Raw genomic sequence first — 144,179 nt, forward strand, 5'->3', positions numbered from 1 at the left:
TATGAACATGGAAATATCTACACCGCTATCTGTATGAACATGGAAATATCTACACCGCTATCTGTATGAACATGGAAATATCTACACCGCTATCTGTATGAACATGGAAATATCTACACCGCAATCTGTATGAACATGGAAATATCTACACCGCTATCTGTATGAACATGCAAATATCTACACAGCTATCTGTATATCAGTGGAAATATCTACAATGCTATTTCTATGAACATGGAAATAACTACACTGCTATCTGTATAAACATGAAAATATCTACACCGCCATCTCTATGAACATGGAAATATCTACACCGCCATTTGTATGAACATGGAAATATCTACACCGCCATCTCTATGAACATGGAAATATCTACACCGCCATTTGTATGAACATGGAAATATTTTCTCTGCCATCTGTATGAACATGGATATATCTTCACCGCCATCTGTATGAACATGGTTATATCTACACCGGCATCTGGATGAACATGGAAATATCTACAGCGCTATCTGCATGAACATTGAAATATCTACACAGCTATCTGCATATATATGGAAATATCTACACAGATTTCTCTATAAATGTGGAAATAACTACAGCGCTATCTCAATAAACTTCAAAATATCTACACCGCCATCTGTAAGAACATGGAAATATCTACACCGCCATCTGTACGAACATGGACATATCTACACCGCCATCTGTATTAAGATGGAAATATTTATACCGCTACCTGTATAAACATGGAAATATCTGCCCATCTGTATAAACAAGGAAATATCCGCACCGCTATCTGTATAAACATGGAAATATCTACACCGCTATCTGCATAAACATGGAAATATCCACACCGCTATCTGTGTAAACATGGAAATGTCTACACCGCTATCTGTGTAAACACGGAAATATCTACACCTCCATCTGTGAAAACATGAAAATATCTACACCGAAATCTCTATAAACATGGAAATATCCACACTGCCATCTGTATGAACATGGAAATATCTACACCGCCATCTCCATAAACGTGGAAATATCTACACCGCTATCTGTATGAATTTGGAAATATCTACAATGCTATCAGTATAAAACTGGAATTATCTACACGACAATCTCTATAAACATGGAAATATCTACACTGCTATCTGTATAAACATGGAAATATCTACACCGCTACCTGTATAAACATGGAAATATCTTCACCGCTATCTGAATAAACATGGAAATATCTACACCGCTATCTGTATAAACATGGAAATATCTTCACCGCTATCTGTATAAACATGGAAATATCTAAAACGCTGTCTCTGTAAACTTGGAAATAACTACACCACTATCTCTACAAACATGGAAATATCTAGACCGCCATCTCTATAAACATGGAAATATCTACACCACCGTCTGTATAAACATGGAAATATCTATACCACTATCTGCATAAACATGGAAATATCTACACCGCCATCTCTATGAACATGAAAATATCTACACCGACATCTGTATGAACATGGAAATATCTACACCGCCATCTGTATGAACATGTAAATATCTACACGGCCATCTGTATGAACATGGAAATATCTACACTGCTAACTGTATGAACATTTAAATATCTACACCGCTATCTGTATGAACATGGAAATTTCTACTCGGCTAACTGTATGAACTTGGAAACATCTACACCGCTATCTGTATGAACATGGAAATATCTACACCGCTATCTGTACGAACATGGAAATATCTACACCGCTATCTGTATGAACATGCAAATATCTACACAGCTATCTGTATATCAATGGGAATATCTACACTGCTATCTCTATAAACAAGGAAATAACTACACTGCTATCTGTATAAACATGGAAATATCTACAATGCTGTCTCTGTAAACTTGGAAATAACTACACCATTATCTCTATAAACATGGAAATATCTAGACCACCATCTCTATAAACATGGAAATACCTACAGCACCATCTGTATAAACATGGGAATATCTATGCCACTACCTGCATAAACATGGAAATATGTCCACTGCCATCTCTATGAACATGGAAATATCTACACCGCCATCTGTACGAACATGGAAATATCTACACCGCCATCTGTATGAACATGTAAATACCTTCACCGCCATCTGTATGAACATGGAAATATCTACACCGCTAACTGTATGAACATGGAAATATCTACACCGCTATCTGTATGAACGTGGAAATATCTACACGGTTATCTGTATGAACATGGAAATATCTACACCGCTATCTGTATGAACATGGAAATATCTACACCGCTATCTATACGAACATAGAAATATCTACACCGCTATCTGTATGAACACGGAAATATCTACACAGCTATCTGTATATCAAGGGAAATATCTACACAGCTGTATCTATAAACATGGAAATAACTACACTGCTATCTGTATAAACATGGAAATATCTACACCGCCACCTGTATGAACATGGAAATATCTACACTGCTATTCGTACGAACATGTAAATATCTACACCGCCATCTGTATGAACATGGAAATATCTACATCGCTAACTGTATGAACATGGAAATATCTACACCGTTATCTGTATGAACCTGGAAATACATACACCGCTATCTGTATGAACATGGAAATATCTACACCGCTATCTGTATGAACATGCAAATATCTACACAGCTATCTGTATATCAATGGAAACATCTACAATGCTATCTCTAAACATGGAAATAAGTACACTGCTATCTGTATAAACATGGAAATATGTACACCGGCACCTGTATTAACATGAAAATATCTACACTGCCATGCGTACGAACATGGAAATATCTACACCGCCATCTGTATGAACATATAAATATCTACACCGCCATCTGTATGAACATGGAAATATCTACAACGATAACTGTATGCACATGGAAATATCTACTCCACTAACTGTATGAACATGGAAATATCTACACCTCTGTCTGTATGAACATGGAAATATCTACACCGCTATCTGTATGAACACGGAAATATCTACACCGCTATCTGTATGAACATGCAAATATCTACACAGCTATCTGTATATCAATGGAAATATCTACACGGCTATCTCTATAAACATGGAAATAACTACACTGCTATCTGTATAAACATGGAAATATCTACACCGCCATCTCTATGAACATGGAAATATCTACACCGCCATTTGTATGACCGTGGAAATATCTACACCGCCATCTCTATGAACATGGAAATATCTAAACCGCCATTTGTATGAACATGGAAATATCTACACCGCCACCTGTATGAACATGGAAATATCTACACTGCCATCTGAATGAACATGGAAATATCTACTCAGCTATTGGTATGATCATGGAAATATCTACACTGCTATCTGTATGAACATGGAAATATCTACACCGCTATCTGTATAAACATGGAAATATCTTCACCGCTATCTGAATAAACCTGGAAATATCTACACCGCTATCTGTATAAACATGGAAATAACCTCACCGCTATCTGTATAAACATGGAAATATCTACACCGCTATCTGCATAAACATGGAAATATCCACACCGCTATCTGTGTAAACATGGAAATATCTACACAGATTTCTGTATAAACATGGAAATAACTACAGCGCTATCCCTATAAACTTCGAAATATCTACACCGCCATCTGTATGAACATGGAAATAGCTACACCGCCATCTGTACGAACATGGACATACCTACACCGACATCTGTATTAAGATGGAAATATCTACACCGCTATCTGTATAAACATGGAAATATCTGCCCAACTATCTGTATAAACATGGAAATATCCGCACCGCTATCGGTATAAACATGGAAATATCTACACCGCTATCTGCATAAACATGGAAATATCCACACCGGTATCTGTGTAAACATGGAAATGTCTACACCGCTATCTGTGTAAACATGGAAATATCTACACCGCCATCTGTGTAAACATGAAAATATCTACACCGCCATCTCTATAAAAATGGAAATATCTACACCGCTATCTGTATGAACAAGGAAATATCTACACCACTATCTGTATGAACATGGAAATATCTACACCGCTAACTGTATGAACTTGCAAATGTCTACACAGCTATCTGTATGAACATGGAAATAACTACACTGCTATCTGTATAAACATGGAAATACCTACACCGCCATCTCTGTGAACATGGAAATATCTACACCGCCAATTGTATGAACATGGAAATATCTACACCGCCATCTCTATGAACAAGGAAATATCTTCACTGACATCTGCAGGAACATGGAAATACCTTCACCGCCATCTGTATGAACATGTATATATCTACAACGGCATCTGGATGAACATGGAAATATCTTCACCTCTATCTGTATAAACATGGAAATATCTGCCCAACTATCTGTATAAACGTGGAAATATCTACACCGCTATCTGTATAAACATGGAAATATCTTCACCGCTATCTGTATAAACATGGAAATATCTACAACGCTGTCTCTGTAAACTTGGAAATAACTACACGACTATCTCTATAAACATGGAAATATCTAGACCGCCATCTCTATAAACATGGAAATATCAACACCACCATCTGTATAAACATGGAAATATCTATACCGCTATCTGCATAAACATGGACATATCTACACTGCCATTTCTATGAACATGGAAATATCTACACCGCCATCTGTACGAACATGGAAATATCTACACCGCCATCTGTATGAACATGTAAATATTTACACCGCCATCTGTATGAACATGGAAATATCTACACCGCTATCTGTATGAACATGGAAATATCTACACCGATATCAGTATGAATATGGAAATATCTACACCGCTATCTGTATGAACATGCAAATATCTACACCGCTATCTGTATGAACATGCAAATATCTACACAGCTATCTGTATATTAATGGAAGTATCTACACTGCTATCTCTATAAACATGGAAATAACTACACAGCTATCTGTAAAAACATGGAAATATCTACACCGCCACCGGTATGAACATGGAAATATCTACACTGCCATCCATACGAACATGGAAATATCTACACCGCCATCTGTATGAATATGGAATTATCTACACCGCCATCTGTATGAACATGTAAATATCTACACCGCCATCTGTATGAAGATGGAAATATCTACACCGCTAACTGTATGAACATGGAAATATCTACACCGCTACCAGCATGAACGTGGAAATATCTACACCGCTATCTGTATGAACATGCAAATATCCACACAGCTATCTGTATAACAATGGAAATATCTACACTACTATCTCTATAAACATGGAAATAACTACATTGCTATCTGTATAAACATAGAAATATCTACACCGCCATCTCTATGAACATGGAAATATCGACACCACCGTTTGTATGAAGATGGAAATATCTACACCGCCATCTCTATGAACATGGAAATATCTACACCGCCATGTGTATGAACATGGAAATATCTACACCGCCATCTGTATGAACATGGAAATATCTTCACCGCCATCTGTATGAACATGGATATATCTACACCGACATCTGGATGAACATGGAAATATCTACACCGCTTTCTGCATGAACATGGAAATATCTACACAGCTATCTGCATATACATGGAAATATCTATACCGCAATCTGTACGAACATGGAAATATCTACACCGCTATCTGTATGAACATGCAAATATCTACACAGCTATCAGTATATCAATGGAAATATCTACATTCCTATCTCTATAAACATGTGAATAACTACACTGCTATCTGTATAAACATGGAAATATCTACCCCGCCACCTGCATGAACATGGAAATATCTACTTTGCCATCGGTACGAACATGGAAATATCTACACCGCTATCTGTATGAACATGGAAATATCTACACCGCCATCTGTATGAACATTGAAATATCTACACCGCTAACTGTATGAACATGGAAATATCCACACCGCTATTGGTATGAACATGGAAATATCTACACGGTTATCTGTATGAACATGGAAATATCTACACCGCTATCTGTATGATCATGGAAATATCTACACCGCTATCTGTATGAAGATTGAAATATCTACACCGCTATCTGTATGAACATGCAAATATCTACCCAGCTATCTGTATATAATTGAAATTATCTACACCGCTATCTCTATAAACGTGGAAACAACTACACTGCTATCTGTATAAACATGGAAATATCTACAACGCCATCTCTATGAACATGGAAATATCTACACCGCCATCTCTATGAACATGGAAAAATCTACACCGCCATCTCTATGAACATGGAAATATCTACACCGCCATCTCTATGAACATGGAAATATCTACACCGCCATCTCTATGAACATGGAAATATCTACACCGCCATCTCTATGAACATGGAAATATCTACACCGACATCTGTATGAACATGGATATATCTACACCGGTATCTGGATGAACATGGAACTATCTACACCGCTATCTGCATGAACATGGAAATATCTACACAGCTGTCTGCATATGCATGGAAATATCTACACAGATTTCTCTATAAATATGGAAATAACTACAGCGCTGTCTCTATAAACATCAAAATATCTACACCGCCATCTGTATGAACATGTAAATATCTACACCGCCATCTGTATGAACAAGGAAATATCTACACCGCAAACTGTATGAACATGGAAATATCTACACCGCTATCTGTATGAACATGGAAATATCTACAACGCTAACTGTATGAACATGCAAATATCTACACTGTTATCTGTATGAACATGGAAATACCTACACCGCTATCTGTATGAACATGGAAATATCTACACCGCTATCTGTATGAACATGGAAATATCTACACCGCTATCAGTATCAACATGGAAATACCTACACGGCTAACTGTATGAACATGCAAATATCTTCACAGCTATCTGTATATCAATGGAAATATCTACACTGCTATCTCTATAAACATGGAAATAACTACAATGCTATCTGTATAAACATGGAAATATCTACAGTGCCATCTCTATGAACATGGAAATATCTACACCACCATTTGTATTAACACGGAAATATCTACACTGCTATCTCTATAAACATGAAAATAACTACACTGCTATCTGTATAAACATGGAAATATCTACACCGCCATCTCTATGAACATGGAAGTACCTACACCGCCATTTGTATGAACATGGAAATATCTACACCGCCATCTCTATGAACATGGAAATACCTACACTGCCATGTGTATGAACATGGAAATATCTACACCGCCATCTGTAAGAACATGGAAATATCTTCACCGACTTCTGTTTCAACATGGATATATCTAAACCGGCATCTGGATGAACATGGAAATATCTACAAAGCTAATCTGCATGAACATGGAAATATGTACACAGCTATCTGCATATACATGGAAATATCTACACAGATATCTCTATAAATATGGAAATAACTACAGCGCTATCTCTATAAACTTCGAAATACCTACACTGCCACCTGTATGAACATGGAAATATCTACACCGCCATCTGTACGAACATAGACATATCTACACCGCCATCTGTATTAAGATGGAGATATCTACACCGCTATCTGTATAAGCATGGAAATATCTGCACCACTATCTGTATAAACATGGAAATAACCGCACCGCTATCTGTATAAACATGGAAATATCTACACCGCTATCAGCATAAACATGGAAATATCCACACCGCTATCTGTGTAAACATGGAAATGTCTACAAAGCTATCTGTGTAAACATGAAAATATCTACACCGCCATCTCTATAAGCATGGAAATATCTACACCGCCATATGTATGAACATGGAAATATGCACACCGCCATCTCTATAAACGTGGAAATATCTAAACCGCTATCTGTATGAACTTAGAGATATCTACACTGATATCGGTATAAAATTGGAATTATCTACACCGCTATCTGTATGAACATGGAAATATCTACATGGCTATCTGTATGAACATGGAAATAACTACACCGCTCTCTGTATGAACATTGAAATATCTACACCGCTATCTGTATGAACATCGAAATATCTACACCGCTATCTGTATGAACATGGAAATATCTATACCGCTATCTGTACAAACATGGAAATATCTACACCGCTATCTGTATGAACATGCAAATATCTACACAGCTATCAGTATATCAATGGAAATATCTACACTGCTATCTCTATAAACATGTGAATAACTACACTGCTGTCTGTATAAACATGGAAATATCTACCCCGCCACCTGTATGAACATGGAAATATCTACAATGCCATCGGTACGAACATGGAAATATCTACACCGCTATCTGTATGAACATGGAAATATCTACACCGCCATCTGTATGAACATTGAAATATCTACACCGCTAACTGTATGAACATGGAAATATCCACACCGCTATTGGTATGAACATGGAAATATCTACACCGTTATCTGTATGAACATGGAAATATCTACACCGCTATCTGTATGAACATGGAAATATCTTCACCGCTATCTGTATGAAGATGGAAATATCTACACCGCTATCTGTATGAACATGCAAATATCTACCCAGCTATCTGTATATAATTGAAATTATCTACACCGCTATCTCTATAAACGTGGAAATAACTACACTGCTATCTGTATAAACATGGAAATATCTACAACGCCATCTCTATGAACATGGAAATATCTACACCGCCATCTCTATGAACATGGAAATATCTACACCGCCATCTCTATGAACATGGAAATATCTACACCACCATCTCTATGAACATGGAAATATCTACACCGCCATCTCTATGAACATGGAAATATCTACACTGCCATCTCTATGAACATGGAAATATCTACACCGACATCTGCATGAACATGGATATATCTACACCGGCATCTGGATGAACATGGAACTAGCTACACCGCTATCTGCATGAACATGGAAATATCTACACAGCTGTCTGCATATGCATGGAATTATCTACACAGATTTCTCTATAAATATGGAAATAACTACAGCGCTGTCTCTATAAACATCGAAATATCTACACCGCCATCTGTATGAACATGTAAATATCTACACTGCCATCTGTATGAACATGGAAATATCTACACCGCAACCTGTAAGAACATAGAAATATCTACACCGCTATCTGTATGAACATGGAAATATCTACACCGCTATCTGTATGAACATGGAAATATCTACACCGCTATCTGTATGAACATGGAAATATCTACACCGCCCTCTGTATGAACGTGGAAATATCTACACTGCTATCTGTATGAACATGCAAATATCTACACAGCTATCTGTATATCAATGGAAATATCTACACTGCTATCTCTATAAACATGGAAATATCTACACCGCCATCCCTATGAACATGGCAATATCTACAACGCCATCTATATGAGCATGGATATATCTACACCGGCATCTGGATGAACATGGAAATATCTACAGAGCTATCAGCATGAACATGGAAATATCTACACAGCTATCTGCATATACCTGGAAATATCTACACAGATTTCTCTATAAATATGGAAATAACTACAGCGCTATCTCTATAAACTTCGAAATATCTACACCGCCATCTGTATGAACATGGAAATATCTACACCGCCATCTGTACGAACATGGACATATCTACACCGCCATCTGTATAAAGATGGAAATATCTACACCGCTATCTGTGTAAACATGGAAATACCTGCCCAACTATCTGTATAAACATGGAAATATCCGCACCGCTATCTGTATAAACATGGAAATATCTACACCGCTATCTGCATAAACATGGAAATATCCACACCGCTATCTGTGTAAACATGGAAATGTCTACACCGCCATCTGTGTAAACATGGAAATACCTACACCGCCATCTGTGTAAACATGGAAATATCTACACCTCCATCTCTGTAAACATGGAAATATCTACACCGCCATCTCTATGAACATGGAAATATCTACACCGCCATCTCTATGAACATGGAAATATCTACACCGCCATCTCTATGAACATGGAAATATCTACACCGCCATCTCTATGAACATGGAAATATCTACACCGACATCTGTATGAACATGGATATATCTACACCGGCATCTGGATGAACATGGAACTAGCTACACCGCTATCATCATGAACATGGAAATATCTACACAGCTGTCTGCATATGCATGGAAATATCTACACAGATTTCTCTATAAATATGGAAATAACTACAGCGCTGTCTCTATAAACATCGAAACATCTACACCGCCATCTGTATGAACATGTAAATATCTACACTGCCATCTGTATGAACATGGAAATATCTACACCGCCACCTGTAAGAACATGGAAATATCTACACCGCTATCTGTATGAACATGGAAATATCTACACCGCTATCTGTATGAACATGGAAATATCTACACCGCTATCTGTATGAACATGGACATATCTACACCGCCCTCTGTATGAACGTGGAAATATCTACACTGCTATCTGTATGAACATGCAAATATCTACACAGCTATCTGTATATCAATGGAAATATCTACACTGCTATCTCTATAAACATGGAAATATCTACACTGCTATCTGTGTAAACATGGAAATATCTACACCGCCATCCCTATGAACATGGCAATATCTACAACGCCATCTATATGAGCATGGATATATCTACACCGGCATCTGGATGAACATGGAAATATCTACAGAGCTATCAGCATGAACATGGAAATATCTACACAGCTATCTGCATATACCTGGAAATATCTACACAGATTTCTCTATAAATATGGAAATAACTACAGCGCTATCTCTATAAACTTCGAAATATCTACACCGCCATCTGTATGAACATGGAAATATCTACACCGCCATCTGTACGAACATGGACATATCTACACCGCCATCTGTATTAAGATGGAAATATCTACACCGCTATCTGTGTAAACATGGAAATACCTGCCCAACTATCTGTATAAACATGGAAATATCCGCACCACTATCTGTATAAACATGGAAATATCTACACCGCTATCTGCATAAACTTGGAAATATCCACACCGCTATCTGTGTAAACATGGAAATGTCTACACCGCTATCTGTGTAAACATGGAAATACCTACACCGCCATCAGTGTAAACATGGAAATATCTACTCCTCCATCTCTATAAACATGGAAATATCTACAGCGCCGTCTGTATGAACATGGAAATATCTACACCACCATCTCTATAAACGTGGAAATATCTACACCGCTATCTGTATGAACTTGGAAATATCTACACTGCTATCTGTATAAAATTGAAATTATCTACACCACTATCACTATAAACATGGAAATATCTACACTGTTATCAGTATAAACATGAAAATGTCTACACCGCTATCTCTATAAACATGGAAATATCTTCACCGCCATCTGCATGAACATGGAAATATCTACAACGCTGTCTCTATAAACTTGGAAATAACTACACCACTATCTCTATCAACATGGAAATATCTAGACCGCCATCTCTATAAACATGGAAATATCTACACCACCATCTCTATAAACATGGAAATATCTATACCGCTATCTGCATATACATGGAAATATCTACACCGCCATCTCTATGAACATGGAAATATCTACACCGCCATCTGTACGAACATGGAAATATCTACACCGCCATCTGCATGAACATGTAAATATGTACACTGCCATCTGTAAGAACATGGAAATATCTACAACGCTAACTGTATGAACATGGAAATATCTACACCGCTATCTGTATGAATATGGAAATATCTACACCGTTATCTGTATGAACATGGAAATATCTACACCGCTATCTGTAGGAACATGCAAATATCTACACCGCTATCTGTACGAACATGGAAATATCTACACCGCTATCTGTATGAACATGCAAATATCTACACAGCTATCTATATATCAATGGAAATATCAACACTGCTATCTCTACAAACATGGAAATAACTACACTGCTATCTGTATAAACATGGAAATATCTACACTGCCACCTGTACGAACATGGAAATAACTACACTGCCATCCGTACGAACATGGAAATATCTACACCGCCATCTGTATGAACATGTAAATATCTACACCGCCATCTGTATGGACATGGAAATATCTACAACGCTAACTGTATGGACTTGGAAATATCTACACCGCTATTGGTATGAACATGGAAATATCTACACCGCTATCTGCATGAACATGGAAATCTCTACACCGTTATCTGTATGAACATGGAAATATCTACATCGCTATCTGTATGAACACGGAAATATCTACACCGCTATCTGTATGAACATGCAAATATCTACACAGCTATCTGTATAAAATTAAAATTATCTACACCACTATCTCCATAAACATGGAAATAACTACACTGCTATCTGTATAAACATGGAAATATCTACACCGCCACCTGTATGAACATGGAAATATCTACCCTGCAATCCCTACGAACAAGGAAATATCAACAACGCCATCTGAATGAACATGTAAATATCTACACCGCCATCTGTATGAACATGGAAATATCTACACCGCTATCTCTATGAACATGGAAATATCTACACCGCTATCTGTATGAAAAAGGAAATATCTACACCGCTATCTGTATGAACATGGAAATATCTACACCGCTATCTGTATGAACATGGAAAAATCTACACAGCTATCTGTATGAACATGGAAATATCTACACCGCTATCTGTATGAACATGCAAATATCTACAAAGCTATCTGTATATCAATGGAAATATCTACACTGCTATCTCTATAAACATGGAAATAACTACACTGATATCTGTAAAAACATGGAAATATCTACACCGCCATCTCTATGAACATGGAAATATCTGCACATCCGTGTGTATGAACATGGAAATATCTACACCGCCATCTCTATGAACATGGAAATATCTACACCGCCATTTGTATGAACATGGAAATATCTACACCGCCATCTGTATGAACATGGAAATATCTTCACCGCCATCTGTATGAACATGGATATATGTACACCGGCATCTGGATGAACATGGAAATAACTACACCGCTATCTGCATGAACATGGAAATATCTACACAGCTATCTGAATATACATGGAAAGATCTACACAGATTTCTCTATAAATATGGAAATAACTACAGCGCTATCTCTATAAACTTCGAAATATCTACACAGCCATCTGTATGAACATGGACATAACTACACCGCCATCTGTATTAAGATGGAAATATCTACACCGCTATATGTATAAACATGGAAATATCTGCCCATCTATCTGTATAAACATGGAAATATCCGCACCGCTATCTGTATAAGCATGGAAATATCTACACTGCTATCTGCATAAACATGGAAAAATACACACCGCTATCTGTGTAAACATGGATATGTCTACACCGCTATCTGTGTAAACATGGAAATATCTACACCGCCATCTGTGTAAACATGGAAATATCTACACCGCCATCTCTATAAACATGGAAATATCTACACCGCCGTCTGTATGAACATGGAAATATCTATACCGCCATCTCTATAAACGTGGAAATATCTACACCGCTATCTGTATGAACTTGGAAATATCTACACCTCTATCTGTATAAAATTGAAATTATCTACACCACTATCTGTATAAACATGGAAATATCTACACTGTTATCTGTATAAACATGAAAATATCTACACCGCTATATGCATAAACATGGAAATAACTTCACCGCTATCTGTATAAACATGGAAATATCTTCAACGCTGTCTCTATAAACTTGGAAATAACTACACCACTATCTCAATAAACATGGAAATATCTAGACCGCCATCTCTATAAACATCGAAATATCTACACAACCATCTATATAAACATGTAAATATCTATACCGCTATCTGCATAAACATGGAAATATGTACACCGCCATCTCTATGAACATGGAAATATCTACACGGCCATCTGTACGAACATGGAAATATCTACACGGCCATCTGTATGAACATGTAAATATCTACACCGCCATCTGTATGAACATGGAAATATCTACACCGCTAACTGTATGAACACGGAAATATCTACACCGCTATCTGTATGAACATGGAAATATCTACACAGCTATCTGTATATCAATGGAAATATCTACACTGCTATCTCTATAAACATGGAAATAACTACACTGCTATCTGTATAAACATGGAAATATCTACACCGCCATCTCTATGAACATGGAAATATCTACACCGCCATCTCTATGAACATGGAAATATCTACACCGCCATCTCTATGAACATGGAAATATCTACACCGCCATCTCTTTGAACATAGAAATATCCACACTGCCATTTGTATGAACAGGGAAATATCTACACCGCCATCTGTATGAAGATGGAAATATCTTCACCGCCATCTGTATGAGCATTGATATATCTACACCGGCATCTGGATGAACATGGAAATATCTTCACCGCTATCTGCATGAACATGGAAATATCTACACAGCTATCTGCATATACATGGAAATATCTACACAGATTTCTCTATAAATATGGAAATAACTACAGCGCTATCACTATAAACTTCGAAATATCTACACCGCCATCTGTATGAACAGGGAAATATCTACACCGCCATCTGTACGAACATGGACATATCTACACCGCCATCTGTACAAACATGGACTTATCTACAAAGCCATCTGTATTAAGATGGAAATATCTACACCGCTATCTGTATAAACATGGAAATATCTGCCCAACTATCTGTATAAACATGGAAATATCCGCACCGCTATCTGTGTAAACATGGAAATGTCTACAACGCTATCTGTGTAAACATGGAAATATCTACACCGCCATCTGTGTAAACATGGAAATATCTACACCGCCATCTCTATAAAAATGGAAATATCTACACCGCCATATGTATGAACATGGAAATATCTACTCTGCCATCTCTATAAACGTGGAAATATCTACACAGCTATCTGTATGAACTTGGAAATATCTACACCGCTATCTGTATAAAATTGAAATTATTTACACCACTATCTCTATTAACATGGAAATATCTACACTGTTATCTGTATAAACATGGAAATATCTACACTGCTATCTGTATAAACATGGAAATACCTTCACCGCTATCTGTATAAACATGGAAATATCTACAACGCTGTCTCTATAAACTTGGAAATAAGTACACCAATATCTCTATAAACATGGAAATATCTAGACCGCCATCTCTATAAACATGGAAATATCTACACCACCATCTGTATAAACATGGAAATATCTATACCGCTATCTGCATAAACATGGAAATATCTACACCGCCATCTCTATGAACATGGAAATATCTACACCGCCATCTGTACGAACATGGACATATCTACACCGCCATCTGTATTAAGATGGAAATATCTACACCGCTATCGGTGTAAACATGGAAATACCTGCCCAACTATCTGTATAAACATGGAAATATCCGCACCACTATCTGTATAAACATGGAAATATCTACACCGCTATCTGCATAAACTTGGAAATATCCACACCGCTATCTGTGTAAACATGGAAATGTCTACACCGCTATCTGTGTAAACATGGAAATACCTACACCGCCATCAGTGTAAACATGGAAATATCTACTCCTCCATCTCTATAAACATGGAAATATCTACAGCGCCGTCTGTATGAACATGGAAATATCTACACCACCATCTCTATAAACGTGGAAATATCTACACCGCTATCTGTATGAACTTGGAAATATCTACACTGCTATCTGTATAAAATTGAAATTATCTACACCACTATCACTATAAACATGGAAATATCTACACTGTTATCAGTATAAACATGAAAATGTCTACACCGCTATCTCTATAAACATGGAAATATCTTCACCGCCATCTGCATGAACATGGAAATATCTACAACGCTGTCTCTATAAACTTGGAAATAACTACACCACTATCTCTATCAACATGGAAATATCTAGACCGCCATCTCTATAAACATGGAGATATCTACACCACCATCTCTATAAACATGGAAATATCTATACCGCTATCTGCATATACATGGAAATATCTACACCGCCATCTCTATGAACATGGAAATATCTACACCGCCATCTGTACGAACATGGAAATATCTACACCGCCATCTGCATGAACATGTAAATATGTACACCGCCATCTGTAAGAACATGGAAATATCTACAACGCTAACTGTATGAACATGGAAATATCTACACCGCTATCTGTATGAATATGGAAATATCTACACCGTTATCTGTATGAACATGGAAATATCTACACCACTATCTGTATGAACATGCAAATATCTACACCGCTATCTGTACGAACATGGAAATATCTACACCGCTATCTGTATGAACATGCAAATATCTACACAGCTATCTATATATCAATGGAAATATCAACACTGCTATCTCTACAAACATGGAAATAACTACACTGCTATCTGTATAAACATGGAAATATCTACACTGCCACCTGTACGAACATGGAAATAACTACACTGCCATCCGTACGAACATGGAAATATCTACACCGCCATCTGTATGAACATGTAAATATCTACACCGCCATCTGTATGGACATGGAAATATCTACAACGCTATCTGTATGGACTTGGAAATATCTACACCGCTATTGGTATGAACATGGAAATATCTACACCGCTATCTGCATGAACATGGAAATCTCTACACCGCTATCTGTATGAACATGGAAATATCTACATCGCTATCTGTATGAACATGGAAATATCTACACCGCTATCTGTATGAACATGCAAATATCTACACAGCTATCTGTATAAAATTAAAATTATCTACACCACTATCTCCATAAACATGGAAATAACTACACTGCTATCTGTATAAACATGGAAATATCTACACCGCCACCTGTATGAACATGGAAATATCTACCCTGCAATCCCTACGAACAAGGAAATATCAACAACGCCATCTGAATGAACATGTAAATATCTACACCGCCATCTGTATGAACATGGAAATATCTACACCGCTATCTCTATGAACATGGAAATATCTACACCGCTATCTGTATGAAAAAGGAAATATCTACACCGCTATCTGTATGAACATGGAAATATCTACACCGCTATCTGTATGAACATGGAAAAATCTACACAGCTATCTGTATGAACATGGAAATATCTACACCGCTATCTGTATGAACATGCAAATATCTACAAAGCTATCTGTATATCAATGGAAATATCTACACTGCTATCTCTATAAACATGGAAATAACTACACTGATATCTGTAAAAACATGGAAATATCTACACCGCCATCTCTATGAACATGGAAATATCTGCACATCCATGTGTATGAACATGGAAATATCTACACCGCCATCTCTATGAACATGGAAATATCTTCACCGCCATCTGTATGAACATGGATATATGTACACCGGCATCTGGATGAACATGGAAATAACTACACCGCTATCTGCATGAACATGGAAATATCTACACAGCTATCTGAATATACATGGAAAGATCTACACAGATTTCTCTATAAATATGGAAATAACTACAGCGCTATCTCTATAAACTTCGAAATATCTACACAGCCATCTGTATGAACATGGACATAACTACACCGCCATCTGTATTAAGATGGAAATATCTACACCGCTATATGTATAAACATGGAAATATCTGCCCATCTATCTGTATAAACATGGAAATATCCGCACCGCTATCTGTATAAGCATGGAAATATCTACACTGCTATCTGCATAAACATGGAAAAATACACACCGCTATCTGTGTAAACATGGATATGTCTACACCGCTATCTGTGTAAACATGGAAATATCTACACCGCCATCTGTGTAAACATGGAAATATCTACACCGCCATCTCTATAAACATGGAAATATCTACACCGCCGTCTGTATGAACATGGAAATATCTATACCGCCATCTCTATAAACGTGGAAATATCTACAACGCTATCTGTATGAACTTGGAAATATCTACACCTCTATCTGTATAAAATTGAAATTATCTACACCACTATCTGTATAAACATGGAAATATCTACACTGTTATCTGTATAAACATGAAAATATCTACACCGCTATCTGCATAAACATGGAAATAACTTCACCGCTATCTGTATAAACATGGAAATATCTTCAACGCTGTCTCTATAAACTTGGAAATAACTACACCACTATCTCAATAAACATGGAAATATCTAGACCGCCATCTCTATAAACATCGAAATATCTACACAACCATCTATATAAACATGTAAATATCTATACCGCTATCTGCATAAACATGGAAATATGTACACCGCCATCTCTATGAACATGGAAATATCTACACGGCCATCTGTACGAACATGGAAATATCTACACGGCCATCTGTATGAACATGTAAATATCTACACCACCATCTGTATGAACATGGAAATATCTACACCCCTAACTGTATGAACACGGAAATATCTACACCGCTATCTGTATGAACATGGAAATATCTACACAGCTATCTGTATATCAATGGAAATATCTACACTGCTATCTCTATAAACATGGAAATAACTACACTGCTATCTGTATAAACATGGAAATATCTACACCGCCATCTCTATGAACATGGAAATATCTACACCGCCATCTCTATGAACATGGAAATATCTACACCGCCATCTCTATGAACATGGAAATATCTACACCGCCATCTCTTTGAACATAGAAATATCCACACTGCCATTTGTATGAACAGGGAAATATCTACACCGCCATCTGTATGAAGATGGAAATATCTTCACCGCCATCTGTATGAGCATTGATATATCTACACCGGCATCTGGATGAACATGGAAATATCTTCACCGCTATCTGCATGAACATGGAAATATCTACACAGCTATCTGCATATACATGGAAATATCTACACAGATTTCTCTATAAATATGGAAATAACTACAGCGCTATCACTATAAACTTCGAAATATCTACACCGCCATCTGTATGAACAGGGAAATATCTACACCGCCATCTGTACGAACATGGACATATCTACACCGCCATCTGTACAAACATGGACTTATCTACAAAGCCATCTGTATTAAGATGGAAATATCTACACCGCTATCTGTATAAACATGGAAATATCTGCCCAACTATCTGTATAAACATGGAAATATCCGCACCGCTATCTGTGTAAACATGGAAATGTCTACAACGCTATCTGTGTAAACATGGAAATATCTACACCGCCATCTGTGTAAACATGGAAATATCTACACCGCCATCTCTATAAAAATGGAAATATCTACACCGCCATATGTATGAACATGGAAATATCTACTCTGCCATCTCTATAAACGTGGAAATATCTACACAGCTATCTGTATGAACTTGGAAATATCTACACCGCTATCTGTATAAAATTGAAATTATTTACACCACTATCTCTATTAACATGGAAATATCTACACTGTTATCTGTATAAACATGGAAATATCTACACTGCTATCTGTATAAACATGGAAATACCTTCACCGCTATCTGTATAAACATGGAAATATCTACAACGCTGTCTCTATAAACTTGGAAATAAGTACACCAATATCTCTATAAACATGGAAATATCTAGACCGCCATCTCTATAAACATGGAAATATCTACACCACCATCTGTATAAACATGGAAATATCTATACCGCTATCTGCATAAACATGGAAATATCTATACCGCTATCTGCATAAACATGGAAATATCTACACCGCCATCTCTATGAACATGGAAATATCTACACCGCCATCTGTACGAACATGGAAATATCTACACCGCCATCTGTATGAACATGTAAATATCTACACCACCATCTGTATGAACATGGAAATATCTACACTGCTAACTGTAAGAACATGGAAATATCTACAACGCTATCTGTATGAACACGGAAATATCTACACCGCTATCTGCACGAACATGGAAATATCTACACCGTTATCTGTATGCACATGCAAATATCAACACAGCTATCTGTATATCAATGGAAATATCTACACTGCTATCTCTATAAAAATGGAAATAACTACACTGCTATCTGTATAAACATGGAAATATCTACACTGCCACCTGCATGAACATGGAAATATCTACACTGCCATTCGTATGAACATGGAAATATCTACACTGCAATCTGTATGAACATGTAAATATCTACACTGCCATCTGTATGAACATGGAAATATCTACACCGCTAACTGTATGAACATGGAAATATCTACACCGCTATCTGTATGAACATGGAAATATCTACACCGCTATCTTTATGAACATGGAAATACCTACACCGCTATCTGTCTGAAGATGCAAATATCTACAGAGCTATCTGTATATCAATGGAAATACCTACACCGCTATCTCTATAACCATGGAAAAACTACATTGCTATCTGTATAAACATGGAAATATCTACACCCCCATCTCTACGAACATGGAAATATCTACACCGCCATTTGTATGAACACGGAAATAACGACACCGCCATCTCTATGAAGAGGGAAATACCTACACCACCATTTGTATGAACATGGAAATATCTACACCGCCATCTGTATGAACATGGAAATATCTACACCGTTATCTGTATGAACATCGAATTATCTACACCGCCATCTGTATGAACATGGAAATATCTACACCGCTATCTGTACGAACATGGAAATATCTACACCGCTATCTATATGAACATGCAAATATCTACACAGCTATCTGTAAATCAATGGAAATATCTACACAGCTATCTCTATAAACATGGAAATAACTACACTGCTATCTGTATAAACATGGAAATATCTACACCGCCACCTGTACGAACATGGAAATATCTACAATGCCATCCGTACGAACATGGAAATATCTACACCGCCATCTGTATGAACATGTAAATATCTACACCGCCCTCTGTATGAACATGGAAATATCTACACTGCTAACTGTATGAACATGGAAATATCTACACCGCTATCTGTATGAACATGGAAATATCTACACCGCCCTCTGTATGAACGTGGAAATATCTACACTGCTATCTGTATGAACATGCAAATATCTACACAGCTATCTGTATATCAATGGAAATATCTACACTGCTATCTCTATAAACATGGAAATATCTACACCGCCATCCCTATGAACATGGCAATATCTACAACGCCATCTATATGAGCATGGATATATCTACACCGGCATCTGGATGAACATGGAAATATCTACAGAGCTATCAGCATGAACATGGAAATATCTACACAGCTATCTGCATATACCTGGAAATATCTACACAGATTTCTCTATAAATATGGAAATAACTACAGCGCTATCTCTATAAACTTCGAAATATCTACACTGCCATCTGTATGAACATGGAAATATCTACACCGCCATCTGTACGAACATGGACATATCTACACCGCCATCTGTATTAAGATGGAAATATCTACACCGCTATCTGTGTAAACATGGAAATACCTGCCCAACTATCTGTATAAACATGGAAATATCCGCACCGCTATCTGTATAAACATGGAAATATCTACACCGCTATCTGCATAAACATGGAAATATCCACACCGCTATCTGTGTAAACATGGAAATGTCTACACCGCTATCTGTGTAAACATGGAAATACCTACACCGCCATCTGTGTAAACATGGAAATATCTACACCTCCATCTCTGTAAACATGGAAATATCTACACCGCCATCTCTATGAACATGGAAATATCTACACCGCCATCTCTATGAACATGGAAATATCTACACCGCCATCTCTAAACATGGAAATATCTACACCGCCATCTCTATGAACATGGAAATATCTACACCGACATCTGTATGAACATGGATATATCTACACCGGCATCTGGATGAACATGGAACTAGCTACACCGCTATCTGCATGAACATGGAAATATCTACACAGCTGTCTGCATATGCATGGAAATATCTACACAGATTTCTCTATAAATATGGAAATAACTACAGCGCTGTCTCTATAAACATCGAAACATCTACACCGCCATCTGTATGAACATGTAAATATCTACACTGCCATCTGTATGAACATGGAAATATCTACACCGCAACCTGTAAGAACATGGAAATATCTACACCGCTATCTGTATGAACATGGAAATATCTACACCGCTATCTGTATGAACATGGAAATATCTACACCGCTATCTGTATGAACATGGAAATATCTACACCGCCCTCTGTATGAACGTGGAAATATCTACACTGCTATCTGTATGAACATGCAAATATCTACACAGCTATCTGTATATCAATGGAAATATCTACACTGCTATCTCTATAAACATGGAAATATCTACACTGCTATCTGTGTAAACATGGAAATATCTACACCGCCATCCCTATGAACATGGCAATATCTACAACGCCATCTATATGAGCATGGATATATCTACACCGGCATCTGGATGAACATGGAAATATCTACAGAGCTATCAGCATGAACATGGAAATATCTACACAGCTATCTGCATATACCTGGAAATATCTACACAGATTTCTCTATAAATATGGAAATAACTACAGCGCTATCTCTATAAACTTCGAAATATCTACACCGCCATCTGTATGAACATGGAAATATCTACACCGCCATCTGTACGAACATGGACATATCTACACCGCCATCTGTATTAAGATGGAAATATCTACTCCGCTATCTGTGTAAACATGGAAATACCTGCCCAACTATCTGTATAAACATGGAAATATCCGCACCACTATCTGTATAAACATGGAAATATCTACACCGCTATCTGCATAAACATGGAAATATCCACACCGCTATCTGTGTAAACATGGAAATGTCTACACCGCTATCTGTGTAAACATGGAAATACCTACACCGCCATCAGTGTAAACATGGAAATATCTACTCCTCCATCTCTATAAACATGGAAATATCTACAGCGCCGTCTGTATGAACATGGAAATATCTACACCACCATCTCTATAAACGTGGAAATATCTACACCGCTATCTGTATGAACTTGGAAATATCTACACTGCTATCTGTATAAAATTGAAATTATCTACACCACTATCACTATAAACATGGAAATATCTACACTGTTATCAGTATAAACATGAAAATGTCTACACCGCTATCTGTATAAACATGGAAATATCTTCACCGCCATCTGCATGAACATGGAAATATCTACAATGCTGTCTCTATAAACTTGGAAATAACTACACCACTATCTCTATCAACATGGAAATATCTAGACCGCCATCTCTATAAACATGGAAATATCTACACCACCATCTCTATAAACATGGAAATATCTATACCGCTATCTGCATATACATGGAAATATCTACACCGCCATCTCTATGAACATGGAAATATCTACACCGCCATCTGTACGAACATGGAAATATCTACACCGCCATCTGCATGAACATGTAAATATGTACACCGCCATCTGTAAGAACATGGAAATATCTACAACGCTAACTGTATGAACATGGAAATATCTACACCGCTATATGTATGAATATGGAAATATCTACACCGTTATCTGTATGAACATGGAAATATCTACACCGCTATCTGTATGAACATGCAAATATCTACACCGCTATCTGTACGAACATGGAAATATCTACACCGCTATCTGTATGAACATGCAAATATCTACACAGCTATCTATATATCAATGGAAATATCAACACTGCTATCTCTACAAACATGGAAATAACTACACTGCTATCTGTATAAACATGGAAATATCTACACTGCCACCTGTACGAACATGGAAATAACTACACTGCCATCCGTACGAACATGGAAATATCTACACCGCCATCTGTATGAACATGTAAATATCTACACCGCCATCTGTATGGACATGGAAATATCTACAACGCTAACTGTATGGACTTGGAAATATCTACACCGCTATTGGTATGAACATGGAAATATCTACACCGCTATCTGCATGAACATGGAAATCTCTACACCGCTATCTGTATGAACATGGAAATATCTACATCGCTATCTGTATGAACATGGAAATATCTACACCGCTATCTGTATGAACATGCAAATATCTACACAGCTATCTGTATAAAATTAAAATTATCTACACCACTATCTCCATAAACATGGAAATAACTACACTGCTATCTGTATAAACATGGAAATATCTACACCGCCACCTGTATGAACATGGAAATATCTACCCTGCAATCCCTAGGAACAAGGAAATATCAACAACGCCATCTGAATGAACATGTAAATATCTACACCGCCATCTGTATGAACATGGAAATATCTACACCACTATCTCTATGAACATGGAAATATCTACACCGCTATCTGTATGAAAAAGGAAATATCTACACCGCTATCTGTATGAACATGGAAATATCTACACCGCTATCTGTATGAACATGGAAAAATCTACACAGCTATCTGTATGAACATGGAAATATCTACACCGCTATCTGTATGAACATGCAAATATCTACAAAGCTATCTGTATATCAATGGAAATATCTACACCGCCATCTCTATGAACATGGAAATATCTACACCGCCATTTGTATGAACATGGAAATATCTACACCGCCATCTGTATGAACATGGAAATATCTTCACCGCCATCTGTATGAACATGGATATATGTACACCGGCATCTGGATGAACATGGAAATAACTACACCGCTATCTGCATGAACATGGAAATATCTACACAGCTATCTGAATATACATGGAAAGATCTACACAGATTTCTCTATAAATATGGAAATAACTACAGCGCTATCTCTATAAACTTCGAAATATCTACACAGCCATCTGTATGAACATGGACATATCTACACCGCCATCTGTATTAAGATGGAAATATCTACACCGCTATATGTATAAACATGGAAATATCTTCCCATCTATCTGTATAAACATGGAAATATCCGCACCGCTATCTGTATAAGCATGGAAATATCTACACTGCTATCTGCATAAACATGGAAAAATACACACTGCTATCTGTGTAAACATGGATATGTCTACACCGCTATCTGTGTAAACATGGAAATATCTACACCGCCATCTGTGTAAACATGGAAATATCTACACCGCCATCTCTATAAACATGGAAATATCTACACCGCCGTCTGTATGAACATGGAAATATCTATACCGCCATCTCTATAAACGTGGAAATATCTACACCGCTATCTGTATGAACTTGGAAATATCTACACCTCTATCTGTATAAAATTGAAATTATCTACACCACTATCTGTATAAACATGGAAATATCTACACTGTTATCTGTATAAACATGAAAATATCTACACCGCTATCTGCATAAACATGGAAATAACTTCACCGCTATCTGTATAAACATGGAAATATCTTCAACGCTGTCTCTATAAACTTGGAAATAACTACACCACTATCTCAATAAACATGGAAATATCTAGACCGCCATCTCTATAAACATCGAAATATCTACACAACCATCTATATAAACATGTAAATATCTATACCGCTATCTGCATAAACATGGAAATATGTACACCGCCATCTCTATGAACATGGAAATATCTACACGGCCATCTGTACGAACATGGAAATATCTACACGGCCATCTGTATGAACATGTAAATATCTACACCGCCATCTGTATGAACATGGAAATATCTACACCGCTAACTGTATGAACACGGAAATATCTACACCGCTATCTGTATGAACATGGAAATATCTACACAGCTATCTGTATATCAATGGAAATATCTACACTGCTATCTCTATAAACATGGAAATAACTACACTGCTATCTGTATAAACATGGAAATATCTACACCGCCATCTCTATGAACATGGAAATATCTACACCGCCATCTCTATGAACATGGAAATATCTACACCGCCATCTCTATGAACATGGAAATATCTACACCGCCATCTCTTTGAACATAGAAATATCCACACTGCCATTTGTATGAACAAGGAAATATCTACACCGCCATCTGTATGAAGATGGAAATATCTTCACCGCCATCTGTATGAGCATTGATATATCTACACCGGCATCTGGATGAACATGGAAATATCTTCACCGCTATCTGCATGAACATGGAAATATCTACACAGCTATCTGCATATACATGGAAATATCTACACAGATTTCTCTATAAATATGGAAATAACTACAGCGCTATCACTATAAACTTCGAAATATCTACACCGCCATCTGTATGAACAGGGAAATATCTACACCGCCATCTGTACGAACATGGACATATCTACACCGCCATCTGTACAAACATGGACTTATCTACAAAGCCATCTGTATTAAGATGGAAATATCTACACCGCTATCTGTATAAACATGGAAATATCTGCCCAACTATCTGTATAAACATGGAAATATCCGCACCGCTATCTGTGTAAACATGGAAATGTCTACACCGCTATCTGTGTAAACATGGAAATATCTACACCGCCATCTGTGTAAACATGGAAATATCTACACCGCCATCTCTATAAAAATGGAAATATCTACACCGCCATATGTATGAACATGGAAATATCTACACCGCCATTTGTATGAACATGGAAATATCTACACCGCCATCTGTATGAACATGGAAATATCTTCACCGCCATCTGTATGAACATGGATATATGTACACCGGCATCTGGATGAACATGGAAATAACTACACCGCTATCTGCATGAACATGGAAATATCTACACAGCTATCTGAATATACATGGAAAGATCTACACAGATTTCTCTATAAATATGGAAATAACTACAGCGCTATCTCTATAAACTTCGAAATATCTACACAGCCATCTGTATGAACATGGACATATCTACACCGCCATCTGTATTAAGATGGAAATATCTACACCGCTATATGTATAAACATGGAAATATCTTCCCATCTATCTGTATAAACATGGAAATATCCGCACCGCTATCTGTATAAGCATGGAAATATCTACACTGCTATCTGCATAAACATGGAAAAATACACACTGCTATCTGTGTAAACATGGATATGTCTACACCGCTATCTGTGTAAACATGGAAATATCTACACCGCCATCTGTGTAAACATGGAAATATCTACACCGCCATCTCTATAAACATGGAAATATCTACACCGCCGTCTGTATGAACATGGAAATATCTATACCGCCATCTCTATAAACGTGGAAATATCTACACCGCTATCTGTATGAACTTGGAAATATCTACACCTCTATCTGTATAAAATTGAAATTATCTACACCACTATCTGTATAAACATGGAAATATCTACACTGTTATCTGTATAAACATGAAAATATCTACACCGCTATCTGCATAAACATGGAAATAACTTCACCGCTATCTGTATAAACATGGAAATATCTTCAACGCTGTCTCTATAAACTTGGAAATAACTACACCACTATCTCAATAAACATGGAAATATCTAGACCGCCATCTCTATAAACATCGAAATATCTACACAACCATCTATATAAACATGTAAATATCTATACCGCTATCTGCATAAACATGGAAATATGTACACCGCCATCTCTATGAACATGGAAATATCTACACGGCCATCTGTACGAACATGGAAATATCTACACGGCCATCTGTATGAACATGTAAATATCTACACCGCCATCTGTATGAACATGGAAATATCTACACCGCTAACTGTATGAACACGGAAATATCTACACCGCTATCTGTATGAACATGGAAATATCTACACAGCTATCTGTATATCAATGGAAATATCTACACTGCTATCTCTATAAACATGGAAATAACTACACTGCTATCTGTATAAACATGGAAATATCTACACCGCCATCTCTATGAACATGGAAATATCTACACCGCCATCTCTATGAACATGGAAATATCTACACCGCCATCTCTATGAACATGGAAATATCTACACCGCCATCTCTTTGAACATAGAAATATCCACACTGCCATTTGTATGAACAGGGAAATATCTACACCGCCATCTGTATGAAGATGGAAATATCTTCACCGCCATCTGTATGAGCATTGATATATCTACACCGGCATCTGGATGAACATGAAAATATCTTCACCGCTATCTGCATGAACATGGAAATATCTACACAGCTATCTGCATATACATGGAAATATCTACACAGATTTCTCTATAAATATGGAAATAACTACAGCGCTATCACTATAAACTTCGAAATATCTACACCGCCATCTGTATGAACAGGGAAATATCTACACCGCCATCTGTACGAACATGGACATATCTACACCGCCATCTGTACAAACATGGACTTATCTACAAAGCCATCTGTATTAAGATGGAAATATCTACACCGCTATCTGTATAAACATGGAAATATCTGCCCAACTATCTGTATAAACATGGAAATATCCGCACCGCTATCTGTGTAAACATGGAAATGTCTACACCGCTATCTGTGTAAACATGGAAATATCTACACCTCCATCTGTGTAAACATGGAAATATCTACACCGCCATCTCTATAAAAATGGAAATATCTACACCGCCATATGTATGAACATGGAAATATCTACTCTGCCATCTCTATAAACGTGGAAATATCTACACAGCTATCTGTATGAACTTGGAAATATCTACACCGCTATCTGTATAAAATTGAAATTATTTACACCACTATCTCTATTAACATGGAAATATCTACACTGTTATCTGTATAAACATGGAAATATCTACACTGCTATCTGTATAAACATGGAAATACCTTCACCGCTATCTGTATAAACATGGAAATATCTACAACGCTGTCTCTATAAACTTGGAAATAAGTACACCAATATCTCTATAAACATGGAAATATCTAGACCGCCATCTCTATAAACATGGAAATATCTACACCACCATCTGTATAAACATGGAAATATCTATACCGCTATCTGCATAAACATGGAAATATCTACACCGCCATCTCTATGAACATGGAAATATCTACACCGCCATCTGTACGAACATGGAAATATCTACACCGCCATCTGTATGAACATGTAAATATCTACACCACCATCTGTATGAACATGGAAATATCTACACTGCTAACTGTAAGAACATGGAAATATCTACAACGCTATCTGTATGAACACGGAAATATCTACACCGCTATCTGCACGAACATGGAAATATCTACACCGTTATCTGTATGCACATGCAAATATCTACACAGCTATCTGTATATCAATGGAAATATCTACACTATCTCTATAAAAATGGAAATAACTACACTGCTATCTGTATAAACATGGAAATATCTACACTGCCACCTGCATGAACATGGAAATATCTACACTGCCATTCGTATGAACATGGAAATATCTACACTGCAATCTGTATGAACATGTAAATATCTACACTGCCATCTGTATGAACATGGAAATATCTACACCGCTAACTGTATGAACATGGAAATATCTACACAGCTATCTGTATGAACATGGAAATATCTACACCGCTATCTGTTTGAACATGGAAATAACTACACCGCTATCTGTATGAACATGGAAATATCTACACCGCTATCTGTATGAACATGGAAATACCTACACCGCTATCTGTCTGAAGATGCAAATATCTACAGAGCTATCTGTATATCAATGGAAATACCTACACCGCTATCTCTATAACCATGGAAAAACTACATTGCTATCTGTATAAACATGGAAATATCTACACCCCCATCTCTACGAACATGGAAATATCTACACCGCCATTTGTATGAACACGGAAATAACGACACCGCCATCTCTATGAAGAGGGAAATACCTACACCACCATTCGTATGAACATGGAAATATCTACACCGCCATCTGTATGAACATGGAAATATCTACACCGCTATCTGTACGAACATGGAAATATCTACACCGCTATCTGTATGAACATGCAAATATCTACACAGCTATCTGTATATCAATGGAAATATCTACACAGCTATCTCTATAAACATGGAAATAACTACACTGCTATCTGTATAAACATGGAAATATCTACACCGCCACCTGTACGAACATGGAAATATCTACAATGCCATCCGTACGAACATGGAAATATCTACACAGCCATCTGTATGAACATGTAAATATCTACACCGCCCTCTGTATGAACATGGAAATATCTACACCGCTAACTGTACGAACATGGAAATATCCACACCGCTATTGGTATGAACTTGGAAATAACTACACCGTTATCTGTAAGAACATGGAAATATCTACACCGCTATCTGTATGAACATGGAAATATCTACACCGCTATCTGTATGAAGATGGAAATATCTACACAGCTATGTGTATGAACATGCAAATATCTACCCAGCTATCTGTATATAATTGAAATTATCTACACCGCTATCTCTATAAACGTGGAAATATCTACACCGCCACCTGTATGAACATGGAAATATCTACACTGCCATCCGTACGAACATGGAAATATCTATACCGCCATCTGTATGAACATGTAAATATCTACACCGCCATCTTTATGGACATGGAAATATCTACAACACTAACTGTATGGACATGGAAATATCTACACCGCTATTGGTATGAACATGGAAATATCTACACCGCTAACTGTATGAACATGGAAATATCTACACCGCTAACTGTATGAACATGGAAATATCTACACCGCTATCTGTATGAACATGGAAATACCTACACCGTTATCTGTATGAACATGGAAATATCTACACCGCTATCTGTATGAACATGGAAACACCTAAACCGCTATCTGTATGAACACGCAAATATCTACACCGCTATCTGTATAAACATGGAAATATCTGCCCAACTATCTGTATAAACATGGAAATATCCGCACTGCTATCTGTATAAACATGGAAATATCTACACCGCTATCTGCATAAACATGGAAATATCCACACCGCTATCTGTGTAAAGTTGGAAATGTCTACAACGCTATCTGTGTAAACATGGAAATATCTACAACGCCATCTGTGTAAACATGAAAATATCTACAATGCCATCTCTACAAACATGGAAATATCTACACCACCATCAGTATGAACCTGGAAATATCTACACCGCCATCTCTATAAACGTGGAAATATCTACACCGCTATCTGTATGAACTTGGAAATATCTACACTGCTCTCGGTATAAAATTGAAATTATCTACACCACTATCTCTATAAACATGGAAATATCTACACTGCTATCTGTATAAACATTGAAATATCTACACCGCTATGTGTATAAACATGGAAATATCTTCACCGCTATCTGTATAAACATGGAAATATCTTCACCGCTATCTGTATAAACATGGAAATATCTACAACGCTGTCTCTATAAACTTGGAAATACCTACACCACTATCTCTATAAACATGGAAATATCTACACCACTAACTGTATGAACATGGAAATATCTACACCGCTATCTGTATGAAGATGGAAATATCTACACCGCTATCTGTATGAACATGGAAATATCTACACCGCTATATGTATGAACATGGAAATATCTACACCGCTATCTGTATCAACATGCAAATATCTACACAGCTATCTGTATTTCAATGGAAATATCTACAATGCTATCTCTATAAACATGGAAATAACTACACTGCTATCTGTATAAACATGGAAATATCTACACCGCCATCTCTATAAACATGGAAATATCTACACCGCCATCAGTATGAACATGGAAATATCTACACCGCCATCTCTATAAACGTGGAAATATCTACACCGCCATCTGTATGAACTAGGAAATATCTACACTGCTATCTGTATAAAATTGAAATTATCTACACCACTATCTCTATAAACATGGAAATATCTACACTGTTATCTGTATAAACATGGAAATATCTACACCGCTATCTGTATTAACATGGAAATATCTTCACCGCTATGTGAATAAACATGGAAATATCTACAACGCTGTCTCTATAAACTTGAAAATAACTACACCACTATCTCTATAAACATGGAAATATCTAGACCGCCATCTCTATAAACATGGAAATATCTACACCACCGTCTGTATAAACATGGAAATATCTATACCGCTATCTGCATAAACATGGAAATATCTACACCGCCATCTCTATGAACATAGAAATATCTACACCGCCATCTGTACGAACATGGAATTATCTACACCGCCATCTGTATGAACATGTAAATATCTACACCGCCATCTGTATGAACATGGAAATATCTACACCGCTAACTGTATGAACATGGAAATATCTACACCGCTATCTGTATGAACATGGAAATATCTACACCGCTATCTGTACGAACATGGAAACACCTAAACCGCTATCTGTATGAACATGCAAATATCTACACAGCTATCAGTATATCAATGGAAATATCTACACTGCTATCTCTATAAACATGGAAATAACTACACTGCTATTTGTATAAGCATGGAAATAACTACACCGCCACCTGTATGAACATTGAAATTTCTACACTGCCATTCGTACGAACATGGAAATATCTACACGGCCATCTGTATGAACATGTACATATCTACACCGCCACCTGTATGAACATGGAAATATCTACACCGCTAACTGTATGAACATGGAAATATCTACACCGCTATCTGTATGAACATGGAAATATCTACACCGCCATCTCTATAAACGTGAAAATATCTACACCGCTATCGGTATGAACTTGGAAATATCTACAATGCTATCTGTATAAAATTGAAATTATCTACACCACTATCTCTATAAACATGGAAATATCTACACTGTTATCTGTATAAACATGGAAATATCTACACCGCTATCTGTATAAACATGGAAATATCTTCACCGCTATCAGTATAAACATGGAAAGATCTACAACGCTGTCTCTATAAACTTGGAAATAACTACACCACTATCTCTATGAACATGGAAATATCTACACCGCTCACTGTATGAACATGGAAATATCTACACCGCTATCTGTATGAACATGGAAATATCTACACCGTTATCTGTATGAACATGGAAATATCTACACCGCTATCTGTATGAACATGGAAATATCTACACCGCTATCTGTATGAACATGGAAGTATCTACACCGCTATCTGTATGAACATGGAAATATCTACACCGCTATCTGTATGAACATGGAAATATCTACACCGCCATCTCTATAAACGTGAAAATATCTACACCGCTATTGGTATGAACTTGGAAATATCTACACTGCTATCTGTATAAAATTGAAATTATCTACACCACTATCTTTATAAACCTGGAAATATCTACACTGTTATCTGTATAAACATGGAAATATCTACCCCGCTATCTGTATAAACATGGAAATATTTTCACCGCTATCTGTATAAACATGGAAATATCTACAACGCTGTCTCTATAAACTTGGAAATAACTACACCACTATCTCTATAAACATGGAAATATCTACACCGCTATCTGTATGAACATGGAAATATCTACACCGCTATCTGTATGAAGATGCAAATATCTACAGAGCTATCTGTATATCAACGGAAATATCTACACCGCTATCTCTATAAACATGGAAATAACTACACTGCTATCTGTATAAACATGGAAATATCTACACCCCCATCTCTATGAACATGGAAATATCTACACCGCCATCTGTATGAACTTGGAAATATCTACCACGAAATCTGTATGAACATGGAAATATCTACACCACCATCTGTATGATCATGGAAATATGTACACATACATCTGTATGAACATGCAAATATCTTCACCGCCATCTGTATGAACATGGAAATACCTACACCGCCGTCTGTAGGAACATGGAAATATCTACACCGCCATCTCTATAAACATGGAAATATCTACACTGCCATCTGTATAAACATGGAAATATCTACACCGCTATCTGTATATACATGGAAATACCTGCACCGCTATCTGTTTAAACATGGAAATATCTATACCGCTATCTCTATAAACATGGAAATATCTACACCACTATCTGTATAAACATGGAAATGTCCACACCGCTATCTGTATAGACATGGAAATATCTACACCGCTAACTGTATAAACATTGAAATAGCTACACCGCTATCGGTATTAACATCTGTATTTGCTCTTAATTTATACCCAAGGCTGGGATGTTTCATATGAAAAAAGACCAAGTACATAATTAGTCTATATTTGGTCTGGCAATTGATCTCTGCAATAATGAAACCTCAAAGACAATCAAGTCTGGAATCTAAGCTACATATTAAATAGCTTGGTTTTTAGGTAGCACGTTGCTGTGTATGCTGGCTTCATAGAACATGCAAGTAGCAATGGCCATTTTTTAATATTCATTAGCCATGAAGTTCTCCTAATTTTGAATCACATAGAAATAGAAATCTAATCTCACTAGATTTTTTTTTTTTTGAAACAGTGTCTGGCTTCGTTGCCCAGGCTGAAGAGCAGGGCATGATCTTGGCTCACACCTCTGCCTCTCGGACTCAAGCCATCCACCCACCTCAGACTTGGGGTAGCTGGGACCACAGGCATGTGCCACCATATCCAGCTAATATTTTTATTTTTGTACAAATGTGGTTTGTCATCTTTCCCAGGCAGGCCTCAAACTCCAAGACTCAAGAAATCCACCTGCCTTGAATTCCCAAAGTACTGGGTTTGCAGGTGACAGCCATTACGCCCAGCAACTAAACTTCTAAAAATCAATTTTACATAAAATTATCTAAGCGTGCAAGGAAAGATAAGAAGCCTAAGGAACCAGTGAGTTGAAGAATAAATGCAGTTTAAATCATACATGTAAACAACATGATGTGATGTGGTAGGAATCATCTAAAATGCTTTAAAGCATGAGTAAAAAGTCTTTTCTTAGAAAACTGGATCTTAGTTTAGGATATCTTTAGATAAGAGTATGAAAAGTCATATCACATTGATAAGTGAAGTGCTTCCTTTGGCTAATTTTAGGGATAGGACATTTACTTTCATATAATTCATAGGAATCTTAGACTTAAAAATAAAATTTCCCTTCTCAAATCCTTACTTTCATACATTTTTTGCATTTCTTTCACTTTTGTGTTAATGGCCTATGTCTCAACATATTCTATTAAGCCTTCTGGAAACACATACTTTGTTTCCAGCCTCTTCAGAGAACCATCACTCCACTTCCTAGGCTTCTGAAGAAGCAGACCCAAGCTTATAGTTATTACATATTTCTAAATCTAGGTGACCAAGAAAAATTGATACTTTTCCCATCATACCTTTAAGTTAATAATCAGGTGTATGCTGAGAGGTAAAGACCCAAGAGTGTTGGTTGTCTAATTGTGCAGCTGTATAAACAAATCTTAATGCTTGAAAATATTCAAATGTTATTCTCACGTTGATTGTTCGTAATTATGTGTAACAACATGAAAAGAAAAAAAATCAAAGAATTACGTCTGAGGATAATACACAATCTCTAAGGGTAAGAAGAGCAACAAAAATTCTGCTTCAATTACCACTGAAATAATATATTTATCCTGTAAAATCTATGGTGGCTGGTTGTAAAAATTAGGCATTAGCAAACTGATAAAGACTTTTTAATGAAAACATTATGAAACATAGTTTTTAAAAAGTTAAATACACCCACACCAGTTTTTCACATTCTTTGGCCTGCTTTAATGCTGGCATTAAATAATTGATTTAGTTGTGACATAGATCCTATGTTCCATTGAGTCTACCATTCATAAAGGTGCAATGTAAGGTAACAAAAGTATAAATTGTGTGTGTGAGGGGGAGAAGTCAAGAGTATTTTTATGTGACAGATGTTAAGTTGTTATCAGTGTAAAATAGTCTGTTACAAATACAGGACTCTGTATGTTAGTTTCACTTACCAGACAGAAATAAATTACAGCAGATACACACACACACACCAAAAAAGGGAAAAGAAACAAAGCTTAGCACCACAGAAAACCACCAAACTAGAGAGATGAACAATAAGAAAGGAAGAAGTGAACAAGTAATCTAAAAAACAACTAATGAAATGGTAGAAGGAAGTCCTAATTTATCAATAATAAACTTCAATAGAAGTGGATTAAACTCTACTTAAAAGATATAAAGTGGATGAATGGATTCAGATAGCAAAACCCACCTATGTGCTGCCTACATGATACTTACCTCACTATTAAAGACAAATAGACTGAAAGTGAAGAGATGGAAAAATATATTTTATGCAAACAAATGAAAAGCAAGCAGGAGTAGCCACAGTCATGTCATATTTTAAAAGGCTTTAAATAAAAAAACTATATAAAAAAAGAATGTCACTGTATAATGAAATGATAAAAGGTCCAATTCAATAAGAGGACGTAACATATATGTTACTTAGGTGTAACTATATATGTACCCAACACCAGAACAACCAGATAGGTAAAGCAAATATTAGATTTAAAGGTAGAGATAGACTGCAATACAATATTAGTAGGAAATTTCAACACTCCACTTTAAAAATGGACAGATTATATGAAGAGAAAATCAACCAAAAAATGACAGACTCAAACTATACCATAGACCAAATGGACCTAGCAGGTAAAGAAGATCTCACCTGATATGGTTTGGCTGTATATCCCCACCGAAATCTCATCTTGATTATAGCTCCCATAATTCATACATGTTGTGGGAGGGAACCAGTGGGAGATAATTGAATCATGGGGGCGGTTTCCCCCATACTGTTCTTGTGGTAGTGAATACGTCTAACAAGATCTGATGGTTTTATAAGGGGGAACCCTTTCACTTGGTTCTCAATTCTATTTTGTTTGCTACCATGTAAGATGTGCCTTTCGCCTTCCATCATGATTGGGAGACCTCCCCAGCCACGTGGAACTATGAGTCCACTAAACCTCTTTTTCTCTGTAAATTACCCAGTCTCGGGTATGTCTTTATCAGCAGTATGAAAACAGACTAATACATCATCCAGCAGCTGCAGAATACAAATTATTCTCAACTGTACACCAAACATTCTCTAGGACCAATCATACATTATGACACATAATAAGTCTTAACAAACTTAAGAAGACAGATATCATATGAAGTATCTTTTCTGATTACAGTGATATAAAGCCAGAAATCAACAACAGGAAAGCCCTTGGAAATTTTATAAAAACATGGAAATTAAATAGCATGCACCCAAGAAATCAATAGGTCTCATTAAGACATTAATAGGAAAATTTCAAAAGTCGCTGAGACAAGTAAGAATGAAAATCCAACATACCCAAACCTATGGAACGTAGCAAAAGCAGTTCTAAGAGGGAAATTTATAGCAATAAAAGCCTACACCAAAAATGAAGAAAGATTTTCAAATCACAAAGCAAAATTATACACTTCAAGTAACTAGAACATCAAAAACAAACTAAACCCAAAATTGGTAGAAGGAAGGAAATAATAAAGCTCACAGCAGATATAAAGGAAACAGACACTAAAAAATATTTCAAAAGATAAATAAGACAAAGTGTAAAGGTAAAACTGACAAACCTTTAGCTAAACTAAGACAAAAGGAGAGAAAATTCAAATAAATAAAAGATGAAAAAGGAGACATTACAACTGATACACCACAGAAATATAAGGGATTGTAAGACATTACTCATAACTATATGCCAACAAATTTGATAATGTAGAATAAAATGAATAAATTTCTGCACACATACAACTACCAAGATTAAATTGTGAGGAAATATAACATCTGAACACATCAATAATGAGTTTGGAAATTGAATCAATAATAAAACATCTTCCATCAAAACAACAACAACAACAACCAACACCCAGGACCTGATGTCTTCACTGCTGAATTCTACCAAACAGTTAAAGAATGACTACCAATTCTCCACAAACTTTTCCACAAAAGTAATGAGGAAGGAATACTTCCATACTCATCTTATGAGGCTCGCAATATCCTGATTCTAAAACCAGACAAAGACAGGCACAAAATGAAAATAACAGGCCAATATTCCTGAAGAACATAGATACAAAAATTCTCAACAAGATACAAGTGAACTGACTTCGACAGCACACTAAAAAGACTATTCACTATAATCAAGTGGGATTCATCCCAGGGATGAAAGGATGGCTTAACATGCACAAATCAGTAAATATGATACACCACCACAATAGAAAGAAAAACAAAAACCATGTGATCATTTCAACAGATGCAAAAAGAACACTTGACAAAAGTCAACATTCCTTTATGATAAAAACTGTCAAGAAAGTAGGTATAGGAGTGTACCTCAACGCAGTAAAGGCCATATGTGACAAACCCACAGCTAACATCTTATTTATGGTGAATAGTTAAATGCTTTTCCTCTATGATATGGAGGAAGACAAGGATGTCAACTTCTACCACTTCTATTTAGCATAGTACTGGAGGTCAGAGCCAGAGCAATTAGACAAAAGAAATAAATAAGAGGGATCCAAACTGGAAAGAAGGAAGTCAGATTGTTTCTGTTTGTAGAAAATGTGATCTCACATACATATGTATACATCTATATATATGATCATATAGATATATATGATCTCTCTCTCTTTAGGGTTCTTTCTATATATACTTATATAGAGTGAGAACCCTAAAGACTTGACCAAAAACTACTAGAAATCATAAATAAATTCAGTAAAGTTGTAGTATACAAAATCAACACAGAAAATTCAGTGGTGTTTCTATACACTAATAGTGAACTATCTGAAAAAGTCATCAAGAAAGGAATTCCATTTACAATAGCTACCAAGAAATCTGCAGATAAATTTAATCAAGGTCGTGAAAGATCTCTTCAATGAAAACTATAACACACTGATGGAAAAATTTACGATACACAAAAAATGGACACTATATACTCATGGAATGGAAGAATTGATACTATTGAAATGACCATACTAACAAAATGTCCTACAGATTCAATGCAATCCCTATCAAAATAACAATGAAATTCTTCACAGAAATAGAAAAAAATACCCTAAAATTTGTATGAAAAAAGAAAAGACCCCAAATAACCAAAGCAATCCTGTGCAAAAATAACAAAGCTGGAGGCACCACACTACCTGACTTCAAAATATACTACAAAGCCATAGTAAGCAAAACAGCATGGCACTGCCATAAAGCAAACACATAGACCAATGGAAGAGAATATACAGCTCAGAAATAAATTCTCATACCTAAAGTCAACTGATTTTCAAAAAAGGAGTCAAGAGCACACACAGGGGTAAAGACAGTGTCTTCATTAAATGGTACTGAGAAGATTGGATATCTATATGTGGGATAATGAAATCAGACCCCTATCTTTTACCTTATACAAAAATCAACTCAAATGCGATTAAAGACCTAAAGGTAAGATTGAAAACTATGAAAAACTACTAGAAGATAACATGTGGGAAATTCTCTATAACTTTGGGTTGTACAAGGATTTTTTAAATGAGACGTCAAAAGCACAGGCAACAAAAGCAAAAATAGATAAATGGGGTTTCATCAAACTAAAATGCTTTTGCACAGCAAAGGAAACTTAACAGAGTGAAAAAACAACTTACAGAATGGGATACAATATTTGCAAACTATACATCTGCTAAGGAGTTAATGCCCAGATTATATAAGAAACTTAAACAACTCAACAGCAAAAACATAAATAACTTATTTAAAAATGGGCAAAACTGGGAGGCTGAGGCAGGTGGATTGCCTGAGGTCAGGAGTTTGAGACCAGCCTGACCAATATGGTGAAATCATTTCTCTACTAAAAATACAAAAATTTAGCCAAACATGATGGCGTGTGCCTGTAACCCCGGCTACTCAGCAGGCTGAGGCAGGGGAATTGCTTGAACCAGGGAGATGGAGGTTGCCGTGAGCCCCGATTGCACCACTGTACTCCAGCTTGGGCAACAGAGCAAGACTCCTTATCAAAAAAAAAAAAAAAAGGACAAAATAAACTAAAAGACATGCCACAAGAGAAAATATAGAAATGGTCAAGACGAATATATAATAAAATCATGTTCAACATCACTAACCATCAGGGAAATGCAAATCAAAACCACAATGAGATACCAGTTCACCCATTAGAATGGCTATTACCAAAAAGGTAAAAGATAACAAGAGTTGGCAAGGAAGTGGAGAAAAGGGAACACTTACACACTGTTGATGGGGTTGTAAACTAGTACAACCATTAAGCAAAACTTTATGGAAATTCGCTAAAAAATAAAAAAAAACAAAAAAACAATCATTCGATCACATAACACAGCAATCCCACTACTGGGTATACATCCATAGGAAATGAAATCATTGTGTTTGAAAAATATCTGCACTCTTATGTTTACTGTAGCACTATTTCTAATAATAAGATATGGAATCAATCCATGTGTCTAAAAACAAACAAGTGAATTATATATATACAATATATATTATGTATATTATATACAATATATATTATGTATATTATATACAATATATATTATGTATATTATATATAATATATATTATGTATATTATATATAGAATATATATTATGTATATTATATATAGAATATATATGTACATAATATATATTATATATATTATATACATAATATATATTCTATATATAATATATACTATGTATATTATATATAATATATATTATGTATATTATATAATATATATGATGTATATTATATATAATATATATTATGTATATTATATATAATATATATTATGTATATTATATATAATATATATTATGTATATTATATATAATATATATTATGTATACTATACATAATATGTTATGTATATTATATACATAATATATATTATGTATATAATATACATTATATATTACGTATATTATATATAATATATAACGTATAATATATATACATACATATATAATACATATATACATATATATTATACATAACGTATATTATGTATAATATACATAACGTATATTATGTATATTATATATATTACGTATAATATATATTATTATATGTATAATTACATATAATTATAATTATAATTTTATGTGTAATTATAATTATACATAAAATTAATTATATATATATATGTATATCGACACACACACAATGAACTACTATTCAGCCATAAAAAAAGAATGAAATTCTGCCAGTTGCAACAACATGGATGACCCTGCAGGATACAATGTTAACTGAAATAAGCCAGACACAGAAAGCAAATACCGCATGATCTCTCTCATATGTGAAATCTTAAAAAAAAAAGTTAATAGAGAAGTAGAGTAGAATAGTGGTTACCAAACAGCGAGGAAGAAGTGGGGAGGGCAAAATGGAGATAGATTGGTTAACAGTTATGAAATCACAATTATATAGGAAGAATACGTTGAAGTGTTCTTTGCAAAGCAGGGTGACTATAGTTAAAAGTAAAATATTGTATATTACAAAGTATCTAGAAGAAAGGATTTTGAAATTTCTTATTAAAAAGAAATGATGAATGCATGAGGTAATTAATACACTAAGTATCCTTATTGGATCATTAGACAACATACATATTCATTGAAACATCAAATTGTATCCTATAAATCTATATAATTACAATGTGAAAATTTTTTAAAAATAAATTAATGAATTAAATAACAATTTTAAAATGTTCTCAATCACCCACGCAAAGTTTAGGAGCTTTGTTCTTGACTCAGCCTTAAGACTGAAAACTAATGTGTTAGAAATATTTGTAGATCCTCTCAATTTTGAAAGAATCCTAGCTAAACTACTGAAATATAAAATATATTCTATGTAATATGCTCTTAGGTATATTCTTAGGTGAACTCTGCTTTTAGATGAAGCTTATAAAAAGGAAAAACGTTTCTGAAATAAAATTTTAAAGTATTTGGAAAATTACAGCTTAATCTATTAAAGACAAATTTTCTATACAGTAAGCTTTTTATGTGCTTTTGAAATGGGATATACAATTATTTTCCCTGATGTGAAACAAAATATAGAAAGTTGGCATTTTATCTAAGAAGTTAACTTAGGAAGAAAGAGTGAGAGGCAGAGGAATGAGGGAAGAAAGGAAGGCTGATGATGGGATACCTTATCAAGTTGCCTAATGCTGTATTGGAACCTAATAGGCCTTCTAAGGAGTTTTATTACATAATGCAAGACTCCTCAATCTGGGAGGAGGAAAGGGCTTTATTTTTGAGTGGTCACAGGTTGCCCCATGGGCATAAACTCTACCAAGCTTCTAGGTTACACCTACATGAGCATCCCACCTGCTTAAGTGAGAGCAGCCACAAACTGTGGGCCATTCCAGGTAAGTGTCATATCACACCTGCACCAACTAGTCAAAGCCTGGGTCAAAGCCTGTGCAGAACTGATTGCTACAGCAGAGGCTAAAATAAGAAATGGGGCTAAGAGAATGAAAAGCAGTGCCCATATGTATCCAAAAACAGGTTGAAGATATCTTTAGGAAGGAACAGATAATTTTTTTTATTCATACAATAACAGATGCATATGAACTCCTCGAGTAGTCACCCATTCCTGTCAGCCCTTGGGCTTCATAACTAAATCACTCTTCCTTTGTAATCCAGTCCCACATTTTCAGCTATCTCTCTATGTTTGTTATCTTAAATATTTCTTTGCTCTATACTCTTCCCCTAGTCTTCAACCAATTTCTTTCTTTATTGTCCCAACCCACAGACTGTTATTTCCACTTCGATGTCCCATAGAAGCTTCAAGGGTTTGAAATACCTAAAAAACAACTCATCTTTCTCCCTAAAACTGCCTCTCCTTCTCCCACTTCAAAATTTCAACTAATGGCTCCCCCTGTTATCCCTACCAGAATCCTGAATGATCCCTGTTTCTCCTCATTCACTCCATACATGTAAATCTCATTAACGTTACTTTCTAGATATTTCATGAATCCTTTCCATTCATTCTGTACTAGAAAGTGTTCCCAGTTTAGACCCTGGTGGTTGGTGGCCTCTTACCTAGGCGCTCTCTCTCTCTCTCTCTCTCTGTGGGTGTGGGTGTGGGTGTGTGTGTCCTGAGAATTTATTTACTTCTGGATTTTGTTTGTTTTTTAGTATCCAGAATCTACAGGGAACTTAAATCAATTAGAAAAAAAATAACCCAATTAAAAAATGGGCAAAGGACATGAACAAACTCATCTCAAAAGAGCACATACAAATGGCCAACAAATACAAAAAAAAAATGATTAGAATCACTAATCATCAGAAAATTGCAAATCAAAACACAATGAGATACCATTTCATACCGGTTGGAATGGCTATTATTAAAAAGTCAAAATACAACAGATGCCAGCAGGGCTGTAGAAAAGAGGAAGTGTCTGTATATTTTTAGCTATAGCCCTACTTCAAACGTGTCCCCCTTACAGCCAAAAGAGCGGCCTATCTAAAGGACTGTTCTGATCAGCTCACTTACCTGACTGAAACCTTCAGTGACTCCCATGGCCTGCAGGTCAATGCACTAATTCATGACTATAACATCTGAGATATCCTTGATCTGGCTACTGGTCTAGCCCTCTCTGACTCACGCCTTATAAACCATGCATTCTGGAACTTTTTAGTTGTTTCCCACATCAGCATGCTACTTCCCATCCATGTAGATTTGCAGAGACCTCCTCATCTTTTTAATTCCCAGTTCCCACTCTCAACATGGGCCATCTCCTACCCACACTTCAAAACCTAAGCAAAACAACACCTTCCGTGACACCTCCATGCTGAGTCAGATGCCATCCCCTTTGTATTGTAGTTCTTTGCTTGTGTGCCTTTGTCTCACTTTGTTCTCTTTAAAATAAACTCCATGAGGACAATGATCACCTGCTATTTGTGTTAATATCTGCACCAAGTGGCATAGTGTCTGGAGTATAGTAGGATCTATTTTCAAGGAACAAAAGATTATATCTATACCAATAGACATGAATTAGCGCTTTTTTTTTTAAAGATAAGCTCCCTTTGAACTAAGTCAATGTTTACAAGAAGAGTTATACTAAAAGGTTCACTTTTGCTGCTTACGTTTCATTTATTTCAGGCAATTAATTCATTGTTATTGGTAAATCGATACTTTTTATTGATACTGAAAAGAGAGAAATAAACTAATGACTATCTCTGTTAGAGTAGATTTGTTCATATCTATCAGTAAAATGTTAATTATCTGAAAGTCAATAATAAAACATAAACTGTGATCTTAAATATTTTTTAGGGGCTCAAAAATAATTAGAATTCATGTCAGCATATACAAAAAGATCAGAGTATTTTTAAGATAGGGTAAAATTTTATTTTAGTTTCTTAATAGGGATTTTTGTGACCTTACAGAGTTCAACTAATTACAATTTTAAAAATAGGATTGATAGAGTTTTAGAATTAGAAACAATTTATAGATTATTTTATTTTTCTTTTGAGGAATCAGGTCATCAGAAGATCAAGGAACACCTATAATGTCACTAGATCCTAATTTAATTTAAATTTTAGAATCCAGGTATTCTATCTCTTGTCTTGATACTATTTCTACTTTATTATGTTGCTTCCCAGGGCTTTAAAAAATAAAAGCTGGGAAATTACATTTGCTTTGCACATACAGCACCAATTATCAAATTCAGCATAAAAGCATAACATGTATACATCAAAAAGAAAACATAAAAACTTCATATTAAAAGCATCTCAAAACAATTGAATATAATAGGGAAACCTTATACAAATGCAACACTCCCCCATTAATAAAAAGAAACCAATTGGAGAAAAAAGAAATTCAATATAAACATGTTGGAATATAACCTAATTCATTTTAATCCAATGCTTCAAATTGAAAAAAATTAGCACTAGTGTTATTTTCCTTTATCATTACAATCTTGCTTTTCATTACATTATGCTATGTTTTGTATTAAACATAAAATCAATTTTTCACCTTAACACATGCTAGAAATACAGAGTCACCATGCTGGAAATCAGTAGAAAGTGTCTTTGTTTCTACTTTTTTTTTTCTTTGAAAAAGCTTTGGGAAAAAAAATCATTTACAATGTTTAATTTTAATAACTTAAAGAATGTAATTGATTTTTGTTTGTTTTTGACATGGAGTTTCACTCTTGTCACTCAGGCTGGAGTACAATGGCATGATCTCGGCTCACTGTAACCTCCACCTCCCAGGTTCAAATGATTCTCCTGTCTCAGCCTCCCGAGTAGCTGGGATGACAGGCACTCGCCACCACACCTGGCTAATTTTTGTATTTTTGTATGTTGGCCATGTTGACCAGGCTGGTCTCAAACTCCTGACCTCAGGCAATCCGCCCACCTCGGCCTCCCAAAGAGCTGGGACTACAGGCGTGAGCCACCGCGCCCAGCCAATTGAATAGTTTTTAACTCAGAGGATAAATGCTTGAGGGGATGGAAAGCCCATTCCTCATGATGTGATTATTTCACACTGCATGCCTGTATTAAAACATCTCATGTACCCCACAAATATATAAACCTCCTTTGTACCCACAAACATTTTATAAAATAATGAAAATATTTTAAAACTAAAAAAATTGTTTTTTAATTAAGCAACCTTATTTAAATAAAATCATTCTTCCTCATCCTCAGTCCTGGGATCTACCAGAAAGAATTAGCAACATCTTAAAGATGACAAAGTGTTAAAGATAAGCTGCTATTAAGTAAAAGTGTGAAGTGTGGAGGGGACAAGCTGGATGCCTGAACCATTTTGTTCTATCTTTAGGACAGTGAAAGAGCAAGATGCAGGATTGGGGTGGGGGACACTTATTCTGTTGAGCATTGTCACCACTATATTCACTGAAATTCATCTGCATGCTTGTATGTATACTGTTGATTCACCTGATACACTGAAAATTATATGAAATTGTTCTCTATTGTTTAGATAATTATAATCTAAGTGCTAATATGAAGCTTAGAATTTATATGAAATAATTATGCCCACAACAAGACATTTCAGCTAATTCCTAGATAATAATCTCACTTCACCCTGCACAAAACAGGCACATGATCATGTCACTCTGACCTGGTTTGAGTCCAAGGAGACTTTTGTTTTTAAAATAATTTAGGTTAGTAGTTAAAATATGAACTTTGGGCCAGGAGTGGGGGCTCATGCCTATAATCCCAGCACTTCGGGAGGCTGAGGCGGGCGGATGACTTGAAGTCAGGAGTTGGAGACTGGCCTGGCCAACATGCTGAAACCCCATCTCTACTAAAAAAAAAAATACAAAAATTAGCCGGGTGTGGTGGCAGGCACCTATAATCCCAGCTACTTGGGAGACTGAGGCAGGAGAATTGCTTGAGCCTGGGAAGTGGAGGTTGCAGTGAGCAGAGATCTTACCACTACACTCCAAAACAAACAACAAACAAAAAAATTCTAGAGTCACACTGAAAATCTTAACAACCTGCTTCTACTTCTCATTTTTTTTTATTTTGACCTGATTTTAGACTGATGGTAAAATGCACAAATAACACAAAGTGCCCCCTATGTCCCTCACCCTGCTTCCCCTACTACTAACATTTTCAGAGCCATCCTTATTTTCTCTATAAAAAAGCAGAATTCTCCTTTTAGAGATTTGGAAAGATTATTAAAAGATAAGTTACAAAATACAGTACCTGACACGTATAAAATATTAAATAAATATTAGCCATGCTTAATTATTTTGTTTTGAGTCTTTATGAGTCAAGTTTTAGTAGAAATATGGGCTAGAAAAAAAAAAAGAAACAGAAAGCGGGACTCTGTGATCCGACTTGGGCTTATAGAACAGACTGTACTAGTTTGTTCTCATGCTGCTAATAAAGTCCTACCCAAGACCGGGTAATTTATAAAGGAAAGAGGTTTAATGAACTCACAATTCCACATGGCTGGGGAGGCCTCACAGTCACGGCAGAAGGCAAAAAAGAAGCAAAGGCACATCTTAAATGGTAGCAGAGAAGAAAGCTTGTGTAGGGAAACTCCCATTTGAAAACCATCAGATCTCGTGAGACTTATTCGCTACCAGGAGAACAGTAGGGGGAACCCGCCCCTATGATTCAATTATCTCCACCTGACTCCATCCTTGACATGCCGGGATAATTACAATCAAGGTGAGATTCGGGCAGAGACACAGCCGAATCATATCAATGACTAATGAGATTTATGTCCAGAACCTAATGAAAACCTGTCTGAGGCCACATTCCCTGTAAAGCAGATTTGAGATAGAGATTTGTGTAGAGAACATTTAACTGGGTAAAATCCTAGGAACCAACAACTGTGGCGAAAAAGCTGAATTGGATAAAGGGTTTTGAGATGTGAGGCAGTCACAACAAATACCTCAGCTAATCTCAAGGGGGAGCTGAGAAGCTGGGGTGACCCTTCAGAGTTGCCCTAAATTGAGGCAGGAGTATGGAGTTTTAATACCTTTCACTGGCCATTCTTCAGATACGAGTTGTCCCCAAGGATGGACATCAGCTTGACAAGTTATTAATTAGATCTCCTGAGAATAAATTCTAGAGAGAATCAGCTGAGAGGCATGAATTGCCAACACTCCCAATAGCTGGGCAAACTTCAGTTTTGAGGGAGGATTTGGGTCACACACAAAAGTCTCCACAAATAATTATTCATGGGAAATTCTATGTAGGCAGAGCTATTTCATGGCCAGTTAATCAAAACTACATAATCTATTTGGTTAAGCAAAAGAAATTAAAAAGATAAAATAAAATCTATACATTAACACTCAAAAGTTTTTAATGCATTTGCCTTGCATTTCGTATGTTTTGCCTTGCATTTCATATGTTTTGCCTTGCATTTGTTTATTTGCTTTTAAGAACATTTAGAGAACAATAATTACTAATATAATATGCAGTAGCACAGCATAAACGAGGGAAGCTAACTCTCTCCCTTTTCCCAGGACCTGGAACAGCTAAAGATCCTAAGCATTGTCAGCTTTGGTATCTGACATAGTTTGGATGTTTGTCCCCTTCAAATCTCACGTTAAAATGTGATCCCCAATGTTGGAGACAGATGCCTCCTGAATGGCTTGGTGCTGTCCTCTTGGTAATGAATGAGTTCTTACCCTGTGAGTTCATGCAATATCTGGTTGTTTAAAAGAGACTGACACCTCCTCCCTGTCTCTCTCGCTTCCTCTCTCACCATGTGATATGCTGGTTTCCCTTCACCTTCCACCATGCTTGGAAGGTTCCTGAGGCCCTCCCTGGAAGCTGGTGCCAGTACTATGCTACACGTACAGCCTTCAGAACAAGGAGCCAAATAAACCTCATTTCTTTATAAACCACCCAGCCTCAGGTATTTCTTTATAACAGTGCAAATGGGATAACAGAGAATCATTCATGGAAAGTGAGTGTATAGGTCAATTTTCATGCTGCTGATAAAGACATACCCAAGACTGGGTAATTTATAAAGAAGAAGAGGTTTAATGAATTCACATATCTGCACCGCTACCTGTATAAATATGGAAATGTCTTCACCGCTACCTGTACAAACATGGAAATATCTACACCGCCATCTCTATAAAAATGGAAATATCTACACCGCCATCTGTATAAACATGGAAATATCTATACCGCCATCTCTATAAACATGGAAATATCTAAACCGCCATCTGAAGGAACATGGGAATATCTACACCGCTATCTCTATAAAGGTTGAAATATCAACACCGCCATCTGTATAAACATGGAAATATCTACACAGCTATCTGTATAAAGATGGAAATATCTACACCACCATCTCTATAAACGTGGAAATATCTACACCGCCATCCGTATGAACATGGAAATATCTACACCGCCATCTGTATGAACATGGAAATATCTACACCGCCATATCTAGGAACATGGAAATATCTACACCGCCATCTGTATGAACATGGAAATATCTACACTACTATCTGTATGAACATGGAAATATCTACACCGCTATCTGTATAAACATGGAAATATCTACACCGCTATCACTATAAACATGGAAATATCTACACCGCTATCTGTATCAACACGGAAATATCTACACCGCCATCTCTATAAACATGGAAATATCAACATTGCAATCTGCATAAACATGGAAGTATCTACACCGCTATCTGTATATACATGGAAATATCTACACCGCCATCCATATAAACATGGAAATATCTACACCGTTATCTGTATAAATGTGGAAATAACTACACCGCTCTGTCTACAAACACGGAAATATCTACACCGCTATCTGCATAAACATGGAAATATCTACACCGCCATCTCTATGAACATGGAAATACCTACACAGCCATCTGTACGAACATGGGAATATCTACACCGCAATCTGTATGAACATGAAAATATCTACACCGCCATCTGTATGAACATGGAAATATCTACCCCGCTATCTGTATGAACATGGAAATATCTACACCGCTATCTGTATAAACATGGAAATATCTTCACCGCAATCTATATAAACATGGAAATATCTACAATGCTGTCTCTATAAACTTGGAAATAACTACACCACTATCTCTATAAACATGGAAATATCTAGACCGCCATCTCTATAAACATGGAAATATCTACACCACCATCTGTATAAACATGGAAATATCTATACCGCTATCTGCATAAACATGGAAATATCTACACCGCCATCTGTATGAACATGGAAATATCTACACCGCCATCTCTACGAACATGGAAATATCTACACCGCCATCTCTATGAACATGGAAATATCAACACCGCCATTTGTATGAACATGGAAATATCTACACCACCATCTGTATGAACATGGAAATACCTTCACCGCCATCAGTATGAACATGGATATATGTACACCGGCATCTGGATGAACATGGAAATATCTGCACCGCTATCTGCATGAACATGGAAATATCTACACAGCTATCTGAATATACACGGAAATATCTACACAGATTTCTCTATAAATATGGAAATAACTACAGCGCGATCTCTATAAACTTCGAAATATCTACACCGCCATCTGTATGAACATGGAAATATCTACACCGCCATCTGTACAAACATGGACATATCTACACCACCATCTGTATTAAGATGGAAATATCTACACCGCTATCTGTATAAACATGGAAATATCGGCCCAACTATCTGTATAAACATGGAAATATCCGCACCGCTATCTGTATAAACATGGAAATATCTACACTGCTATCTGCATAAACATGGAAATATCCACACCGCTATCTGTGTAAACATGGAAATGTCTACACCGCTATCTGTGTAAACATGGAAATATCTACACCGCCATCTGTGTAAACATGAAAATATCTACACCGCCATCCCTATAAACATGGAAATATTTACACCGCCATCTGTATGAACATGGAAATATCTACACCGCCATCTCCATAAACATGGAAATATCTACACCACCATCTGTATAAACATGGAAATATCTATACCGCTATCTGCATAAACATGGAAATATCTACACTACCATCTCTATGAACATGGAAATATCTACAACGCCATCTGTACGAACATGGAAATATCTATACCGCCATCTGTATGAACATGAAATTATCTACACTGCCATCTGTATGAACATGGAAATATCTACACCGCTAACTGTATGAACATGGAAACATCTACACCGCTATCTGTATGAACATGGAAATATCTACACAGTTATCTGTATGAACATGGAAATATCTACAATGCTATCTGTATGAACATGGAAATATCTACACCGCTATCTGTACGAACATGGAAATATCTACACCGCTATCTGTATGACCATGCAAATATCTACACAGCTATCTGTATATCAATGGAAATATCTACACTGCTATCTCTATAAACATGGAAATAACTACACTGCTATCTGTATAAATATGGAAATATCTACACCGCCATCTCTATGAACATGGAAATATCTACACCGCCATCTGTATGAACATGGAAATATCTACACCGCTAACTGTATAAACATGGAAATATCTACACCGATATCTGTATGAACATGGAAATTTCTTCGCCATCTGTATGAACATGGAAATATCTACACCGCTAAATACATGAACATGGAAATGTCTACACCGCTATTGGTATGAACATGGAAGTATCTACACCGCTATCTGTATGAACATGGAAATATCTACACCGCTATCTGTATGAACATGGAAATATCTACACCGCTATCTGTATGAACATGGAAATAACTACACCGCCATCTGTATGAACATGTAAATATCTACACCGCCATCTGTATGAACATGGAAATATCTAAACCGCTAACTGTATGAACATGGAAATATCTACACCGCTATCTGTATGACCATGCAAATATCTACACAGCTATCTGTATATCAATGGAAATATCTACACTGCTATGTCTATAAACATGGAAATAACTACACTGCTATCTGTATAAATATTGAAATATCTACACCGCCATCTCTATGAACATGGAAATATCTACACCGCCATCTGTATGAACATGGAAATATCTACACCGCTAACTGTATGAACATGGAAATATCTACACCGCTATGTGTATGAACATGGAAATATCTTCGCCATCTGTATGAACATTGAAATATCTACACCGCTAAATACATGAACATGGAAATGTCTACACCGCTATTGGTATGAACATGGAAATATCTACCCCGCTATCTATATGAACATGGAAATATCTACACCACTATCTGTATGAACATGGAAATATCTACAACACTGTCTCTATAAACTTGGAAATAACTACACCACTATCTCTGTAAACATGGAAATATCTAGACCACCATCTCTATAAACATGGAAATATCTATACCACCATCTGTATAAACATGGAAATATCTATACCGCTATGTGCATAAACATGGAAATATCTACACCGCCATCTCTATGAACATGCAAATATCTACACCGCCATCTGTGCGAACATGCAAATATCTATACTGCCATCTGTATCAACATGTAAATATCTACACCGCCATCTGTATGAACATGGAAATATCTACACCGCCATCTGTACAAACATGGACATATCTACACCGCCATCTGTATTAAGATGGAAATATCTACACCGCTATCTGTATAAACATGGAAATATCGGCCCAACTATCTGTATAAACATGGAAATATCCGCACCGCTATCTGTATAAACATGGAAATATCTACACTGCTATCTGCATAAACATGGAAATATCCACACCGCTATCTGTGTAAACATGGAAATGTCTACACCGCTATCTGTGTAAACATGGAAATATCTACACCGCCATCTGTGTAAACATGAAAATATCTACACCGCCATCCCTATAAACATGGAAATATTTACACCGCCATCTGTATGAACATGGAAATATCTACACCGCCATCTCCATAAACATGGAAATATCTACACCACCATCTGTATAAACATGGAAATATCTATACCGCTATCTGCATAAACATGGAAATATCTACACTACCATCTCTATGAACATGGAAATATCTACAACGCCATCTGTACGAACATGGAAATATCTATACCGCCATCTGTATGAACATGAAATTATCTACACTGCCATCTGTATGAACATGGAAATATCTACACCGCTAACTGTATGAACATGGAAACATCTACACCGCTATCTGTATGAACATGGAAATATCTACACAGTTATCTGTATGAACATGGAAATATCTGCACCGCCATCTGTATGAACATATAAATATCTACACCGCCATTTGTATGAACATGGAAATATCTACACTGCCATCTCTATGAACATGGAAATATCTACACCGCCATTTGTATGAACATGGAAATATCTACACCACCATCTGTATGAACATGGAAATACCTTCACCGCCATCTGTATGAACATGGATATATGTACACCGGCATCTGGATGAACATGGAAATATCTACACCGCTATCTGCATGAACATGGAAATATCTACACAGCTATCTGAATATACACGGAAATATCTACACAGATTTCTCTATAAATATGGAAATAACTACAGCGCGATCTCTATAAACTTCGAAATATCTACACCGCCATCTGTATGAACATGGAAATATCTACACCGCCATCTGTACAAACATGGACATATCTACACCGCCATCTGTATTAAGATGGAAATTTCTACACCGCTATCTGTATAAACATGGAAATATCTGCCCAACTATCTGTATAAACATGGAAATATCCGCACCGCTATCTGTATAAACATGGAAATATCTACACTGCTATCTGCATAAACATGGAAATATCCACACCGCTATCTGTGTAAACATGGAAATGTCTACACCGCTATCTGTGTAAACATGGAAATATCTACACCGCCATCTGTGTAAACATGAAAATATCTACACAGCCATCCCTATAAACATGGAAATATTTACACCGCCATCTGTATGAATATGGAAATATCTACACCGCCATCTCCATAAACATGGAAATATCTACACCACAATCTGCATAAACATCGAAATATCTATACCGCTATCTGCTTAAACATGGAAATATCTACACTACCATCTCTATGAACATGGAAATATCTACAACGCCATCTGTACGAACATGGAAATATCTATACCGCCATCTGTATGAACATGAAATTATCTACACCGCCATCTGTATGAACATGGAAATATCTACACCGCTAACTGTATGAACATGGAAACATCTACACCGCTATCTGTATGAACATGGAAATATCTACACCGATATCTGTATGAACATGGAAATTTCTTCGCCATCTGTATGAACATGGAAATATCTACACCGCTAAATACATGAACATGGAAATGTCTACACCGCTATTGGTATGAACATGGAAGTATCTACACCGCTATCTGTATGAACATGGAAATATCTACACCGCTATCTGTATGAACATGGAAATATCTACACCGCTATCTGTATGAACATGGAAATAACTACACCGCCATCTGTATGAACATGTAAATATCTACACCGCCATCTGTATGAACATGGAAATATCTAAACCGCTAACTGTATGAACATGGAAATATCTACACCGCTATCTGTATGACCATGCAAATATCTACACAGCTATCTGTATATCAATGGAAATATCTACACTGCTATGTCTATAAACATGGAAATAACTACACTGCTATCTGTATAAATATTGAAATATCTACACCGCCATCTCTATGAACATGGAAATATCTACACCGCCATCTGTATGAACATGGAAATATCTACACCGCTAACTGTATGAACATGGAAATATCTACACCGCTATGTGTATGAACATGGAAATATCTTCGCCATCTGTATGAACATTGAAATATCTACACCGCTAAATACATGAACATGGAAATGTCTACACCGCTATTGGTATGAACATGGAAATATCTACCCCGCTATCTATATGAACATGGAAATATCTACACCACTATCTGTATGAACATGGAAATATCTACAACACTGTCTCTATAAACTTGGAAATAACTACACCACTATCTCTGTAAACATGGAAATATCTAGACCACCATCTCTATAAACATGGAAATATCTATACCACCATCTGTATAAACATGGAAATATCTATACCGCTATGTGCATAAACATGGAAATATCTACACCGCCATCTCTATGAACATGCAAATATCTACACCGCCATCTGTGCGAACATGCAAATATCTATACTGCCATCTGTATCAACATGTAAATATCTACACCGCCATCTGTATGAACATGGAAATATCTACACCGCCATCTGTACAAACATGGACATATCTACACCGCCATCTGTATTAAGATGGAAATATCTACACCGCTATCTGTATAAACATGGAAATATCGGCCCAACTATCTGTATAAACATGGAAATATCCGCACCGCTATCTGTATAAACATGGAAATATCTACACTGCTATCTGCATAAACATGGAAATATCCACACCGCTATCTGTGTAAACATGGAAATGTCTACACCGCTATCTGTGTAAACATGGAAATATCTACACCGCCATCTGTGTAAACATGAAAATATCTACACCGCCATCCCTATAAACATGGAAATATTTACACCGCCATCTGTATGAACATGGAAATATCTACACCGCCATCTCCATAAACATGGAAATATCTACACCACCATCTGTATAAACATGGAAATATCTATACCGCTATCTGCATAAACATGGAAATATCTACACTACCATCTCTATGAACATGGAAATATCTACAACGCCATCTGTACGAACATGGAAATATCTATACCGCCATCTGTATGAACATGAAATTATCTACACTGCCATCTGTATGAACATGGAAATATCTACACCGCTAACTGTATGAACATGGAAACATCTACACCGCTATCTGTATGAACATGGAAATATCTACACAGTTATCTGTATGAACATGGAAATATCTGCACCGCCATCTGTATGAACATATAAATATCTACACCGCCATTTGTATGAACATGGAAATATCTACACTGCCATCTCTATGAACATGGAAATATCTACACCGCCATTTGTATGAACATGGAAATATCTACACCACCATCTGTATGAACATGGAAATACCTTCACCGCCATCTGTATGAACATGGATATATGTACACCGGCATCTGGATGAACATGGAAATATCTACACCGCTATCTGCATGAACATGGAAATATCTACACAGCTATCTGAATATACACGGAAATATCTACACAGATTTCTCTATAAATATGGAAATAACTACAGCGCGATCTCTATAAACTTCGAAATATCTACACCGCCATCTGTATGAACATGGAAATATCTACACCGCCATCTGTACAAACATGGACATATCTACACCGCCATCTGTATTAAGATGGAAATTTCTACACCGCTATCTGTATAAACATGGAAATATCTGCCCAACTATCTGTATAAACATGGAAATATCCGCACCGCTATCTGTATAAACATGGAAATATCTACACTGCTATCTGCATAAACATGGAAATATCCACACCGCTATCTGTGTAAACATGGAAATGTCTACACCGCTATCTGTGTAAACATGGAAATATCTACACCGCCATCTGTGTAAACATGAAAATATCTACACAGCCATCCCTATAAACATGGAAATATTTACACCGCCATCTGTATGAATATGGAAATATCTACACCGCCATCTCCATAAACATGGAAATATCTACACCACAATCTGCATAAACATCGAAATATCTATACCGCTATCTGCTTAAACATGGAAATATCTACACTACCATCTCTATGAACATGGAAATATCTACAACGCCATCTGTACGAACATGGAAATATCTATACCGCCATCTGTATGAACATGAAATTATCTACACCGCCATCTGTATGAACATGGAAATATCTACACCGCTAACTGTATGAACATGGAAACATCTACACCGCTATCTGTATGAACATGGAAATATCTACACCGTTATCTGTATGAACATAGAAATATCTACAACGCTATCTGTATGAACATGGAAATACCTACACCGCTATCTGTACGAACATGGAAGTATCTACACCGTTTTCTGTATGACCATGCAAATATCTACACAGCTATCTGTATATCAACGGAAATATCTACACTGCTATCTCTATAAACATGGAAATAACTACACTGCTATCTGTATAAATATGGAAATATCTACACCGCCATCTCTATGAACATGGAAATATCTAAACCGCCATCTGTATGAACATGGAAATATCTACACCGCTAACTGTATGAACATGGAAATATCTACACCGCTATCTGTATGAACATGGAAATTTCTTCGCCATCTGTATGAACATGGAAATATCTACACCGCTAAATACATGAACATGGAAATGTCTACACCGCTATTGGTATGAACATGGAAATATCTACACCGCTATCTGTATGAACATGGAAATATCTACACCGCCATCTGTATGAACATGGAAATATCTACACCGCTATCTGTATGAACATGGAAATAACTACACCGCCATCTGTATGAACATGTAAATATCTACACCGCCATCTGTATGAACATGGAAATATCTACACCGCTAACTGTATGAACATGGAAATATCTACACCGCTATCTGTATGAACATGGAAATCTCTACACCGCTATCTGTATGAACATGGAAATATCTACACCGCTATCTGTATGAACATGGAAATATCTACACCGCTATCTGTATGAACATGGAAATATCTACACTGATATCTCTATGAACATGCAAATATCTACACAGCTATCTGTATATCAATGGAAATATCTACACTACTATCTCCATAAACCTGGAAATAACTACACTGCTATCTCTATAAATATGGAAACATCAACACCACCATCTCTATGAACATGGAAATATATTCACCGCCATTTTTATGAACATGGAAATATCTACACCGCCAACTCTATGAACATGGAAATATCTACACCGCCATTTGTATGAACATGGAAATATCTACATGACCATCTGTATGAACATGGAAATATCTTCACCGCCATCTGTATGAACATGGATATATGTACACCGGCTTCTGGATGAACATGGAAATATCTACACCGCTATCTGCATGAACCTGGATCTATCTACACAGCTATCTGAATATACATGGAAATATCTCCACAGATTTCTCCATAAATATGGAAATAACTACAGCGCTATCTCTATAAACTTCGAAATATCTACACCGCCATCTGTATGAACATGGAAATATCTACACCGCCATCTGTACAAACATGGACATATCTACACCGACATCTGTATTAAGATGGAAATATCTACACCGCTATCTGTATAAACATGGAAATATCTGCCCAACTATCTGTGTAAACATGGAAATATCCGCACCACTATCCGAATAAACATGGAAATATCTGCACCGCTATCTGTATAAACATGGAAATATCTACACTGCTATCTGCATAAACATGGAAATATCCACACCGCTATCTGTGTAAACATGGAAATGTCTACACCGCTATCTGTGTAAACAAGGAAATATCTACACCGCCATCTGTGTAAACATGAAAATATCTACACCGCCATCCCAATAAACATGGAAATATCTACACCGTCCTCTGTATGAACATGGAAATACCTGCACCGCCATCTCTATAAACGTGGAAATATCTACACCGCTATCTGTATGAACGTGGAAATATCTACACTGCTCTCTGTATAAAATTGAAATTATCTACACCACTATATCTATAAACATGGAAATATCTACACTGCTATCTGTATAAACATGGAAATATCTACACCGCTATCTGTATAAAGATGGAAATATCTTCACCGCTATCTCTATAAACATGGAAACATCTTCAACGCTGTCTCTATAAACTTGGAAATAACTACGCCACTATCTCTGTAAACATGGAAATATCTAGACCATCATCTCTACAAACATGGAAATATCTACACCACCATCTGTATGAACATGTAAATATCTACACCGCCATCTGTATGAACATGGAAATATCTACACCGCTAACTGTATGAACTTGGAAATATCTACACTGCTATCTGTATGAACATGGAAATATCTACACCGTTATCTGTATGAACATGGAAATATCTACACCGCTATCTGTATCAACATGGAAATATCTACACCGCTATCTGTACGAACATGGAAATATCTACACCGCTATCTGTATGACCATGCAAATACCTACACAGCTATCTGTATATCAATGGAAATATCTACACTGCTATCTGTATAAACATGGAAATATCTACACCGCCATCTGTACGAACATGGAAATATCTATACCGCCATCTGTATGAACATGGAAATATCTACACCGTCATCTGTATTAACATGGAAATATCTACACCGCTAACTGTATGAACATGGATATATGTACACCGGCATCTGGATGAACATCGAAATATCTACACCGCTATCTGTATGAACATGGATATATGTACACCGGCATCTGGATGAACATCAAAATATCTACCCCGCTATCTGCATGAACATGGAAATATCTACACAGCTATCAGCATATACATGGAAATATCTACACAGATTTCTCTATAAATATGGAAATAACTACAGCGCTATCTCTATAAACTTCGAAGTATCTACACCGCCATCTGTATGAACATGGAAACATCTACACCGCCATCTGTATGAACATGGACATATCTACACCTCCATCTGTTTTAAGAAGGAAATATCTACACCGATATCTGTATAAACATGGAAATATCTGCACGACTATCTGTATAAACATGGAAATAACCGCACCGCTATCTGTATAAACATGGAAATATCTACACCGCTATCTGCATAAACATGGAAATATCCACACCGCTATCTGTGTAAACATGGAAATGTCTACACCGCTATCTGTGTAAACATGGAAATATCTACACCGCCATCTGTGTAAACATGAAAATATCTACACAGCCATCCCTATAAACATGGAAATATTTACAACGCCATCTGTATGAATATGGAAATATCTACACCGCCATCTCCATAAACATGGAAATACCTACACCACAATCTGTATAAACATGGAAATATCTATACCGCTATCTGCTTAAACATGGAAATATCTACACTACCATCTCTATGAACATGGAAATATCTACAACGCCATGTGTACGAACATGGAAATATCTATACCGCCATCTGTATGAACATGAAATTATCTACACCGCCATCTGTATGAACATGGAAATATCTACACCGCTAACTGTATGAACATGGAAACATCTACACCGCTATCTGTATGAACATGGAAATATCTACACCGTTATCTGTATGAACATAGAAATATCTACAACGCTATCTGTATGAACATGGAAATACCTACACCGCTATCTGTACGAACATGGAAGTATCTACACCGCTTTCTGTTTGACCATGCAAATATCTACACAGCTATCTGTATATCAACGAAAATATCTACACTGCTATCTCTATAAACATGGAAATAACTACACTGCTATCTGTATAAATATGGAAATATCTACACCGCCATCTCTATGAACATGGAAATATCTAAACCGCCATCTGTATGAACATGGAAATATCTACACCACTATCTCTATAAACATGGAAATATCTACACTGCTATCTGTATAAACTTGGAAATATCTACACCGCTATCTGTATAAACATGGAAATATCTTTACCGCTATCTGTATAAACATGGAAATATCTACAACGCTGTCTCTATAAACTTGGAAATAACTACACCACTATCTCTGTAAACATGGAAATATCTAGACCGCCATCTCTATAAACATGGAAATATCTACACCACCATCTGTATAAACATGGAAATATCTATACCGTTATCGGCATAAACATGGAAGTATCTACACCGCCATCTCTATGAACATGGAAATATCTACACCGCCATCTGTACGAACGTGGAAATATCTATACCGCCATCTGTATGAACATGTAAATATCCACACCGCCATCTGTATGAACATGGAAATATCTACACCGCTAACTGTATGAACATGGAAATATCTACACCGCTATCTGTATGAACATGGAAATATCTACACCGTTATCTGTATGAACATGGAAATATCTACACCGCTATCTGTATGAACATGGAAATATCTACACCGCTATCAGTACGAACATGGAAATATCTACACCGCTAACTGTATGAACTTGGAAATATCTACACCGCTAACTGTATGAACACGCAAATATCTACACAGCTATCTGTATATCAATGGAAATATCTACACAGCTGTCTTTATAAACATGGAAATAACTACACTGCTATCTGTATAAAAATGGAAATAGCTACACCGCCACCTGTATGAACATGGAAATATCTACAGCGCTATCTGTATGAACATGGAAATATCTACACTGCTATCTGTAAAAAGATGGAAATATCTACACCGTTATCTGTATGAACATAGAAATATCTACACCGCTATCTGTATGAACATGCAAATATCTACACAGCTATCTGTATATCAATGGAAATATCTACACTGCTATCTTTATAAACATGGAAATATCTACACTGCTATCTGTATAAATACGGAAATATCTACACCGCCATCTCTATGAAGAAGGAAATATCTGCACCGCGATTTGTATGAACATGGAAATATCTGCCCCGCCATCTCTATGAACATGGAAATATCTACACCGCCATTTGTATGAACATGGAAATATCTACACCACAATCTGTATGAACATGGAAATATCTTCACCACCATCTGTATGAACATGGATATATGTACACCGGCATCTAGATGAACATGGAAATATCTACACCGCTATCTGCATGAACATGGAAATATCTACACAGCTATCTGAATATACGTGGAAACATCTACATAGATTTCTCTAGAAATATGGAAATAACTACAGCGCTATCTCTATAAACTTCGAAATGTCTACACTGCTATATGTGTAAACATGGAAATATCTACACCGCCATCTGTGTAAACATGAAAATATCTACACCGCCATCCCTATAAACATGGAAATATTTACACCGCCATCTATATGAACATGGAAATATTTACACTGACATCTCTATAAACATGGAAATATCTACACCACCATCTGTATAAACATAGAAATATCTATACCGCTATCTGCATAAACATGGAAATATCTACACCACCATCTCTATGAACATGGAAATATCTACAACGCCATCTGTACGAACATGGAAATATCTATACCGCCACCTGTATGAACATGAAAATATCCACACCGCCATCTGTATGAACATGGAAATATCTACACCGCTAACTGTATGATCATGGAAATATCTACACCGCTATTTGTATGACCATGCAAATATCTACACAGCTATGTGTATATCAATGGAAATATCTACACTGCTATCTCTATAAACATGGAAATAACTACACCGCTATCTGTATAATATGGAAATATCTACACTGCCATCTGTATGAACATGGAAATAGCTACACCGCTAACTGTATGAACATGGAAATATCTACACTGCTATGTGTATGAACATGGAAATATCTTCGCCATCTGTATGAACATGGAAATATCTACACCGCTAAATACATGAACATGGAAATGTCTACACCGCTATTGGTATGAACATGGAAATATCTACACCGCTATCTGTATGAACATGGAAATATCTACACCGCTATCTGTATGAACACGGAAATATCTACAACGCTGTCTCTATAAACTTGGAAATAACTACACCACTATCTCTGTAAACATGGAAATATCTAGACCACCATCTCTATAAACATGGAAATATCTACACCACCATCTGTATAAACATGGAAATATCTATACCGCTATGTGCATAAACATGGAAATACCTACACCGCCATCTCTATGAACATGCAAATATCTACACCGCCATCTCTGCGAACATGCAAATATCTATACTGCCATCTGTATGAATATGTAAATATCTACACCGCCATCTGTATGAACATGGAAATATCTACACCGCTAACTGTATGAACATGGAAATATCTTCACTGCTATCTGTATGAACATGGAAATATCTACACCGTTATCTGTATGAACATGGAAATATCTACACCGCTATCTGTATGAACATGGAAATATCTACACCGCTATCTGTATGAACATGGAAATATCTACACCGCTATCTGTATGAACATGGAAATATCTACACAGCTATCTGTATATCAATGGAAATATCTACACAGCTCTCTCTATAAACATGGAAATAACTACACTGCTATTTGTATAAACATGGAAATATCTACACCGCCACCTGTATGAACATGGAAATATCTACACCGCCATCTGTATAAACATGGAAATATCTATACCGCTATGTGTATAAACATGGAAATATCTACACCGCCATCTCTATGAACATGCAAATATCTACACCGCCATCTCTGCGAACATGAAAATATCGATACTGCCATCTGTATGAACAGGTAAATATCTACACTGCCATCTGTATGAACATGGATATATGTACACCGGCATCTGGATGAACATGGAAATATCTACACCGCTATCTGCATGAACATGGAAATATCTACACAGCTATCTGAATATACACGGAAATATCTACACAGATTTCTCTATAAATATGGAAATAACTACAGCGCTATCTCTATAAACTTCGAAATATCTACACCGCCATCTGTATGAACCTGGAAATATCTACACCGCCATCTGTACAAACATGGACATATCTACACCGCCATCTGTATTAAGATGGAAATATCTACACCGCTATCTGTATAAACATGGAAATATCTGCCCAACTATCTGTATAAACATGGAAATATCCGCACCGCTATCTGTATAAACATGGAAATATCTACACCGCTATCTGCATAAACATGGAAATATCCACACCGCTATCTGTGTAAACATGGAAATGTCTACACCGCTATCTGTGTAAACATGGAAATATCTACACCACCATCTGTGTAAACATGAAAATATCTACTCCGCCATCCCTATAAACATGGAAATATTTACACCGCCATCTCCATGAACATGGAAATATCTACACCGCCATCTCCATAAACATGGAAATATCTACACCACCATCTGTATAAACATGGAAATATCTATACCGTTATCTGCATAAACATGGAAATATTTATACCACCATCTCTATGAACATGGAAATATCTACAACGCCATCTGTACGAACCTGGAAATATCTATACCGCCATCTGTATGAACATGAAAATATCTACACCGCCATCTGTATGAACACGGAAATATCTACACCGCTAACTGTATGAACATGGAAACATCTACACCGCTATCTGTATGAACATGGAAATATCTACACCGTTATCTGTATGAACATGGAAATATCTACAATGCTATCTGTATGAACATGGAAATATCTACACCGCTATCTGTACGAACTTGGAAATATCTACAGCGCTATCTGTATGACCATGCAAATATCTACACAGCTATCTCTATATCAATGGAAATATCTACACTGCTATCTCTATAAACATGGAAATAACTACACTGCTATCTGTATAAACATGGAAATATCTACACCGCCATCTCTATGAACATGGAAATATCTACACTGCCATCCGTACGAACATGGAAATATCTACACCGCTATCTGTATGAACATGGAAATATCTACACCGCCATCTGTATGAACATGTAAATATCTACACCGCCTTCTGTATGAACATATAAATATCTACACCGCTAACTGAATGAACATGGAAATATCTACACCGCTATCTGTATGAACATGGAAATATCTATACCGCTATCTGTATGAACATGGAAATATCTACACCGCTATCTGTATGAACATGGAAATATCTACACTGCTACCTGTATGAACATGGATATATGTACACCGGCATCTCGATGAATATCGAAATATCTACACCGCTATCTGCATGAACATGGAAATATCTACACAGCTATCTGCATATACATGGAAATATCTACACAGAATTCTCTATAAATATGGAAATAACTACAGCGCTATCTCTATAAACTTCGAAATATCTACACCGCCATCTGTATGAACATGGAAATATCTACACCGCCATCTGTACGAACATGGACATATCTACACCTCCATCTGATTTAAGAAGGAAATATCTACACCGATATCTGTATAAACATGGAAATATCTGCACGACTATCTGTATAAACATGGAAATAACCGCACCGCTATCTGTATAAACATGGAAATATCTACACCGCTATCTGCATAAACATGGAAATATCCACACCGCTATCTGTGTAAACATAGAAATGCCTTCACCGCTATCTGTGTAAACATGGAAATATCTACAATGCCATCTGTGTAAGCATGAAAATATCTACACCGCCATCTATATAAACATGGAAATATCTACACCGCCATCTGTATGAACATGGAAATATCTACACCGCCATCTCTAAAAACGTGGAAATATCTACACTGCTATCAGTATGAACTTGGAAATATCTACACTGCTATCTGTATAAAATTGGAATTATCTACCCCAGTATGTCTATAAACATGGAAATATCTACCCCGCTATCTGTATAAACATGGAAATATCTACACCGCTATCTGTATAAACATGGAAATAACTTCACCGCTATCTGTGTAAACATGGAAATATCTACAATGCTATCTCTATAAGCTCTGAAATAACTACACCACTATCTCTATAAACATGGAAATATCCAGACCGCCATCTGTAGAAACATGGAAATATCTACACCACCATCTGTATAAACATGGAAATATCTATACCGCTATCTGCATAAACATGGAAATATCTACGCCGCCATCTCTATGAACATGGAAATTTCTACAACGCCTTCTGTACGAACATGGAAATATCTACACCGACATCTGAATGAACATGTAAATATCTACACTGCCATCTGTATGCACATGGAAATATCTACACCGCTTACTGTATGAACATGGAAATATCTGTACCGCTATCTGTATTTCAATGGAAATATCTACACCACTATCTCTATAAACATGGAAATATCTACACTGCTATCTGTATAAACATGGAAATATCTAAACCGCTATCTGTATAAACATGGAAATATCTTCATCGCTATCTGTATAAACATGGAAATATCTACAACGCTGTCTCTATAAACTTGGAAATAACTACGCCACTATCTCTGTAAACATGGAAATATCTAGACCGTCATCTCTATAAACATGGAAATATCTACACCACCATCTGTATGAACATGTAAATATCAACACCGCCATCTGTATGAACATGGAAATATCTACACCGCTAACTGTATGAACATGGAAATATCTACACCATTATCTGTATGAACATGGAAATATCTACACCGCTATCTGTATCAACATGGAAATATCTACACCGCTATCTGTACGAACATGGAAATATCTACACCGCTATCTGTATGACCATGCAAATATCTACAGAGCTATCTGTATATCAATGGAAATATCTACACTGCTATCTCTATAAACATGGAAACAACTACACTGCTATCTGTATAAACATGGAAATATCTACACCGCCATCTGTACGAACATGGAAATATCTATACCGCCATCTGTATGAACATGTAAATATCTACACCACCATCTGTATAAACATGGAAATATCTACACCGTCATCTGTATGAACATGGAAATATCAACGCCGCTAACTGTATGAACATGGAAATGTCTACACCGCTATTGGAATGAACCTGGAAATATCTAGACCGCTATCTGTATGAACATGGAATTATCTACATCGCTATCTGTATGAACATGGAAATCTCTACACCGCCATCTGTATGAACATGGAAATATCTACACCGCCATCTGTATGAACATGTGAATATCTACACCGCCCTCTGTATGAACATGGAAATATCTACACCGCTAACTGTACGAACATGGAAATATCTATACCGCTATCTGTATGAACATTGAAATACCTACACCGCTCTGTATGAACATGGAAATATCTACACCGCTTTCTGTATGAACATGGAAATATCAACACCGCTATCTGTGTGAACATGGAAATATCTACAACGCCATCTGTACGAATATGGAAATATCTACACTGCCATCTGTATGAACATGGAAATATCTGTACCGCTCTCTGTACGAACATGGAAATATCTACACCGCTATCTGTATGAACATTGAAATATCTACACCGCTATGTGTAGGAACATGGAAATATCTACACCGCCATCTGTATGAACATGGAAATACCTACACCGCCATCTGTATGAACATGTAAATATCTACACCGCCATCTGTATGAACATGGAAATATCTAAACCGCTAACTGTATGAACATGGAAATATGTACACCGCTATCTGTATGAACATGGAAATATCTACACCGCTATCTGTATGAACTTGGAAATATCTACACCGCTATCTGTATGAACATGGAAATATCTACACCGCTATCTGTATGAACATGGAATTATCTACACCACTATCTCTATGAACATGCAAATATCTACACAGCTATTTGTAAATAAATGGAAATATCTACACTACCATCTCTATAAACATGGATATAACTACACTGCTATCTCTATAAATATGGAAATATCAACACCGCCATCTCTATGAACTTGGAAATATCTACACCGCCATTTGTATGAACATGGTAATATCTACAGCGCCATCTCTATGAACATGGAAATATCTACACCGCCATTAGTATGAACATGGAAATATCTACACCACCATCAGTTTGAACATGGAAATATCTTCACCGCCATCTATATGAACATCGATATATGTACACCGGCATCTGGATGAACATGGAAATATCTACACCGCTATCTGCATGAACATGGATCTATCTACACAGCTATCTGAATATACATGGAAATATCTACACAGATTTCTCTATAAATATGGAAATAACTACAGCGCTATCTCTATAAACTTCGAAATATCTACACCGCCATCTGTATGAAGATGGAAATATCTACACCGCCATCTGTACAAACATGGACATATCTTCACCGCCATCTGTATTAAGATGGAAATATCTACACCGCTATCTGTGTAAACATGGAAATATCTACACCGCCATGTGTGTAAACATGAAAATATCTACACCGCCATCCCAATAAACATGGAAATATCTACACCGTCCTCTGTATGAACATGGAAATATCTGCACCGCCATCTCTATAAACGTGGAAATATCTACACCGCTATCTGTATGAACTTGGAAATACCTACACTGCTCTCTGTAGTAAATTGAAATTATCTACACCACTATCTCTATAAACATGTAAATATCTACACTGCTATCTGTATAAGCATGGAAATATCTACACCGCAATCTGTATAAACATGGAAATATCTACACCGCTATCTGTATAAACATTTAAATATCTACAACACTGTCTCTATAAACTTGGAAACAACTTCGAAACTATCTCTGTAAACATGGAAATATCTAGACCGTCATCTCTACAAACATGGAAATATCTACACCACCATCAGTATAAACATGGAAATATCTATACCGCTATCTGCATAAACATGGAAATATCTACACCGCCATCTCTATGAACATGGAAATATCTACACCGCCATCTGTATGAACATGGAAATATCTATACCGCCATCTGTATGAACATGTAAATATCTACACCGCCATCTGTATGAACATGTAAATATCTACACCGCTAACTGTATGAACATGGAAATATCTACACCGCTATCTGTATGAACACGGAAATATCTACACCGTTATCTGTATGAACATGGAAATATCTTCACCGCTATCAGTATCAACATGGAAATATCAACACCGCTATCTGTACGAACATGGAAATATCTACACCGCTATCTGTATGACCATGCAAATATCTACACAGCTATCTGTATATCAATGGAAATATCTACACTGCTATCTCTATAAACATGGAAATAACTACACTGCTATCTGTATAAACATGGAAATATCTACACCGCCATCTGCACGAACATGGAAATATGTATACCGCCATCTGTATGAACATGTAAATATCTACACCGCTAACTGTATGAACATGGAAATATCTACACCGCTATCTGTATGAACACGGAAATATCTACACCGTTATCTGTATGAACATGGAAATATCTTCACCGCTATCAGTATCAACATGGAAATATCAACACCGCTATCTGTACGAACATGGAAATATCTACACCGCTATCTGTATGACCATGCAAATATCTACACAGCTATCTGTATATCAATGGAAATATCTACACTGCTATCTCTATAAACATGGAAATAACTACACTGCTATCTGTATAAACATGGAAATATCTACACCGCCATCTGCACGAACATGGAAATATGTATACCGCCATCTGTATGAACATGTAAATATCTACACCGCCATCTGTATGAACATGGAAATATCTACACCGCTAACTGTATGAACATGGAAATGTCTACACCGCTATTGGTATGAACCTGGAAATAACTAGACCGCTATCTGTATCAACATGGAAATATCTACACTGCTATATGTATGAACATGGAAATCTCTACACCGCTATCTGTATGAACATGTAAATATCTACACCGCCATCTCTGTGGACATGGAAATATCAACACCGCTAACTGTGTGAACATGGAAATATCTACACCGCTATCTGTATGAACATGGAAATATCTACACCGCTATCTGTATGAACATGGAAATATCTAGACCGCTATCTGTATGAACATGGAAATATCTACACCGCTATCTGTATGAACATTTAAATATCTAAACCGCTATCTGTATGAACATGTAAATATCTACACAGCTATCTGTATATCCATGGAAATATCCACACTGGTATCTCTATAAACATGGAAGTAACTACACTGCTATCTGTATAAACATGGAAATATCTACACGGCCATCTCTGTGAACATGGAAATATCTACACCGCCATTTGTATGAATCTGGAAATATCTACACCGCCATCTCTATGAACATGGAAATATCTACACCGCCATTTGTATGAACATGGAAATAGCTACACCACCATCTGAATGAACATGGAAATATCTACACCACCATCTGTAAGAACTTGGAAATATTTACACCGCCATCTGTATGAACATGTAAATATCTAAACCGCCACCTGTATGAACATGGAAATATGTACACCGCTAACTGTATGAACATGGAAATACCTACACTGCTATCTGTATGAACATGGAAATATCTACACCGCTGTCTGTATGAACATGGAAATATCTACACCGTTCTCTGTATGAACATGGAAATATCTGCACCGCTATCTGTATGAACATGGAAATATCTACACTGCTATCTGTATGAACATGCAAATATCTACACAGCTATCTGTATATCAATGGAAATATCTATACTGCTATCTCTGTAAACATGGAAATAACTAAACTGCTATCTGTATAAACATGGAAATATCTACACCGCCACCTGTATGAACATGGAAATATCTACACTGCCATCCGTACGAACATGGAAATATCTACCCCGCCATCTGTATGAACATGTAAATATCTACACCGCCATCTGTATGAACATGGAAATATCTACACCGCTAACTGTATGAACATGGAAATATCTACACCGCTATCTGTATGAAAATGGAAATATCTACACAGCTATCTGAATGAACATGGAAATATCTACACAGCTATCTGTATGAACATGGAAATATCTACACCGCTCTCTGTATGAACATGGAAGTATCTACACCGCTATCTGAATGAACATGGAAATATCTACACCGCTATCTGTATATCAATGGAAATATCTACACTGCTATCTCTATAAACATGGAAATAACTACACTGCTATCTGTATCAACATGGAAATATCTACACCGCCATAACAATGAACATGGAAATATCTACACAGCTATCTGTATGAACATGGAAATATCTTCACCGCCATCTCTATGAACATGGATGTATCTAAACCGGCATCTGGATGAACATGGAAATAACTACACCGCAATCTGCATGAACATGGAAATATCTACACAGCTATCTGCATATACATGAAAATATCTACTCAGATTTCTATAAAAATATAGAAATAACTACAGCGCTATCTCTATAAACTTCGAAATATCTACACCGCCATCTGTATGAACATGGAAATATCTACACCACCATCTGTATAAACATGGTAATATCTATACCGCCATCTGCATAAACATGGAAATATCTACACCACCATCTGTATAAACATGGAAATACCTATACCGCTAACTGTATGAACATGGAAATATCTACACCGCTATTGGTATGAACATGGAAATATCTACACCGCTATCTGTATGAACATGGAAATATCAACACCACTATCTGCATAAACATGAAAATATCCACACCGCTATCTGTGTAAACATGGAAATGTCTACACCGCTATCTGTGTAAACATGGAAATATCTACACTGCCATCTGTTTAAACCTGAAAATATCTACACCGTCATCTCTATAAACATGGAAATATCTACACCGCCATCTGTATGAACATGGAAATATCTACACAGCCATCTCTATAAACGTGGAAATATCTACACTGCTATCTGTATGAACTTGGAAACATCTACTCTGCTATCTGTATAAAATTGAAATTATCTACAGCACTATCTCTATAAACATGGAAATACCTACACCGCTATCTGTATAAACATGGAAATAACTTCACCGCTATCTGTATAAACATGGAAATAACTACAATGCTGTCTCTATAAACTTGGAAATAACTACACCACTATCTCTATAAACATGGAAATATCTAGACCGCCATCTCTATAAACATGGAAATATCTACACCACAATCTGTATAAACATGGAAATATCTATACCGCTATCTGCATTATCATGGAAATATCTACAACGCCATCTCCATGAACATGGAAATATCAACACCGCTATCTATATGAACATCGATATATGTACACCGGCATCTGGAGGAACATGGAAATATCTACACCGCTATCTGCATGAACATGGATCTATCTACACAGCTATCTGAATATACATGGAAATATCTACACAGATTTCTCTATAAATATGGAAATAACTACAGCGCTATCTCTATAAACTTCGAAATATCTACACCGCCATCTGTATGAACATGGAAATATCTACACCGCCATCTGTACAAACATGGACATATCTTCACCGTCATCTGTATTAATATGGAAATATCTACACCGCTATCTGTATAAACATGGAAATATCTGCCCAAATATCTGTATAAACATGGAAATATCCGCACCGCTATCTGAATAAACAATGAAATATTCGCACCGCTATCTGTATAAACATGGAAATATCTACACTGATATCTTCATAAACATGGAAATATCCACACCGCTATCTGTGTAAACATGGAAATGTCTACCCCGCTATCTGTGTAAACATGGAAATATCTACACCGCTATCTGTTTAAACATGGAAATATCTACACCGCCATCTGTGTAAACATGAAAATATCTACACCGCCATCCCAATAAACATGGAAATATCTACACCGTCCTCTGTATGAACATGGAAATATCTGCACCGCCATCTCTATAAACGTGGAAATATCTACACCGCTATCTGTATGAACTTGGAAATACCTACACTGCTCTCTGTATTAAATTGAAATTATCTACACCACTATCTCTATAAACATGGAAATATCTACACTGCTATCTGTATAAACATGGAAATATCTAGACCGCAATCTGTATAAACATGGAAATATCTTCACCGCTATCTGTATAAACATGGAAATATCTACAACGCTGTCTCTATAAACTTGGAAATAACTACGCCACTATCTCTGTAAACATGGAAATATCTAGACCGTCATCTATATAAACATGGAAATATCTACACCACCATCTGTATAAACATGGAAATATCTATACCGCTATCTGCATAAACATGGAAATATCTACACCGCCATCTCTAAAACATGGAAATATCTACACCGCCATCTGTACGAACATGGAAATATCTATACCGCCATCTGTATGAACATGTAAATATCTACACCGCCACCTGTATGAACATGTAAATATCTACACCGCTAACTGTATGAACATGGAAATGTCTACACCGCTATCTTTATGAACACGGAAATATCTACACCGTTATCTGTATGAACATGGAAATATCTACACCGCTATCTGTATCAACATGGAAATATCTACACCGCTATGTGTACGAACATGGAAATATCTACACCGCTACCTGTATGAGCATGCAAATATCTACACAGCTATCTGTATATCAATGGAAATATCTACACTGCTATCTCTATAAACATGGAAATATCTACACTGCTATCTGTATAAACATGGAAATATCTACACCGCCATTTGTATGAACATGGAAATATCTAGACCCCTAACTGTATGAACATGGAAATATCTACACCGCTATCTGTATGAACATGGAAATATCTACACCGTTATCTGTATGAACATGGAAATATCTACACCGCTATCTGTATGAACATGGAAATATCTACACAGCTATCTGTATAAACATGGAAATATAAACACCACCACCTGTATGAACATGGAAATATCTACACTGCCATCCGTACGAACATGGAAATATTTACACCGCCATCTTTATGAACATGGAAATATCTACGCCGCCATCTCTATAAACATGGAAATATCTACACCACCGTCTGTATAAACATGGAAATATCCATACCGCTATCTGCATAAACATGGAAATATCTACACCGCCATCTCTATGAACATGGAAATATCTACACCGCTAACTGTATGAACATGGAAATATCTACACCGCTATCTGTATGAACATGGAAATATCTACACCGTTATCTGTATGAACATGGAAATATCTACACCGCTATCTGTATGACCATGCAAATATCTACACAGCTATCTGTATATCAATGGCAATATCTACACTGCTATCTCTATTAACATGGAAATAACTACACTGCTATCTGTATAAATATGGAAATATCTACACCGCCATCTCTATGAACATGGAATTATCTACACCGCCATCTGTATGAACAGGGAAATATCTACACCGCTAAATATATGAACATGGAAATGTCTACACCGTTATTGGTATGAACATGGAAATATCTACACCGCTATCTGTATGAACATGGAAATATCTACACCGCCATCTGTATGAACATGGAAATATCTACACCGCTATCTGTATGAACATGGAAATACATACACCGCCATCTGTATGAACATGTAAATATCTACACCGTCATCTTTATGAACATGGAAATATCTAAACCGCTAACTGTATGAACATGGAAATATGTACACCGGTATCTGTATGAACATGGAAATAACTACACCGCCATCTGTATGAACATGTAAATATCTACACCGCCATCTTTATGAACATGCTAATATCTAAACCGCTAACTGTATGAACATGGAAATATGTACACCGCTATCTGTATGAACATGGAAATATCTACACCACTATCAGTATGAACATGGAAATATCTACACCGCTATCTGTATGAACATGGAAATATCTACACCGCTATCTGTATGAACATGGAAATATCTACACCGGTATCTCTATGAACATGCAAATATCTACACAGCTATCTGTAAATATCTACACTACTATCTCTATAAACATGGAAATAACTACACTGCTATCTCTATAAATATGGAAATATCAACACCGCCATCTCTATGAACTTGGAAATATCTACACCGCCATTTGTATTAACATGGTAATATCTACAGCGCCATCTCTATGAACATGGAAATATCTACACCGCCATTAGTTTGAACATGGAAATATCTACACCACCATCTGTATGAACATGGAAATATCTTCACCGCCATCTATATGAACATGGATATATGTACACCGGCATCTGGATGAACATGGAAATATCTACACCGCTATCTGCATGAACATGGATCTATCTACACAGCTATCTGAATATACATGGAAATATCTACACAGATTTCTCTATAAATATGGAAATAACTACAGCGCTATCTCTATAAACTTCGAAATATCTACACAGCCATCTGTATGAACATGGAAATATCTACACCGCCATCTGTACAAACATGGACATATCTTCACCGCCATCTATATTAAGATGGAAATATCTACACTGCTATCTGTATAAACATGGAAATATCTGCCCAAATATCTGTATAAACATGGAAATATCCGCACCGCTATCTGAATAAACATGGAAATATTCGCACCGCTATCTGTATAAACATGGAAATATCTACACTGATATCTGCATAAACATGGAAATATTCTCACCGCTATCTGTGTAAACATGGAAATGTCTACACCGCTATCTGTGTAAACATGGAAATATCTACACCGCCATGTGTGTAAACATGAAAATATCTACACCGCCATCCCAATAAACATGGAAATATCTACACCGTCCTCTGTATGAACATGGAAATATCTGCACCGCCATCTCTATAAACGTGGAAATATCTACACCGCTATCTGTATGAACTTGGAAATACCTACACTGCTCTCTGTATTAAATTGAAATTATCTACACCACTATCTCTATAAACATGGAAATATCTACACTGCTATCTGTATAAACATGGAAATATCTACACCGCAATCTGTATAAACATGGAAATATCTTCACCGCTATCTGTATAAACATTTAAATATCTACAACGCTGTCTCTATAAACTTGGAAATAACCTCGCAACTATCTCTGTAAACATGGAAATATCTAGACCGTCATCTCTATAAACATGGAAATATCTACACCACCATCTGTATAAACATGGAAATATCTATACCGCTATCTGCATAAACATGGAAATATCTACACCGCCATCTCTATGAACATGGAAATATCTACACCGCCATCTGTACGAACATGGAAATATCTATACCGCCATCTGTATGAACATGTAAATATCTACACCGCCATCTGTATGAACATGCAAATATCTACACCGCTAACTGTATGAACATGGAAATATCTACACCGCTATCTGTATATCAATGGAAATATCTACACTGCTATCTCTATAAACATGGAATTAACTACACTGCTATCTGTATCAACATGGAAATATCTACACCGCCATCACAATGAACATGGAAATATCTACACAGCTATCTGTATGAACATGGAAATATCTTCACCGCCATCTCTATGAACATGGATGTATCTACACCGGCATCTTGATGAACATGGAAATAACTACACCGCAATCTGCATGAACATGGAAATATCTACACAGCTATCTGCATATACATGAAAATATCTACACAGATTTCTATATAAATATAGAAATAACTACAGCGCTATCTCTATAAACTTCGAAATATCTACACCGCCATCTGTATGAACATGGAAATATCTACACCACCATCTGTATAAACATGGTAATATCTATACCGCCATCTGCATAAACATGGAAATATCTACACTACCATCTGTATAAACATGGAAATACCTATACCGCTAACTGTATGAACATGGAAATATCTATAACGCTATTGGTATGAACATGGAAATATCTACACCGCTATCTGTATGAACATGGAAATATCAACACCGCTATCTGCATAAACATGAAAATATCCACACCGCTATCTGTGTAAATATGGAAATGTCTACACCGCTATCTGTGTAAACATGGAAATATCTACACTGCCATCTGTTTAAACCTGAAAATATCTACACCGTCATCTCTATAAACATGGAAATATCTACACCGCCATCTGTATGAACATGGAAATATCTACACAGCCATCTCTATAAACGTGGAAATATCTACACGGCTATCTGTATAAACATGGAAATAACTTCACCGCTATCTGTATAAACATGGAAATATCTACAATGCTGTCTCTATAAACTTGGAAATAACTACACCACTATCTCTATAAACATGGAAATATCTAGACCGCCATCTCTATAAACATGGAAATATCTACACCACCATCTGTATAAACATGGAATTATCTATACCGCTGTCTGCATTATCATGGAAATATCTACAACGCCATCTCCATGAAAATGGAAATATCTACACCGCCATCTGTAAGAACTTGGAAATATTTACACCGCCATCTGTATGAACATGTAAATATCTAGACCGCCATCTGTATGAACATGGAAATATCTACACCACTAACTGTATGAACATGGAAATACCTACACCGCTATCTGTAGGAAAATGGAAATACCTACTCCGCTATCTGTATGAACATGGAAATATCTACACCACTCTCTGTATGAACATGGAAATCTCTACACCGCTATCTGTATGAACATGGAAATGTCTACACCGCTATCTGTATGAACATGCAAATATCTACACAGCTATCTGTATAGCAATGGAAATATCTTCACTGCTATCTCTGTAAACATTTAAATAACTACACTGCTATCTGTATAAACATGGAAATATCTACACCGCCACTTGTATGAACATGGAAATATCTACACTGCCATCCGTACGAACATGGAAATATCTACACCGCCATCTGTATGAACATGTAAATATCTACACCGACATCTGTATGAACATGGGAATATCTACACCGCTAACTGTGTGAACATGGAAATAACTACACCGCTATCTGTACGAAAATGGAAATATCTACACTGCTATCTGTATGAACATGGAAATATCTACACCGCTATCTGTATGAACATGGAAATATCTACACCGCTATCTGTATATCAATGGAAATATCTACACTGCTATCTTTATAAACATGGAAATAACTACACTGCTATCTGTATCAACATGGAAATATCTACACCGCCATCTCTATGAACATGGAAATATCTACACAGCCATCTGTATGAACATGGAAATATCTTCACCGCCATCTGTATGAACATGGATGAATCTACACCGGCATCTGGATGAACATGGAAATAACTACATCGCTATCTGCATGAACATGGAAATATCTACACCGCTATCTGTGGGAACATGGAAATATCTACACCCCTATCTGTATCAACATGGAAATATCTACACCGCTATCTGTACGAACATGGAAATATCTACAACGCTATCTGTATGAACATGGATGAATCTACACCGCCATCTGTATTAAGATGGAAATATCTACACCGCTATCTGTATAAACATGGAAATATCTGCACCACTATCTGTATTAACATGGAAATATCCGCACCGCTTTCTGTATAAACAAGGAAATAACTACACCGCTATCTGCATAAACATGGAAATAGCCACACCGCTATCTGTGTAAACATGGGAATGTCTTCACCGCCATCCCAATAAACATGGAAATATCTACACCGTCCTCTGTATGAACATGGACATATCTGCACCGCCATCTCTATAAACGTGGAAATATCTACACCGCTATCTGTATAAACATGGAAATATCTTTACCACTATCTGTATAAACATGGAAATATCTACAACGCTGTCTCTATAAACTTGGAAATAACTACGCCACTATCTCTGTAAACTTGGAAATATCTAGACCGTCATCTCTATAAACATGGAAATATCTACACCACCATCTGTATAAACATGGAAATATCTATACCGCTATCTGCATAAACATGGAAATATCTACACCGCCATCTCTATGAACATGGAAATATCTACACCGCCATCAGTACGAACATGGAAATATCTTTCCCGCATCTGTATGAACATGTTAATATCTACACCGCTAACTGTATGAACATGGAAATATCTACACCGCTATCTATATGAACATGGAAATATCTACACCGTTATCTGTAGGAACATGGAAATATCTACACCGCTATCTGTATCAACGTGGAAATATCTACACCGCTATCTGTACGAACATGGAAATATCTACACCGCTATCTGTATGACCATGCAAATATCTACGCAGCTATCTGTATATCAATGGAAATATCTACACTGCTATCTCTATAAACAGGGAAATAACTACACTGCTATCTGTATAAACATGGAAATATCTACACCGCCATCTCTATGAACATGGAAATATCTACACTGCCATCCGTACGAACATGGAAATATCTACACCGCTATATGTATGAACATGGAAATATCTACACCGCCATCTGTATGAACATGTAAATATCTACACCGCCCTCTGTATGAACATGGAAATATCTACACCGCCATCTCTATAAACGCGGAAATATCTACATCGCTATCTGTATGAACTTGGAAATATCCACACTGCTCTCGCTATAAAATTGAAATTATCTACACCACTATATCTATAAACATGGAAATATCTACACTGCTATCTATATAAACATGAAAATATATACACCTCTATCTATATAAACATGGAAATATCTTCACCGCTATCTGTATAAACATGGAAATATCTAGACCGCCATCTCTATAAACATAGAAATATCTACACCACCATCTGTATAAACATGGAAATATCTACACGGCCATCTGTATGAACATATAAATATCTACACCGCCATCTCTATGAACATGGAAATATCTACACCGCCATCTGTATGAACATGGAAATATCTACACGGCCATCTGTATGAACATGTAAATATCTACACCGCCATCTGTATGAACATGGAAATATCTACACCGCTAACTGTATGAACATGGAAATATCTACACCGCTATCTGTATGAACATGGAAATATCTACACCGTTATCTGTATGAACATGGAAATATCTACAAAGCAATCTGTATGAACATGGAAATATCTACACCGCTATCTGTACGAACATGGAAATATCTACACCGCTATCTGTATGAACATGCAAATATCTACACAGCTATCTGTATATCAATGGAAATATCTACACTGCTATCTGTATAAACATGGAAATAACTACACTGCTATCTGTATAAACATGGAAATATCTACGCCGCCACCAGTATGAAAATGGAAATAACTACACTGCCATCCGTACGAACATGGAAATATATACACCGCCATCTGTATGAACATGTAAGTATCTACACCGCCATCTGTATGAACATGGAAATATCTACAACGCTAACTGTATGGACTCGGAAATATCTACACCGCTATTGGTATGAACATGGAAATATCTACACCGCATTCTGCATGAACATGGAAATATCTACACTGCTCTCTGTATGAATACGGAAATACCTACAACGCTATCTGAATGAACATGGAAATATCTACACCGCTATCTGTATGAACATGCAAATATCTAAACAGCTATCTGTATAAAATTGAAATTATCTACACCACTATCTCTATAAACATGAAAATAACTACACTGCTATCTGTATAAACATGGAAATATCTAAACCGCCATCTCTATGAACATGGAAATAACTACACCGCCATTTGTATTAACATGGAAATAACTACACCGCCGTCTCTATGAACATGGAAATATCTACACCGCCATTTGTATGAACCTGGAAATATCTACACCGCCATCTGTATGAACATTGAAATATCTTCACCGCCATCTGTATGAACTTGGATATATCTACACTGGCATTTGGATCAACATGGAAATATCTACACCACTATCTGTATGAACATGGAAATATCTACACCACTCTCTGTATGAACATGGAAATCTCTACACCGCTATCTGTATGAACATGGAAATGTCTACACCGCTATCTGTATGAACATGCAAATATCTACACAGCTATCTGTATATCAATGGAAATATCTTCACTGCTATCTCTGTAAACATGGAAATAACTACACTGCTATCTGTATAAACATGGAATTATTTACACCGCCACTTGTATGAACATAGAAATATCTACACTGCCATCCGTATGAACATGGAAATATCTACACCGCCATCTGTATGAACATGTAAATATCTACACCGACATCTGTATGAACATGGGAATATCTACACCGCTAACTGTGTGAACATGGAAATAACTACACCGCTATCTGTACGAAAATGGAAATATCTACACTGCTATCTGTATGAACATGGAAATATCTACACCTCTATCAGTATGAACATGGAAATATCTACACCGCTATCTGTATATCAATGGAAATATCTACACTGCTATCTTTATAAACATGGAAATAACTACACTGCTATCTGTATCAACATGGAAATATCTACACCGCCATCTCTATGAACATGGAAATATCTACACAGCCATCTGTATGAACATGGAAATATCTTCACCGCCATCTGTATGAACATGGAAATATCTACACCGCCATCTCTATGAACATGTAAATATCTACACCGCCATTTCTATGAACATGGAAATATCTACACCGCCATCTGTATGAACATGGAAATATCTACACGGCCATCTGTATGAACATGTAAATATCTACACCGCCATCTGTATGAACATGGAAATATCTACACCGCTAACTGTATGAACATGGAAATATCTACACCGCTATCTGTATGAACATGGAAATATCTACACCGTTATCTGTATGAACATGGAAATATCTACAAAGCAATCTGTATGAACATGGAAATATCTACACCGCTATCTGTACGAACATGGAAATATCTACACCGCAATCTGTATGAACATGCAAATATCTACACAGCTATCTGTATATCAATGGAAATATCTACACTGCTATCTCTATAAACATGGAAATAACTACACTGCTATCTGTATAAACATGGAAATATCTACGCCGCCACCAGTATGAAAATGGAAATAACTACACTGCCATCCGTACGAACATGTAAATATATACACCGCCATCTGTATGAACATGTAAGTATCTACACCGCCATCTGTATGAACATGGAAATATCTACAACGCTAACTGTATGGACTCGGAAATATCTACACCGCTATTGGTATGAACATGGAAATATCTACACCGCATTCTGCATGAACATGGAAATATCTACACCAACATCTGTATGAACATGGAAATATCTTCACCACCATCTGTATGAACATGGATATATGTACACAGGCATCTGGATGAACATGGAAATATCTACACCGCTATCTGCATGAACATGGAAATGTTTACACAGCTATCTGAATATACATGGAAATATCTACACAGATTTCTCTATAAATATGGAAATAACTAAAGCGCTATCTCTATAAACTTCGAAATATCTACACTGCCATCCGTACAAACATGGAAATATCTACACCGCCATCTGTATGAACATGTAAATATCTTCACCGCCATCTGTATGAACATGGAAATACCAACACCGCTAAATGTATGAACATGGAAATGTCTACACCGCTATTGGTATGAACATGGAAATATCTACACCGCTATCTGTATGAACATGGAAATATCTACACCGCTATCTGTATGAACATGCAAATATCTACACAGCTATCTGTATGAACATGGAAATATCCAGACTGGTATCTCCATAAACATGGAAATATCTACACTGCTATCTGTATAAACATGGAAATACCTACACGGCCATCTCTATGAACATGGAAATATCTACACCGCCATTTGTATGAACCTGGAAATATCTACACTGCCATCTCTATGAACATGGAAATATCTACACCGCCATTGGTACGAGCATGTAAATATCTACACCACCATCTGTATGAACATGGAAATATCTACACCGCTATCTGTATGAACATGGAAATATCTACACCGCTATCTATATGAACATGGAAATATCTACACCGCTATCTGTATGAACATGGAAATATCTACACCACCATCTGTATGAACATGGAAATATCTACACCGCAAACTGTATGAACATGGAAATATCTACACCGCTATCTGTATGAACATGGAAATATCTACACCGCTATCTGTAGGAACATGGAAATATCTACACCGCTACCTGTATGAACATGCAAATATCTACACAGCTATCTGTATATCAATGGAAATATCTACCCAGCTATCTCCATTAAAATGGAAATAACTACACTGCTATCTGTATAAACATGGAAATACATACACCGCCACCTGTATGAACATGGAAATATCTACACTGCCATCCGTACAAACATGGAAATTTCTACACCGCCATCTGTATGAACATATAAATATCTTCACCGCCATCTGTATGAACATGGAAATATCTACACCACTAAATGTATGAACATGGAAATGTCTACACCGCTATTGGTATGAACATGTTAATATCTACACCGCTATCTGTATGAACATGGAAATATCTACACCGCTATCTGTATGAACATGGAAATATCTACACCGCTATCTCTATGAACATGCAAATATCTACACCGCTATCTCTATGAACATGCAAATATCTACACAGCTATCTGTATGTCAATGGAAATATCTACACTGCTATCTCTGTAAATATGGAAATATCTACACCACCATCTCTATGAACATGGAAATATCTACACCGCCATTTGTATAAACATGGAAATATCTACACCTCCATCTCTATGAACATGGAAATATCTACACCGCCATTTGTATGAACATGGAAATATCTACACCAACATCTGTATGAACATGAAAATATCTTCACCACCATCTGTATGAACATGGATATATGTACACAGGCATCTGGATGAACATGGAAATATCTACACCGCTATCTGCAAGAACATGGAAATGTCTACACAGCTATCTGAATATACATAGAAATATCTACACAGATTTCTCTATAAATATGGAAATAACTAAAGCGCTATCTCTATAAACTTCGAAATATCTAAACTGCCATCCGTACAAACATGGAAATATCTACACCGCCATCTGTATGAACATGTAAGTATCTTCACCGCCATCTGTATGAACATGGAAATAACAACACCGCTAAATGTATGAACATGGAAATGTCTACACCGCTATTGGTATGAACATGCAAATACCTACACCGCTATCTGTATGAACATGGAAATATCTACACCGCTATCTGTATGAACATGCAAATATCTACACAGCTATCTGTATATCAATGGAAATATCCAGGCTGGTATCTCCATAAACATGGAAATATCTACACTGCTAACTGTATAAACATGGAAATATCTACACGGCTATCTCTATGAACATGGAAATATCTACACCGCCATTTGTATGAACCTGGAAATATCTACACTGCCATCTCTATGAACATGGAAATATCTACACCGCCATTTGTATGAACATGGAAATATCTACACCGTTATCTCTATGAACATGGAAATGTCTACACCGCTATTGGTTTGAACATGGAAATATCTACACCGCTATCTGTATGAACATGGAAATATCTACACCGCTATCTGTATGAACATGCAAATATCTACACCGCTATCTGTACGAACATGGAAATATCTACACCGCCATCTGTATGAACATGTAAATATCTACAACGTTATCTGTATGAACATGGAAATGTCTACACCGCTATTGGTTTGAACATGGAAATATCTACACCGCTATCTGTATGAACATGGAAATATCTACACCGCTATCTGTATGAACATGCAAATACCTACACCGCTAACTGTACGAACATGGAAATATCTACACCGCCATCTGTATGTACATGTAAATATCTACACCGCCATCAGTATGAACATGGGAATATCTACACCGCTAACTGTATGAACATGGAAATATCTACACCGCTATCTGTATGAACATGGAAATATCTACACCGCTATCTGTATGAACATGGAAATATCTACACCGCTATCTGTATGAACATGGAAATATCTACTCCGCTATCTCTATGAACATGCAAATATCTGCACCGCTATCTCTATGAACATGCAAATATCTACACAGCTATCTGTATGTCAATGGAAATATCTACACTGCTATCTCTATAAACATGGAAATAACTACACTGCTATCTCTATAAATATTGAAATATCTATACCGCCATCTCTATGAACATTGAAATATCTACACGGCCATTTGTATGAACATGGAAATATCTACACCGCCATCTCTATGAACATGGAAATATCTACACCGCTATTTGTATGAACATGGAAATATCTACACCGCCATCTGTATGAACATGGAAATACCTTCACCGCCATCTGTATGAACAAGGATATATGTACACAGGCATCTGGATGAACATGGAAATATCTACACCACTATCTGCATGAACATGGAAATATCTACACAGCTATCTGCATATACATGGAAATATCTACAGAGATTTCTCTATAATATGGAAATAACTACAGCGCTATCTCTATAAACTTGGAAATATCTACACCGCCATCTGTATGAACATGGAAATATCTACACCGCCATCTCTATAAACGTGGAAATATCTACACCGCTATCTGCATGAACTTGAAAATATCTACACTGCTCTCGGTATAAAATTGAAATTATCTACATCACTATCTCTATAAACATGGAAATATCTACACTGCTATCTGTATAAACATGAAAATATCTACACCGCTATGTGTATAAACATGGAAATATCTTCACCGCTATCTGTATAAACATGGAAATATCTACAACGCTGTCTCTATAAACTTGGAAATAACTACACCACTATCTCTATAAACATGGAAATATCTACACCGTTAACTGTATGAACATGGAAATATCTACACCGCTATCTGTATGAGCATGGATATATCTACACCGCTATCTGTATGAACATGGAAATATCTACACCGCTATCTGTATGAACATGGAAATATCTACACCGCTATCTGTATGAACATGGAAATATCTACACCGCTATCTGTATGAACATGCAAATATCTTCACAGCTCTCTCTATATCAATGGAAATATCTACACTGCTATCTCTATAAACATGGAAATAACTTCACTGCTATCTGTATAAACAAGGAAATATCTACACCGACATCTATATGAACATGGAAATATCTACACCGCCATTGGTATGAACGTGGAAATATCTACAACGCCATCTCTATGAACATGGAAATATTTACACCGCCATTTCTATGAACATGGAAATATTTACACCGCCATCTGTATGAACATGGAAATATCTTAACCGCCATCTGTATGAACATGGAAATATCTACACCGCCATCTGGATGAACATGGAAATATCTACACCGCAATCTCTATATACCTGGAAATATCTACACCACTAACTATATGAACTTGGAAATATCTACACTGCTATCTGTATAAAATTGAAATTATCTACACCACTATCTCTATAAACAAGGAAATATCTACACGGTTATCTGTATAAATATGGAAATATCTACACCGCTATGAGTATAAACATGGAAATACCTACACCGCCATCTGTACGAACATGGAAATATCTACACTGCCATCTGTATGAACATGTAAATATCTACAGCGCCATCTGTACGAGCATGGAAATATCTACACCGTTAACTGTATGAACATGGAAATATCTACACCGCTATCTGTATGAACATACAAATATCTACACCGTTATCTGTATGAAGATGGAAATATCTAAACCGCTATTTCTACGAACATGGAAATATCTACACCGCTATCTGTATGAACATGCAAATATCAACACAGCTATCTGTATATCAATGGAAATACCTACACTGCTATCTCTATAAAGATGGAAATAACTACACTGCTATCTGTATAAACAGGGAAATATCTACACCGCCACCTGTATGAACATGGAAATATCTACACTGCCATCCGTACGAACATGGAAATATCTACACCACCATCTGTATGGACATGTAAATATCTACACCGCCATCTGAATGAACATGGAAATATCTACACCGCTAACTGTATGAACATGGAAATATCTACACCGCTATTGGTATGAACATGGAAATATCTATACCGCTATCTGCTTAAACATGGAAATATCTACACCGCTATCTCTATGAACATGGAAATATCTACACCGCCATCTGTAAGAACATGGAAAATCTATACCGCCATCTGTATGAACATGTAAATATCTACAACGCCATCTGTATGAACATGGAAATCTCTACACCGCTAACTGTATGAACATGGAAATATCTACACCGCTGTCTGTATGAACATGGAAATATCTACACCGTTATTTGTATGAACATAGAAATATCTACACCGCTATCTGTATGAACATGGAAATAGCTACACCGCTATCTGTATGAACATGGAAATATCTACACCGCTATCTGTATGAACATACAAATATCTACACAGCTATCTGTATATCAGTGGAAATATCTACAACGACTCTCTATTAACATGGAAATAACTACACTGCTATCTGTATAAACATGAAAATATCTACACCGCCACCTGTATGAACATGGAAATATCTACACTGCCTTCCGTACAAACATGGAAATATCTACACCGCCATCTGTATCAACATGTAAATATCTTCACCGCCATCTGTATGAACATGGAAATATCTACACCGCTAAATGTATGAACATGGAAATGTCTACACCGCTATTGGTATGAACATGGAAATATCTACACCGCTATCTGTATGAACATATAAATATCTACACCGCTATCTGTATGAACATGGAAATATCTACACCGCTATCTGTATGAACATGGAAATATCTACACCGCCATCTGTATCAACATGTAAATATCCACACCGCCATCTGTATGAACATGGAAATATCTACACCGCTAACTGTATGAACATGCAAATATCTACACAGCTATCTGTATATCAATGGAAATATCCAGAATGGTATCTCTACAAACATGGAAATAACTACACTGCTATCTGTATAAACATGGAATTATCTACACCGCCATCTCTATGAACATCGAAATACCTACACCGCCATTTGTATGAACCTGGAAATATCTACACCGCCATCTCTACGAACATGGAAATATCTACACCGCCATTTGTATGAACATGGAAATACCTACACCGCCATCTGTATGAGCATGGAAATATCTTCACCGCCATTTGTATGAACATGGATATATGTACACCGGCATCTGGATGAACATGGAAATATCTACACCGTAATCTGCATGAACATGGAAATATCTACACAGCTATCTGAATATACATGGAAATATCTACACAGATTTCTCTATAAATATGGAAATAACTACAGCGCTATCTCTATAAACTTCGAAATATCTACACCGCCATCTGTGTGAACATGGAAATATCTACACCGCCATCTGTACCATCATGGAAATATCTACACCGCCATCTGTATTAAGATGGAAATATATACACCGCTATCTGTATAAACATGGAAAAACTGCCCAACTATCTGTATAAACATGTAAATATCCGCACCGCTATCTGAATAAACATGGAAATATCCACACCGCTATCTGTATAAACATGGAAATATCTACACTGCTATCTGCATAAACCTGGAAATATCCACACCGCTATCTGTGTAAACATGGAAATGTCTACACCGCTATCTGTGTAAACATGGAAATATCTCCACCGCCATCTGTGTAAACGTGAAAATATCTACACCGCCATCCCTATAAACATGGAAATATCTACACCGTCCTCTGTATGAACATGGAAATATCTACACTGCTCTCTGTATGAAATTGAAATTATCTACAACACTATCTCTATAAACATGGAAATATCTACACTGCTATCTGTATAAACATAGAAATATCTACACCGCTATCTGTATAAACATGGAAATATCTACAACGCTCTCTCTATAAACTTGGAAATAACTACACCACTATCTCTGTAAACATGGAAATGTCTAGACCGCCATCTCTTTAAACATGGAAATATCTACACCACCATCTGTATAAACATGGAAATATCTATACCGCTATCTGCATAAACATGGAAATATCTACAACGCCATCTCTATGAACATGGAAATATCTACACCGCCAACTGTACGAACATGGAAATATCTATACCGCCATCTGTATGAACATGGAAATATCTACACCGCCATCTGTATGAACATGGAAATATCTACACCACTAACTGTATGAACATGGAAATATCTGCACCGATATCTGTATGAACATGGAAATATCTACACCGTTATCTGTATGAACATGGAAATATCTACACCGCTATCTGTATGAACATGGAAATATCTACACCGCTATCTGTACGAACATGGAAATATCTACACCGCTATCTGTATGAACATGCAAATATCTACACAGCTATCTGTATATCAATGGAAATATCTACACAGCTGTCTCTATAAACATGGAAATAACTACACTGCTATCTGTATAAACATGGAAATATCTACACCGCCACCTGTATGAACATGGAAATATCTACAATGACATCCGTACAAACATGGAAATATATACACCGCCATCTGTATGAACATGTTAATATCTACACCGCCATCTGTATGAACATGGAAATATCTACACCGCTAACTGTACGAACATGGAAATGTCTACACCGCTATTGGTATGAACCTGGAAATATCTAGACCGCTATCTGTATGAACATGGAAATATCTACACCGATATCTGTATGAACATGCAAATATCTACACAGCTATCTGTATATCAATGGAAATATCTACACCGCTATCTCTATTAACATGGAAATAACTACACTGCTAGCTGTATAAACATGGAAATATTTACACCGCCACCTGTATGAACATGGAAATATCTACACTGCCATCCGTACAAACATGGAAATATCTACACCGCCATCTGTATGGACATATAAATATCTTCACCGCCATCTGTATGAACATGGAAATATCTACACCGCTAAATGTATGAACATGGAAATGTCTACACCGCTATCGGTATGAACTTGGATATATCTACACCGCCATCTGTTTGAACATGGAAATATCTACACCGCTATCTGTATGAACATGGAAATATCTAAACCGCTATCTGCGTGAACATGGAAATAGGTACACCGCTATCTGTATGAACATGGAAATATCTACACCGCCATCTGTATGAACATGGAAATATCTACACCGCCATCTGTATGTACATGTAAATATCTACACCACCATCTGTATGAACATGGAAATATCTACACCGCTAACTGTATGAACATGGAAATATCTACACCGCTATCTGTATGAACATGGAAATATCTACACCGCTATCTGTATGAACATGGAAATATCTACACCGCTATCTGTACGAACATGGAAATATCTACACCGCTATCTGTATGACCATGCAAATATATACACAGCTATCTGTATATCAGTGGAAATATCTACACTGCTATCTCTATAAACATGGAATTAACTACACTGCTATCTGTATAAATATGGAAATATCTACACTGTCATCTCTATGAACATGGAAATATCTACACTGCCATCTGTACGAACATGGAAATATCTACACCGCCATCTGTATGAACATGTAAATATCTACACCGCCATCTGTATGAACATGGAAATATCTACACCGCTCTCCGTATTAACATGGAAATATCTACACCGCTATCTGTATGAACATGGAAATATCTACACCGCTATGTGTATGAACACGGAAATATCTACACCGCTATCTGTATGAACATGCAAATATCTACACAGCTATCTGTATAACAATGGAAATATCCAGAATGGAATCAATATAAACATGGAAATAACTACACTGCTATCTGTATAAACATGGAAATGTCTACACCGCCATCTCTATGAACATGGAAATATCTACACGGCCATCTGTATGAACATGGAAATATCTACACCACCATCTCTATGAACATGGAAATATCTACACCGCTATCTGTATGAACATGGAAATATCTAGACCGCTATCTGTATGAACATGCAAATATCTACACAGCTATCTGTATATCAATGAAAATATCTACACTGCTATCCCTATAGACATGGAAATAACTACACTGCTGTCTGTATAAATATGGAAATATCTACACCGCCATCTCTATGAAAATGGAAATATCTACACCGCCATTTGTATGAACATGGAAATATCTACACCGCCATCTCAATGAACATGGAAATATCTACACCGCCATTTGTATGAACATGGAAATATCTACACCACCATCTGTATGAACATGGAAATATCTTCACCGCCATCTGTATGAACATGGATATATGTACACCGGCATCTGGATGAATATGGAAATATCTACACCGCTATCTGCATGAACATGGAAATATCTACACAGCTATCTGAATATATACGGAAATATCTACACAGATTTCTCTATAAATATGGAAATAATTACAGCGCTATCTCTATAAACTTCGAAATATCTACACCGCCATCTGTATGAACATGGAAATACCTACACCGCCATCTGTACAAACATGGACATATCTACACCGCCATCTGTATTAAGATGGAAATATCTACACTACTATCTGTATAAACATGGAAATATCTGCCCAACTATCTGTATAAACATGGAAATATCCGCACCGCTATCTGTATAAACATGGAAATATCTACACTGCTATCTGCATAAACATGGAAATATCTGCACCGCCATCTGTATGAACATGGAAATATCTACACCGCCATCTCTATAAACGTGGAAATATCTACACCGCTATCTGTATGAACTTGGAAATATCTACACTGCTCTCTGTATAAAATTGAAATTATCTACACCATTATCTCTATAAACATGGAAATATCTACACTGCTATCTGTATAAACATGGAAATATCTACACCGCTACATGTATAAACATGGAAATATCTTCACCGCTATCTGTATAAACATGGAAATATCTACAACGCTGTCTCTATAAACTTGGAAATAACTACACCACTATCTCTGTAAACATGGAAATATCTAGACCGCCATCTCTATAAACATGGAAATATCTACACCACCATCTGTATAAACATTTAAATATCTATACCGCTATCTGCATAAACATGGAAATATCTACACCGCCATCTCTATGACCATGGAAATATCTACACCGCCATCTGTAAGAACATGGAAATATCTATACCGCCATCTGTATGAACATGTAAATATCTACAGCGCTGTCTGTATGAACATGAAAATATCTACACCGTTATCTGTATGAACATAGAAATATCTACACCGCTATCTGTATGAACATGGAAATAGCTACACCGCTATCTGTACGAACATGGAAATATCTACACCGCTATCTGTATGAACATGCAATTATCTACACAGTTATCTGTATATCAATGGAAATATCTACACCGCTATGTCTATTAACATAGAAATAACTACACTGCTATCTGTATAAACATGGAAATATATACACCACCACCTGTATGAACATGGAAATATCTACACTGCCATCCGTACAAACATGGAAATATCTACACCGCCATCTGTATGAACATGTAAATATCTTCACCGCCATCTGTATGAACATGGAAATATCTACACCGCTAAATGTATGAACATGGAAATGTCTACACCGCTATTGGTATGAACATGGAAATATCTACACCGCTATCTGTATGAACATGGAAATATCTACACCGCTATCTGTATGAACATGGAAATATCTACAGCGCTATCTGTATGAACATGGAAATATCTACACCGCCATCTGTATCAACAAGTAAATATCTACACCACCATCTGTATGAACATGCAAATATCTACACCGCTAACTGTAAGAACATTTAAATATCTACACCGCTGTATGTATGAATATGGAAATATCTACACCGCTATCTCTACGAACATGGAAATATCTACACCGCTATCTGTATGACCATGCAAATATCTACACAGCTGTCTGTATATCAATGGAAATATCTACACTGCTATCTCTATAAACATGGAAATAACTACACTGCTATCTGTATAAATATGGAGATATCTACACCGCCATCTCTATGAACATGGAAATATCTACACCGCCATCTGTATGAACATGGAAATATCTACACCGCTAACTGTATGAACATGGAAATATCTACACCGCTATCTGTATGAACATGGAAATATCTTCGCCATCTGTATGAACATGGAAATATCTACACCGCTAAATATATGAACATGGAAATGTCTACACCGCTATTGGTATGAACATGGAAATATCTACACCGCTATCTGTATGAACATGGAAATATCTACACCGCTATCTGTATGAACATGGAAATATCTACACCGCTATCTGTATGAACATGGAAATAACCACACCGCCATCTGTATGAACATGTAAATATCTACACCGCCATCTGTATGAACATGGAAATATCTAAACCGCTAACTGTATGAACATGGAAATATCTACACCGCTATCTGTATGAACATGGAAATATCTACACCGCTATCTGTATGAACATGGAAATATCTACACCGCTATCTCTATGAACATGCAAATATCTACAGAGCTAGCTGTATATCAATGGAAATATCTACACTACTATCTCTATAAACATGGAAATAACTACACTGCTATCTCTATAAATATGGAAATATCAACACAGCCATCTCTATGAACATGGAAATATCTACACCGCCATTTGTATGAACCTGGAAATATCTACACCGCCATCTCTATGAACATGGAAATACCTACACCACCATCTGTAACAACATGGAAATATCTTCACCGCCATCTGTATGAACATGGATATATGTACACCGGCATATGGATGAACATGGAAATATCTACACCGCTATCTGCATGAACATGGAAATATCTACACAGCTATCTGAATATACATGGAAATATCTACACAGATTTCTCTATAAATATGGAAATATCTACAGCACTATCTCTATAAACTTTGAAATATCTACACCGCCATCTGTATGAACATGGAAATATCTACACCGCCATCTGTACAAACATGGTCATATCTACACCGCCATCTGTATTAAGATGGAAATTTCTACACCGCTATCTGTATAAACATGGAAATATCTGCCCAACTATCTGTATAAACATGGAAATATCCGCACCGCTATCTGTATAAACATGGAAATATCTACACCGCTATCTGCATAAACATGGAAATATCCACACCGCTATCTGTGTAAACATGGAAATGTCTACACCGCTATCTGTGTAAACAGGGAAATATCTACACAGCCATCTGTGTAAACATGAAAGTATCTACAACGCCATCCCTATAAAGATGGAAATATCTGCACCGCCATCTGTATGAACATGGAAATATCTACACCGCCATCTCTAAAAACATGGAAACATCTACACCGCTATCTGTATGAACTTGGAAATATCTACACTGCTCTCGGTATAAAATTGAAATTATCTACAACAATATCTCTATAAACATGGAAATATCTACACTGCTATCTGTATAAACATGGAAATATCTACACCGCTATCTGTATAAACATGGATATATCTTCACCGCTATCTGTATAAACATGGAAATATCTACAACGCTGTCTCTATAAACTTGGAAATAACTACACCACTATCTCTGTAAACATGGAAATATCTAGACCGCCATCTCTATAAACATGGAAATATCTACACCACCATCTGTATAAACATGGAAATATCTATACCGCTATCTGCATGAACATGGAAATATCTACACCACCATCTCTATGAACATGGAAATATCTACACCGCCATCTGTAAGAACATGGAAATATCTATACCGCCATCTGTATGAACATGTAAATATCTACACCGCCATGTGGATGAACGTGGAAATATCTACACCGCTATCTGTATGAACATGCAAATATCTACACAGCTATCTGTATATCAATTGAAATATCTACACCGCTATCTCTATTAACATGGAAATAACTACACTGCCATCCGTACAAACATGGAAATATCTACACCGCCATCTGTATGAACATGTAAATATCTTCACCGCCATCTGTATGAACATGGAAATACCTACACCGCTAAATGTACGAACATGGAAATGTCTACACCGCTACTGGTATGAACATGGAAATATCTACACCGCTATCTTTATGAACATGGAAATATCTACACCGCTATCTGTATGAACATGGAAATATCTACACCGCTATCTGTATGAACATGGAAATAACTACATCGCCATCTGTATCAACATGTAAATATCTACACCGCCATCTGTATGAACATGGAAATATCTACACCGCTAACTGTATGAACATTTAAATATCTACACCGCTATCTGTATGAACATGGAAATATCTACACCGCTATCTGTATTAACATGGAAATATCTACACCGCTATCTATATGAACATGGAAATATCTACACCACTATCTGTATGAACATGGAAATATCTACACCGCTATCTGTATGAACATGCAAATATCTACACAGCTATCTGTATATCAATGGAAATATCCAGAATGGTATCTCTATAAACATGAAAATAACTACACTGCTATCTGTATAAACATGGAAATATCTACACCGCCATCTCTATGAACATGGAAATACCTACACCGCCATTTGTATGAACCTGGAAATATCTACACCGCCATCTCTATGAACATGGAAATATCTACACCGCCATTTGGATGAACATGGAAATACTTACACCGCCATCTGTAAGAGCATGGAAATATCTTCACCGCCATTTGTATGAACATGGATATATGTACACCGGCATCTGGATGAACATGGAAATATCTACACCGTAGTCTGCATGAACATGGAAATATCTACACAGCTATCTGAATATACATGGAAATATCTACACAGATTTCTCTATAAATATGGAAATTACTACATCGCTATCTCCATAAACTTCGAAATATCTACACCGCCATCTGTATGAACTTGGAAATATCTACACCGCCATCTGTACAAATATGGACATATCTACACCGCCATCCGTATTAAGATGGAAATATCTACACCGCTATCTGTATAAACATGGAAATATCTGCCCAACTATCTGTATAAACATGGAATTATCCCCACCGCTATCTGTATAAACATGGAAATATCTACACTGCTATCTGCATAAACATGGAAATATCCACACCGCCATCTCTATGAACATGGAATTATCTACACCGCCATTTGTATGAACATGGAAATATCTACACCGCCATCTCTATGAACATGGAAATATCTACACCGCCATTTGTATGAACATGGAAATATCTACACCGCTATCTGTATGAACATGGAAATAACTACACCACCATCTGTATGAACATGTAAATATTTACACCGCCATCTGTATGAACATGGAAATATCTACACCGCCATCTCTATAAACGTGGAAATATCTTCACCGCTATCTGTATAAACATGGAAATATCTACAACGCTGTCTCTATAAACTTGGAAATAACTACACCACTATCTCTGTATACATGGAAATATCTAGAGCGCCATCTCTGTAAACATGGAAATATCTACACCACCATCTGTATAAACATGGAAATATCTATACCGCTAACTGCATAAACATGGACATATCTACACTGCCATCTCTATGAACCTGGAAATATCTACACCGCCATCTGTACGAACATGGAAATATCTACACCGCCATCTGTATGAACATGAAAATCTCTACACCGCCATCTGTATGAACATGGAAATATCTACACCGCTAACTGTATGAACATGGAAATATTTACACCGCTATCTGTGCGAACATGGAAATATCTACACCGCTATCTGTATGAACATGCAAATACCTACACAGCTATCGGTATATCAATGGAAATATCCACACTGCTATCACCATAAACATGGAAATAACTACACTGCTATCTGTACAAACATGGAAATATCTACACCGCCACCTATATGAACATGGAAATATCTACACTGCCATCCGTACGAACATGGAAATATCTACACCGCCATCTGTATGAACATGTAAATATCTACACAGCCATCTGTATGAAGATGGAAATATCTACACCGCTAACTGTATGAACATGGAAATATCTACACCGCTATTGGTATGAACATGGAAATAACTACACCGCTATCTGTATGAACATGGAAATATCTACAACGCCATCTGTATGAACATGGAAATATCTACACCGCCATCTGTATGAACATGTAAATATCAACACCGCCATCTGTATGAACATGGAAATATCTACACCGCTAACTGTATGAACATGGAAATATCTACACCGCTATCTGTATGAAAATGGAAATATCTAAACCGCTATCTGCATGAACATGGAAATATGTATACCGCTATCTGTATGAACATGCAAATATCTACACAGCTATCTGTATATCAATGGAAATATCTACACTGCTATCTCTATAAACATGGAAATAACTACACTGCTATCTGTATAATCATGGAAATATCTACACCGCCATCTATATGAACATGGAAATATCTACACCGGCATTTGTATGAACATGGAAATATCTACACCGCCATCTCTATGAACATGGAAATATCTACACCGCCATTTGTATGAACATTGAAATATCCACACCGCTATCTGTGTAAACATGGAAATTTCTACACCGCTATCAGTGTAAACATGGAAATATCTACACCGCCATCTGTGTAAACATGAAAATATCTACACCGCCATCCCTATGAACGTGGAAATATCTACACTGCCATCTGTATGAACATGGAAATATCTACACCGCCATCTCTATAAACGTGGAAATATCTACACTGCTATCTGTATGAACTTGGAAATATCTACACTCCTCTCTGTATAAAATTGAAATTATCTACACTACTATCTCTATAAACATGGAAATATCTACACTGCTATCTGTATAAACATGGAAATATCTACACCGCTATCTGTATAAACATGGAAATATCTTCACCGCTATCTGTATAAACATGGAAATATCTGCAACGCTGTCTCTATAAACTTGGAAATAACTACACCACTATCTCTGTAAACATGGAAATATCTAGACCGCCATCTCTATAAACATGGAAAAATATACACCACCATCTGTATAAACATGGAAATATCTATACCGCTATCTGCATAAACATGGAAATATCTACACCGCCATCTCTATGAACATGGAAATATCTACACCGCCATCTGTACGAACATGGAAATATCTATACCGCCATGTTTATGAACATGTAAATATCTACACCGCCATCTGTATGAACATGGAAATATATTCACCGCTAACTTTATGAACATGGAAATATCTACACCGCTATCTGTATGAACATGCAAATATCTACACAGCTATCTGTATATCAATGGAAATATCTACAATGCTATCTATATAAACATGGAAATAACTACACTGCTATCTGTATAAACATGGAAATATCTACACCGCCACCTGTATGAACATGGAAAATCTACACTGCCATCCGAAGGAACATGGAAATATCTACACCGCCATCTGAATGAACACGTAAATATCTGCACAGCCATCTGTATGAACATGGAAATATCTACACCGCTAACTGTATGAACATGGAAACATCTACACCGCTATCTGTATGAACATGGAAATACCTACACCGCTATCTGTATGAACATGGAAATATCCACACCGCCATCTGTATGAACATGGAAATATCTACACCGTTAACTGTATGAACATGTAAATATCTACACTGCCATCAGTAAGAACATGGAAATATCTACACCGCTAACTGTATGAACATGGAAATATCTACACCGCTATCTGTATGAACATGGAAATATCTACACCGCTATCTGTATGAACATGGAAATATCTACACCGCCATCTCTATGAACATGGAAATACCTACACCGCCATTTGAATGAACATGGAAATATCTACACCGCCATCTGCATGAGCATGGAAATATCTACACCGCCATCTCTATAAACGTGGAAATATCTACACCGCTATCTGTATGAACTTGGAAATATCTACACTGCTCTCGGTATAAATTGAAATTGTCTACACCACTATCTCTATAAACACGGACATATCTACACTGCTATCTGTATAAACATGGAAATATCTTCACCGCTATCTGTATAAACATGGAAATATCTACAACGCTGTCTCTATAAACTTGGAAATAACTACAACACTATCTCTATAAACATGGAAATATCTACACCGTTATCAGTATGAACAAGGAAATATCTACACCGCTATCTGTATGAACATGGAAATATCTACACCGCTATGTGTATCAACATGCAAATATCTACACAGCTATCTGTATATCAATGGAAATATCTACACTGCTATCTCTATAAACATGGAAGTATCTACACTGCTATCTGTATAAACATGGAAATATCTACACCGCCCTCTGCATGAACATGGAAATATCTACACCGCCATCTCTATAAACGTTTAAATATCTACACCGCTATCTGTATGAACTTGGAAATATCTACACTGCTCTCGGTATAAGTTGAAATTATCTACACCACTCTCTCTATAAACATGGAAATATCGACACTGCTCTCTGTATAAACATGGAAATATCTACACCGCTATCTGTAAAAATATGGAAATATCTTCACCGCTCTCTGTATAAACATGGAAATATCTACAACGCTGTCTCTATAAACTTGGAAATAACTACACCACTATCTCTGTAAACATGGAAATATCTAGACCGCTGTCTCTATAAACATGGAAATATCCACATCACCATCTGTATAAACATGGAAATATCTATACCGCTATCTGCATAAACATGGAAATATCTACACCGCCATCTCTATGAAGATGGAAATATCTACACCGCCATCTGTACGAACATGGAAATATCTACACCGCCATCTGTATGAACATGTAAATATCTACACCGCCATCTGTAAGAACATGGAAATATCTACACCGCTAACTGTATGAACATGGAAATATCTACACCGCTATCTCCATGAACATGGAAATATCTACACCGTTATCTCTATGAACATGGAAATATCTACACCGCTAACTGTATGAACATGGAAATATCTACACCGCTATCTGTATGAACATGGATATATCTACACCGTTATCTGTATGAACATGGAAATATCTACACCGCTATCTGTATGAACATGGAAATATCTACACAGCTATCTGTACGAACATGGAAATATCTACACCACTATCTGTATGAACATGCAAATACCTACACAGCTATCTGTATATCAATGGAAATATCCACACTGCCATCTCTATAAACATGGAAATAACTACACTGCTATCTGTATAAACATGGAAATATCTACACCGCCACCTATATGAACATGGAAATATCTACACTGCCATCCGTACGAACATGGAAATATCCACACCGCCATCTGTATGAACATGTAAATATCTACACCGCCATCTGTATGAACATGGAAATATCTACACCGCCATCTGTATGAACATGTAAATATCTACACTGCCATCTGTAAGAACATGGAAATATCTACACCGCTAACTGTATGAACATGGAAATAACTACACCACTATCTGTATGAACATGGAAATATCTACACTGCTATCTGTACAAACATGGAAATATCTACTCCGCTATCTGTATGAACATGCAAATATCTACACAGCTATCTGTATATCAATGGAAATATCTACACTGCTATCTCTATAAACATGGAAATAACTACACTGCTATCTGTATAAACATGGAAATATCTACACCGCCATCTCTATGAACATGGAAATATCTACACCGCCATTTGTATGAACATGGAAATATCTACACCGCCATCTCTATGAACATGGAAATACCTACACCGCCATTTGTATGAACATGGGAATATCTACACCGCCCTCTGCATGAACATGGAAATATCTACACCGCCATCTCTATAAACGTTTAAATATCTACACCGCTATCTGTATGAACTTGGAAATATCTACACTGCTCTCGGTATAAGTTGAAATTATCTACACCACTCTCTCTATAAACATGGAAATATCGACACTGCTCTCTGTATAAACATGGAAATATCTACACCGCTATCTGTAAAAATATGGAAATATCTTCACCGCTCTCTGTATAAACATGGAAATATCTACAACGCTGTCTCTATAAACTTGGAAATAACTACACCACTATCTCTGTAAACATGGAAATATCTAGACCGCCATCTCTATAAACATGGAAATATCTACACCACCATCTGTATATACATGGAAATATCTATACCGCTATCTGCATAAACATGGAAATATCTACACCGCCATCTCTATGTACATGGAAATATCTACACCGCCATCTGTACGAACATGGAAATATCTATACCGCCATCTGTATGAACATGTAAATATCTACACCGCCATCTGTATGAACATGGAAATAACTTCACCGCTAACTGTATGAACATGGAAATATCTACACCGCTATCTGTATGAACATGGAAATATCTACACCGCTTTCTGTATGAACATGCAAATATTTACACAGCTATCTGTATTTCAATGGAAATATCTACAATGCTATCTCTATAAACATGGAAATAACTACACTGCTATCTGTATATACATGGAAATATCTACACCACCTTCTGTATGAACATGGAAATATCTACACTGCCATCCGTACGAACATGGAAATATCTACACCGCCATCTGTATGAACACGTAAATATCTGCACCGCCATCTGTATGAACATGGAAATATCTACACCGCTAACTGTTTGTACATGGAAATATCTACACCGCTATCTGTATGAACATGGAAATATCTACACCACCATCTGTATGAACATGGAAATATCTACACCGCGATCTTTATGAACATGGAAATATCTACACCGCTATCTGTATGAACATGGAAATATCCACACCGCCATCTGTATGAACATGGAAATATCTACACCGTTAACTGTATGAACATGTAAATATCTACACTGCCATCAGTAAGAACATGGAAATATCTACACCGCTAACTGTATGCACATGGAAATATCTACACCGCTATCTGTATGAACATGGAAATATCTACACTGCTATCTGTATGAGCATGGAAATATCTACACCGCCATCTCTATGAACATGGAAATACCTACACCGCCATTTGTATGAACATGGAAATATCTACACCGCCATCTGCATGAGCATGGAAATATCTACACCGCCATCTCTATAAACGTGGAAATATCTTCACCGCTATCTGTATGAACTTGGAAATATCTACACTGCTCTCGGTATAAATTGAAATTGTCTACACCACTATCTCTATAAACATGGAAATATCTACACTGCTATCTGTATAAACATGGAAATATCTACACCGCTATCTGTATAAACATGGAAATATCTTCACCGCTATCTGTATAAACATGGAAATATCTACAACGCTGTCTCTATAAACTTGGAAATAACTACAACACTATCTCTATAAACATGGAAATATCTACACCGTTATCAGTATGAACATGGAAATATCTACACCGCTATCTGTATGAACATGGAAATATCTACACCGCTATGTGTATGAACATGCAAATATCTACACAGCTATCTGTACATCAATGGAAATATCTACACTGCTATCTCTATAAACATGGAAATATCTACACTGCTATCTGTATAAACATGGAAATATCTACACCGCCATTTGTATGAACATGGAAATATCTACACCGCTAACTGTATGAATATGGAAATATCTCCACCGCTATCTGAATAAACATGGAAATACCTACACCGCTATCTGTATGAACATGCAAATATCTACACAGCTATCTGTATATCAATGGAAATATCTACACTGCTATCTCTATAAACATGGTAATAACTACACTGCTGTCTGTATAAACATGGAAATATCTACACCGTCATCTCTATGAACATGGAAATACCTTCACCGACATTTGTATGAACATGGAAATATCCACACAGTTATCTGTGTAAACATGGAAATGTCTACACCGCTATCTGTGTAAACATGGAAATATCTACACCGCCATCTGTGTAAACATGAAAATATCTACAGCACCATCCCTATAAACGTGGAAATATCTACACTGCCATCTGTATGAACATGGAAATATCTACACCGCCATCTCTATAAACGTGGAAATATCTACACCGCTATCTGTATGAACTTGGAAATATCTACACTGCTCTCTGTATAAAATTGAAATTATCTACACCACTGTCTCTATAACCATGGAAATATCTACACTGCTATCTGTATAAACATGGAAATATCTACACCGCTCTCTGCATAAACATGGAAATATCTTCACCACTATCTGTATAAACATGGAAATATCTACAACGCTGTCTCTATAAACTTGGAAATAACTACACCACTACCTCTGTAAACATGGAAATATCTAGACCGCCATCTCTATAAACATGGAAATATCTACACCACCATCTGTATAAACATGGAAATATCTATACCGCTATCTGCATAAACATGGAAATATCTACACCGCCATCTCTATGAACATGGAAATATCTACACCGCCATCTGTACGAACATGGAAATATCTATACCGCCATCTGTATGAACATGTAAATATCTACACCGCCATCTGTAAGAACATGGAAATATCTTCACCGCTAACAGTATGAACATGGAAATATCTACACCGCTATCTGTACGAACATGGAAATATCTACATCGCTATCTGTATGAACATGCAAATATCTACACAGCTATCTGTATTTCAATGGAAATATCTACAATGCTATCTCTATAAACATGGAAATAACTACACTGCTATCTGTATAAAAATGGAAATATCTACACCGCCACCTGTATGAACATGGAAATATCTACACCGCCATCTGTATGAACACGTAAATATCTGCACCGCCATCTGTATGAACATGGAAATATCTACACCGCTAACTGCATGAACATGGAAATATCTACACCGCTATCTGTATGAACATGGAAATATCTACACCGCCATCTGTAGGAACATGGAAATATCTACACCGCCATCTGTATGAACATGGAAATATCTACACCGCCATCTGTATGAACATGTAAATATCTACACTGCCATCAGTAAGAACATGGAAATATCTACACCTCTAACTGTATGAACATGGAAATATCTACACCGCTATCTGTATGAACATGGAAATATCTACACCGCTATCCGTATAAACATGGAAATATCTACTCCGCTATCTGTATGAACATGCAAATATCTACACAGCTATCTGTATATCAATGGAAATATCTACACTGCTATCTCTATAAACATGGAAATAACTACACTGCTATCTGTATAAACAAGGAAATATCTACATCGCCATCTCTATGAACATGGAAATATCTACACCGCAATTTATATGAATATGGAAATATCTACACCGCCATCTCTATGAACATGGATATATTTACACCGCCATTTGTATGAACATGGAAATATCTACACCGCCATCTGCATGAACATGGAAATATCTACACCGCCATCTCTATAAACGTGGAAATATCTACAACGCTGTCTCTATAAACTTGGAAATAACTACACCACTATCTCTGTAAACATAGAAATATCTAGACCGCCATCTCTATAAACATGGAAATATCTACACCTCCATCTGTACGAACATGGAAATATCTACACCGCCATCTGTATGAACATGTAAATATCTACACCGCCATCTGTATGAACATGGAAATATCTTCACCGCTATCTGTATAAACATGGAAATATATACAACGCTGTCTCTATAAACTTGGAAATAACTACACCACTATCTCTGTAAACATAGAAATATCTAGACCGCCATCTCTATAAACATGGAAATATCTACACCTCCATCTGTACGAACATGGAAATATCTACACCGCCATCTGTATGAACATGTAAATATCTACACCGCCATCTGTATGAACATGGAAATATCTACACCGCTAACTGTATGAACGTGGAAATATCTACACCGCTATCTGTATGAACATGGAAATATCTACACCGTTATCTCTATGAACATGGAAATATCTACACCGCTAACTGTATGAACATGGAAATATCTACACCGCTATCTGTATGAACATGGATATATCTACACCGTTATCTGTATGAACATGGAAATATCTACACCGCTATCTGTATGAACATGGAAATATCTACACAGCTATCTGTACGAACATGGAAATATCTACACCACTATCTGTATGAACATGCAAATACCTACACAGCTATCTGTATATCAATGGAAATATCCAGACTGCCATCTCTATAAACATGGAAATAACTACACTGCTATCTGTATAAACATGGAAATATCTACACCGCCACCTATATGAACATGGAAATATCTACACTGCCATCCGTACGAATATGGAAATATCCACACCGCCATCTGTATGAACATGTAAATATCTACACCGCCATCTGTATGAACATGGAAATATCTACACCGCCATCTGTATGAACATGTAAATATCTACACTGCCATCTGTAAGAACATGGAAATATCTACACCGCTAACTGTATGAACATGGAAATAACTACACCGCTATCTGTATGAACATGGAAATATCTACACCGCTATCTGTACAAACATGGAAATATCTACTCCGCTATCTGTATGAACATGCAAATATCTACACTGCTATCTGTATATCAATGGAAATATCTACACTGCTATCTCTATAAACATGGAAATAACTACACTGCTATCTGTATAAACATGGAAATATCTACACCGCCATCTCTATGAACATGGAAATATCTACACCGCCATTTGTATGAACATGGAAATATCTACACCGCCATCTCTATGAACATGGAAATACCTACACCGCCATTTGTATGAACATGGGAATATCTACACCGCCCTCTGCATGAACATGGAAATATCTACACCGCCATCTCTATAAACGTTTAAATATCTACACCGCTGTCTGTATGAACTTGGAAATATCTACACTGCTCTCGGTATAAGTTGAAATTATCTACACCACTCTCTCTATAAACATGGAAATATCGACACTGCTCTCTGTATAAACATGGAAATATCTACACCGCTATCTGTAAAAATATGGAAATATCTTCACCGCTCTCTGTATAAACATGGAAATATCTACAACGCTGTCTCTATGAACTTGGAAATAACTACACCACTATCTCTGTAAACATGGAAATATCTAGACCGCCGTCTCTATAAACATGGAAATATCCACATCACCATCTGTATAAACATGGAAATATCTATACCGCTATCTGCATAAACATGGAAATATCTACACCGCCATCTCTATGAAGATGGAAATATCTACACCGCCATCTGTACGAACATGGAAATATCTACACCGCCATCTGTATGAACATGTAAATATCTACACCGCCATCTGTAAGAACATGGAAATATCTACACCGCTAACTGTATGAACATGGAAATATCTACACCGCTATCTCCATGAACATGGAAATATCTACACCGTTATCTCTATGAACATGGAAATATCTACACCGCTAACTGTATGAACATGGAAATATCTACACCGCTATCTGTATGAACATGGATATATCTACACCGTTATCTGTATGAACATGGAAATATCTACACCGCTATCTGTATGAACATGGAAATATCTACACAGCTATCTGTACGAACATGGAAATATCTACACCACTATCTGTATGAACATGCAAATACCTACACAGCTATCTGTATTTCAATGGAAATATCTACAATGCTATCTCTATAAACATGGAAATAACTACACTGCTATCTGTATAAAAATGGAAATATCTACACCGCCACCTGTATGAACATGGAAATATCTACACCGCCATCTGTATGAACACGTAAATATCTGCACCGCCATCTGTATGAACATGGAAATATCTACACCGCTAACTGCATGAACATGGAAATATCTACACCGCTATCTGTATGAACATGGAAATATCTACACCGCCATCTGTAGGAACATGGAAATATCTACACCGCCATCTGTATGAACATGGAAATATCTACACCGCCATCTGTATGAACATGTAAATATCTACACTGCCATCAGTAAGAACATGGAAATATCTACACCGCTAACTGTATGAACATGGAAATATCTACACCGCTATCTGTATGAACATGGAAATATCTACACCGCTATCCGTATAAACATGGAAATATCTACTCCGCTATCTGTATGAACATGCAAATATCTACACAGCTATCTGTATATCAATGGAAATATCTACACTGCTATCTCTATAAACATGGAAATAACTACACTGCTATCTGTATAAACAAGGAAATATCTACATCGCCATCTCTATGAACATGGAAATATCTACACCGCCATTTATATGAACATGGAAATATCTACACCGCCATCTCTATGAACATGGATATACTTACACCGCCATTTGTATGAACATGGAAATATCTACACCGCCATCTGCATGAACATGGAAATATCTACACCGCCATCTCTATAAACGTGGAAATATCTACACCGCTATCTGTATGAACTTGGAAATATCTACACCGTTATCTCTATGAACATGGAAATATCTACACCGCTAACTGTATGAACATGGAAATATCTACACCGCTATCTGTATGAACATGGATATATCTACACCGTTATCTGTATGAACATGGAAATATCTACACCGCTATCTGTATGAACATGGAAATATCTACACAGCTATCTGTACGAACATGGAAATATCTACACCACTATCTGTATGAAAATGCAAATACCTACACAGCTATCTGTATATCAATGGAAATATCCACACTGCCATCTCTATAAACATGGAAATAACTACACTGCTATCTGTATAAACATGGAAATATCTACACCGCCACCTATATGAACATGGAAATATCTACACTGCCATCCGTACGAACATGGAAATATCCACACCGCCATCTGTATGAACATGTAAATATCTACACCGCCATCTGTATGAACATGGAAATATCTACACCGCCATCTGTATGAACATGTAAATATCTACACTGCCATCTGTAAGAACATGGAAATATCTACACCGCTAACTGTATGAACATGGAAATAACTACACCGCTATCTGTATGAACATGGAAATATCTACACCGCTATCTGTACAAACATGGAAATATCTACTCCGCTATCTGTATGAACATGCAAATATCTACACAGCTATCTGTATATCAATGGAAATATCTACACTGCTATCTCTATAAACATGGAAATAACTACACTGCTATCTGTATAAACATGGAAATATCTACACCGCCATCTCTATGAACATGGAAATATCTACACCGCCATTTGTATGAACATGGAAATATCTACACCGCCATCTCTATGAACATGGAAATACCTACACCGCCATTTGTATGAACATGGGAATATCTACACCGCCCTCTGCATGAACATGGAAATATCTACACCGCCATCTCTATAAACGTTTAAATATCTACACCGCTATCTGTATGAACTTGGAAATATCTACACTGCTCTCGGTATAAGTTGAAATTATCTACACCACTCTCTCTATAAACATGGAAATATCGACACTGCTCTCTGTATAAACATGGAAATATCTACACCGCTATCTGTAAAAATATGGAAATATCTTCACCGCTCTCTGTATAAACATGGAAATATCTACAACGCTGTCTCTATAAACTTGGAAATAACTACACCACTATCTCTGTAAACATGGAAATATCTAGACCGCCGTCTCTATAAACATGGAAATATCCACATCACCATCTGTATAAACATGGAAATATCTATACCGCTATCTGCATAAACATGGAAATATCTACACCGCCATCTCTATGAAGATGGAAATATCTACACCGCCATCTGTACGAACATGTAAATATCTACACCGCCATCTGTAAGAACATGGAAATATCTACACCGCTAACTGTATGAACATGGAATTATCTACACCGCTATCTCCATGAACATGGAAATATCTACACCGTTATCTCTATGAACATGGAAATATCTACACCGCTAACTGTATGAACATGGAAATATCTACACCGCTATCTGTATGAACATGGATATATCTACACCGTTATCTGTATGAACATGGAAATATCTACACCGCTATCTGTATGAACATGGAAATATCTACACAGCTATCTGTACGAACATGGAAATATCTACACCGCTATCTGTATGAACATGCAAATACCTACACAGCTATCTGTATATCAATGGAAATATCCACACTTCTATCTCTATAAACATGGAAATAAGTACACTGCTATCTGTATAAACATGGAAATGTCTACACCGCCACCTATATGAACATGGAAATAACTACACTGCCATCCGTACGAACATGGAAATCTCTACATCGCCATCTGTATGAACATGTAAATATCTACACCGCCATCTGTATGAACATGGAAATATCTACACCGCTAACTGTATGAACATGGAAACATCTACACCGCTATTGGTATGAACATGGAAATAACTACAACGCTATCTGTATGAACATGGAAATATCTACACCGCCATCGGTATGAACATGGAAATATCTACACCGCCATCTGTATGAACATGTAAGTATCTACACCGCTATCTGTAAGAACATGGAAATATCTACACCGCTAACTGTATGAACATGGAAATATCTACACCGCTATCTGTATGAACATGGAAATATCTACACCGCTATCCGTATAAACATGGAAATATCTACTCCGCTATCTGTATGAACATGCAAATATCTACACAGCTATCTGTATATCAATGGAAATATCTACACTGCTATCTCTATAAACATGGAAATAACTACACTGCTATCTGTATAAACAAGGAAATATCTACATCGCCATCTCTATGAACATGGAAATATCTACACCGCCATTTATATGAACATGGAAATATCTACACTGCCATCTCTATGAACATGGATATACTTACACCGCCATTTGTATGAACATGGAAATATCTACACCGCCATCTGCATGAACATGGAAATATCTACACCGCCATCTCTATAAACGTGGAAATATCTACACCGCTATCTGTATGAACTTGGAAATATCTACACTGCTCTCGGTATAAATTGAAATTATCTACACCACTATCTCTATAAACATGTAAATATCTACACTGCTATCTGTATAAACATGGAAATATCTACACCGCTATCTGCATAAACATGGAAATATCTTCACCGCTATCTGTATAAACATGGAAATATCTACAACGCTGTCTCTATAAACTTGGAAATAACTACACCACTATCTCTGTAAACATAGAAATATCTAGACCGCCATCTCTATAAACATGGAAATATCTACACCTCCATCTGTACGAACATGGAAATATCTACAACGCCATCTTTATGAACATGTAAATATCTACACCGCCATCTGTATGAACATGGAAATATCTACACCGCTAACTGTATGAACGTGGAAATATCTACACCGCTATCTGTATGAACATGGAAATATCTACACCGTTATCTCTATGAACATGGAAATATCTACACCGCTAACTGTATGAACATGGAAATATCTACACCGCTATCTGTATGAACATGGATATATCTACACCGTTATCTGTATGAACATGGAAATATCTACACTGCTATCTGTATGAACATGGAAATATCTACACAGCTATCTGTACGAACATGGAAATATCTACACCACTATCTGTATGAACATGCAAATACCTACACAGCTATCTGTATATCAATGGAAATATCCACACTGCCATCTCTATAAACATGGAAATAACTACACTGCTATCTGTATAAACATGGAAATATCTACACCGCCACCTATATGAACATGGAAATATCTACACTGCCATCCGTACGAACATGGAAATATCCACACCGCCATCTGTATGAACATGTAAATATCTACACCGCCATCTGTATGAACATGGAAATATCTACACCGCCATCTGTATGAACATGTAAATATCTACACTGCCATCTGTAAGAACATGGAAATATCTACACCGCTAACTGTATGAACATGGAAATAACTACACCGCTATCTGTATGAACATGGAAATATCTACACCGCTATCTGTACAAACATGGAAATATCTACTCCGCTATCTGTATGAACATGCAAATATCTACACAGCTATCTGTATATCAATGGAAATATCTACACTGCTATCTCTATAAACATGGAAATAACTACACTGCTATCTGTATAAACATGGAAATATCTACACCGCCATCTCTATGAACATGGAAATATCTACACCGCCATTTGTATGAACATGGAAATATCTACACCGCCATCTCTATGAACATGGAAATACCTACACCGCCATTTGTATGAACATGGGAATATCTACACCGCCCTCTGCATGAACATGGAAATATCTACACCGCCATCTCTATAAACGTTTAAATATCTACACCGCTATCTGTATGAACTTGGAAATATCTACACTGCTCTCGGTATAAGTTGAAATTATCTACACCACTCTCTCTATAAACATGGAAATATCGACACTGCTCTCTGTATAAACATGGAAATATCTACACCGCTATCTGTAAAAATATGGAAATATCTTCACCGCTCTCTGTATAAACATGGAAATATCTACAACGCTGTCTCTATAAACTTGGAAATAACTACACCACTATCTCTGTAAACATGGAAATATCTAGACCGCCGTCTCTATAAACATGGAAATATCCACATCACCATCTGTATAAACATGGAAATATCTATACCGCTATCTGCATAAACATGGAAATATCTACACCGCCATCTCTATGAAGATGGAAATATCTACACCGCCATCTGTACGAACATGGAAATATCTACACCGCCATCTGTATGAACATGTAAATATCTACACCGCCATCTGTAAGAACATGGAAATATCTACACCGCTAACTGTATGAACATGGAAATATCTACACCGCTATCTCCATGAACATGGAAATATCTACACCGTTATCTCTATGAACATGGAAATATCTACACCGCTAACTGTATGAACATGGAAATATCTACACCGCTATCTGTATGAACATGGATATATCTACACCGTTATCTGTATGAACATGGAAATATCTACACCGCTATCTGTATGAACATGGAAATATCTACACAGCTATCTGTACGAACATGGAAATATCTACACCGCTATCTGTATGAACATGCAAATACCTACACAGCTATCTGTATATCAATGGAAATATCCACACTTCTATCTCTATAAACATGGAAATAAGTACACTGCTATCTGTATAAACATGGAAATGTCTACACCGCCACCTATATGAACATGGAAATATCTACACTGCCATCCGTACGAACATGGAAATCTCTACATCGCCATCTGTATGAACATGTAAATATCTACACCGCCATCTGTATGAACATGGAAATATCTACACCGCTAACTGTATGAACATGGAAACATCTACACCGCTATTGGTATGAACATGGAAATAACTACAACGCTATCTGTATGAACATGGAAATATCTACACCGCCATCGGTATGAACATGGAAATATCTACACCGCCATCTGTATGAACATGTAAGTATCTACACCGCTATCTGTATGAACATGGAAATATCTACACCGCTAACTGTATGAACCTGGAAATATCTACACCGCTATCTGTATGAACATGGGAATATCTACACCGCTATCTGTATATCAATGGAAATATCTACACTGCTATCTCTATAAACATGGAAATAACTACACTGCTATCTGTATAAACATGGAAAGATCTACACCGCCATCTCTATGAACATGGAAACATCTACACCGCCATTTGTATGAACATGGAAATATCTACACCGCCATCTCTTTGAACATGGAAATACCTACACTGCCATTTGTATGAACATGGAAATATCTACACCGCTAACTGTATGAACTTGGAAATATCTACACCGCCATCTGTATGAACATGGAAATATCTACACCGCTATCTGTATGAACATGGAAATATCTACACCGCTCTCTGTACGAACATGGAAATATCTACACCGCTATCTGTATGAACATGGAAGTATCTACACCGCTATGTGTATGACCATGCAAATATCTACACAGCTATCTGTATATCACTGGAAATATCTACACTGCTATCTCTATAAACATGGAAACATCTACACTGCTATGTGTATAAAGATGGAAATATCTACGCCGCCATTTGTATGAACATGGAAATATGTACACCGCTACCTGTATGAATATGGAAATATCTACACCGCTATCTGAATAAACATGGAAATATCTACACCGCTATCTCTATTAACATGAACATATCTACAAAGCTATCTGTATATCAATGGAAATATCTACACTGCTATGTCTATAAACATGGTAATAACTACACTGCTACCTGTATAAACATGGAAATACCTACACCGTCATCTCTATGAACATGGAAATATCTACAACGACATTTGTATGAACATGGAAATATCCACACCGCTATCTGTTTAAACATGGAAATGTCTACACCGCTATCTGTGTAAACATGGAAATATCTACACCGCCATCTGTGTAAACATGAAAATATCTACACCGCAATACCTATAAACGTGGAAATATCTACACTGCCATCTGTATGAACATGGAAATATCTACACCGCCATCTCTGTAAACGTGGAAATACCTACACTGCTATCTGTATTAACTTGGAAATATCTACACTGCTCTCTGTATAAAATTGAAATTATCTACACCACTATCTCTATAAACATGGAAATATCTACACTGCTATCTATATAAACATGGAAATATCTACAACGCTATCTGTATAAACATGGAAATATCTTCACCGCTATCTGTATAAACATGGAAATATCTACAACGCTGTCTCTATAAACTTGGAAATAACTTCACCACTATCTCTGTAAACATGGAAATATCTAGACCGCCATCTCTGTAAACATGGAAATATCTACACCACCATCTCTATAAACATGGAAATATCTATACCGCTATCTGCATAAACATGGAAATATCTACACCGCCATCTCTATGAACATGGAAATATCTACACTGCCATCTGTATGAACATGGAAATATCTACACCGCCATCTGTAAGAACATGTAAATATCTATACTGCCATCTGTAAGAACATGGAAATATCTACACCGCTAACTGTATGAACATGGAAATAACTACACCGCTATCTGTATGAACACGGAAATATCTACACCGCTATCTGTACAAACATGGAAATATCTACTCCGCTATCTGTATGAACATGCAAATATCTACACAGCTATCTGTATATCAATGGAAATATCTACACTGCTATCTGTATAAACATGGAAATAACTACACTGCTATCTGTATAAACATGGAAATATCTACACCGCCATCTCTATGAACATGGAAATACCTACACCGCCATTTGTATGAACATGGAAATATCTACACCGCCCTCTGCATGAACATGGAAATATCTACAACGCCATCTCTATAAACGTGGAAATATCTACACCGCTATCTGTATGAACTTGGAAATATCTACACTGCTCTCGGTATAAGTTGAAATTATCTACACCACTCTCTCTATAAACATGGAAATATCTACACTGCTATCTGTATAAACATGGAAATATCTACACCGCAGTCTATATAAATATGGAAATATCTTCATCGCTATCTGTATAAACATGGAAATATCTACAACGCTGTCTCTATAAACTTGGAAATAACTACACCACTATCTCTGTAAACATGGAAATATCTAGACCGCCGTCTCTATAAACATGGAAATATCCACACCACCATCTGTATAAACATGGAAATATCTATACCGCTATCTGCATAAACATGGAAATATCTACACCGCCATCCCTATGAACATGGAAATATCTACACTGCCATCTGTACGAACATGGAAATATCTACACCGCCATCTGTATGAACATGTAAATATCTACACCGCCATCTGTATGTACATGGAAATATCTACACCGCTAACTGTATGAACATGGAAATATCTACACCGCTATCTGTATGAACATGGAAATATCTACACCGTTATCTCTATGAACATGTAAATATCTACACCGCTAACTGTATGAACATGGAAATATCTACACCGCTATCTGTATGAACATGGATATATCTACACCGTTATCTGTATGAACATGGAAATATCTACACCGCTATCTGTATGAACATGGAAATATCTACACAGCTATCTGTATGAACATGGAAATATCTACACAGCTATCTGTATGAACATGCAAATACCTACACAGCTATCTGTATATCAATGGAAATATCCACACTGCTATCTCTATAAACATGGAAATAACTACAGTGCTATCTGTATAAACATGGAAATGTCTACACCGCCACCTATATGAACATGGAAATATCTACACTGCCATCCGTACGAACATGGAAATATCTTCATCGCCATCTGTATGAACATGGAAATATCTACAGCGCCATCTGTATGAACATGGAAATACCTACACCGCTAACTGTATGAACATGGAAATATCTACACCGCTATTGGTATGAACATGGAAATAACTACACCGTTATCTGTATGAACATGGAAATATCTACACCGCCATCTGCATGAACATGGAAATATCTACACCGCCATCTGTATGAACATGTAAATATGTACAACGCTATCTGTATGAACATGGAAATATCTACACCGCTAACTGTATGAACATGGAAATGTCTACACCGCTATCTGTATGAACATGGAAATATCTACACCGCTAACTGTATGAACATTGAAATATCTACACCGCTATTGGTATGAACATAGAAATAACTACACCGCTATCTGTATGAACATGGAAATATCTACACCGCCATCTGTATGAACATGGAAATATCTACACCGCCATCTGTATGAACATGTAAATATCTACACCGCTATCTGTATAAACATGGAAAGATCTACACCGCCATCTCTATGAACATGGAAACATCTACACCGCCATTTGTATGAACATGGAAATATCTACACCGCCATCTCTATGAACATGGAAATATCTACACCGCCATTTGTATGAACATGGAAATACCTACACCGCTCTCTGTACGAACATGGAAATATCTACACCGCTATCTGTATGAACATGGAAGTATCTACACCGCTATGTGTATGAACATGCAAATATCTACACAGCTATCTGTATATCAATGGAAATATCTACACTGCTATCTCTATAAACATGGAAATAACTACACTGCTATCTGTATAAACATGGATATATCTACACCGCCATCTCTATGAACACGGAAATATCTACACCGCCAATTGTATGAACATGGAAATATCTACACCGCCATCTGTATGAACATGGAAATACCTACACCGCCATTTGTATGAACATGGAAATATCTACACTGCCATCTGCATGAACATGGAAATATCTACACCGCCATCTCTATAAACGTGGAAATATCTACACCGCTATCTGTATGAACTTGAAAATATCTACACTGCTCTAGGTATAAATTCAAATTATCTACAACACTATCACTATAAACATGGAAACATCTACACTGCTATCTGTATAAACATGGAAATATCTACAAAGCTATCTGTATAAACATGGAAATATCTTCACCGCTATCTGTATAAACATGGAAATATCTACAACGCTGTCTCTATAAACTTGGAAATAACTACACCACTATCTCTGTAAACATGGAAATATCTATACCGCCATCTCTATAAACATGGAAATATCTACACCACCATCTGTATAAACATGGAAATATCTATACCGCTATCTGCATAAACATGGAAATATCTACACCGCCATCTCTATGAACATGGAAATATCTACAACGCCATCTGTACGAACATGGAAATATCTACACCGCCATCTTTATGAACATGCAAATATCTACACCGCCATCTGTATGAACATGGAAATATCTACACCGCTAACTGTATGAACATGGAAATATCTGCACCGCTATCTGTATGAACATGCAAATACCTACACAGCTATCTGTATATCAATGGAAATATCCACACTGCTATCTCTATAAACATGGAAATAACTACACTGCTATCTGTATAAACATGGAAATGTCTACACCGCCACCTATATGAACATGGAAATATCTACACTGCCATCCATACAAACATGGAAATATCTACACCGCCATCTGTATGAACACGTAAATATCTTCACCGCCATCTGTACGAACATGGAAATATCTACACCGCTAACTGTATGAACATGGAAATTTCTACACCGCTATTGGTATGAACATGGAAATAACTACACGGCTATCTGTATGAACATGGAAATATCTACACCGCCATCTGTATGAACATGGAAATATCTACACCGCCATCTGTATGAACATGTAAATATCTACACCGCCATCTGTATGAACATGGAAATATCTACACCGCTAACTGTATGAACATGGAAATATCTACACCGCTATCTGTATGAACATGGAAATATCTACACCGCTATCTGTTTATCAATGGAAATATCTACACTGCTATCTCTATAAACATGGAAATAACTACACTGCTATCTGTATAAACATGGAAAGATCTACACCGCCATCTCTATGAACATGGAAATATCTACACCGCCATCTCTATGAACATGGAAATATCTACACCGCCATTTGTATGAACATGGAAATATCTACACCGCTAACTGTATGAACAAGGAAATATCTACACCGCCATCTGTATGAACATGGAAATATCTACACCGCTATCTGTGTGAACATGGAAATATCTACACCGCTCTCTGTACGAACATGGAAATATCTACACCGCTATCTGTATGAACATGGAAATATCTACACCGCTATGTGTATGAACATGCAAATATCTACACAGCTATCTGTATATCAATGGAAATATCTACACTGCTATCTCTATAAACATGGAAACATCTACACTGCTATCTGTATAAACATGGAAATATCTACACCGCCATTTGTATGAACATGGAAATATCCACACCGCTATCTGTTTAAACATGGAAATGTCTACACCGCCATCTGTGTAAACATGGAAATATCTACACCGCCATCTGTGTAAACATGAAAATATCTACACCGCCATCCCTATAAACGTGGAAATATCTACACCGCTTTCTGTATGAACTTGGAAATATCTACACTGCTCTCTGTATAAAACTGAAATTATCTACACCACTATCTCTATAAACATGGAAATATCTACACTGCTATCTGTATAAACATGGAAATATCTACACCGATATCTGTATTAACATGGAAATATCTACACCGCTATCTGTATGAACATGGAAATATCTACACCGCTATCTGTACAAACATGGAAATATCTACACAGCTATTTATATGAACATGCAAATATCTACACAGCTATCTGTATATCAATGGAAATATCTACAATGCTATCTCTATAAACATGGAAATAACAACACTGCTAACTGTATAAACATGTAAATATCTACACCGCCACCTGTGTGAACATGGAAATATCTACACTGCCATCCGTACGAACATGGAAATATCTACACCGCCATCTGTATGAACATGTAAATATCTGCACCGCCATCTGTATGAACATGGAAATATCTACACCGCTAACTTTATGAACATGGAAATATCTACACTGCTATCTGTATGAACATGGAAATATCTACACCGCTATCTGTATGAACATGGAAATATCTACACCGCTGTCTCTATAAACTTGGAAATAACTACAACACTATCTCTGTAAACATGGAAATATCTAGACCGCCGTCTCTATAAACATGGAAATATCTACACCACCATCTGTATAAACATGGAAATATCTATACCGCTATCTGCATAAACATGGAAATATCTACACCGCCATCTCTATGAACATGGAAATATCTACACCGCCATCTGTACGAACAGGGAAATATCTACACCGCCATCTGTACGAACATGTAAATATCTGCACCGCCATCTGTATGAACATGGAAATATCTACACCGCTAACTGTATGAACATGGAAATATCTACACCGTTATCTCTATGAACATGGAAATATCTACACCGCTATCTGTATGAACATGGAAATATCTAAACTGCTATCTGTACGAACATGGAAATATCTACACCGCTATCTGTATAGACATGCAAATACCTACACAGCTATCTGTATATCATTGGAAATATCCACACTGCTATCTCTATAAACTTGGAAATATCTACACTGCTATCTGTATAAACATGGAAATATCTACACCGCCAACTGTATGAACATGCAAATATCTACACAGCTATCTGTATATCAATGGAAATATCTACACTGCTATCTCTATAAACATGGAAATAACTACACTACTATCTGTATAAACATGGAAATATCTACACCACTATCTCCATGAACATGGAAATATCTAAACCGCCATTTGTATGAACATGGAAATATCTACACCGCCATCTCTATGTACATGGAAATATCTACACCGCCATTTGTATGAACATGGAAATATCTACACCGCCATCTGCATGAACATGGAAATATCTACACCTTCATCTCTATAAACGTGGAAATATCTACACCGCTATCTGTATGAACTTGGAAATATCTACACTGCTCTCGGTATAAATTGAAATTATCTACACCACTATCTCTGTAAACATGGAAATATGTACACTGCTATCTGTATAAACATGGAAATATCTACACCGCTATCTGTATAAACATGGAAATATCTTCACCGCTATCTGTATAAACATGGAAATATCTACAACGCTGTCTCTATAAACTTGGAAATAACTACACCACTATCTCTGTAAACATGGAAATATCTAGACCGCCGTCTCTATAAACATGGAAATATCTACACCACCATCTGTATAAACATGGAAATATCTATACCGCTATCTGCATAAACATGGAAATATCTACACTGCCATCTCTATGAACATGGAAATATCTACACCGCCATCTGTACGAACAGGGAAATATCTACACCGCCATCTGTACGAACATGTAAATATCTGCACCGCCATCTGTATGAACATGGAAATATCTACACCGCTAACTGTATGAACATGGAAATATCTACACCGTTATCTCTATGAACATGGAAATATCTACACCGCTATCTGTATGAACATGGAAATATCTAAACCGCTATCTGTACGAACTTGGAAATATCTACACCGCTATCTGTATAGACATGCAAATACCTACACAGCTATCTGTATATCATTGGAAATATCCACACTGCTATCTCTATAAACATGGAAATATCTACACTGCTATCTGTATAAACATGGAAATATCTACACCGCCAACTGTATGAACATGGAAATATCTACACTGTCATCCGTACGAACATGGAAATATCTACACCGCCATCTGTATGAACATCTAAATATCTACACCGCCATCTGTATGAACATGGAAATATCTACACCGCTAACTGTATGAACATGGAAATATCTGCACCGCTATTGGTATGAACATGGAAATAACTACACCGCTATCTGTATGAACATGGAAATATCTAAACCGCCGTCTCTAAGAACATGGAAATATCTACACCGCCATCCGTATGAACTTGTAAATATTCACACTGCCATCTGTATGAACATGGAAATATCTACACCGCTAACTGTATGAACGTGGAAATATCTACACCGCTATCTGTATATCAATGGAAATATCTACTCTGCTATCTCTATAAACATGGAAATAACTACACTGCTATCTATATAAACATGGAAAGATCTACACCGCCATCTCTATGAACATGGAAATATCTACACCGCCATTTGTATGAACATGGAAATATCTACACCGCTATCTCTATAAACATAGAATTATCTACAAAGCTATCTGTGTATACATGGAAATATCTACACTGCCATCTGTGTAAACATGGAAATATCTACACCGTCATCTGTATGAACATGGAAATATCTACACGGCCATCTGTATAAACATGGAAATATCTACACAGCCATCTCTATAAACATGGAAATATCTACACCGCCATCTGTATAAACATGGAAATATCTACACCGCCATCTGTATAAACATGGAAACATCAACACCGCCCTCTCTATAATCATGGAAATATCTACACCGCCATCTGTATGAACATTTAAATATCTACACTGCCACCTGTATAAAGATGCAAATATCTACACCGCTATCTGTATGAACATGGAAATACCTACACTGCTATCTGTATAAACATGGAAATATCTACACCGCAATCTCTATGAACATGGAAATATCTTCAACGCTATCTCTATAAACGAGAAAATATCTACACCACCATCTCTTTAAACATGGAAACACCTACACCGCTATCTGCATGAACATGAAAATATCTACAGCGCCATCTGTATAAACATGGAGGCATCAACAACGCTATCTCTATAAACATGGAAATAACTACTCCGCCATCTGAATGAACATGGAAGTATCTTCAACGCTATCTGTATGAACGTGGAAATATCTACACCGCTATCTGTATGAACATGGAAATATCTACAGCGCTATCTGAATGAACATGGAAATATCAACTCCGCTATCTCTCTAACCATGGAAATACCTACACCGCTATCCTCATAAACATGAAAATATCTAGACCGCCATCTCCATAAACATGGAAATACGTACACCGCCATCTGTAAAAACATGGAAATATCTACACCGCCATCTGTATAAACATGGAAATATCTACAAGGCTATCTGTAAAAACATGGAAACATCTACACCGCTATCTGTATAAACATGAAAATATCTAAACCGCTGTCTGTATGAACATGGAAATATCTACACCGCTATCTTTATAAGCGTGGAAATATCTTCACAGCTATCTGTATAAACATGGAAATAACTACAACGCTATCTCTATAAACATGGAAATACCTACAACGGTATCTGTGTAAACATGGAAATGTCTACACCGCTATCTGTGTAAACATGGACATTTCTACACCGCCATCTGTTTGAACATGGAAATATCCACAGCGCCGTCACTATAAAGATGGAAATACCTATACCGCTATCTGCATAAACATGGAAATATCTACACCGCTATCTGTATAAACATGGAAATATCCACAGCGCTAAGTGTATAAGCATGGAAATATCTACAACGCTATCTGTATAAACATGGAAATATCTACACGGCTATCTGTATAAACATGGAAATATGTACACCGCTATCTGTATAAACATGGAAATATCTACACCGCTATCTGTATAAACATGGAAATATCTACACCGCTATCTGTATAAACTTGGAAATATCAACACTGCTATCTGTAAAACAGCTAAGTGTCTACACCGCTATCTCTATAAACATGGAGATATCTACACTACTATCTGTATGAACATTGAAATATCTACACTGCTATCTGTAGAAACATGGAAATATCTAGAATGCTATCTCTATTAACATGGAAATGTCTACACCGCTGTCTCTATAAACATGGAAATATTTACACCGCTATGTTCATAAACATGGAAATATCTACACCGTTATCTCTATAAACAGGGAAATATCTGCACCGCCATCTGTATAAACATGAAAATATCTACACCACCATCTCTATAAACATGGAAATATCTACTCCGCCATGTGTATAAACTTGGAAATATCTACACCGCCATCTCTATAAACATGGAAATATCGAAACCGCTATCTGTATGAACATGGAAATATCTACACCGCTATCTCTATAAAGATGGAAATATCTTCACCGCAATCTGTATGAACATGGAAATATCTACACCGCTATCTGTATAAAATGGAAATATTTACACTGCCATCTGAATAAAAATGGGAATATCTACACGGCCATCTGTATAAACATGGAAATAACTTGACCGCAATCTCTATAAACATTGAAATATCTACACCGCCATCTGTATGAACATGGAAATATCTACACCGCCATCTGTATGAACTTGGAAATATCTACCGCGAAATCTGTATGAACATGGAAATATCTACACCACCATCTGTATTATCATGGAAATATGTACACATACATCTGTATGAACATGCAAATATCTTCACCGCCATCTGTATGAACATGGAAATACCTACACCGCCCTCTGTAGGAACATGGAAATATCTACTCCGCCATCTCTATAAACATGGAAATATCTACACTGCCATCTGTATAAACATGGAAATATCTACACCGCTATCTGTATATACATGGAAATATCTGCACCGCTATCTGTATAAAAATGGAAATATCTATACCGCTATCTCTTTAAACATGGAAATATCTACACCACTATCTGTATGAACATGGAAATATCTACACCGCTATCTGTATGAACATGGAAATATCTACACCGCCATCTGTATGAACATGGAAATATCTATACCGCCATCTGTATGAACATGTAAATATCTACAACGCCATCTGTAAGAACATGGAAATATCTACACCGCTAACTGTATGAACATGGAAATATCTACACCGCTATCTGTATGAACATGGAAATATCTACACCGCTATCTGTATAAACATGGAAATATCTACACCGCTATCTGAATGAACATGCAAATATCTACACAGCTATCTGTATATCAATGGAAATATCTACACTGCTATCTCTATAAACATGGAAATAACTACACTGCTATCTGTATAAACATGGAAATATCTACACCACTATCTCCATGAACATGGAAATATCTAAACCGCCATTTGTATGAACATGGAAATATCTACACCGCCATCTCTATGAACATGGAAGTATCTACACCGCCATTTGTATGAAAATGGAAATATCTACACCGCCATCTGCATGAACATGGAAATATCTACACCGCCATCTCTATAAACGTGGAAATATCTACACCGCTATCTGTATGAACTTGGAATTATCTACACTGCTCTCGGTATAAATTGAAATTATCTACACCACTATCTCTATAAACATGGAAATATCTACACTGCTATCTGTATAAACATGGAAATATCTACACCGCTATCTGTATAAACATGGAAATATCTTCACCGCTATCTGTATAAACATGGAAATATCTACAACGCTGTCTCTATAAACTTGGAAATAACTACACCACTATCTCTGTAAACATGGAAATATCTAGACCGCCGTCTCTATAAACATGGAAATATCTAAACCACAATCTGTATAAACATGGAAATATCTATACCGCTATCTGCATAAACATGGAACTATCTACACCGCCATCTCTATGAACATGGAAATATCTACACCGCCATCTGTACGAACAGGGAAATATCTACACCGCCATCTGTACGAACATGTAAATATCTGCACCGCCATCTGTATGAACATGGAAATATCTACACCGCTAACTGTATGAACATGGAAATATCTACACCGTTATCTCTATGAACATGGAAATATCTACACCGCTATCTGTATGAACATGGAAATATCTAAACCGCTATCTGTACGAACATGGAAATATCTACACCGCTATCTGTATAGACATGCAAATACCTACACAGCTATCTGTATATCATTGGAAATATCCACACTGCTATCTCTATAAACATAGAAATATCTACACTGCTATCTGTATAAACATGGAAATATCTACACCGCCAACTGTATGAACATGGAAATATCTACACTGCCATCCGTACGAACATGGAAATATCTACAACGCCATCTGTATGAACATCTAAATATCTACACCGCCATCTGTATGAACATGGAAATATCTACACCGCTAACTGTATGAACATGGAAATATCTGCACCGCTATTGGTATTAACATGGATATAACTACACCGCTATCTGTATGAACATGGAAATATCTACACCGCCATCTCTATGAACATGGAAATATCTACACCGCCGTCCATATGAACTTGTAAATATCTAGACTGCCATCTGTATGAACATGGAAATATCTACACCGCTAACTGTATGAACGTGGAAATATCTACACCGCTATCTGTATGAACATGGAAATATCTACACCGCTATCTGTATATCAATGGAAATATCTACTCTGCTATCTCTATAAACATGGAAATAACTACACTGCTATCTGTATAAACATGGAAAGATCTACACCGCCATCTCTATGAACATGGAAATATCTACACCGCCATTTGTATGAACATGGAAATATCTACACCGCCATCTCTATGAACATGGAAATATCTACACCGCCATTTGTATGAACATGGAAATATCTACACCGCTATCTGTATGAACATGGAAATAACTACACCACCATCTGTATGAACATGTAAATATCTACACCGCCATCTGTATGAACATGGAAATATCTATACCGCCATCTGTATGAACATGTAAATATCTACACTGCCATCTGTAAGAACATGGAAATATCTACACCGCTAACTGTATGAACATGGAAATATCTACACCGCTATCTGTATGAACATGGAAATATCTACACCGCTATCTGTATAAACATGGAAATATCTACACCGCTATCTGTATGAACATGCAAATATCTACACAGCTATCTGTATATCAATGGAAATATCTACACTGCTATCTCTATAAACATGGAAATAACTACACTGCTATCTGTATAAACATGGAAATATCTACACCACTATCTCCATGAACATGGAAATATCTAAACCGCCATTTGTATGAACATGGAAATATCTACACCGCCATCTCTATGAACATGGAAGTATCTACACCGCCATTTGTATGAACATGGAAATATCTACACCGCCATCTGCATGAACATGGAAATATCTACACCGCCATCTCTATAAACGTGGAAATATCTACACCGCTATCTGTATGAACTTGGAATTATCTACACTGCTCTCGGTATAAATTGAAATTATCTACACCACTATCTCTATAAACATGGAAATATCTACACTGCTATCTGTATAAACATGGAAATATCTACACCGCTATCTGTATAAACATGGAAATATCTTCACCGCTATCTGTATAAACATGGAAATATCTACAACGCTGTCTCTATAAACTTGGAAACAACTACACCACTATCTCTGTAAACATGGAAATATCTAGACCGCCGTCTCTATAAACATGGAAATATCTACACCACAATCTGTATAAACATGGAAATATCTATACCGCTATCTGCATAAACATGGAAATATCTACACCGCCATCTCTATGAACATGGAAATATCTACACCGCCATCTGTACGAACAGGGAAATATCTACACCGCCATCTGTACGAACATGTAAATATCTGCACCGCCATCTGTATGAACATGGAAATATCTACACCGCTAACTGTATGAACATGGAAATATCTACACCGTTATCTCTATGAACATGGAAATATCTACACCGCTATCTGTATGAACATGGAAATATCTAAACCGCTATCTGTACGAACATGGAAATATCTACACCGCTATCTGTATAGACATGCAAATACCTACACAGCTATCTGTATATCATTGGAAATATCCACACTGCTATCTCTATAAACATAGAAATATCTACACTGCTATCTGTATAAACATGGAAATATCTACACCGCCAACTGTATGAACATGGAAATATCTACACTGCCATCCGTACGAATATGGAAATATCTACAACGCCATCTGTATGAACATCTAAATATCTACACCGCCATCTGTATGAACATGGAAATATCTACACCGCTAACTGTATGAACATGGAAATATCTGCACCGCTATTGGTATGAACATGGAAATAACTACACCGCTATCTGTATGAACATGGAAATATCTACACCGCCATCTCTATGAACATGGAAATATCTACACCGCCGTCCGTATGAACTTGTAAATATCTAGACTGCCATCTGTATGAACATGGAAATATCTACACCGCTAACTGTATGAACGTGGAAATATCTACACCGCTATCTGTATGAACATGGAAATATCTACACCGCTATCTGTATATCAATGGAAATATCTACTCTGCTATCTCTATAAACATGGAAATAACTACACTGCTATCTGTATAAACATGGAAAGATCTACACCGCCATCTCTATGAACATGGAAATATCTACACCGCCATTTGTATGAACATGGAAATATCTACACCGCCATCTCTATGAACATGGAAATATCTACACCGCCATTTGTATGAACATGGAAATATCTACACCGCTATCTGTATGAACATGGAAATAACTACACCACCATCTGTATGAACATGTAAATATCTACACCGCCATCTGTATGAACATGGAAATATCTTCACCACTAACTGTATGAACATGGAAATATCTACACCGCTATCTGTATGAACATGGAAATATCTACACCGTTATCTGTATGAACATGGAAATATCTACACTGCTATCTGAATGAACATGGAAATATCTACACTGCTATCTGTATATCAATGGAAATATCTACACTGCTATCTCTATAAACATGGAAATAACTACACTGCTATTTGCATAAACATGGAAATATCCGCACCGCTAGCTGTGTAAACATGCAAATATCTTCACCGCTCTCAGTATAAACATGGAAATAACTACACTGCTATCTCTGTGAACATGTAAATATTTACAACGCTATCTGTGTAAAGATGGAAATGTCTACACCGCTTTCTGTGTAAACATGGAAATACCTACACCGCTATCTGTGTAAACATGGAAATACTTACACCGCCATCTGTATAAACATGGAAATATCTACACCGCCATTTGTATAAACGTGGAAATATCTACACTGCCAACCGTATGAAAATGGAAATATCTACACCGCCATATCTATAAAGGTGGAAATATCTACACCGCTGTCTGTATGAACTTGCAAATATTCACACTGCTATTATTATAAAAATGGAAATATCTACACTGCTATATCTATAAGAATGGAAATATCTACACCGCTATCTGTATGAACAACGAAATATCTAGACCGCCAATTCTACAAACATGTAAATATCTACACTGCTCTGTGAATAAACATGGAAATAACTACACCACTATCTGTATAAACATGGAAATATCTACACTGCTATCTCTATAAACTTGGAAATAACTACACCACTATCTCTATAAACGTGGAAATATCTACACCGCCATATCTATAAGCATGGAAATATCTACACCGCCATCTGTAGGAACATGAAAATATCTACACCGCCGTCTCTATAAACATGGAAATACCTATACCGCCATCTCTATAAAGATGGAAATATCTAAACCGCCATCTGTATGAACATGTAGATATCTACACCGCTATGTATATAAAGAAGGAAGCATCTACACCGCCACCTGTATAAACGTAGAAATATCTACACCGCCATCTCTATAAACATGGAAATATCTACACCGACATCTGTATAAACGTGGAAATATCTACACCGCTATCTGTATAAAGATGGAAATATCTACACCGCTATCTGAATAAACATGGAAATATCTACACCGCCATCGCTATAAACATGGAAATATCTACACCGCCATCTGTATGAACATGGGAATATCTGCACCGCCATCTGTATGAACAAGGAAATATCTACAACGCCATCTGTATTAGGATGGAAATATCTACACCGCTATCTGTATAAACATGGAAATATTTACACCGCTATCTCTATAAACTTGGAAATATCTACATCACTACCTGTATAAACATGGAAATATCTTCACCGCTGTCTGTATAAACATGGAAATATCTGTACCGCTATCAGTATAAACATGGAAATATCTACACCGCTATCTATATAAAGATGGAAATATCCACACCGCTATCTGTGTAAACATGGAAATATCTTCACCGCTATCTGTATAAACATGGAAATAACTACACCGCTATCTATATAAACTAGTAAATATCTACAATGCTATATGACTAAACATGGAAATGTCTACACCACCATCTGTATGAACATGGAAATATCTACACCGCCATCTGTATTAAGATGGAAATATCTACACCGCTATGTGTATAAACATGGAAATATCCACACTCCTATCTGTGTAAACATGGAAATATCTTCAGCGCTATTTGTATAAACATGGATATAATTACACCACTATCTCTATAAACATGTAAATATCTACAACGATATCTGTGTAAACATGGAAAGGCCTACACCACTGTCTGTGTAAACATGGAAATATCTACCCCGCTTTCTGTATAAACATGGAAATAACTACACCGACTTCTCTATAAACATAGAAATATATACAGCGCCCTCTGTGTAAACATGGAAATATCCAAACCGCTATCTCTATAAACATATTAATATCTACACCACAATCTGAATGAATGTAGAAATATCTAAACCGCCATCTCTATAAAGGTGGAATTATCTACACTGCTATCTGTATGAACATGGAAATATCTACACAGCTATCTGCATGTACATGGAAATATCTACACAGCTTTATCAATAAACATGGAAATAACTACACCGCTATCTCTATAAACTTGGAAATATCTACAGCGCCATCTGTATGAACATGGAAATATCTACACCGCCATCTGTAGGAACATGGAAATATCTACACCGAAATCTGTATTAAGATGGAATATCTACACCGCTATCTGTATAAACATGGAAATATCTACACCGCTATCTATATAAACATGGAGATATCCACACCGCTATCTGTGTAAACATGGAAATATCTACACCGCTGTCTGTATAAACATGGAAATATCTACACCGCCATCTCTATAAACATGGAAATATCTGCACCACCATCTGAATAAACATGGAAATATCTACACCTCCATCTCTACAAACATGGAAATGTCTACAACGCCCTCTGTATGAACACGGAAATATGTACACCGCCATATCTATAAACGTGGAAATATCTACAACGCTATCTGTATGGACATGGAAATATCTACACTTCTATCTGTATAAAATTGGAAACATCTACACCGCTATCTCTATAAAATTGGAAATATCTACACCGCTATCTCTGTAAACATGGAAATATCTGCAACGCTATCTGTATAAACAAGAAAATATCTAGACCGCCATCTCTATAAACATGTAAATATCTACACCGCTATCTGTATAAACATGGAAATATCTACACCGCTATCCGTATAAACATGGAAATATCTACACCGCTATCTCTAAAAACTTGGAAATAACTACAACACTATCTCTGTAAACATGGAAATATCTACACTGCTATCTGTATAAACATGGATATATCTACACCGCTATCTGTATAAACATGGAAATATCTACACCGCCATCTCTATGAACATGGAAATATCTACAAAGCCATTTGTATGAACATGGAAATATCTACACCGCCATCTCTAAGAACATGGAATTATCTACACCTCCATGTGTATGAACATGGGAATATCTACACTGCCATCTGTATGAACATGGAAATATCTTCACCGCCATCTGTATGAACATGGATATATCTACACGGCATCTGGATGAACATGGAAATATCTACACAGCTATCTGCATATACACGGAAATATCTACACATCTTTCTCTATAAACATGGAAAGAACTACACCGCTATCTCTATAAACTTCAAAATATTTACACCACCATCTGTATGAACATGGAAATATCTACACCACCGTCTGTAGGACCATGGAAATATCTACACCACCATCGGTATTAAGATGGAAATATCTACACCGCTATGTGTATAAACATGGAAATATCCACACTGCTATCTTTGTAAACATGGAAATACCTTCAGCGCTATCTGTATAAACGTGGAAATAACTACACCGCTATCTCTACAAACATGTAAATATCTATTACGATATCTGTGTAAACATGGAAAGGTCTACACCGCTGTCTGTGTAAACATGGAAATATCTACACTGCTTTCTGTATAAACATGGAAATATCTACACCGCCTAATCTATAAACATAGAAATATCTACACCGCCATCTGTATAAACATGGAAATATCCACACGGCCATCTCTATAAACATATTAATATCTACACCGCCATCTGAATGAACGTAGAAATATCAACACCGCCATCTCTATAAAGGTGGAATTATATACACTGCTATCTGTATGAACATGGAAATATCTACACAGCTATCTGCATGTACATGGAAATATCTACACAGCTTTATCTATAAACATGGAAATAACTACACCGCTATCTCTATAAACTTGGAAATATCTACAGCGCCATCTGTATGAACATGGAAATATCTACACCGCCATTTGTAGGAACATGGAAATATCTACACCGAAATCTGTATTAAGATGGAATATCTACACCGCTATCTGTATAAACATGGAAATATCTACACCGCTATCTGTATAAACATGGAGATATCCACACCGCTATCTGTGTAAACATGGAAATTTCTACACCGCTGTATGTATAAACATGGAAATATCTACACCGCCATCTCTATAAACATGGAAATATCTGCACCACCATCTGAATAAACATGGAAATATCTACACCTCCATCTCTATAAACATGGAAATGTCAACAACGCCCTCTGTATGAACACGGAAATATGTACACCGCCATATCTATAAACGTGGAAATATCTACAACGCTATCTGTATGGACATGGAAATATCTACACTTCTATCTGTATAAAATTGGAAACATCTACACCGCTATCTCTATAAAATTGGAAATATCTACACCGCTATCTCTGTAAACATGGAAATATCTGCAACGCTATCTGTATAAACAAGAAAATATCTAGACCGCCATCTCTATAAACATGTAAATATCTACACCGCTATCTGTATGAACATGGAAATATCTACACGGCTAACTGTATGAACATGGAAATATCTTCACCGCTATCTGTATGAACATGGAAATATCTACACCGTTATATCTATGAACATGGAAATATCTACACCGCTAACTGTATGAACATGGAAATATCTACACCGCAATCTGTATGAACATGGAAATATCTACACCGTTATCTGTATGAACATGGAAATATCTACACCGCTATCTGCATGAACATGGAAATATCTACACCGCTATTGGTATGAACATGGAAATAACTACACCGCTATCTGTATGAACATGGAAATATCTACACCGCCATCTGTATGAACATGGAAATATCTACACCGCCATCTGTATGAACATGTAAATATCTACACCACCATCTGTATGAACATGGAAATATCTACACCGCTAACTGTATGAACATGGAAATATCTACACCGCTATCTGTATGAACATGGAAATATCTACACCGCTATCTGTATATCAATGGAAATATCTACACTGCTATCTCTATAAACATGGAAATAACTACACTGCTATTTGCATAAACATGGAAATATCCGCACCGCTAGCTGTGTAAACATGGAAATATCTTCACCACTCTCTGTATAAACATGGAAATAACTACACCGCTATCTCTATGAACATGTAAATATTTACAACCCTATCTGTGTAAAGATGGAAATGTTTACACCGCTATCTGTGTAAACATGGAAATACCTACACCGCTATCTGTGTAAACATGGAAATACTTACACCGCCATCTGTATAAACATGGAGATATCTACACCGCCATCTGTATAAACGTGGAAATATCTACACTGCCAACCATATGAACATGGAAATATCTACACCGCCATATCTATAAAGGTGGAAATATCTACACCGCTGTCTGTTTGAACTTGGAAATATTCACACTGCTATTAGTATAAAAATGGAAATATCTACACTGCTATGTCTATAAGTATGGAAATATCTACACCGCTATCTGTATGAACAACGAAATATCTAGACCACCATTTCTACAAACATGTAAATATCTACACTGCTCTGTGAATAAACATGGAAATAACTACACCGCTATCTGTATAAACATGGAAATATCTACACTGCTATCTCTATAAACTTGGAAATAACTACACCACTATCTCTATAAACATGGAAATATCTACACCGCCATATCTATAAACATGGAAATATCTACACCGCCATCTGTAGGAACATGAAAATATCTACACCACCATCTCTATAAACATGGAAATACCTATACCGCCATCTCTATAAAGATGGAAATATCTAAAACGCCATCTGTATGAACATGGAGATATCTACACGGCTATGTATATAAAGAAGGAAGCATCAACACTGCCACCTGTATAAACGTAGAAGTATCTACACCGCCATCTCTATAAACATGGAAATATCTACACCGACATCTGTATAAACGTCGAAATATCTACACCTCTATCTCTATAAAGATGGAAATATCTACACCGCTATCTGAATAAACATGGAAATATCTGCACCGCCATCGCTATAAGCATGGAAATATCTACACCGCCATCTGTACGAACATGGGAATATCTGCACCGCCATCTGTATGAACAAGGAAATATCTACAACGCCATCCGTATTAAGATGGAAATATCTACACCGCTATCTGTATAAACATGGATATATTTACACCGCTATCTCTATAAACTTGGAAATATCTACATCGCTACCTGTATAAACATGGAAATATCTTCACCGGTATCTGTATAAACATGGAAATATCTGCACCGCTATCTGTATGAACATGGAAATATCTACACCGCTATCTATATGAACATGGAAATATCTACACCGCTATCTGTATGAACATGGAAATATCTACACCGCTATCTGCATGAACATGGAAATATCTACACCGCCATCTCTAGGAATATGGAAATATCTACACCACCATCTGTATTAAGATGGAAATATCTACACCGCTATGTGTATAAACATGAAAATATCCACATTGCCATCTGTGTAAACATGGAAATATCTTCAGCGCTATCTGTATAAACATGGAAATAACTACACCGCTATCTGTATGAACATGGAAATATCTGCACCGCCATCTCTACGAACATGGAAATATCTACACCGCCATTTGTATGAACACGGAAATATCTACATCGCCATCTGTATAAACATGGAAATATCTTCACCACAATCTGTATGAACATGGATATATCTACACCGCCATGTGGATGAACGTGGAAATATCTACACCGCTCTCTGTATCAACTTGGAAATAGCTACCCAGCTATCTGCATATACATGGAAATATCTACACAGCTTTCTCTATAAACGTGGAAATAACTACACCACTATATATAAACTTGGAAATATCGACACTGCCATCTGTATGAACATGGAAATATCTACACCACCATTTTTAGGAACATGGAAATATCTACACCACCATCTGTATTAAGATTTAAATATCTGCACCGCTATCTGTATAAACATGGAATTATCTACACCGCTATCAGTATAAACATGGAGATATCCACACTGCTATCTGTGTAAACATGGAAATATCTACACCACCATCTGTATAAAGATGGAAATATCTGCAACGCCATCTGGATGAACATGGAAATATCTACACCGCCATCTCTATAAACGTGGAAATATCAACACCGCTATCTGTATGAACATGGAAATATCTAAACTGCTAACTGTATAAAATTGGGAATATCTACACCGCTATCTCTATCAACGTGGAAATATCTACACCGCCAACTGTATGAACATGGAAATATCTAAACTGCTATCTGTATAAAATTGGGAATATCTACACCGCTATCTCTAAGAACATGGAAATATCTACACCGCTACCTGTATAAACCAGAAAATATCTAGACCGCCATTTCTCTAAACATGTAAATATCTACAACGCTATCTGTATAAACATGGAAATATCTACACAGCTATGCGTATCAACATGGAAATATCTACACGGCTGTCTCTGTAAACATGGAAATATCTAAACCGCCCTCTGTATAAACATAGAAATATCTACACTGCCATCTCTATAAACATGGAAATATCTACAACGCCATCTGTATGAACATGGAAATATCTACACCGCCATCCATATGAACATGGAAATATCTACACCGCTCTCTGTATATACATGGAAATATCTACACCGCTATCTTTTTAAATATGGAAATAACTCCACCGCCATCCGTATGAACATGAAAATATCTACACCGCCATCTCTATAAACGTGGAAATATCTACACCGCTATCTGTATGAACATGGAAATATCTACACCGCTATCTGTATGAACATGGAAATATCTACACCGCTATCTGCATGAACATGGAAATATCTACACCGCAATCTGCATGAACATGGAAATATCTACACTGCTATCTGTATGAACATGGAAATATCTACACCGCCACCTGTATGAACATGGAAATGTCAACACTGCCATCCGTACGAACATGGAAATGTCTACACCGCCATTTGTATGAACATGGAAATATCTACACCGCCATCTGTATGAACATGGAAATATCTTCACGGCCATCTCTATGAACATGGATATATCTACAATGGCATCTGGATGAACAAGGAAATATCTACACCGCTTTCTGCATGAACATGGAAATATCTACACAGCTATCTGCATATACATGGAAATATCTACACAGATTTCTCTATAAATATGGAAATAACTACAGCGCTATCTCTATAAACTTCGAAATATCTACACCGCCATCAGTATGAACTTGGAAATATCTACACCACAATCTATACGAACACGGACATATCTACACCGCCATCTGTATTAAGATGGAAATATCTACACCGCTATCTGTATAAACATGGAAATATCTGCCAAACTATCTGTATAAACATGGAAATATCCGCACCGCTATCTGCATAAACATGGAAATATCTACACCGCTATCTGCATAAACATGGAAATATCCACACCGCTATCTGTGTAAACATGGAAATGTATACACCGCTATCTGTATGAACATGGAAATATCTACACCGCTATCTGTATGAACACGCAAATATCTACACAGCTATCTGTATATCAATGGAAATATCTACACTGCTATCTCTATAAACATGGAAATAACTACACTGCTATCTGTATAAACATGGAAATATCTACACCGCCACCTGTATGAACATGGAAATACCTACAATGCCATCCGTACGAACATGGAAATATCTACAACGCCATCTGTATGAACATGTAAATATCTACACCGCCATCTGTATGAACATGGAAATATCTACACCGCTAACTGTATGAACATGGAAATATCTACACCGCCATCTGTATAAACATGGAAATATCTACACCGCCATCTCTATAAACATCTAAATATCTACACCGCTATCTGTATGAACATGGAAATATCTACACCGCTAACTGTATGAACATGGAAATATCTACACCGCCATCTGTATGAACATGGAAATATCTACAACGCCATCTCTATAAACTTGGAAATAACTACACCACTATCTCTATAAACATTGAAATATCTAGACCGCCATCTCTATAAACATGGAAATATCTACACCACCACCTGTATAAACATGGAAATATCTATACCGCTATCTGCATAAACATGGAAATATCAACGCCACCATCTCTATGAACATGGAAATATCTACACCGCCATCTCTACGAACATGGAAATATATACACCGCCATCTGTATGAACATGTAAATATCTACAGCGCCATCTGTATTAACATGGAAACATCTACACCGCTAACTGTATGAACATGGAAATATCTACACCGCCACCTGTATGAACATGGAAATATCTACACTGCCATCCGTACGAACATGGACATATCTACACCGCCATCTGTATGAACATGTAAATATCGACACCGCCATCTGTATGAACATGGAAATATCTACACCGCTATCTGCATAAACATGGAAATATCCACGCCGCTATCTGTGTAAACATGGAAATGTCTACACCGCTATCTGTATAAACATGGAAATATCCACACCGCTATCAGTATGAACATTCAAATATCTACACAGCTATCTGTATATCAATGGAAATATCTACAATGCGATCTCTATAAACATGGAAATAACTACACTGCTATCTGTATAAACATGGAAATATCTACACAGCCACCTGTATGAACATGGAAATATCTACAATGCCATCCGTACGAACATGGAAATATCTATAACGCCATCTGTATGAACATGTAAATATCTACACCGCCATCTGTATGAACATGGAAATATCTACACCGCCATCTGTATGAACATGGATATATCTACAACGGCATCTGGATGAACAAGGAAATATCTACACCGCTATCTGTATGAACATGGAAATATCTACACCGGTATCTGTATGAACATGGAAATATCTACACCGCTATCTGTATGAACATGGAAATATCTACACCGCTATCTGAACATGAAAATATCTACACCGCTATCTGCATAAACATGGAAATATCCACGCCGCTATCTGTGTAAACTTGGAAATGTCTACACCGCTTTCTGTGTAAACATGGAAATATCTACACCGCCATCTGTGTAAACATGAAAATATCTACACCGCCATCTCTATAAATATGGAATTATCTACAGCGCCATCTGTAGGAACACGGAAATATCTACACCGCCATCAGTATAAACGTGGAAATATCTACACCGCTATCTGTATGAACTTGGAAATATCTACACTGCTATCTGTATAAAATTGGAATTATCTACATGACTATCTCCATAAAGATGGAAATATCTACACCGCTGTCTGTATAAACATTTAAATATCTACACCGCTATCTGTATAAAAATGGAAATATCTTCACCGCTATCTGTATAAACATGGAAATATCTACAACGCTGTCTCTATAAACTTGCAAATAACTACACCACTATCTATATAAACATGGAAATATCTAGACCGCCATCTCTATAAGCATGGAAATATCTAAAGCACCATCTGTATAAACATGGAACTATCTATACCGCTATCTGCATAAACATAGAAATATCTACACCGCCATCTCTATGAACACGGAAATATCAACACCGCCAACTGTACGAACATCGAAATATCTACACCGCCATCTGTATGAACATGTAAATGTCTACACCGCCATCTGTATGAACATGGAAATATCTACACCGCTATCTGTATGAACATGCAAATATCTACACAGCTATCTGTATATCAATGGAAATAACTACACTGCTATCTGTATAAACATAGAAATATCTACACCGCCATCTCTATGAACATGGAAATATCTACACCGCCATTTGTATGAACATGGAAATATCTACACCGCCATCTGTATGAACATGGAAATATCTTCACCGCCATCTGTATGAACATGGATATATCTACACCGGCATCTGGATGAACATGGAAATATGTACACTGCTATCTGCATGAACATGGAAATATCTACACAGCTATCTGCATATACATGGAAATATCTACACAGATTTCTCTATAAATATGGAAATAACTACAGTGCTATCTCTATAAACTTCGAAATATCTACACCGCCATCTGTATGAACATGGAAATATCTACACCGCAATCTATACGAACATGGACATATCTACACCGCCATCTGTATTAAGATGGAAATATCTACACTGCTATCTGTATAAACATGGAAATATCTGCCAAACTATCTGTATAAACATGGAAATATCCGCACCGCTATCTGTATAAACATGGAAATATCTAAACCGATATCTGCATAAACATGGAAATATCCACACCGCTATCTGTGTAAATATGGAAATGTCTACACCGCTATCTGTATGAACATGGAAATATCTACACCGCTATCAGTATGAACATGCAAATATCTACACAGCTATCTGTATATCAATGGAAATATCTACACTGCGATCTCTATAAACATGGAAATAACTACACTGCTATCTGTATAAACATGGAAATATCTACACCGCCACATGTATGAACATGGAAATATCTACAATGCCATCCGTACGAACATGGAAATATCTATAACACCATCTCTATGAACATGTAAATATCTACACCGCCATCTGTATGAACATGGAAATATCTACACCGCTAACTGTATGAACATGGAAATATCTACACCGCTATCTGTATGAACATGGAAATATCTGCACCGCTATCTTTATGAACATGGAAATATCTACACAGCTATCTGTATGAACATGCAAATATCTGCACAGCTATCTGTATATCACTGGAAATATCTACACTGCTATCTCTATAACCATGTAAATAACTACACTGCTATCTGCATAAACATGGAAATATCCACACCGCTATCTGTGTAAACATGGAAATATCTACGCCGCCATCTGTGTAAACATGAAAGTATCTACACCGCCATCCCTATAAACATGGAAATATCTACACTGCCATCTGTATGAACATGGAAATATCTACACCGCCATCTCTATAAACGTGGAAATATCTACACCGCTATATGTATGAACTTGGAAATATCTACACTGCTCTCTGTATAAAATTGAAATTATGTACACCACTATCTTTATAAACATGGAAATATCTACACTGCTATCTGTATAAACATGGAAATATATAAAACGCTGTCTCTATAAACTTGGAAATAACTACACCACTATCTCTGTAAACATGGAAATATATAGACCGCCATCTCTATAAACATGGAAAAAACTACACCACAATCTGTATAAACATGGAAATATCTGTACCGCTATCTGCATAAACATGGAAATATCTACACCGCCATCTCTATGAACATGGAAATATCTACACCGCCATCTGTACGAACATGGAAATATCTATACCACCATCTGTATGAACATGTAAATATCTACACCGCCATCTGTATGAACATGGAAATATCTACACCGCCATCTGTACGAACATGGAAATATCTACACCGCTATCTGCATGAACATGGAAATATCTACACCGTTATCTGTATGAACATGGAAATATCTACACCGCTATCTGTATGAACATGGAAATATCTACACCGCTATCTGTACGAACATGGAAATAACTACACCGCTATCTGTATGAACAAGCAAATATCTACACAGCTATCTGTATATCAATGGAAATATCTACACTGCTATCTCTATAAACATGGAAATACCAACACTGCTATCTGTATAAACATGGAAATATCTACACCGCCACCTGTATGAACATGGCAATATCTACACTGCCATCTGTACGAACATGGACATATCTACACGGCCATCTGTATGAACATGTAAATATCTACACCGCCATCTGCATGAACATGGAAATATCTACACCGCTATTGGTATGAACATGGAAATATCTACACCGCTTTCTGCATGAAGATGGAAATATCTACACAGCTATCTGCATACACATGGAAATATCTACACAGATTTCTCTATAAATATGGAAATAACTACAGCGCTATCTCGATAAACTTCGAAATGTCTAGACTGCCATCTGTATGAACATGGAAATATCTACACCGCCATCTGTATGAACATGGACATATCTACACCGCCATCTGTATGAAGATTCATATATCTACACCGCTATCTGTATAAACATGGAAATATCTGCACGGCTATCTGTATGAACATGGAAATAATTGCACCACTATCTGTATAAACATGGAAATATCTACACCGCTATCTGCATAAACATGGAAATATCCACACCGCTATATGTGTAAACATGGAAATGTCTACACCGCTATCTGTGTAAACATGGAAATATCTACACCTCCATCTGTGTAAACATGAAAATATTTACACCGCCATCTCTATAAACATGGAAATATCTACACCGCCATCTGTATGAACATGGAAATATCTGCACCGCCATCTCTATAAACATGGAAATATCTACACTGCTATCTGTATGAACTTGGAAATATCTACACTGCTATCTGCATAAACAAGGAAATATCTACACCGCCATCTCTAGGAATGTGGAAATATCTACACCGCCATCTGTAAGTACATGGAAATATCTACACTGCCATCCATACGAACATGGAAATATCTACACCGCCATCTGTATGAACATGTAAATATCTACACCGCCATCTGTATGAACATGGAAATAGCTACACCGCCAACTGTATGAACATGGATATATCTACACCGGAATCTGGATGAACATGGAAATATCTTCAACGCTATCTGCATGAACATGGAAATATCTACACAGATATCTGCATATACATATAAATATCTACACAGATTTCTCTATAAATATGGAAATAACTACAGCGCTATCTCTATAAACTTCGAAATATCTACACAGCCATCTGTATGAACATGGAAATATCTACACTACCATCTGTACAAACATGGAAATATCTACACCGCCATCTGTATGAACATGGAAATATCTACACCGCCATCTCTATAAATGTGGAAATATCTACACCGCTATCTGTATAAACTTAGAAATATCTACAATGCTATCTGTATAAAATTGGAATTATCTACACCACTATCTCTATAAACATGGAAATATCTTCACCGCTATCTCTATAAACATGGAAATATCCACACGGCTATCTGTATAAACATGGAAATAGCTTCACCGCTATCTGTATAAACATGCAAATATCTACAACGCTGTCTCTATAAACTTGGAAATAACTACACCACTGTCTCTATAAACATGGAGATATCTAGACTGCCACGTCTATAAACATGGAAATATCTACAACACCATCTGTATAAACATGGAAATATCTGTACCGCTATCTGCATAAACATGGAAATACCTACACCGCCATCTCTATAAACGTGGAAATATCTACACTGCTATCTGTATGAACTTGGAAATATCTTCACTGCTATGTGTATAAAATTGGAATTATCTACACCACTATCTCTATAAACATGGAAATATCTACACAGCTATCTGTATAAACATGGAAATATCTGCACCGCTATCTGTATAAACATGGGAATATCTTCACCGCTATCTGTATAAACATGGAAATATCTACAATGTTGTCTGTATAAACTTTGAAATAACTACACCACTATCTCTATAAACATGGAAATATCTAGACCGGCATCTCTATAAACATGGAAATATCTACACCACCATCTGTATAAACATAGAAATATCTATACCGCTATATGCATAAACAAGGAAATATCTACACCGCCATCTCTATGCACGTGGAAATATCTACAACGCCATCTGTAAGAAGATGGAAATATCTACACCGCCATCTGTATGAACATGTAAATATCTAAACCGCCATCAGTATGAACAGGGAAATATCTACACCGCTAACTGTATGAACATGGAAATACCTACACCGCTATCTGTATGAACATGGAAATACCTACACCGTTATCTGTATGAACATAGAAATATCTACACTGCTATCTGTATGAACATGGAAATATCTACACCGCTATCTGTACGAACATGGAAATATCTACACCGCTATCTGTATGAACATGCAAATATCTACACAGGTATCTGTATATCAGTGGAAATATCTACACTGCTATCTCTACAAACATGGAAATAACTACACTGCTACCTGTATAAACATGGAAATATCTACACCACCACCTGTTCGAACATGGAAATATCTACAATGCCATCCGTACAAACATGGAAATATCTACACCGGTATCTTTATGAACATGTAAATATATACACCGCCATCTGTATGAACATGGAAATATCTACACCGCTAACTGTATGAACATGGAAATATCTACACCGCCATCTGTATGAACATGGAAATATCTACACCGCTAACTGTATGAACATGGAAATATCTACACCGCTATCTGTATGAACATGGAAATATCTACACCGCTATCTGTATGAACATGGAAATATCTAAACCGCCATCAGTATGAACATGGAAATATCTACACCGCTAACTGTATGAACATGGAAATACCTACACCGCTATCTGTATGAACATGGAAATACCTACACCGTTATCTGTATGAACATAGAAATATCTACACTGCTATCTGTATGAACATGGAAATATCTACACCGCTATCTGTACGAACATGGAAATATCTACACCGCTATCTGTATGAACATGCAAATATCTACACAGGTATCTGTATATCAATGGAAATATCCACACTGCTATCTCTACAAACATGGAAATAACTACACTGCTACCTGTATAAACATGGAAATATCTACACCACCACCTGTACGAACATGGAAATATCTACAATGCCATCCGTACAAACATGGAAATATCTACACCGGTATCTTTATGAACATGTAAATATATACACCGCCATCTGTATGAACATGGAAATATCTACACCGCTAACTGTATGAACATGGAAATATCTACACCGCCATCTGTATGAACATGGAAATATCTACACCGCTAACTGTATGAACATGGAAATATCTACACCGCTATCTGTATGAACATGGAAATATCTACACCGCTATCTGTATGAACATGGAAATATCTACACCGCTATCTGTATGAACATGGAAATATCTACACCGCTATCTGTATGAACATGGAAATATCTACACCGCTATCTGTATTAACATGCAAATATCTACACAGCTATCTGTATATCAATGGAAATATCTACACTGCTTTCGCTATAAACATGGAAATAACTACACTGCTATCTGTATAAACATGGAAATATCTACACCGCCATCTCTATGAACATGGAAATATCTACACAGCCATCTGTATGAACATGGAAATACCTACACCGCCATCTCTATGAACATGGAAATATCTACACCGCCATTTGTATGAACATTGAAATATCTACACCGCCATCAGTATGAACATGGAAATATCTCCACCGCCATCTCTATAAATGTGGAAATATCTACATCGCTATCTGTATGAAGTTGGAAATATCTACACTGCTCTCGGTATAAAATTGAAATTAACTACACTACTATCTCTATAAACATGGAAATAACTACACTGCTACCTGTATAAACATGGAAATATCTACACCGCTATCTGTATAAACATGGAAATATCTTCACCGCTATCTGTATAAACATGGAAATATCTAGACCGCCATCTCTATAAACATGGAAATATCTACACTACCATCTGTATGAACATGGAAATATCTACACCGCTAACTGTATGAACATGGAAATATCTACACCGCCATCTGTATGAACATGGAAATATCTACACCGCCATCTCTATAAACATCTAAATATCTACACCGCTATCTGTATGAACATGGAAATATCTACACCGCTAACTGTATGAACATGGAAATATCTACACCGCCATCTGTATGAACATGGAAATATCTACAACGCCATCTCTATAAACTTGGAAATAACTACACCACTATCTCTATAAACATTGAAATATCTAGACCGCCATCTCTATAAACATGGAAATATCTACACCACCACCTGTATAAACATGGAAATATCTATACCGCTATCTGCATAAACATGGAAATATCAACGCCACCATCTCTATGAACATGGAAATATCTACACCGCCATCTCTACGAACATGGAAATATATACACCGCCATCTGTATGAACATGTAAATATCTACAGCGCCATCTGTATTAACATGGAAACATCTACACCGCTAACTGTATGAACATGGAAATATCTACACCGCCACCTGTATGAACATGGAAATATCTACACTGCCATCCGTACGAACATGGACATATCTACACCGCCATCTGTATGAACATGTAAATATCGACACCGCCATCTGTATGAACATGGAAATATCTACACCGCTATCTGCATAAACATGGAAATATCCACGCCGCTATCTGTGTAAACATGGAAATGTCTACACCGCTATCTGTATAAACATGGAAATATCCACACCGCTATCAGTATGAACATTCAAATATCTACACAGCTATCTGTATATCAATGGAAATATCTACAATGCGATCTCTATAAACATGGAAATAACTACACTGCTATCTGTATAAACATGGAAATATCTACACAGCCACCTGTCTGAACATGGAAATATCTACAATGCCATCCGTACGAACATGGAAATATCTATAACGCCATCTGTATGAACATGTAAATATCTACACCGCCATCTGTATGAACATGGAAATATCTACACCGCCATCTGTATGAACATGGATATATCTACAACGGCATCTGGATGAACAAGGAAATATCTACACCGCTATCTGTATGAACATGGAAATATCTACACCGGTATCTGTATGAACATGGAAATATCTACACCGCTATCTGTATGAACATGGAAATATCTACACCGCTATCTGAACATGAAAATATCTACACCGCTATCTGCATAAACATGGAAATATCCACGCCGCTATCTGTGTAA

The sequence above is a fragment of the Gorilla gorilla genome, chromosome 19, assembly GCF_029281585.2.
Source record: "Gorilla gorilla gorilla isolate KB3781 chromosome 19, NHGRI_mGorGor1-v2.1_pri, whole genome shotgun sequence".
Classification (NCBI taxonomy): domain Eukaryota; kingdom Metazoa; phylum Chordata; class Mammalia; order Primates; family Hominidae; genus Gorilla; species Gorilla gorilla.